Source organism: Anolis carolinensis, chromosome 4 (assembly GCF_035594765.1).
Source record: "Anolis carolinensis isolate JA03-04 chromosome 4, rAnoCar3.1.pri, whole genome shotgun sequence".
Lineage (NCBI taxonomy): Eukaryota > Metazoa > Chordata > Lepidosauria > Squamata > Dactyloidae > Anolis > Anolis carolinensis.
The window spans coordinates 212225111-212356131 of NC_085844.1; the positions used below are offsets into that span (position 1 = coordinate 212225111).

At 41.0% G+C, this 131021-nt stretch overlaps 3 protein-coding genes across 5 annotated transcripts; 1 reads left to right on the forward strand and 2 right to left on the reverse strand.

The window, feature by feature from the left end:
* Positions 1–5430: 5430 nt before the first annotated feature.
* Positions 5431–15631, forward strand: gpr37l1 (G protein-coupled receptor 37 like 1). The gene is made up of 2 exons (XM_003220573.3): positions 5431–6545; positions 14246–15631. The coding sequence occupies exons 1-2, from the start codon at positions 5775–5777 to the stop codon at positions 15053–15055; spliced, it is 1581 nt and encodes a 526-aa protein (XP_003220621.1). The 5' UTR covers positions 5431–5774; the 3' UTR covers positions 15056–15631.
* Positions 15632–25168: 9537 nt separating this feature from the next.
* On the reverse strand, positions 25169–78222 carry arl8a (ADP ribosylation factor like GTPase 8A). The gene is made up of 7 exons (XM_003220574.4): positions 77936–78222; positions 53072–53152; positions 51176–51249; positions 41119–41212; positions 37176–37243; positions 34589–34659; positions 25169–27097 (listed from the first exon to the last, which is right to left on the reverse strand). Exons 1-7 carry the CDS (start codon positions 78056–78058, stop codon positions 27048–27050), a joined length of 561 nt encoding a protein of 186 aa, XP_003220622.3. The 5' UTR covers positions 78059–78222; the 3' UTR covers positions 25169–27047.
* An 8982-nt stretch (positions 78223–87204) lies between these two features.
* Positions 87205–116083, reverse strand: ptpn7 (protein tyrosine phosphatase non-receptor type 7). Of its 3 annotated transcripts, none has more exons than XM_008109910.3 (10): positions 115927–116083; positions 114678–114920; positions 104527–104710; positions 103115–103199; positions 99167–99243; positions 98935–99072; positions 97221–97331; positions 95949–96106; positions 94592–94700; positions 87205–89644 (listed from the first exon to the last, which is right to left on the reverse strand). In XM_008109910.3, the coding sequence occupies exons 2-10, from the start codon at positions 114809–114811 to the stop codon at positions 89621–89623; spliced, it is 1020 nt and encodes a 339-aa protein (XP_008108117.1). In that variant the 5' UTR covers positions 114812–114920; positions 115927–116083; the 3' UTR covers positions 87205–89620. The 3 variants fall into 3 exon arrangements, with proteins under 3 accessions (XP_008108117.1, XP_003220623.1, XP_008108118.1); XM_003220575.4 differs by having other exon boundaries at positions 94592–94705; positions 115927–116080; XM_008109911.3 differs by lacking the exons at positions 114678–114920; positions 115927–116083 and adding an exon at positions 109193–109613 and having other exon boundaries at positions 94592–94705.
* Between the last annotated feature and the right edge of the window lie 14938 nt (positions 116084–131021).

A 131021-nucleotide genomic window follows, 5' to 3' on the forward strand; every position in this document is an offset into this window, starting at 1 on the left:
CCGGTGTAGCATAGAGCACTAAATTTGCTTTTCTCTGATGTAGCAATGAAACCTATGTGGTGTCAACATATATGTCAAAATTGAGAACAAATTTTCACACATATCTTTAGATACACCAAAGGAGACCCCCTGCAACATTCATGTATATGAATTCATTGTATATGTATATGATGTTTTATTAAGTTTATGAAGTGTTTAGAATTTAATGTGTTGTCGAAGGCTTTCATGGCCGGAATCACATGGTTGTTGTGTGTTTTCCTGGTTGTGTGGCCATGTTCCAGAAGTATTCTCTCCTGACGTTTCACCCACATCTATGGCAGGCATCCTCACAACTTCTGGAACTTGGCCATACAGCCAGAAAAAACACACAATAATCCTGCTTAGAATGTATATTCTGATGAAAATTTACTTTTTTCTAACTCAAACTCCCACAGTCCCCAGACAATTCTATGGGAGGGTCTCTTGTTTCATGTTTTATGAACAAGGATGTGATTATGGTCTAAAAGAGGACAGGATATTATTTCAAGCTGCTTTTCTCTGTCCTGTTCTGCTCCTAATCCCATTTCAGCTATTCTAAAGGTGCATCTTCTCAGTATAAGAGTCACAACATCATATCCAAGATATTGTGTTAGTATGTGTTTTATAGTGGTGTATATTTGGTATAAAAGAGCCAGCAAGGCTTAGTTTGAGTGTTGGACTACAATCCTGGAAACCAGGGTTTGATTTCCTCAGCCACGGAAATCCATTGGGTGACCTTGGGAAAATCATATACTCTCAGCCTTGGAATCCTATGATAGGATTTCCATAGGATCACCATGTCTGAAATAACTTGAAGGTAGACACTAACAACTAATCTTCTATTTTGCCATAACCCACAGCCCCTGAGCAACTAAATGATAAGATTACATCCTAAATAGGTCATGCTACTTCTCAAACACAGCATGCCTAAAGTACAGGACATGTTCAGCATGCCTAAAGTACAGTTCACAGTGAACATGTGGCGAATCTCCCTTTTTAATCAGGGTAGTGAATTTGGGATTGAAAACCCAACTGCGATCAATTAGAATTGCAATTTGGACTCATGATTTGGCTTAGGTTTGTTAGTAACATGGCATGCTGGCTGGATGCCTTTATCTTCTACAGCTACACCTGATACGTTACTTGCCATTCTCCAAGATTTCCTTTGTGCAACATGCTGCTGTTGTCATTACAGAAATTCCATGACACATTCATCTGTTGTGTAACCTTTGTGAAATAGAGTTAAAAATAGCTCTTCTCTGCCTTACAGGAAATCACCCACATAACATTGCACAATCATTAGGTCCTTATCGGTGGAGCTTGTTCCATAAAGAGATCAAATGTCAATAAGAAAAAGCTGAAAGTGCTACTTTGAAAACTATTCCTTGCAGCTTCAAAGCAAACATCAAACAATTTTGCATGTATACCAGAAATTAGCCTTAATGGGACTTCAAATGGCACAGCATTCCCATTGTCACCCCCACCCACACAATCCCCCCATTTTTGGAGGGATTAGAAATCTTGTGCTGAAATGGCTATAGTATGCCTCACTTATAAACTTCCACAACCAAAATTGGGGATGATGTTGGCTGCTTAGTGACAAAGCAACCTTAGAAATAACCTGACTCATAAAAACAACCTAAGAGTGCCACATGCATTTTGTCTGTGCTTTATATGGAGCTTTCTGAGGCTCAAACCCTGGTGCTAACTGCAATTAGACTAGACTCTTTGAATAAACGGGATTTATATAAGTTTCAATACAAAATTCAGCAATTGATCTCATGGCTGTCTATATTTTTTCAAAAGAAGAGTCACGTGATCCTTGTACCTAACCCTAGTCAACAGCATTTTGATTAGGCAACAGCAACCTTAAGTTTCCAAAGGTAGTCCCTGTGTTACAGTAGTCTTAACTGGGATGTAATCATGGCATGTGTCACTGTAGCTAAATCTGACTTCTCAAGGATTGCGAACAACCAGCACACTAGTTTGAAGTTGACTAACTGAAGTTAACTTGATGGTAGTTTACAACTACTACTACAACAACAACAGTCAGCCTACATCTGTGTTGCTGCAATCTTAATGGCATCGGAATGGAATATTCTCTTGTACAAGAATGTGTGTGTGTTTTAAGAATAATGCAAATCTTACTGTCATAAAGAGACTGATTCACACTATTAGACATATTTGTTTTCATTTATGTTATTGAGAAATCAGACCCCCAAATTATGAATTATTGTCTGTGGCTCCATTGAGATATACAGCTAGCACACATTGAGTTTTTCCTTGCCTGCTAGTAATCTTTCATTAATTTCATTGGAATGTTGCTCCACAACACCCAGGACTACTGGAGACAACTCCACAATTACCACAATCCCTTAAAAATGCCTTCACACACCTAACAATGAAGCAAAACCAGTGATAACAGAAGTTGCCTAATGCCCTCTTTTGCCCTCCTCCTATGAACCTATTCAGGTTGGCTAACACTCATTGCTATTAATTGTTTCACCAGTATGGACCATTGTCCCCCCTACACTGGGGAAACTTCCCATCATTAGCATCCATTACCTCAAACCCATCCACATCCTTTCCTTCACATACCCCATGAGAGGCAGAACCAGTAATGGCCACAAAATCTCAAACTGGGCAATTACAATTTATTAAATTCCTTCCAAAACTAGAGGCCAATCGGCAACAATGATAGATGGCACATCCCAGCCAACCAGCCTGCAGATCTAATCCTGCCATGACCTGAACCTGAACCTGTCAAAACTTAGGGCAGGAAAAATCCTTTGTTACAAACTGCTGACAAAGTGCTATAGATATTTCTGTATGCATGCATTGAAGCATGTCAGTGCTTTGGAGTGCTTTCTCTACTGACATCCTCTCTGGCCATTGAGAATTAACCTCTGTGTTTGCCTTCTACCCATCTATGTCTCATTCAGCCTTCTGGGAAGCTAGACACTTCAGGCCCTCAAACCCACGATTTAGCAGAACTGAAATCACACAACATTTACAAGAATTGGTCCCTTATAAACAATATTTTCACAATAGTTAGCTGTAAAAAGAGGTGTTATTTCCTAGTAATTGCTTAATAGCTTGTCCATGCTGACACTTGAATTTTCAATTTCCATCAACACTCTGGAAGAAATAACTGGTATACCTGTTAAGATCTTTCATCTTGTTTTTGTGAACATAAGGAATGAAACAGGAGTAACTGAAAATGATTATTAGAAATCTAAAGCAGAGTGGGGAAATGCAGATTCTTGCACCTCTGAGATGTTTTGTGGCTCACAGAGATTAAAAAACAAATGTTTACTCACCCAACCATTTAAAAGGGTGAGCTTTTTTGGAATACAAATGCTCCCAGTGCCATTGAGAGTGGCCCATGGCAACATCACAGTAGCATCAAAGTTCTCTTACTGGTACATTGATATTATGAATTGGAGTTCATTAACATTCCTTGACTGCATTGACAGGAAACAGCTTTATGGTAATAAACCTATAATGTATTGGAGATAACACTGTTACAGCCACACTCCCTTTCTCAGTCCACAAAGTAAATGAATGGCCTTGTTAAGACAGATTAGAAGCTCTTCATTTCCAGTACAACTCCATATTTCCTTGGTTTTGTTCAATTAGGATAATACAGCCACTTTTCTATGGTCCTGTACTGCTTTTTGGAAAGCTGTAAAATAGCTGACCCCAACCTGATTCCATTCAGATGTTTTGGACTACATCCCAGTATTCTTGACCATTGACCATGTTGGCACAAGCTAATGGGAACTGAGGCCCAAAACATCCGGAGAGTGCTGTCCTGTGGAAGGCATTGGAGAAGGGAGGAAGTGAAAGAAAAAAGAATATTAACTCACTAATTTGTAGAGCAGGTATGTTGGTCTGTAACAGCAAAATAAGCCGTGTCTTATGAGACTGTAAAAAAACAGCATTTATGTATTTATTTACAATTTTCCTCTTTGTACAGGATTCAAAGTGGCTTATAATGAGATGTTCTATGAAAGCTTCTTCCAGTTAAGCCACCAAAAGTACCAGGTGGGTTGAGCAAATTAAAAATTCATCACAGTAAAGATGATTGACAGAACCTGAGGAAATTACTTTTGAACTTCAACTCCCAGAATTCTCTGGCTACCATGGTCATGGTGAGTCAGAAAGATCAGTATGAGCAGGCAAATATGAACAGGGCAAATTGGCCATTAACCAGGGACAATTCTCAATTTAGTTGCTTGAATTTGTCCCCCTTCCCTCCAGTTTTTCAGCTCTGCATATTTACTATATGGATGTAATAGTAAAATATGCAAACTAGAAATTAATGAGTACAGTAGACCTGCTGTAAGCACATTGAATGCAGTTTCATCCATAGGCAAAGAGCTTTGAATACCAAAGATTTGTTCTGGAGGATCTAAAAAATATCTTTTCTAGGCCTCCAACATGGTTTATGGCCAACTTCTGCTGGAATTTCTGCCTGATGTTGACCATAGAATTGCACTGGAGGCATAGAAAGATCACTTCTCTAGGTATTTCCTAGGTCCCCCAGAGTAATTGAGATGTGCTTCTGCTAGCAGCCTGAAGCATTATTCATTTCAGGTAAGAAAAATAGGGTTCCGTGTTACATGAACATTGTATTACACAAAGGGTCCTGGAACAGATCGCTCATGCCATACATGTCTCTATTGTATAGACATGCAAAGGTTGTGAGATAACAAACAGGAAGCACACATCTTATTTTGAGTAGAATTGGAAGTCTTCCACTCACTGTGTTTTTAAAGGGAAGTGTAGCATCTTTTTTGTCACTGCCACTACACTGTTGAAATGCAGTGAGATATCAATAGCCTCAATAGTAGGCAAGTGTGAGCTCATACCACCACTAAAGAGTGCATTGATCCAGGTCCCCAATATGCTTGATATGCCTATCAGAATGCATCATGTGAATAGGTATCCACCAGCAGCCTGCTGCATGAAACGACAACTTGGAAACATTACTTCTTTAGATTATAACTCTCGCAAAAATTCTCACTGGCACAGGGATTCAGGAAGTTTTGCAACACAAAGAAGTAACTTTCCCCAGTTCTGCGTGAACAAATGATACCGCTACTTGGTTGTGTCCCTTGGTACTTCTGATTAAATTTATTCTTTACTTCGGGCACTTTCATAGGCATTTTTTTCAAGGCCAGCAATATAACAAATAAGTACATTGGAAGCAAAATTGTACCACGACCTATGAAGAATTTGCTAGTAGTTTGGCTTAGTCTCAGGGGGGCACTGCCAAGGAGAAGCTGTTTGTTTCTGAGTCAAACAGCCTTTTTCTCTCTGAAGTAATACCACCAAAAGAATTGGGAAGGGGCATCTATTGCTGAGACAGGTGGTTTATTTCTCCCAGGGTTTCTTCTTCTCACTCATGCAACGCTGGGGGTTTTGATCTTTTCACAGCAGCCTGTCGCTATTGTGGCCTGGCCACCAGGGGGCCTGTGGCCCGACAAAGGATAAGTGGAATAAATTACTGGGAAGAACAGTTTTTTATTCTGTTTAAAGATCTAAGGGAATACAGAACAGTAGTGAAGCTGGCAGAGGCAGACCAAAGAGGCCTTCCGTCTTGGTTCCAACTCCCACCCCTCCCTCCCTTGCTGCCCTCTGAATATCTCCAGTTGAAGTGTGGGAATTTTTCTTTTCTTTTCCCTTCTCACAGCTTGCAGGGCCACCTCCGCTTCCCTTTGTGAATTTTTCCTCTCTGGGCAGAAGGAAGGATGTCTTTGCTTCGGACTGTTATACTTTTTCTGACTTTCCTGAAGCCTCTAGAGACGTCGGTAAAGGAAGGCGCTGCTGCTCCATTTCTTCAGGAGCCTCCTACGTCCTCCAGGAGGGCAGAAAGAGCTGGAGACATTCACTCAACAAGGCGCATCACCCCCAAAGATGCATTGCTGGAGACCCTGGGAGAATTCGGCAGGGTGAGAAGGTCAGGATCCCTGGTCAACTATAGGGGGTGGCCTTTCTCCAAAGACCAACTGAAATGGGGAAGGATGCGGAGGGGCACTGAGGATGAAGATTCCCAGCCATACATTCCAGGAGTAAAAGTGGAGTTTCCTCGGCCTGGTAACTCAGGCAGCTTCCAACCAACCAAGGTACAGTCCAGCACAGACCCATCTGAATACCAGCCCCAAAGAAGCCCAGCAGTTCACGGAGCCACAGAACCACAAGACAACAGGACTGTGGCTCTAGGAAAGCGCCCTCAGATCCAGAACCCTCTGTATCCAGTCACCGAAAGCTCTTACAGCGCATATGCCGTCATGTTCCTGTCCTTAATTGTCTTTGCTGTGGGTATCATCGGGAACCTCTCTGTGATGTGCATCGTCTGGCACAACTACTATATGAAAAGTGCCTGGAACTCCATTTTGGCCAGCCTTGCCTTCTGGGACTTCCTCATCCTCTTCTTCTGTCTGCCAGTGATCATCTTCAATGAAATTACCAAGAAGAGACTGCTGGGAAGTATCTCCTGTCGCATTGTGCCTTTCATGGAGGTAAGCTATGCCTCTGTTGTTCCTATTTGTGTTGCATGCTACTATATGCCATTTGAGCTTGGGCTGATCCCTTTGCATTGCCACTTAGCCATGTTTATGCCTCCTGTGAAGATGTGTTCTTCATCCTTACCAAGAATGAAAAAAAGCAGATTGACGCCACGCAGTGAGTGGGCAAACCCAGCACAGCTGGCCTTCCAGAATACCAGGATGCCTATTTTTTTTTTTTTCATGTCAGGAGCGACTTGAGAAACTGCAATCGCTTCTGGTGTGAGAGAATTGGCCGTCTGCAAGGACGTTGCCGAGGGGATGCCCAGATGTTTTTGATATTTTTACCATTCTTGTGGGAGGTTTCTCTCATGTCCCTACACAGAGCTCATCTGCGCTCTCCCCGAGTTGGATTCAAACCGGCAACCTTCAAGTCAGCAACCCAACCTTCAAGTCATCAGTCCTGCCAGAACAAGGATTTAATCCATTGTGCCATCGGGGGCTCCTTAGGATGCCTATGAAAAAGGGCCTATGTGTCTTCCGTGTTATGAAGAATGTAATATCGCAGATAGTATTATCAATTTATCGTTATCTATGCACATCTGATCTGTGTTATTTTTCTGGGAATCATGCAGCTCTGCAGATTTGATAAACTGCAATTCTGTGAAGCCCTAGTTGACACAGTTGACAATAAGGAAAGCTGTTTTGCTTTATGATTGGTCATTGGAAAGGCTTAAATCACAAATCTGATTTCTGTGATACAGATCTCCTGCAGTGGAAGAGAACCTAGATTAAACATTAAGATTATACATTCATCTCAACCTCTAGTTTGAACATCAGCAGTCATGTCTATACTGGGGGTGGAAATCATGTAGTCCTCCAAATTTTGTTGGATTGCAAGCTTCAGTATCCCCAGCCACCATAGCCGATGGTAAGGAATGCTGGGAGTTGCAGTCCAATAATATCTAGATGGTTACATAATTCCAGTCTGGAAGAAAACAATATTCAAATTTAAAACAAATAAGAAAATAAAGAGGCCACGTTCCCCATCACAATGAATTGATGGATATATAGCTAATTCTTGGTACAAGTTAGTACAAGCAAAATCTTATCCCCTTGGGAAGATGTCAGAAAATAAATAAAATATATAACACAAAAACTCCCTTTAATCAGTGAGGGATGAACCCTTCCTGGAGGCTGACAATCAAAAGCTGTACTCAAGTTATACATTTTTGCAAATATCTAATCTCAAGTATTAAAGGAGTTGAGCAAATTTTCTTGTAGGACAAGAATCCTGTTGGGTCAGTAAACTGACTTAACTGTGTGCATGTAGGTTACAGCAGCAGTGGTGTGGGAACCCTTCTGGCACAATGATCATGAAGAAAACAGGGTACTACCGTGTTTCCCCGAAAATAAGACAGTGTCTTATATTAATTTTTGCTCCCAAAGATGCGCTATGTCTTATTTTCAGGGGAATGTCTTATTTTTCCATGAATAAGAATTCACATTTATTGTTGAACAAAAAATGAACATTTATTATATACTGTACAGTCAAACTGTGAATCCTATCAATAATTTCTTGTTACTACCATTATTTCCATGTACAACACTCTATGGTACGTACATTCACCGATCCTGCATGCTCTGGTGTTCTGTTTGTCGGGCATGCTTCCAAACAAAAACTTTGCTAGGTCTTACTTTTGGGGAAGGCCTTATATTTAGCAATTCAGCAAAACTTCTTCTAGGTCTTATTTTCTGGGGATGTCTTATTTTAGGGGAAACAGGGTAGAGAAATAAGATGCTTAGTAGGAAGCCAATTTTGTCTGCCGTCTCACACCATCACTGTGAGATGCTGGAAAACCTGCAGCTGCTGGTGTAGGGCAGCAACAGGAATTCTGACTATTAACAGACCATAGATAACATGAGCAAACTATGAGAAAATATTATTATTCTTAGAATAATACTCAGGGCTATGAAGTGTGGTGGAGTAAACAGCCTGGCAGCTGGTCTGTTTTTGTGTTTTTAACAGAGGTTTGGAATGCAGAAAAAAGCACAGATGTTTGGGCTACAAAACTCCTCAATCCTTCAGCAAACATGGACACGAGGTAGTTATCCTGTGCAGCACTTCGGAAGATAATTTCACCAAGTTCTGGAAATAACTCAAGCTTTTCAAGACCTGAGAAAAACATGACGACACTTTAAGTGCTGTTATTAAAGGATTTGACTAGCCGGATCAATTCAGAATCTGAGAACTATTCCCTCAGATTCCCATTATTTTTTTTCTGTGGGCAGAAACCTATGCTTTTAACTGTCATGTAAAAAAACAGAAATTCAGGAATTTCAAGGAAATTTCACTACCGCATTGAATCAACATGTTGGGAAGTGCTTCTCAACTGTCTGCTTGTCACACCCACTTTTAAAGGAACAGAAAATAAACAGGGGCAGACCAATCTTTTTTTAATGATCTTGGAAACTTTTTCACTCTGCCCAAGCATTGCAAAAAATATTTCAAGTAGTATAAAGCACTTTTAAAAGATGTAAAAAGTCAATTGTTGTAGGCATATGTAGGATTTTGTCTCAAGGTAGAATCTCAAGGTAGACCCAGGTGATTCTGCATATTGCTGAGCTGATATGAACTTTTATTAATTAACAAATTTATAAATTAATTTCAATGGGTGTAAGTTGAAACCCGAGATTCACCCAGTGTGTAATGACAGCCTAGCTTCTCATCATTACAGGTGTTGTTAACTAAGGCTCCTTCTACACTGTCTTATAAAATCCAGATTACTATATCTGCTTTGAACTGGATTATATGGCAGTGTAGACTCATATAATCCAGTTCAAAGTGGATAATGTGGATTATCTGCTTTGATAAACTGGATTATATGGCAGTGTAGAACGGTCCTAACAGAACCAAAAGTTTAATGGAATATGTCTCCTTTTGCACTTGAGTCAGGTCTGTGAACAGGCAAATTGCATCTGCCAAAAAATACTCTGAATGTATTTCAAGTTGAGATGGGAATTATGTACCCTATGGGCCTCTTACAGCTTTCTGGGGATGTTTAATATTTCCCTTCAGGATCCCATTTGTTGTTGTGTCCCTTACTGTTGTTTCCAACTTACAGAGATCCTAAGATAAACCCTATCACAGGGTTTTCTGGGTCAAAGGCTCACCCAAGGACACCAGTGGTTTTCAATTGCTGAGAGGAGAATCAAACCATGGTCTCCAGAGTTGTAGTCCAACACTCAAACCAGTACACCACATTGGCTTCTATTCGCCACTAGCACTCCAAAACAAAGGGAAGTGATTTTCAGGGAGACCAAACTGAGCCAGCTGCATTGGCTTCCATGGCACAAAAGTGGGAGCAGATTGACTTAAGGAAGTGTTCAAAATGTTCAACTAAAGCAGTGGTTCTCAACCTGTGGGTTCCCAGGTGTTTTGGCCTACAACTCCCAGAAATCCCAGCTGGAACAGTTTACCAGCTGTTAGGATTTTTGGGAGTTAAAGGCCAAAAACATCTGGGGATCCACAGGTTGAGAATCACAGAACGAAAGGATGAATCCTATATATACTTAGCTGGCACAAAGGCCCTTTGAATGCAATGGTAGGACTGAACATAGAATGAACTACACAGGCTTTATTTCCAATGTGGATGGGAACAGTCCTATAGTATCTATGTCTTACAGTAAATCTGGATTTAAGCATACACAGCTGGGACAACCACATATTGCTTCACTGCTTTTATCTCCTCTTCTCCCTTTTGTTGTTTCCTCTGGGAGGGAGTTGTCAGGCAACTGTTTGTTGTACCTGACAATATCTATAGGGCCATAAGTTCCCCATTCTCCCCTTAAGCACTATGCACAGTGGTGGTACAAAAACATATCCAAATTAGTGGTTATGGTAATGATGACAATAATGTTTCTGATTGCACAAATGGAGCACTAGAATCAGCTGTGCACAAGAGATAACTGCAGTACTTGGCTGGTTATTTCCTGGGAGTTTAAGTGTACATGGTGTTTTTTCAGAGTAGCAGTATTTTGAAAGTTGGCAGATGCTGGGTTTGGATGCAACTGCACGTTTGTAAGCTTTGTTTATCAGTTTTTTTGTGTGGCATGTGTAATACGGCTGTTCAGACTTGGTCTTTTGCATGTGTTAGTTACCCCCACCCACCCAATCATATAGTGTAATAATAGATCTTTGCTTGCTTGAAGAGAACGTGCCACTTCAGCTGCCAACTACTCTGCTCTTCTCTTCTGAGTTTCCAATTCAAGGCAAGATGAGAGCAGTGCAGGTGGTAGAACATCTGTGAGTGATTCAAAGCTTGGCTGTAGGAATAGCTCAGTGCATGGAAGAGGCAGAAAAGACAATGGCTTTGTTTGCCAGGATCACTGGCTACTGGGCCAGGCAAGAGCTTGCTGTAGAAAAACAGAGAAATACTGTCATGGGTCAAGGACTTATTCATGCAATCATAGAACCTATCACTCCCAGAGGATGCCACTGTATAGTCAGAAAAAATGTCTGCCTGAGAATCAAAACGTTGTACACTTTAGCTCAATGGTTCCAAACCCTTTTTGATCAGGGCCCACTTGACCGGGGACCACTCTCCGACATTTGTACCAAAACGGTTACAAATCAGTTTTTGATCAAATTTAAATTTGGTTTGGTTACTTGGGGTGCTTATTCAGAATATTGCATTGGATAGACCACATTTTATTTATTTATTTATTTATTTACAGCATTTATATTCCGCCCTTCTCACCCCGAAGGGGACTCACATTACACATATAGGCAAACATTCAATGCCTTTTTTAACATAGAACAAAGACAAACAAACATAGGCTCCGAGCCAGGCCTCGAACTCATGACCTCCTGGTCAGAGTGATTCATTGCAGTGATTGATTGCAGCTGCTCTCCAGCCTGCGCCACAGCCTGACCACATCAGCTCTAGTTTCTGAAACAAAATATATGCCATCCAGTAGTTGCCATCTGCTAGCCCACAGAAACTATATTTAATAATCTAGACCTGATGTGGTCTATCCAGTGCAATGATCAGGTCTGCTGAAAGGGGTAGAAATAAATAAAATAAAATAAAGAAGAAGGAGGTTCACGTACCGGATTTTTGTTCTTGCGGCCCACTGCTGGGCCACGGGCCACAGGTTGAGAACCACTGCTTTAGCTGGTTGCTCAGTACACTCTATTTTTAAAGCTGTATATATATATCCCATATCATATCGGAAGTTAAAATTGATCTTAGTTTCGATCAAAAGCCTTGCCCCCTGACACCCCCCCCCTTTTTTTAAAGTGAGTTTATTTCTTGACTTGCACAGAGTTGTGAGGGATAGGTTGAAAGCCTGCCACTGCATCAGCTTCAGCCAAAAGTGACAGCGATGATGCTTATTCACAGGTCTGCCCTATTTCTGCATAAAGTGGGGAGGGATATCTACTGTATATATTTATGTATAAGTCAGCCTCATGTATGTCGAAGACAGTTTTCGAGGCCTGAATTATTAATTTCGATGACCCATGGAAAAGTTATGTGTTGTTTTGCATAGCGGGAAAGCACCAATCACTGTCACAATCTTCCCTCCAGAAGAGGTGTAGATCAGGGCATTGCTTCAGCAAATAAGAATTCACCACCCCACCATTAAAATTTTCCTTCAGTCCACTCATTTCTAGTATTGTAGTAGCTTAAAACTTCAGTTGAACACTTAGAAATATAGTTTAGACATCTAAAGATAAAGAGAAGGCAAGATTACCAAGAAAATGCAAACATAGCAAATATAAGAATTTTAGGTATGAACACTTTTCAATGTGCTACTCTGCTGTGATACAAATTTGAGGTCTGAAGGAACTTTTCATTGGGGGTGCAGCATTCATGCTAGGAAGGCAATAACTTATATATACAGTTATATCCCTGTTATAGCCCTCTAACATTTGCCCTCCCTTTCTTGGCTTCTGAACATCATGGGTCAACCGACTGAACAAGTAGTATGCAAAGCAGCATTACGCAGCCCTATCATTAGGCAAAGTGGGGCAGCAGCAGCAGCAATGTGTTGGAGGGCAGAGTTGTGTACATTCTGTGAAGTCTGTTGTTGCCAGATGTGGTAGAAGACCATATCCCATAATCATTGTTGACATACCATAATCTTTCACCTCAAAATGCCCTGGGCTGGCCTTTATGCTCATCCCACAAGCATCTCTAGACTCCTAAAGGTATCTCAGAGAAAAGTGTGGGCATTGTAAGTATTAGCTGAATTTTTTGTATATCTCCAGATTAAGATTATATTGGGAGAGCATTTACCCATTTCTTTAAAAAGCACTGTGAGAAGCAGATCTTAGAAGCACAAACTGTAGCCTGGAAGTGCTCTGTTAATTGTAGGGTTGGCTCCAGTTAAAAGGACATAGAAAAATTTTGTAGAAAGTATGCCTCTCTTCCCAATTTCCGATGTTTCTTGCACTCAATGAATGTCCCTTGTTCCCTTCAGAAGTGAGCGGGTGCCTGCAATTAGGGCCCTGAGCCTTTGGGTAATCTGTAGTCCAAATGGGGCGTTGTGTTTCCTGAGGCGAAGGGAAAGCAGTGTTTGTAATAGAGAATGCTGCTGGGGGGGGGGGGGGGGCAGGCCAAGTGATATTTATTCATGTGGTTCATTGTGTTTCAAACCCACCCAGTCTTTGGCATTTTCTGCTGCACACTTTGCCCTCTTCCTTTTTGGCAAACAGGGATGTTTTCCTAGGGCTCTGAATGCAGCGGAAATTTACAAGGACTGGTTGGGGACATCAACAAACCTACTTGAACTCATTTGGTGCTCAGAGAGCGGATGCATTATGGTAGGAAGAAGCAGAATGGTAGGGGTGGTTTGTTTAAAGGGGTTTTCAGAACCAAAGATTGTTAGGGAGAACTTAATAAGGGCCTGGGAATCTCTTCTGCACTACAAGTGTGTCCCTACTCTCCACCCGCAATTAAGTACTAATTGGTTTTGGTAAGTACAGTGGGCCTTTGGTATCCACAGGGGTTTGTTTCAAGAATCCCCATGGATACCAACATCTCAAATGCCCAAATTCCATTATTTACAATGCCATAATAAAATAGTGACATATAAAATGGCAAAATCAAGGTTTGTCTTTTGGGTAGGGGTAGGGTGCTGATTTTTGTTGTTTTGGGGAATATTTTCAAGCCATGGATGGTTGAAACTCTGGATGACGAATCCATGGTAACGGAGGGCCAGCTGTATGAATCAGTGAGGTCTGATCCACATGATATAGAATGAGATGATAGGAGTCCTCGAGTGGTACCACTACAGGTGGAGGATAATTTAATGTTTCTCCAGCTATTCAATAATAAATTGTGTAAGTAGAAAAGAAGTGCATCAAGAAGTAAGATTCATCTTAATCCTTTGCTTGTTATTCTAGTTTGATTTGAAAGAAAGTTTAAGCAAAGGTGTATTTTAAAGTGTGACTTGCTCACTGACTGGTGCAGTGGACACGTTTTGTTGCATGTGTCAGGTGAGGCCTCAGTCTGGTTTCCTGGAAGATATTTAGAGCTGGCAAAAAGTAGAGGCAGGGCTCACAAGACAGCCTCTCTGAAACTACACTAGATATTTTAATTGAGTAATCTATTTACCTGAACATGTTTCTCTTACATTTAAACCAAACAGGCCTTTTTGGCCAGCTAAACTGCACTAGACAACAGCCTGTTTCTGTTCTTTGCTTCTAGGTATCGTCCTTGGGAGTGACCACCTTCAGCCTCTGTGCTTTGGGCATTGACAGATTCCATGCAGCTACCAGTCCTCAAGCCAAACTCCGACCCATTGAACATTGTCACTCCATCATTGCCAAGCTCGCTGTTATCTGGGTGGGTTCCATGACCCTTTCTACACCAGAAATCCTCCTCTGGCAGTTGGCACAGGACACCTCTCCAACCTCTGGCATAGTGACTGACTATTGCACCATGAAGCCTTCACAAGATCTGCCTGAATCAATTTATTCTTTGGTCCTCACTTACCAGAATGCCAGGATGTGGTGGTACTTTGGATGCTACTTCTGCCTACCCATCCTCTTCACTGTCAGTTGTCAGCTGGTCACCAGAAGGATCAGCAGCACAGACAAGACTGATTGCCGGGGTAATAAGCATGGGCAGTGTGAGAACCAACTCAATTGCACAGTGATTGGCCTGACAGTCATCTATGCTCTTTGCACAATTCCAGAGAATGTCAGCAACATTGTTGTGGCCTACCTGTCCCCTGATATGTCTAAGCAGACGCTGGACCTGCTAAGTCTCGTCAACCAGTTCTTCTTGTTCTTCAAGTGCTCAGTTACTCCTGTGCTGCTGCTGTGCCTCTGCAAACCCCTGGGCCAGGCCTTCATGGACTGCTGCTGCTGCTGTTGCGAGGAGTGTGGTCAGGAAGCTGTATCCAGTGAGGGTGGCTCAGATGGCAAGCTGAAAACAGAAATGTCCTCCTCCATCTTCTTTGACAAGCCTCGAGAGTCACCTCCTCCTGTGGGGGCCATTGGCACCCCTTGCTAAGCTCAATCATCCTTTGGGGGGAGCATTAGCAATTTTTTACCAGCTTCTCCCAAGACCAAATGTTTTTTTCTCTTTTAGCATGAATTGGTCAAGTGGCTGGACAGTGGAGGTAGGAGTTGGTGTCATCACCTATTTGCTATTCCAACAAGAGAGACTTAATGACAAGACCTCAGAGACAGCTCTCTTCTCTGCTGAACAGCTATGAAAGCTGAAAAGGTCTCCTAGACCAACTCCAACCCAATCCTGGGCATGATGAGAAGGGATGATGCCCAAAGTGAGAGAGGTGCAGAAAAAATATTAATTTTAGAATCATAGACTCATAGAGTTGGAAGAGAACACAAGGGCTATACAGTCAAATCTCCTGCCATGCAATTCCTCAAGAACAGAGATCATAGCATCTTGGACAGGACATAGTACACATTAACCCATTCCGCTCTTATTCAGGATCATACTTCCTCTTCTCTACTCCAGCCCAAGAGAGACTACATCATATACAAGATATAAGCACTACCCTAGCCTCAATAAACCAATACATTAGGTGGAAAATAAACATCTCCTGTGGCACATATCTTTCAATATGTTGTATAGTGGCTAGTTGGTTTATAAACTTCTTCCAGTACCCCAAAGTGGATTTACTCACTTGATGTGGTCTTTAAATGGAAGCACATCATTTCTTATTCTTCTCAAGGGGTGGTTTACTTGGAAAGAATATTATGTATCTTTGACATTGTGCTAAAGAGAACTGGAAACATCCTGGATATTTCATGACCTAATAGGTTATCTTCCACCTAGCTTCAATGCACTTAACCAAACTTCTGTTAACACCAATGGCTAATAGTAGCTTTGGATTGTTTTTTGATATGTTTTCCAGAACTATAGCACAGGAGGAGAGTTAGTTTAGTCTCTCCAGCTTGACACTCTTCAGATATGCTGGACTACAACTGTCATCATCCATTGACCATGCTGGCTGGTGGTGATTGAAATTGTACTCAGCACATCTAAAAAGCTTGGCCCAATGTCCCCCAGCCTTCTGCTTGTACAGCACAGGCCCTATCCTTCCCACAAAAGTTATTGTCCAGTTTTAAAACAATTTACACAGATATAAGTGATATGTTTAATGTCATATATGGTCTGAGCCTAGTGTTGTTCCCTGTTCCCCAGCCAAACAGCAGCTGCTCCTCTATTTGATGAGTTCACAGCCTAACAGTGATTCCACAGTGTAAATGATGGCTAGATGGATACAGTGTTTACAGTGTAAAGGATGGCTAGATGCTTCTGAATACCATGTTTTTTTATGAAAATAATGCCAGGGAGTGGATGGGTTCTCTCTCCAAGGTCATAAAAATTTGGAAAACACTGAATTATGTCTCCACCCAGTAACAAAAATAATTTAATTGCCATGATTTTGCAGTATCTTGAAAGCAAGAAATGCCTTCTGTTATATGCAAGCTCCAGTTCTCATGTGCATGCTGGAGATGCCCTCCCCCAGGAGCAAGACTGATCTAGGGGACACATACACAGAGCTCTCTTTGTTGGGTTCAAGCACCACCTGTGTCTAGGCTTTGACAAGGGGCAAGCTGTGGCTTGCCCATGAAGCCAGAATAGAACACTCTACAAAACCAGCATAGAATAGCTACAGAAGTCAAATGGTTGTCTGTTCAAAGCTCAAGCCAGGGGATCTCACTTCTGTGTCTGATGGCTTGAGATTTCCTGAACAGAAAGGCTCCCCCTTCATCACACCAATGAAAAGTAAGTGATTTGTCCAAATAGTGCAAATGCTAATACTATTGCAATGCCCTCCAAACTGGACACTGGTTTGGGGACAGTCATTTTACACACAGATGCTTAAACATATAGTCAGCCTCTCACATTGCCCATTTAAGTGGTAAAAAGGTGAATAATTTTTTTTTTACCTGAGAAGACATCTCTCTGGTAATTAATCCCTAGTTTCTTCAGTGTGACTCTATAGTCAACCTCCTGTGGAAATTGACTGCAGAGCTGGACTGGAGGACCTAGATAGACCATATTAATCAGATTGACAGAAGTTATATCTACAAATGTGGGGGGCTGGCTGTATACAATAACATCGGGGAAATTTGCATCGCAGTATATCCTTCTTACCTCATGTCAGCTTTGTGTGCTTCCCTGAACTCTTATGTTCCTGTTTCTTCCCTGCCTGTCTACCCCAGCTGTATTTTTATTTTAAAAATGTACATCAATACATGAAGGAACAATCACAGCATTCAGATGTGACAAGAACACCTTGTTCCGTGGCCACTCTAGGGGCAAAGAAGTCTATCTCCATCATATTATCATGCTCTGAGCACGGATTGTGCATTTGGCTCGCCTTTGCATAGTATGCATACTCCTGGGACCCATAACTAGCAGAGACTCTTTTAAGTGTCCACTTCACCTACATCTATGCAGATTCAACACATAACTGTCCAGCATTCAAACTCCTGGACTAACTTTACAGTTAGATAAAAGGAGGCAACTGCTTCAGATATGAGCTTTGTGAAATTAAATCCGAATGGTTTTTCACTCTTTTTCTTAAACTTCCGATCATAGGAAAATTTGTTTATGGGATATTCTATCCCTTACACTAAGGTTGAATATGTACTTTGGCCTAGGTGCATATGAGAAAATTTGCTGCTCTACCTCAGGCACCAAATATTTTTGGCTGGCCCTGTCAAACAGGAATTTGTACTTCCTGTACAGTATTAAGTGATTTCAAAAAATGCCTCTGTACTTCTCTACCCTTTTAGAATAGCCTCTGTGGCAGGATTCATTCATTCACATTCAATAACACCAGTTTACTATAATTTCGCCTCACCTCCAAGTGCCCACGTTTTCTCTTCTCCCAATATCTCAGGGTATTGGGATAACAAGAACCAGATGGTACTCCTGCAGAGAATAGCCTGAGGTCATGGTCCATGTGCAAGCAAGAAAACAGAAAGACCCAAGAGTTTATTTATCTATTTCACCTTGTTGAAAGGTTAGGTTTTTAACAGATTTGGTGATGCACAGACTGATTTCTCCAGGTTAACAAGTTAATCCACTGGGAGCAGAAAAGTGCTAAAAAAAAAGCTTATAGGCTTAAGATGCTTTGCTTTCCTTAGTAGAAAATAGTTATGGGGTTTCCAAATATACAGCAATTGAGATAATACAATAAAATCCCAAATACATGGTGATTGCTTATATTAGCCGGCTCCAAAAATACAAAATAAAAGCTGTAAAATAATACTAGCTTTCAAAAGTTAGGAAAAATCACAAAAAAGAAAAGTAGCAATGTCAGAGTCACTGGCCAACATCCTGTTTAAGATGTTGCTTAAGTTGGTGTTTAAAATGCTCTCAAAGAAGGGCTGATGCAGGAAAAGCCCCCCACCTTTTCTTGATTATGTAAGTCCCCTTCTTTTTGCTCCCTTTAGTTTTCTCTAGTTAGTAGATTGAAAGTGCTATTGCAAATGGGAAAGGTCTCAAAAGTAGATTTCAATTGAAGTAAATGGTGGCTGTTCTTTATAGATGCATATAACTAATGTCATTTGCTTTTAGGTACATTTAGATGTGCTCCATCAAATAAGGAAACCCTTAACCATGTAATGATGGCAATAGCTAGTCAACAGACTGTAACATGCACAAAGCAAGGCGCAACAAATCTGACTTAAGCAAAATGAGTGTTCAGGTTTCCCAAAAGTACTGGGAAATATTGTCTTGCAGGATATTAGGGCATATCCATATATGAGTGTCTCCATATCAAAAGCTGTCAGATAGCAAATTATATGAGTGGCTTCTAGACCACAGCTGTGATCACTCAAAGGTTGCACTGAGTTAGATAGCCCTGGTTTCAAATAGGATTCTCACGATAATACTAATCCATGATTTACAATGGCATCTCTCTCCCTCAACAAGTGAGTAGCATTAAGATGAACACCTTTTGAGAACATTACTTGGCTTCCACTATTCCTTGCATTCAGCTATCCCCCCCCCCCCCCGCCCCCAAACTGCTCTGGTAAAGCAAGAGACTCCCAGCTCGCTTCGTTTATTCCTCGCTTCCTTTGGATTGCACCCTCAGGAGCAATAAATGGCACCGAGAGAGGGAGGCAGTTGCTAGGGGACAGGATACAACAGGGGGGAAGAGATCAGTGAGGGCTTTGTGCAGGGAATGACGCCCACAGTTCCTTCTTGAGCCTGCTGCCATGGAGACAAAGCCTGTGTCTTTGTACAAAGAAAGTGATGTTTGGATTGCTGCCCCCATTAGCAAACAGGAGCAGTCCTGGGTAGGCACACTTGATATATCTCCCAAGGAACCATCGCTCACCAACAGACTAGGTAATGGCATTTTATCTCTTTCTGGACAGAGGACCATCCCGTTGCTCTTGAACTATTCATCACTTTGGATAAGACCTAAAGAAGGGGGGGTTTTTTGGGGGGGGGAGGGGTTTGGGGGGAAGGAGGAAGAGCTGTGAGGTCAGTGCTACGGGAGTCAGACCACTGCAAAATCATCCACAGCCACAACACCTACCCAGCTGGAGTGTGGGAAACAATGAATCCAGATAGCTTTAGCCAGATAGGTCACTGAAGTCAGAAAATGTAACTGTCACAAGGGAGCGAGAAAAATGTAATGCAGTGTTTGATATTGAGCAGTCACTTTTAGGGAATGCTTTTGATGGTATAGAATCTGATTCATCTTTTACACAACTCATGTTGCAAAAATTCTGAGAGCACTCTAAGACATGCACCCAGCCAGCATGGGGCATTGGTGGGATCTATTGGATTGACCTGTTCATTAAACATAAAGTGATTTTGCACTTTACAGCACATTCAAACATGTACGGGGAAATTGTTAGTGGCATGTGTGGAAACAGAGGGCCAAATTCCAAACATCTTTTAGGCTTATCAAATCCCAAAAATAAATTTTAAAACTCAATAGCCACAGGAATTTCTCCTCTATGCTTTTAAGAGTTGGCGTTTATACAGAAAACATTTTCATTGGGACATAATAGATGTTGTTGTCCACTCAGTTTAGAATATCTCTTTGGAAGCTGCTTTTCCCAGTTGCCTACCTTGGCTTCTGGTGAGGAAAGACTGATTCAACCATAGTCATCTTGCCTTAGGAGATATTTCACTGTCAATGGACTTACTGACATCTTTTCTGGTTAATGGAGAACCAAAAGTAAGTCAAAGGTTCTACACTTTGCTTTCAGCATATCTTGACCAACCTAATTTGATCCTGACTTCTGAGGTAAATGGCTGTCGACTTTGGGCTTCAACCTGTGCTCTTCCTGTTGCCTCAACTCTCTCTTCACTGAGTGGGCATAAGTAGCAGTCCTAGCAGTCAACCTCGATTCTACAGAAGCATCTAACATTTGGGATTTTAAAAAATCTATTGAGATGTTCCAAGCCACACAAAGAACAATATGAACAGCACTGTACTAGATTCTCACTAAATTAATGCCCCCTTCAGCTCCCATTATCCACCACTAGTATGGGGCTGATAAAAATGTAAACACATAAATAAAACATCAGGATGGGGAGAACTACATTAAGCAGAGCAATGGACTTTCATCTTGCAACCCATATAAAACATTAGCATATTTCAAGGGCCATAAAACTCATGTCAAACCGTGGCTGCAGAAACTGACTGCAGAAATAAACATTACAAACAGAAACAACAAATGCAGAATGCTGGTGGATTTTAAAAAATTTCTGGCCTTCCAGCTTATATACTGTCCATTTTGCTCTCTGATCTATGCTGTCATCAGTTAATAAGCACTTGCAGCACTATTGAAGCATCACTAATTTTTTTATGTCTGAAGAATATCTAGCACTTTTTTGGCAATTGACTGCACACGGTCCTTTCCTTATACCCATTGTGGAAGGAAGGAGAAACGAGTTGGACATGTAGATGAAAGGACTGAAATCATGGTTACTTAGTAGACGCATTCATTTCAAAGGAAACAGGAAAAGCTGTTCACAATCAGCCAGGCCGACATTTCTTCCCCTTCGGCTGGTTGCGAGTGACCCAAAGGACAGTATACACGTGGTGCGTTTTTTGTGCTGAATAGGATTCCCTTGTGACAACTTATGTTGTACAAGCATGCACAACCTTCTCAACTTCCCTGGATTCTGACTCCCATCAGCCCCAGCCATATAGTCTGGCATCTGCCAGGAGGGCGACATATCCCCTGCCTTCAGGTAGAAGGTGCACGATTAGCTACATTGAGGACAATGTACAAACAACAAACCTGGAAATATTCCTAGCGAGTACAACAAGCCTAAATGTTAGTGACAGAGACCCAGGAAGAGAGGTCACTGTCTTGAATCAAGACTCTTGATTCACAGCCTGCCAGGGTGGGTGAGGGGCTTGTGTGCAGCCTAAGCACTGATGTGACCTGAATATCTAAGAGGACAGGAGGGAATGGATGGAAGCTGCTATTCATACAGTGTTTTCCCCCTGCTGGTTTACCCTGAGCAAGGGCCAAGCAAGAACAATGCTCAGCTTGTTTCAATGGCTTCTGGTTGGTTAGAGATCTGGGGGTGGAGAATGGATGAGAGGGAGGGAAAGATACCATCCAAGACCAAGCCTGGCTGGAAAATTGAAGTTTGTGGGAAGAGGGACAGCGGGAGGAGGCTAGTGTGCCTTAACATTTGAGAGATGTTGGGGTCAGGAATGGGTAGCCAGAAAGGTCATCTCCTCACTCAACTGTGTAAGAGAAAGCACTTAACATACTGTGTTACCCCTGCTGGGATTTTGAGCTCAGAATGCTACTGCTGGAAGGGAAATAGGATCTGGAATAATCCCAGTAGCCAAAGGCTAGATGGCAATTATTTGCACAGCCACCAATACTGGATTAAAGAAAGAACATCAAATTAAATAACAGACAATTCCTAGGATGGGACCAACTTTCCTAAAATCCAATATACACAAGTGAAAAAGCAGAAATACAAATGGAAAGCAGTCGAATTGTGTTGGGATCTTAATACATTACAATGCGGGATTATTTATTTTACTAAAAAAAACCAAGAGATCCACCAACCAGGGCCCTATAAAGATCTTGTTGTTTATTCGTTCAGTTGCTTCCGACTCTTCATGACTTCATGGAATAGCCCACACCAGAACTCTCTGTTGGCAGTCGCTACCCACAGCTCCTTCAAGGTCAAGCCAGTCACTTCAAGAATAACATCCATCCATCTTGCCCTAGGTCGGCCCCTCTTCCTTTTTCCTTCCATTTTCCCCAGCACCATCTTTTCCAAGCTTTCCTGTCTTCTCATTATGTGGCCAAAGTACTTCATCTTTGCATCTAATATCATTCCCTCCAATGAGCAGCTGGGCATTATTTCCTGGAGTATGAACTGGCTGGATCTTCTTGCAGTCCAAGACACATTCAGAATTTTCCTCTCCAACACCACAGTTCAAAAGCCTGTCTTCCTTCATTCAGCATTCCTAATGGTCCAGCTCTCACATATAAAGATCTACACATACTATTAAATAATACAGACATTTATTCTAAGTATTAGAACTGAACAGAGTTCACGGTCCATTCTTTGCAATAAGAGAAACCAGTTAACCACGAACCAGCATTGAAGGTTTTGAAAATTATTTGGCTGGTGTTTTTAATTTCAAATAGTTTCCTTGGGAGTGTATCAGACATTCCTGAGTAAGATCATTAACAGTTTATCACCATTTTACTTGTTTCTTTACATCATTGTATATCGCCAATTATGAATAGCCTCTGTGCAGGGAAGAGCAGGGACCGCCTGCCCCCCCCCCCCTCCCCAAGACTGCTTCTTTCTCTGGCAAAAATCCAGTGTTTTATTTGACGGAAGTATTGTAAGACCTCTCCTTTCCCTATCTGAGATAGAACATTGGGTATGTTTGAGTGATGTAAAGACCTAGTTAGTACTTGGATGGAAGATTACCAACAAATGCCAGGTGCTATAGGCTATACAGTACAACCTCCCATATATGTAGGGGATATGCTTCAAGACCTCACCATCAAAACCTGAAACTGGATAACAGTGAAGCCTGCATTTTGATTTTACTTTGGCTGGAAGCACACCATAAAACCACACTGAAGAGTTTAGAGAGGCTTCAGGGGGGAATATTCTCAAAGGGTAGCTAAGTGAAATCATGAATATCAAATCCATGGATAAGGGGGTTGTATTGTATTTCAGAGGAAAGCACTGGCAAAACCAGTTCTGGAGTAGTCCTTGCCTAAGAAAAACCTACAAAGTATATTAAGTATATATTGCTATAAGTCGACAGGCAACTTGAAGGCAAAGAACAGTGAGGTCTGAATATGGTCAAGAATGTGTTCCACAAAAATTTGTGGCAAGGAAAGATTCCACAGCAAATGATCTCAGGAAACAATTCAACCTGGGACAAAGACTTGTTAAGATGAATAGATAAGGTAATTAAATCAATAATGGCTTTTTTAGTGAAGGGGAAAGTGGTTGTCCAGATGATAGTGAAGTCCAAAATCTTCAACCAGCATGGCTAATGGCCAGATGATGGCAGGTAAAATCAAACCACATTCGGACACCCACATATCTCTATCAGTGCATTACTGACAAGGTGACAGATAAGCTGATACCTTTTTATATTCAAGACAAGGTCAGGCTGATGAGGAAGTTATGTGCCTTGCAATGGGTCTATCACGCTCCATTTGTGAGTCTCCCCAGTAACATTCACTTGGTTATCATTCTCTGATCTAATCCAGAAGTGATTCTTATGCTTATTTATTAAATTAACATATATACAGAAGTGGATTAAAATAAAAAATAAGTGTAAAATCTAGCACTTCTAAACCTGGTTAACATATGAGAAAGATACTGCTAATAAATGAGATTCCAGAAGGCTAGCTATATTCATCTGTAGCAACATGAACACATTTTTGGCAAAGTGTGACACATCTTGGAGACTAATACAATTGCAGTGTCTGAATTCCCAGCAAAACTTCATTAGTTCATTGGGGTTGATAATTCACTCCTTGCTGCTGCTCAATGCTTGTCACCTTCTTGGCCACAGATTCACTCTTATCGTAAGAGTGATGTCTGGCTCATTCACCATTCCTGATCATGTCAGAATGGTCAAAGCCATCCAGAAAAAAGAGGGACCCTATTCTTTATAAACCCACGAGATAGAGGGAAAATGTATGTACAAGAGTAGCAACATACACAGAGACACAGAAAGATGGTGTATAGGCAGTCCCCGAGTTACAAACATCTGACTTACAGATGACTAATAGTCAAGAACTGGGGTGAGGCTATATAAAATGAGAGAAATCTACCCCTAGGAAGGGAAATTCACTCCTGAAAAAGTTATTGTGGGGAAAAGGTGTCTCCACTGAAGCTTTCTCACCAATCCTTGTTTCCACAACAAGCCACATTTTTCAAAATCCAATTATCAAAGGGGCAGAAAGTGAGTTGAAATCGTCTGAACAGGGGCACAGACAGCAAAACAAGAGAAGTTAACTCTTCCCTATGGTATCCAAAGCATGCATGTATGTGTCAGTCCAATCACTTGCCAGTGAAGGAATTCACAACACAGAACTACACAGCTTTTTTTGCTGTTCACCTGTTCATGTTTTAGAGATGAAGGAAATCCAAGAAGATCCATACAGTCAGTTCAGATCCCATCAATTTGTATGACTCCCAGAGGCACTTGCAAGTATCTAAAGATAAGCTCTTGTTTCTTTATTGTGTTGTCTGATCTAGGAAGCTAAACAGGGTTAACCCTGGGTAGTACTTGGGGAGAGACCACTGATGAATACTAGCTGCTGTGAGCTATGTTTCAGATGAAGGAACTGGTAAACCCTTCTCTGAGTATTCCTTGGCAAAGAAAATCCTATGAAATTCATGTTGTTATCATAAGTCAACAGGCAACATGAAGGAACATATATATACATAACAGATGAAATCTTGTGCTTTTGGAGTATTTAGGCCTTCTGGTCTCCTTGCTGTGTCATTTTTTCTCTTGCATAGGTTCTGCCTTCAAGGGAAGAAAGTTTTAGTTACTAAACTAAGTCTGTAGAGGTAGCAGGTTCAAACAAAATGTAACAGAGTGACCATGACCCAATTCAGAGCAAAGACAATCACAATGCAACCACCACCAACACAAAATTGTTAATTTATTGTTATTAGGAGGCAAAAATGTACTGTTACAAGATTCATTTCCCAACAGAGAAGGTCAAAATATGAGCCAAAATATATTTAAAAAAGGAATAAATGACACTTTACAGTTCATTAAATAAAAAAGTAAAATATCTCCTTGTGCAAATCTGTGAAAATGAGAAAAGATGGGGAGAAGAAAAGATGCAATTAGAAAGCCACCTCCCAACCTCAGAAGCAGCTTTGAGCAGGAAAGAGCCAGGCAAGGGCAGGAAGGGCTCTGCAGTCTCACACCTGTCAGTTGCTTAAACCAGGCAGAGGAAGACATGACCACACGTGGCCTATAATCAGCTGCCCTTAACAGGGAGACAAAGTGGCCAACACATGAAGCCTGATGACCCTTCCCATAACCCCTTCCTGGATACCCTACTGCAGTTGCTCTAAATCCCAAGAGGAGCAGACAGAGAACATGTGACAGTGGCCAGCTCTGTCAGCCTGCATGGACCTCCTTAGCTAGAAACTCTGGCACTGTGTTGTCCAGCACATAGTGAAGCACAACCTTCTCATGCAAACTTGTGTGCACACACCAAAGATCAAGGTTCCCTCACTCCTCTTCAACTGACTTAACAAAGGCCCAAAAAGGCCCAAGCACTGCTCTTAGACCAGGCTGTGATGGCAAAAACACTTGCAAGCTGGATAGAGCATCACTCCCATCTCCTGTCATTTCTGTTCTTTAATCCACATCAGGGGAGTCCAAGCATCCCAGGAGAACATGTACATAAAGCAATCCCCCTAACCATATGCTGAAAAATCTACATGGGGATTTTTTCAAGGGGAAGGCCTAGGAAGAGTCTTCATGAGCCCTGTCACTTCAGATGTGATTTCTTTGGTAGCACACACAAAAACTCTACACTGAGATTGTACCTTTATACAACCACTGTATATGTGTGTGTGTGTCACACTGTATACTTCTGTTTGGATGCTGACCCCATACCTACAGAAAGACTCCTGCCCGAAAGAGAAGGGAGACTTACAAACAGGCTTGTAAAAATCGACAGCTCCCAATCCACTCCAGATAGGAGATGGTGCAGGACAAAGGCAGACAATGAAACTCAGAGATCTCAGGAACAAACTGAGAAGGAGACATATAGTGTGAGTTGCTTGAAACCACGATGATGTTTTTTAACTCCCCTGGGATTTAGGGGGCGGGGGAATGAGATGACACCAACTTGCCTCTAAAGCCTTATACCAGAAGACTAAATGTGATCAATACTGCTTTCTGAGCCTTTCCCAGGGGCTCATTCCACACCCGTACTACTGAGCAGCTTGGAGCAGCAGAGAAAGAAGCAGAGGGGGCAGAGTGCATTAGATTCTGACACAGAGGGAGAAAGACAGGAGAGAAGAGAAGGAGGTCTTTTGTGGGATCCAAAGCCATGCTTCATTCCTAGCAAGGGCCCAACTGCCCAGTGGCTTTGCAACACTCCCAATACTGTGTTAGGTAGTTCCCTGCCCCTTCTGTTTGCCACTGCCCCTTTGACAGCTCACAGGCCCCTTTTAGTAACAGCGTTAATTGCTTAAATTAAAAAATTAAAATATATATACATATATATATATATACTGTACACACACCGACAACAACAGAACAGTGCCAAAACCAGAGTAAGGAGCAAGGGAAGGGGGGGGGGGAGACAGTTTCTTTACAATAAAAACAGGAGTTCAATGTCAGCAGAAGAGGAGTTTGGGGTCCCCTAAAAATACCCATCTAGGGAAAGGGATGTGGGCAAAAGGGATGGAAAGAGCAGGAGATGGAGGAAAGAGGAAGGAGGTGCGTTTGGGCTTTTACAATGGCATCTTCCCGATCCAAGATCTGGCCAAAGGGTTCTCAGCTTCGCCGGGACTTTGAGTGCTGAATAAGCCACTGTAGGGTGATGTCTGTCAAATACAAGATACAATTAATGACCACACAGGAAAAATCAAGAAGCATCAATCTGTCGCCTGTTTTGCAGGAGGTAAGGGAAGCATGCAGGTGGCTCACAGCTATAGAGATGCTTTTGCAAATACTGAGGCCATAACTTTATCCTGAACACCATCTGCCTATCCCCAGCCCCAACATATTCTCCATACAGGGAATGATCCTTGTACTTGAGTGAACTGCATTTTCTGTCTCTTGGCCTAAAATAATCCTTCCTGTCCCATCATTTGAGGGAGCAGGTTCCTACAGATGCCAGTGGGCTATTATAACAGCAGTCATGCCCTGCAAAAGTTTTGACTCAGGCTGCTCACATACTGGCAGATAACTATTAACTGCCCATCTGGTAGGGTCTTTTCATTGAATTAGGCAGTACTGAACGTTTAATTCCTACCACGATTTCATGGCTCAGGACTTCATGGCCTCCATGACAACCATGGGGCTGTTCCAAGTGATAGCTGACTCCACTCATAAAGTGGAACACACTTTGGATCTGGTGTTCATCTCAGAGAGCGAAAGGGAGACAGAATCTGATGTTGGAGGAGCTCTTAGTAGTCCCTTTGTCATGATCAGATCATTCCTTGGTCAGGTTTAGACTCACTGGGACCCCCCTTCCCCCCGCAGAGGTGGAGGACCCATTAAGATGGTCCACCCCAGGAGGCTTATGGATCTGAACGGATTCTTGATGTCTCTTGGAGACTTTCCAGCTACCAGGATATGCAATTCTATTGATGCTCTGGTCAATCTCTGAAATACGGAGGTGGCCAGGGCTATCAATACAATCGCTTCGAAACGTCCCCATCCCAAATGCAGAGCTAAAGCGGCCCCTTGGTTCTCCCAAGGAGCTACTAGCAATTAAACAGAAGGGGAGGAGTCTAGCGCGCAAGTGGCAAAAGAATCGGAACTAATTCGATCTTCTAAAGTCTAGGCACCATCAAAAGGCTTATGGCGGAGCTACTGAGGCAGCGAAAAAAGTCATGTATTCATCATCTATTGTGGCTGCCAATAATAGGTCCTCAGAACTTTTCAGGGTAGTCAAAGGGCTTTTAAACTCTAAAGCAGAGGACCACTTATTTCATTCACTTGCCACTTTGCCAATAAGATCAGTCAGATTTGTGATGATTTGGACGCCTCCTATTTATTAGTAACATCTTGGAATGGGTGGTGGCCAAAAAACTACAGAGATTTTTGGATGACTCTGATTTTCTAGACCCATTTCAATCCGGCTTCAGGCTGGGACATGGGACAGAAATGGCTTTGGTTGCCTTGGTGGATGATCTACGGGGGGAACTACACAGGGGGAGTGTGACCCTGCTGGTTCTACTAACCCTCTCAGCTGTTTTTGATACCATCGACCATTGTATCCATCTTGAGCGACTGGCAGGGATGGGATTAGGAGGCACTGTGTTGCAATGGTTACAGTCCTTTATTACAGACCACGCCCAGAAGGTGGTGCTGGGCGAGTCTTGCTCTGTCCCATGACCTGTGAATTGTGGGGCCCCGTAGGGCTTTATCCCCAATGCTATTTAACATCTACATGAAACCGCTGGGAGAGATAATCCGGAATTTTGGAATTCAGTACCATCTCTATGCGGATGATGCCCAGTTCTACAACTCCTTTCCATCGGATGCCAAGGAAGCAGTTCTGCACCTAAACCAGTGTCTGAGGGTGATAATGGACTGGATGAGGGCAAACAAATTAAAAGCTTAATCCAGATAAGATGGAGGTACTTCTAGTCTCGCGTAAGATCAATCTGAGAAAAGGATCACAACTTGAGTTAGACGGAGTTACACTTCCCCTAAAATCTCAGGTACGCAGTCTGGGGGTGATTCTGAATTCCACCTTAAACCCAGAAGTTCAGGTGATGACAGTGATCAGGACTGCCTTTGCACAATTAAAACCTGTGCACCAGCTGTGCCCGTACTTGGGAGAAATCTGACTTGCACATGCAATGGTTACATCCTGTTGGGACTACTGCAATGTGCTTTATGTGGGACTGCCCTTAAAAAGCTTCAATTTGATCAGAGAACGGCAGCCAGGCTTCTCACCAGAGCCAATTCCAGGGAGCATACCACTCCTCTGTTGAAGCAGCTCCACTGGCTACCAATTTGTTTCCAGGCCCAATTTAAGGTGCTAGTTTTAACCTGTAAAGCCCTAGGTTAAGCCCAGGTTACTTGAGACCATGTCCTACGATACAGACTGAGCAGATCACTTAGATCTAGCAAGGAGACTCTCATCTCCATGCAACCCAGGGATAACCTATGGTTAAAAATCTCTAGAGAAGGATTTTTTTTGGAGCAACTCCGAAGTTATTGAACGAGCTACGAGAAGAAATCAGGTAAGTTCCCTCCCTGATGTCCTTTAGAAAAGGAGTGAAGACTTTCCTGTTCACAAAAGCTTTTAATTGATTTTACTGAGTCTTGCATTTTATGGATATATGGGAATTTTAGAGGTATTTTAATTGAATTGAATTTTAATTACCTATAAGATGGATGATGCCATGGAACACTCTTTTAATCTGTTATGATTTTATGTTTATTTTAATGAATGGTCTATGCGGAGGTGTGCGCATTAGATATAGATGGCAAGGAAGAGGAGAAACTAAAGTTACTCCCTATAGTGACCCCATTAGAAATTAGGGAGAACAATAGAGAAGAAGAGTTGTCTAGAGAAGTACAAGGACTAGTGAAGCCTGGGCATGAAAATAAGGTTCTAGGTCAATCAAAGGTCCATCCATTGATACCTTCCGAGTCTGCACCATCTTTACCACCTACCACCACACACCGCCTGTTATCTCCAAACCAACTGGCGTTTGAAGTAGCAGACTCGATGCAGAATAGGGGTAAATGGGGATCAAGGATAGCGGTTTTAAGGTCTCTTGCCCAAATTCTATTTATGAACCCTGTAGATATTAACATTCAATCTCTCAATTGGCTGCATAGAGACTTTCAATCTCTCAACCGCTCTACGCATCTTTTAATTACACTTAAAGACATGTCCATCATTAAGGAGTTACTAAGCTCTAGAGATCGTCTTGAAGCATGGGGCATCTGCATTAGGAGGGTCTTCTTCGACCCCTGGATTCGCCCCCTGATCCCTGACCTACAATCACATCCCCTAGAGCTAACATCTATTAGTAACCATACTCTCCCAAATCCTTTATACTGGACCCCCCCCCCTATCTCAGCCATGTGTCCACGGACCCCCCTAGTTCCCCATCTCTCTGCCCATTCATGTTCTCAACTCCCCCTACAAATGCTTCCTTGTTATAGTCCATCTATTAGTCCACCTAACACCCTAGAGGACTCTCTTCTACTGTTCTCACAAGATACATCTCTAGCCACTACGCACGATAGGTCCCAACACGGCTCTCCTGCTCTAGAGAGCTGACTAGGCCCGTTAAAAGGCAGTTTCATCTTGCCTAACCCTACTGAGGGGGCGGGTGGTCCCCAGGGGGGAAAGATTGAGGTCATGTGGGGGAGGAGGAGAAGCGGTCACCAAAATCCCAGGGAGAAGCGCAATAGAACACTTGCGACCCTGGAGAAGGAAAGGCGTGGTAGTCCTCATGACAGTCCCTTCGGGCTTAAGGTCCTGCTGTTGAATGCCAGGTCTGTTAATGGTAAGACCTCCGTCATCCAGGATTTACTCCTGGATGAGAGGGCAGACCTGGCCTGCATCACCGAGACCTGGTTGGATGAGCTGGGTGGGGTTAACCTCACTCAGCTGTGTCCTCCTGGTTTCGGGGTGCATCAGCAGGCCAGGCTCGGGGGGCGGGGAAGAGGGGTTGCGGTGGTCTTTCGGCAATCCATCGCCGTGGCCAGGTGCACTGTTCCGCAAGCCTCAGGTTTTGAGTGTGTCCACCTGAGGGTGGGTGTCCGGGACAGCTTGGGGATTCTGCTGGTGTACCGTCCACCCCGCGACACAGCAGTCTCCCTCCCTGAGCTTGCAGAAGTGGTCTCTGGCGTGGTGCTGGCCTCCCAGCGCCTGGTGGTGCTGGGGGACTTCAACATTCACACGGAGGCCCCTTTAACTGGTGCAGCTCAGGACTTCATGGCTGCCATGACAACCATGGGACTGTCCCAGGTCATCTCTGGACCCACCCATCAGGCAGGACACACCCTTGACCTAGTATTTATTGCCGACAGTGGATTGGTTGGAGTGGAAGAGCAAACTATTCTTCCATTGTCATGGTCCGACCATCACCTGGTCACTTTAAGACTTACCGTGACCACTAACCTCTGCAGGGGTGGTGGACCCATTAAGAAGGTCCGCCCCAGGAGACTAATGGATCCAGACAGCTTCTTGAGGTCTCTTGGGGATCTTCCTGTCATTGAGGCTGACGATCCTGTTGATGTCTTGGTCGATCGCTACAACAGCGAGATGGCCAAGGCGATAGACACAATCGCCCCTGAACGTCCCCTCTCAACCCGCCGACGCACCAGGGCTCCCTGGTTCACAAGGGAGCTGGCCGTGATGAAGCGGTCGAGAAGGGGTCTAGAGTGCTCCTGGCGGAGAACTCGTAGGGTATCCGACCGAACACGGGCTAGAGCTGCTATTAGGGCCTATTCTGCGGCCTTGCGGGCAGCCAGAAAGGCTTTCTCGGCTGCCCGCATAGCATCTGCAATCAATAGACCAACGGAGTTGTTTTGGGTTGTTGGGGAGCTCCTCCATCCTCCCCAGGGGGAGGAGACCCCTGACAACCCAGCAACCCAGTGCAGCGATTTTGCGCACTTTTTTGCAGATAAAGTCGCTCGGATACGCTCTGAGTTAGACACTGGGGTTAGTGCAATGCCAGGTGAGGTGCCTGAGGCATCTGTCTGTCCGATCTTGATGGATTCGTTTCGGCTTGTTCGCCCTGATGACGTGGACAAGTTCCTTGGAGCTACGAGAGCGACCACTTGTTCCCTAGATCCTTGCCCCTCCTGGTTAATCAAACTGACCAGGGGAGATTTGTTAATTTGGCTTGAGAAAATTATCAACTCATCTCTGGAACAAGGGATTTTTCCATCTAGCCTAAAACAGGCAGTAATTAGGCCTTTTCTAAAAAAGGCATCCCTGGATCCGTCTACTCTTAACAACTATAGACCAATTTCCAATCTCCCTTTCTTGGGCAAGGTACTGGAGAGGGTGGTTGCCTCTCAGCTCCAGGGATTCTTAGACGACACTGATTTTCTGGACCATTCACAGTCCGGCTTCAGGCCTGGTCACAGTACTGAGACGGCTTTGGTCGCCTTGGTGGATGACCTCCGCAGAGAGCTAGACAGGGGGAGTGTGTCCCTTCTGGTTCTCCTGGACATCTCAGCGGCTTTCGATACCATCGACCATGGTATCCTTCTGGGACGGCTCTCTGGGATGGGCCTTGGGGGTACTGCGCTCCAGTGGCTCCAGTCCTTCCTGGAGGGCCGTTCCCAGTTGGTGAAGCTGGGTGATACCTGCTCGGACCCCTGGCCTTTGACATGTGGGGTCCCGCAAGGTTCCATTTTATCCCCCATGCTCTTTAACATCTACATGAAACCGCTGGGCGAGGTCATCCGGAGTTTTGGAGTTGGGTGCCATCTCTACATAGATGACACTCAACTCTACTACTCATTTCCACCTAATTCCAAGGAAGCTCCTCAGATACTGAACCAGTGCCTGGTCGCTGTAATGGCCTGGATGAGGGCAAACAAGCTGAAGCTCAATCCTGACAAGACAGAGGTCCTCGAGGTCAGTCGCAAGTCTGATCGGGGTATTGGGTGGCAACCTGTGCTCGATGGGGTCGCACTCCCCCTGAAGGCGCAGGTCCGCAGCTTGGGGGTCCTCCTGGACTCATCACTGACACTTGAGGCTCAGGTGTTGGCGGTGGCGGGGAGGGCCTTTGCACAATTAAAGCTTGTGCGCCAGCTGCGACCATACCTCGTGAAGTCTGACTTGGCCACGGTGGTCCACGCCTTAGTCACCTCTAGACTGGATTATTGCAATGCACTCTATGTGGGGTTGCCCCTGAAGACGGCCCGGAAACTTCAGTTAGTCCAACGTGCGGCTGCCAGGTTGTTAACTGGAGCAAACTACAGGAAGAGATCTACTCCCCTGTTCAAGGAGCTCCACTGGCTACCGATTATTTTCCGGTCCCAATTCAAGGTGCAGGTTCTTACCTACAAAACCCTAAATGGTTTGGGACCCGCCTACCTTTGTGACCGCATCTCCCGCTATGAACCCACTCGTCCTCTTCGTTCATCCGGTAGGGCACTTCTTTCGCTCCCGCCACCATCCCAGGCTCGGTTGGCGGGGACGAGGGAGCAGGCCTTTTCTATTGTTGCTCCCCGGATCTGGAATTCCCTTCCAGAGGAGATCCGGCAAGCACCCACCCTGGCTTCCTTCAAAAAGCTGCTTAAAACCTGGCTCTTCCGCTGCGCCTTTGGATAACCGAGCCCATAGCTATAGTAGTTGCACAGGCCACCTCTTTGACTTGAAACACTGCACTTTATTCCTCTGCCCCAAAGCATCTTAGAATACCACATTGCATTTTAGTTCTAGTGGTCCCTCCAGGCCATCCTCTCCTCCATCCCAGTGGTCTTTTTTTCCCCCCTCTTTCTTTGCAGATTCATGTTATTTGAGTGATTATATTCCTTCTGCTTATGTGATTGTTTTAGTCAATTGTTATGTTTTGTTTTCGTTTCTAATTCTTATAGCGTTTTATAGTGTTTTCAGTGTTTTATTGTACAATGTTTTATGCTGATTTTATATTGGAAGTCCCTTTTGGGAGAGAGGGCGGTATACAAATAAACTTTTACTTACTTACTTACTTACTTATGTTACATTGCTTATTTTAATGATGTTGTGAGCCACCCTGGGTTCATAGGGATAAAGGCGGCATATCCAAAATAAATAAATAAATACCACCACCCAGGTGGTGATTAAGGACCAATGTAAGGTGAGTTGTGCTTTAGAGTTGCTCTAACAAAGCTATTTTTCTGCCCTTTCCCCTATCTGATGCGGACAGGGTGCAAATACTCTTTGCCCCCCCCCCACTCTCTGATGGGGAAAGGAAAGAGGATGTGTGGGGTGCTGAGAGGCACCCCGTGCACCTGCCATTTCATCAGCAATTGCCGGCGAAACGGAGCAACGAGGGAAATGTGAAGATCTCCTTAATAGGTTCTCTCTTGGAATCCCTGGATCTTCCAGTATGACTCTACTGTCAATGCCCAGTCATTCTAGAGGACCTAGAGATTTTTAGAGATAACACATCTCTAGGAATCACTATGCTCTCCAATTCGATTCCTATGGCCAGCTTCCAGCAGAAATCATTCCGAGAGAGCTAGAAATTCCTAGAGAGATGTTCTCTCAGATAAGAAAAATAGCCATTTCTTGATTCATGGTTTTTCACTTTCACAGGGATTTGGTGCCCATAATCTCAGAAAATGTGAGAGGTTTATTGTATTTCTATAGCCTTCCTCTTCCCTTCCACACTTACCAATGTTGTCCTTTTCTTTGCAAGAGATTGAATAGCAACAGATCTCTCGGTCCTGGATGGCAGACAGGTTCCTGCAAGGGAAACACAAGCATATGAGATCAAACTTTTTTGGGGAAAAGGACCATACACAGAAGACATACACAAATTGATATAGCAACAGGCAAGGCAACAAACAAGCAGCAGTGCAAATAAGAGTCTACGATTTTGGATTATGTGATTAACCATGAATGTATTGTTTTAAATGTTTTAATTGTTTTAATGTATTTTACAATTTTCTTTTAATGTCAATTTGAACTGTACACTGTTTTTAAGGCATCAAATAGTTGCCTATGTGTAAAGCTGCCTTGAGTCCCCTTCAGGGTTGCGAAAGGCGGGATAGAAATGTTGTAAATAAATAAATAGTTATCATTATGAATGCTGGAACAAGCTCTTGTCTCTTCTTCTTTCCCATGCCTGTTCCATGGAAAGAACATGCATGGACTTCACATTCAACCAGAGTTGGGTTTTTTAGGTTTTACAAACACACAAATTTCAATAATTTTAAAGCTGCCTTTAACAGCAAAAGCACCCCAAAGGCAGTTTCCAGAATAAAACACAAAATGTTACTATAAGTCATCTCTCCACATCTTTAGTTTTGACTTTTCAGATTTGATTATTTATGGATTTGGCAAAAATGTTATCTCTAGAAATCTCTAGCTCACCTAGAAATTTCTTTATTCTCATTTTAAAAAAACATTCACGGAGGACTTGTGCCCTTAATCCCATTGAATCTGAAGGAATGACTGTATTACTAAAAGCCAGAGAGATAATGAACCAAATATAGTGGCTCCACAATCAATCAATTGCAAAGTCCCAGAAAGGACCTGTAAGTCTACGTGTCCTATTAAAAATAGCCCCTACATTTGACCACTTTCTTCCTGGATAAATCAATTTCATCACATTCAGTCAATTATTCCCTGGCAAGTATGATAAAATGCTAACTTAATTTCTAACTCTAAAATCGCAGAAGAGTCTTAGTAAACCATATTCTGAACATGAGTCAGCGGTGTGATGCAGCAGGTAAAAAAGCCAATGCAATTATAGGGTGCTGAATGAATAGGAGTACAGTGTCAGAATTGAGGGAAAACATAGTCCCATTCTAATCTACTTTGGAGAAACCTCACCTGCAATATCATGTCCAATTCTTGGCACCACAATTCAGGAAAGATATTGACAAGCTGGAAGATGACCAGTAAAGGGTGACCAAAACCAAAAGGTTCGGAAGCGAAGCCTTAATAGGAGTGGCTTAGGGAGCTGGGTATGTTTAGCTTGGAGAAAAGAGGGGGCATAACAGCCATATTTAAATATTTGAAAAGATGTAACAGTGGTATGGTTAGAATGAGCATAGTATACACCACGTCTGTGATGAAAAGAAGGTTGTTATTGTAAGATGCTAAATTTACTAGATGCAAATTCTCAAAATGTAAATTCTACAGGAAGAAAAAAAGTAGTGGAGCATGTACCCAGACCTCACAGACAGAATGAAGATGACAAGCTGACTTTTCTCTCTCCACACTATCCTCTTAGAATTTTCTAAGCGGCCTGCCTAAGTTCAATTTTGCTTTCCTTATTTTAACAGGACTGTTCTAAAAGGCCACATCAGTTAGAACAAGAAAAATGAGACACAAAAGCTAGCCTCTGCTGCCACCGTGTGGTAAGGCTCAAACCTTTCACTGTCTCCATAGTATTTCCACTTTTTTAAATTTACCTTGATACTTAGATGCAAAGGTGCAAATACTGAGACCCTATCCAAGCTTCATCATCAATGCAAGAAAATAGGAAAATGTATTGTGGCACCTTGAAAATAGAAAGGCTGCCATAAGAACTAGGGGCACAGAATCCAAGATCCTCCCAGGCAGGCCTCTCTTCCTCAAGCACTAGTGCCAAAAACAATGGGATGCACATCCATCCACCAAGTTTCGCCCCTTTATCCGCATACACATCATCAACCAAAATTATTTTAGTTTTTGAGACAGAATTCTTCAGGACAATAATAACGGCATTTATGAGAAACATAAACATTTACTGTAGATTTAGAGAAGTGTTCTTAAGTTTTTTATCCCCAAAGGCTTGGCTTGACTTGAGATTGATCAATAGGTCCCTCATCAATTGAATTCAGGGGAATATATGTCTGAATTAATTAACCCAACCGTACCTTTTGTCTTCTTTGCATTCTAGGTTTTGCCAATTCATTTTCCATAACCTACAAGTGTTCTGGAGCTATTGTAGTCCCACAGAAATATATACATTACCCTGATCTACAACTTACCAGCAATGGGCCACTTAGCTCAAACTGAGGGATCAGATTCTACCAAAAACCCAGTGTCAATTCTGCTCATATAATGTTATTACTAATCCTACTCCTTTCAAACTATATTGTCAGATACATTCACCTGCTCAGCACAAGATATGCCATTTCCTACCAGCAGTGCCTTTCTGCAGTGTACACAGAACAAAAAGATATGGCTCCTCACAATGGGGAGACATATATCTGGCTCTGAGAAGGTGGGACCAACAGCAACACTCTGTCACACTAGCAACTACTTACATCTTCTCAATGAGCTCCTTCTCATCCAAGGCACCAGGCAGATCTCGCTTGTTCCCAAGAACTAGGACCTGCAAAGGAAGAAACCATAGATCTCAGTTCAATTTAAACTGGTAGCTGTCAACTTCTGGAACAGTTTGAGAAGAGTCCATTGATCAGGTAAGACAAATCTCTGTATCCATGTTTTTAAGAAAACTGGCAATTTTAGATCTACAGAATCTGACATTAACTGAGGGATCTTCCTGCAAATTTGGATTCAGGAAATGAAGCCAGTTTTCTATGGCTCTCAAAAGAGTGAAAACACAACACAATACTTTTATAACCCCATACCATAATCCTGAACACTAGGAAAATCTAAGGAAACCAGTGGTACAGTGCTTAGATTAGAGCAACCTTGAAACCTGAGCAATTTAATTCAAACAAATAGTGCTAATTATGTATCTCCCTAAACTTTAAGAAACATAAGTAATTTTTAGAACTGATAAGTAGTGCAAAATGAGTTAGTAAAACCTAAGGCCATGCAGACTTTTCTGCAAAATTAAACTTTTGATTTGAAATACACTGAATGCAGTTCTCTTTAGAAATGTGACTGTAACACTTAGTCTTTATGTGGGGTAGTCATTATTGTTAAATACAGGGAAGGCACATGTTATTATTTGCTGTCTAGCCTATTTCGATAGATGGCTATGCTATGAATGAGAAACTTCTGAGAGCTCTGGCCATCCCTTACCCTGCTCAAGTCTTGCAAACCTAAAGCCATCACTTCCTTGATCAAATAATTCAATCGAAACCTCCTGGAACAAATACATGACCCGCCCCCCAAATGAAGGACATATTTTTTTTGCGATTATCTGCAATCTTGCTGACTTTGATTTCTATCCACCTGGAATGTGGTCTTCCCTCTTCCAACTCCTCCCACCTTACCAAGTTTCAGTGTTTTTTCTAATGAGTTATATCTTTTCATGATGTGCTTAAAATACAACAGCATTAGTTTAATCTTAATTTTAATGAGAAGCCTGATTTGTCTTTAGACTCATTCGTCTTTTTAGCCATCTATGGTATTTGTAGAACTCTAGTATCGCATTCAAATGTGTTGACTTTCTTTCTGTCAGCTTTTTTTTGTAATACTACCACTATTCCAATAAATAAACAAAGCTCTGAATATTTCTGACTTCAGTATTTTAATCAAACAAGTTAAATCATATTACACTGATTAGAGCATTGGGAAATTTTCTAGTTTTATTCTTTTCTGAAAACCCACACCACTGCTTGTACCTTGCAGTGTTGTGTAGGCTACCAACTTAAAACATTTATCTATGTTTAGCAGCTGGATGGATAAGCATCTCAAAAGGAAAAACTGAAAAGACAAGTTGAGACTGTTCAGAGTGTTGTGACTGCGCCTTCGGGGATTATGGTTGATGGTGATGGGTTTCGAAGAGGAAGAAAAAACCCTTGTGTTGAGGGTTCACTGGAGGAGTTGCGCAGGAAGCGACTTAGAGAGCTATATGGGGGATCTTCTGAGGAAGATTCAGATGGGGAGTTTGGGGAAATGGATGCTGAGGAACAGGTGGTGGCTGGGGAAGTGGGCACTGAATGGGCACAGCCACCGGAGATGTCTGGGGATTTGGGGCCTATGGATACTACTGAACCTGGGGTTTCTGCAGGAGCTGATCCCACTTGGGATGCTTGGAGAAGGGAGGATGGTTCTTTAAGTGTTCATGGGGCTAAGTGTGGGCAGGATGATTGGGACTCCAACGAATTGCTAGGTACTCCGGATCCACGAGCTCTAGCTGTGTGGAGTTCGGACTCTGAGTAGATTTGGGACACCTGGTGTTTGAGTGTGAGTGTTTGGTCACCCAGGAGGAAGGGGAATAAAATGGGAATGTTTGGCCATTGCACTTTGCGTGTGGCAAGGTGTTGCTGAGGCACCATTGGGATCTCTGTGTTTCCGTGAAGACTGGACTTGGACTGTGATTCGGATGAAAGTTATCTGGGACTGCTCTGCAGCAGAGGGATGGAACTGTGTGGGTTTCCCTGGACTGCATTCTGATTACTATTTCTAGTTGCTGATACCATCTGGCTTGGCTCTCGCTGTGTCTTATCGTGGACCTGGTTTGGATGACTGCACCCTCTTCGGACTTTGGATTGAATTTGACCTGGCTTCTGTCTACGCCCTCTGACTGACTACTACTCCCGGCTTCTGACTACTGGTTTGCCTTTCAGAATTTGCTGCTGCCTCCTGACCTGACCTTGGATTCTCCTGACGACGGCTATTCATCATCCCTTTGAAGCTTTCGGCTTTATCTGCACCGTGGAAGCAGTTTACTGCTCTTCTAGTTTGTTTGTTTTCAAGCCAGTTTGCTGTTTTTCTTTTGGGAACTGTCCCTTTAAATCCGCAGAGCCGGCTGTCTGTTTTCAGAAACGGCTTGAAGCCAAAAGAGGCTTTTGCACTTTCAGTTATACTCTGCAGCTTCTGGAAGGTTTCAAGCCTTTGTTTATTTTGCAAATTTTCTTGTAGTCAACTCTATTTGTTCTCCAAAGCTGAATTGAAGCGTTTCTGTTTTAATTGAATGTCAGCATGGGAAAATAGCGTGGCTTGTTTTTGAGTTATTTTTTGTCCAAACTACTTTTGAAACACTGATAAGTGAAGTGTTTCAAGGTTACTTTCTGTGTTTATGTTATTTTTGGCTTATCTTTGGAATAAACTCTGTTTTGTTTGTTAACTGGCGTCTGACTCTTGACACAGAAGCCCTTATTAGGAGCCTCTTTGATAAATTTAATTTAGGATTGCTGCCTCTTGGTCTATCTGTATTGGTGCTTCCACATGTGCAAAGAAAGGAACAAAGCCTTTCTCATATTAACAAAGAAGGGAATGGCAGACAAGGCGATGTTCTCCTTTAGTAGACACAATAGACCAAGTTCTTCCATTATTATTATTTTTTTTTGCAGAGTAAACAAAGATAGAGAAGAAATCAAGCAAAAGGAAAGCCTAAGTTTTAAAAAAATATACTAAGTATAAACACCTCTCTTCTATGGCGCACATTACAGCAATAAATTTACAGATATCCAGCTGTCAAAGGTAACTAAAGCCCTACAGATCTCAATACTCGTTTTAGATACAATGTGTTGTAGGATAGAGGCAGATGGGAAGAAAAGGGTGAAAGAGATGGGGGATGATTAATATTAATGAAGAACATCTGTCATCAGTCTTGAATATGTTCCCTAGTGACAATAGTCACCACATGTTCATCAATGAAAAAAAAATATGCCAAACCACACAGATTATCATCTAGCTATCCAAATGAACACCTTTTGCTTTTTATCTCAATTAGCAGCTGCTTATCCTACTACAGGACAGCTCAGATTACTATTTTTGAACTGTTCTAAATAACAAATGTGTCTTCCACTAGCCATCATGGGCTTCTGTGAAGAAGATGGGATATACATGATTTTTTTAAAAATTACAGTACCACATTGAATATAAGGCAAAAGCTAAGATCCATGTTATGAATTGTGTCTCCTTCATTTTATATGCAAAGTTCTTTTCAGGATCTGTTTGTGCAGTACTGTTATTTTATATTCCAAACAGCATACTTTCCATCTCCCCAGTTTCACAGTAATAGATCTTTAGCCCAACTATTTACATCTTAGAAAAAGATATGATAAAATCACTGTGTAGTAGAGAAGAACATAAAGACATAGGGCAGATTAACTCCAGGATTTACAGCTGAATATGGTCCTGCACACATTCAGAAGGCCTTCCATCCTCTGCAGCATTTAGAATAGTAGCCAATTGTTAAAGGCTACTGGCCACTGGCCACCCACTCCAAGACCCTGAAGGTCCTGAAATAATCCTTCCTGCTTTTTTTACAGGCAAAGAATTACTCAGTGGGCTTTAAGGGTAGCTTCAATGCACAAATATTCACCCCCTCCCCAAATATCTTACAGGAATGCCCTGGAGCTGTGGCTTATCAAGCAGGTTGTGGAGTTCATTCTTTGAGGCTTCAATCTTCTCCAGATCTGCAGCATCTACCATATAGCTGTAAGAAAACAAAGACATTAACACTTAGCTCAACAAGTAAGAAGTACTGCTCTACAGTGTAGCCATAGCCACAAAGAGGAAGACAAAATTAATATGGCACCATACCTGACCACCCCCAAAAAGGAGGTGATTTACTCTTGAGTCTTTGTCTCATCTACTGATTAGGCATTTTCCCCAGTTGAGAAAGACAAAACAATGAACCAAAACATATCTCAAAAATGAACAAGTTTTACACAAAATAAATTGAATTTCTCCATTTTTCCTGGCCCCTTCCATATGAATCTGCTGAAATGACTCCCCCCCCCCAAATCTGTAGAAACCACATTCATTTATTCATTATTCATTAGTGGAGAGAATGCTTTGTGGGTTTATTTTACATATTTTTAATATGCTACCTAACTATTCCAATAAGCCACTCCCCACCCCAGTAAGAAACCCTCATACGATTTTACTAAATGCAACAATCCAGCTACTGGTTTCACAAAGGGAATTTCACTAACCAGAGGCAAACTTTCATCTGTTACATTATGCATTAGGCAGTATGCACTTGCTCACCTAAAAAGGAAGTAGGCAGCTTATATGTGATGCTGAGTGTGAATTTCCTGCATGAAATTATTTTATGTTATAATATGTATTCAAGAGCATTGAAGCACTCGGGATCATGCAGCAATATGGAAGGGTACAAATTAACACTTCTCCAAACCAAACAGGATATGCAGAAAAAGGGTTTTTAACGGAGCCCAAGTTGTGCTGATGCTAAAGAAAGATTTTGTGTGGCACCACAAGTGTAGGTGAGAAGCAGCCAGAATCTAGTACAGAGTGAACAGAAACACAGGTGCCTAAGAAGATTAAGGTTTCAACATTCCCAGGGCTACGCCGTGGCATTTTCTACTCCAGCTGAATCAAGGCGGTCCAAGATCCAAAACAGGAAATATGCCTTAGCATACAACCTCTTTGGGAGCAGACTCTATCTTTTTTGTCCATGTTATTTTGAAAATTACTGTGTATTGACAGCATGATATAAACCAATACAATACAGAGTAGAGAGCCTTTTCAGGGGGAGGATAACATTGTCTTGGTATGAATCTCTCAGAAGACCATCTGCCAATAGTGGGTATGACTATTCTATTTTCTCCCCTACCCACCCCACATCCCTTGTGTCTGACAGCTAGCCAAGGACTATACAGTGCCCACTTCTGTATTAACAATTTTGAAGGAATATACCGTATTTTTCGCTTTATAAGACGCACCTGATGATAAGACGCACCTAGTTTTCAGAGGAGGAAAATGGGGAAAAATAATTTGAACTAAAAGATGACCTAGAACATTTTAATAAAATAACATGTAATATGTAGACATTACCGCAACATCAGCCACTAGGGGCAGAGTTGAGCGCTTTTTATCAGCAATTCGTGGAGTGATTGTTTTGCTTTGCTCTTGCTTTCAAGGAAGGCAGATGGAAAGATGACGGTACCGAGCCGCTCTGCCCTTGCTCCCGAGGGAAGCAGAGGGGCAGAGGTGGGGCCAAGCCGCCCTGCCCTTGCTCCTGATGGAGGCAGAGAGCGGTATCAGGCTTCTCTGCCCTTGCTGCCGAAGGATGCAGAGGGGCAGGAGTGGAGTTCAGCCGTTCTGCCTCTGCTCCCGATGGAGGCAGAGCGGAGGAGGACGGTACCAAGCCGCTCTGCCCTTGCTCCCGAAGAATGCAGAGGGGCAGGTGGGGGGCCAAGCCGCTTTGCCCTTGTTCCTGATGGAGACAGAGGGGCAGAGGGTGGTATTATGTTTCTGCCCTCGCTCCCGAAGGCTGCAAAGGGCAGAGGTGGAGCTCAGCCGCCCATCCCGTGTTCCCGAAGGAGGCACAGGGAAAGAGCCACTCAACTGGCTCAGCTGCCTCCAGGCAGCGGGAGAAAGCCCAGGTGAGGTCATATTGCGTTTATAAGACGCACTGACTTTTCCCCTCTATTTTGGGGGGGGGGGGAGTGCGTCTTATAAAGCGAAAAATATGGTATATCTAATTCCCTCAATCTTCCACCAGTGCTTTTGGGTGGCTTCCATGCTAATGGTTCACTTTGGATTTAGCTACTAAACAGTATAGGAGCTACCATCTTAGCTTGCTTGCTTAACATCCAGACTAAACTCTGGATCATATTCCTCACCCCCTGGTATGGAAACTATCAGCTGTCAGTGATACACACACCCACATAATGGATTTGTGCTTTCTCCACATTATGCCTCAGCAAACCAGGTCCAGCTCCCTCCTCAAGCTCCTGTCTCTCCCAGTTGTTAGGCAGGGAAGGAAACTAATTATTTTTACCATAAGAGAGGCAGGTCTATGTCCTTCTCGTCACTTTGTTTTTTCTAACTGATGCATGAAAAAATGGAAATCTGGGTCCTAGAGTTAGAAATACAAACTACAGATTACAGTAACTGTAATCTACCTTCCAAACCCTGATACTGGAATACATTTTATAATGTAAACCTGCAAACTATTCCAGTAATTAAGGACTTCAAGTTGGACGTTCTTAGGAACAAGGGTCATCCAAGATGCCTGTGAATAATTCAGACCACAATAAAATCTGAGTAAGAAAGTAGTAGCTGCTGCTCCAAGCAAACATCTAAATACTTGACTCGGTGTGTTAACATCAAAATGTCTGTACTAATACAGACATGAAACCAGCTATGAGCCAGGAGTTCTGAACACTTTGTCCTTGAAATGTGTAATTCTAGCTCAGAGGATTCAAGGTAAGGTTGGCTGAAACATTTGTTTGTTTTTGCTCATGAATTCTTTAAAATCTGTGAATTCCTTCATAAGTGGGGATGGAATGAATTTGATAAGAAAAGGCTCAAAGCCAGTCAATTCTTCTATCTAGACCACAGATGGAAAAAATACAGACCAAGGGATACATGCAGTCACACCGGGGTGATTTTGTGGTTATCTAGGCTCTCTGGGGTAAACATCTTCCCCCAAATGTTTTCTCTAGGGCTATAGGGATATTGTTGCCATGTGTTTTTATTTAGTGCTCTTTTTAAAACTAGAAGCAAACTGAAAATGACTTGAACTCATTTCTTGTTTGGGGGGGAAATCGTGTTAGGGATGCACTTGGGAGCATAACATTTTCCCTTCCCAGTGAGATGTGTGGACAGGTACAGGGTGGTTCACCAATTTATCTAGGGGACTAATATGGTACCTAATCTACCACGGTTGATCATAGAATAGAGTAGGAAGAGACCAAAGGGGTTATCCAATCCAACCCCCTGCCATGCAAGAAAATACAGTAAAGGTTCTCCTAATAGATGGCCATTCAACCTCTGTTTAAAAACTTCCAGGGAAAGCAACTCCACTACACTGAAAGGCAGCATATTCCACTCCTGAACAGCTCTTACCATCAGGAAGTTCTTCCTAATGTTTAGGTGGAATCTCTTTTTCTGCAGTTTGAATCCAGTGTTCTTTGCTAGCCTCTAGAGCAGCAGAAAACAAGCTTACCCCTTCCTCAATGTGACATCCTTACAAATCAAGATGACCTAGGCTTAGGATTTTGAGGACTTAACTCTAAGACATTTGCATTTGAATCCCCAAATGAGTGCTAAATGGATTTTATTCTGAAAAGCTCTTCATCCTTATTTTAATTATTTCTCTGATTTATATCCCACTTTTCTCCTCAGAATGTATAATAGTTTGAGTGCTGGATTATAACTCTGGAAAACAATGTTTGAATCCCTGTTCAGCCATGGACACCCACTGGGTGATCTTGGGAAAGCCACACTCACATATCTTCAGAGGAAAGAAAAGGCAAACCTCCTTCTGAACAAATCTTGCCAAGAACCCCATCATAGGTTTACCTAAAATGACTTGAAGGTACACAACATCATCATAATTCCTCCTGTATGATCTCAAAATGGCTTAAACACCGTAACATCTGTATGATACACCTGCACAAAATGGTCCTTTCTACACTGAAAACAGCTGCACCATTTGACTTTAAGCAGCGCAAACGGGGGAGGAATTTCGTTTCAGATTCATTTCTGAAGTACAGTAGAGTCTCACTTATCCAACATAAATGGGCCGGCAGAACATTGGATAAGCGAACATGTTGGATAATGAGGGATTAAGGAAAAGTCTATTAAACATCAAATTAGGTTATGATTTTACAAATTAAGCACCAAAACATCATGTTATACAATAAAGTTGACAGAAAAAGTAGTTCAATACGCAGTTATGCTATGTAGTAATTACTGTATTTACGAATTTAGCACCAAAATATCACGATGTATTGAAAACATTGACTACAAAAAAGCATTGGATAATCCAGAACGTTGGATAAGTGAGACTCTACTGTACTAGCTTTCCTTCAGTCTTGCTTTTGATTACTGTTGGATAAGTGAGATTCTACTGTATACATTACCTTCGTATTTGGGTTTTATAAAATTTGAATGCAGCAAAATGTAAAACTCCCACAGTTTTGAATGTCTCCCTTAGGTTCAATTACTGCTATCTCCAGTTAAAAAGAAAAGGTAATGAAAAATATCTTGTCAGAGATTGTAGAGAGCTGCTGTCAATCAAGACTAAAAACACTGGAGCAAAGGGGCAAATGATGTGAACTATAGCTTCGTACAGAATCCCAGCTTCTTCACTAAAAACATTATACAGTTTAAATTAAAAATGTATATTTTCAATTGCTTTGTTCTTACAAGTGAGTTGAATAATTTCCTCAGCTTTCTCCCCACCATGGAGAAAATGAATATTTGCTGTACAATTCTTGCTCTGTAGCAACACTTCCAAACTTATTTTACGATATTAGTCTGTGAATTTCTTTTAGATTTTTGCACAAAAAAGTGTATTTTGAAAAATTGCTGCTTTTTGTGCAACAGAACATCCCAGGGTCTAATTTTATGTGCAACACTACTTTTTCGTACAAAACAACCCAGCAGTCTTGCAACAAAAGCGTGGACTTTTTGTGCAAGGTTGTTCTTTTTTTTTTGGGGGGGGGGGGGGACTGCAACAATACAGCTATCTGTGAATGCTGTTTTTTGCATGTAAGTTCATAATCTTCACGCAAAGTACCTCTGACAGAGGGCAATCCAGCCTGTTTAAAAGCCTCCAACGAAGGCGCTTCCACCAAGGCAGAGTTCCACTGCTGAACAGCTCTTACAGTCAGGAAGTTCTTCCTAACATTCAAGTGGAATCTCCTTTTCTGTATTTTGAACCCATTGCTCTAAGTCATAGTCTCCAGGGCACCAGAAAACACGCCTGCTCCCTCGCCCTTATGACATCCTTTGAAATATTTATACGTGGTGATCATGTCTCCCCTCAACCTTCTCTTCTGCAGGCTAAACATACCCAGCTCTTTAAGCTGTTCCTCATTGGGCATGGTTTCCAGATCATTTTAATCGCCCTCCTCTGGGTATGTTCCATTTGTCAACTTCCCGCTTGAATTGTGGTGCCCAGAACTGAACTCTGTATTCCAGTTGAGGTCTGACCAAAGCAGAATAGAAAGGCACCATGACTTCCCTGGATCTTCTAGACACTATACTCCTTTTAATGCAGTCCAAAATCCCATTTTTTTAGCTGCTGCATAACACTGTTGGCTCATATTCAACCTGTTGTCCACAAAGGCCCCAAGATCTTTTTCACATGTACGGTTGTCAAGCAGGCGTCACTCATTCTGTATCTATGCATTTCATTTTTTTCTGCCTAAGCGAAGTATTCTACATTTCTCCTTGTTGAAATTCATTTTTTTAGTTTTAACCCAACTCTCTAATTTGTTGAGGTCATTTTGAATTCTGACCTGTCTTCTAGAGTATTAGTTATCTCTCCCAATATGGTATCATATGAAAACATGATAAGCACACCCTCTAAACTTTTATCCAAGTCATTAATAAAGATGTTGAGAAGCATTGGGCCTAAGACAGAACCCTGTAGCACTCCACTGGTCACTTCTTTCCAAATTAAGATGAATCATTGGATTTGGTCGCTTAACCAATTACAATTCCACCAAACAGTCATATTGTCTATCCCATATCTGACAAGTTTGTTTGCAAGAACATCATGGAAACCTTGTCAAAAGCCTCACTGAAATCAAGACATGCTACATTCACAACATCCCCTGCATCTACCAAGCTTGTAAACCTATAAAAAAAGAGCTAAGAGTCTGGCATGACTTGTTTTTGAGAAATCCATGTTGACTTTTAGCAATCAAAGCATTATTTTCAAAGTGATCATAGACTGCCTCCTTAATTATCTGCTCCAGAATCTTTCCTGGTATTGATGCCAGGCTATCAGGGAAAAAGATAAGATAGCATGATAAACCACTGGACAATAATGTCCCATGCTAGTTTACGTATATACCAACCACCAGTTATATGCCAATATCCTTCTGCTGGTAGCAACCAGAGCTTTTTTAAAAAATAAAACACCCCTAATTAAAGCAAAAAGTCAAACTGGAGTATTTGCTGGCCCTAAAGAAAAGTTCAATGATCTGAAGGTTAAGGTTGCGGGTTATGGTGTGGGTTTAAGGTACACTTCTTGTTTTCCTGACCACAACCAAGTATCTTCCTGAGTAGAGCTAATCTACTGATAACAAAAGTATGACACTTTGGTTTTGGCGCACTATGATTTGGTTTTTTTAAAAAACCATCCTACACAAGAAATATCTTTACCAATGCATTCACTGGCTGGGGCAAAATGTAGACTAAAGGTATGGAGCAATATAGTTTTGGATATATTTTTTGAACTCAATATTGATCATTTTTCAAAGCATCTATCCATAGTAACTGGATGAAATACATTAACACACTGTAGAATGTCTATAGTCTAGTATTACAATGAAACCTGACACTGGGGGACCTAAGGAAACCCAAGCAAAGCCATGTTCTGTGTTCAGTTTCAAATTAAGTGTTTTTTCCTATAACAGCATATTATGACACATTCTATGGGTGCATACTTACAAGGTTCCAATGAGAGTTAGACACAGTGTAATACAAAAGAGAGTCCCAATTTTTCTCTACCCCATTGTTAGTTCCCACAGTTCTTCCCTGCTCTCTTTCCAAAAAAAGTTAGTATATGGCCTTCTCTTCTTGAACAGGAGAAATTGTTTAGGCCAAGACTTTTCATATTGCAAGTTGTAAGGATTCAACAGAGATATATTCTGTCTCTAGTCTTCTGACAACAAACACAAGAGAACTCTGAGAACCATGCATAAGCAAGTCTAAGAACATTACTATGTGTGTCTACTAGTAACCAGGTTCACTATTCTTCTCTGCCCCTGGCAGGAGATTGTGTTATATAGGCTGAAAATGGGCCAAGAACAGTAGTCATTTTCTCCTCATGCCAGTCTGTGGAGAATTTGGTCCATGAGGCAAACAGCAAAGAAACAGCAGCTCTACTGACAAAAGGCAGAAGGAGGGCAGCAGCAGAAGGCTTTAGCTAGTACCCATTGCTGCTCTAGTCAAACCAGAGAAAGTACAATAGAATGGGTACATCCACTTATTGATGTTTCAGGTTTTTAAAAAACCATATATATCTACTCAAAATGTGATTGCTTTCAAATGGGGCATAATGACTTTTGGTGATACCAGAGAAATCTGCTGCCATCCAGAAGGGTTCTGCCCCATCAGGGTCTGATTAATCTTTCTCCTGCTGCCTTCCATGTCTCCTGGGCAATTCTACAAGCAACTCTTTGTGTTAAAGCCTGATGCAGAAGTAATGCTATCTGTGCCTATGAGAGCAGTGCACATAAAGAGTGACATCTGGTTGGTATTAGAATGTGCTGTAACCCATCCATCCCACTAGTATGGGCACTCACACACAGCTCAAATGCAGGAACAATTCTGGTATCCAATGGAGGTTCATCGCATCATTCTACAACACACAAAGAAACCTGTCCTCAGCTTAGATGTGAGCCACACCTGAAATGCAGACAGGACTATCCCTCACTGATGGAAACTTGATCCAAGTGCCAATTGACAGAAGTAATGTACTCTTAACCAGAGGGAGAAGCAGCAAGTACCTGCCCTTCCTCTAAAATGCATGAGAAAATGAAGCATTAAGAAGTAGGAAAGATTTTTTTAGATTCATGTACTGCACAGGAACAAAATACATTGTTACTGGCCAAAATAAATCCAATGGTTTAGGAAAAAAATTAAAAATGAACCTCATGCTTCTAACGTCAGGCAAATCCCCAATATATCGAAGACTTGTTTGGAATTACAAAGCAGAACTCGCTTGCAGACTGATATGTGAATATGAACAGGCAAGGAAATTCATATCACGAGGAGCCATATCTCAGTGACAGAGGAAATCTCTCTGTATTAAATCACTGGCATCTCTTGGTAAGGGATTTCAAACAGCACACAGCTGGAAAGGGCCTCTCCTTAAGATATCTTAAAAGTACCATCAGACTAACAAAATGAGCTAGGTGAATCATCAACAGACTAACTAAAGATCAAATACACATGCTTTTCTGTCTCCAAGGGATTATGTGTATTAACTACTTACTAAAATTTCCAGATCAAGAGAGATACAAAATAACTAATCTAAGGCCCCTTCCACACACTGAACTGAATTATATAGCAGTGTGGATTCAGATAACCCAGTTTAAAGCAGATATTCTGGGTTATATGGCTGGGAAGGGCCCTAAATTTTCAAACTGCAATATCTGATTTGACTGCTTCAAAACATTTCAGAAGCTTACAAATAATACCACCCCCCAATGATGATGAATAAGGATGGGGAAATCAGTAGCTTGCCAGATATTAGACTCCAACTTCCATCAGTATCAAGCAGCATGGCAAATTGTTAGGAATGATGGGAAATGTAGTCTAATAAGATCCCCATTCTTGAAATACGGGTTTTGAGCAACATGAAAGAATGCATTGTCTATTCTTCTAACTTGATCACATGTTATTAAGTAACAATGTTGCCTGAGTATGAAGCACTGACTTACGCCTATGTTTATTTCACATGAATAAAAAACATTATTATTCTGTTAGTGGCACTAATATGCAATTTTAAAGTGCCTTGACAAAGCAGCTGAACTGATTTAAATCCACTTAAATTATGGCTTGCCCTTGAATTACATTCACATCTACACTGATCATATGATAATAGACATATGACAAAGGACACAGCAAATACTATGAATGTCTCAAAATGCTAAAATCAGTCATACTCAAGTTCATTTCCTCAAAGCCATTTCTGGAAACATTCATTTGCAGCTCACATGGGACAGTCAGTTAAGAATGTTAGAAACTGAATGGGAGTCATACAGGAAATATGGGAGGCAAAAAATGTTCATATCTATCACAACTATGATTATTATGAGAAAAATAGAAATGGAACTTCTAATTAACAGAGCTTCATTCTTCAGGATTCTGAACTGACCCACTTTTCAACCTACTCTTGAAATGCATCTGGTATACTGAACTGTGGATTGCATGTCAAATTTTATTTATTAAAGACAAAAGCCAACATAGTGGCTAGACAACATTTTCTGGGCACGGGGATATGACCCAATAAAAAAGAGAAGGAAAGTAGGAGCCCTCTTTGTTTCTAAAATGGGTGGAAGATTTGCATCTCCAAGCACAAAGACAGACTGGGAAATTCTGTGTTGGTGGGTTCATAGAAGCATGCTAGCTCTTTTCTCGTCTGCCAGAGGATCCAAGCTCCAACCAAACAGCAAGACGGTTGTGTCTCCAGTGTCCTCCCTACAGCTCATTTTGGTTTGCCCTCTGCTTTTGCATTTCATCACCAGGACACTCTCCAGATGAGTGCCAGAGAGGGGAGGCCTGGGTGTGCTTAAACCCAGGAAGGAGAAGGAGAAGATTCTGCTCTTAAAGGAGACTCTAAGGAAGCCTGGAGATAAAACAATCTTTATGCTTCCATTGAATTCCATCTTGGGACATCTCACTTGCTATCAGAACTATTATGGGATTTGGTAATAGACTGAGCAACCAGGAAAGTACTTACACTATGGCACTAACTCCACGGCAGTACCGCTCCCACATGCTACGAAAACGGGGCTGGCCCCCAATGTCCCAGAGCTGTGGAGAAAGAAAAAACAGCAAAGCAATATGCAAATGAGAAGTAGGAGGTGAAAACCTGCAAAAAAAGTATTCCCCATGAATCATATATACCCCTACTGCCCAAACTACATCTTCCCACACCTCTTCAGGCACCATCACCCACTGTGATGTCACAGTCTATATTCCCTGTAGCTAAGGAACCTATTTGAATGTCTATTAAGAGATTTTGAACTTCTACCTCATGAAAACATTCTCATACTCACATATTCTTCATGAAACTATAAGGTGCTTATACATTGAACAAATGTAATCAATTATATTCTACTAGCTGTTGTACACAAAAGCAAGCAAAAGAAGCAGCTACCTACATTAACTAAATCCTTGTGACATTTTCCCTTTCAAAGTACATACATGAAACTGAAGAATTTTAAGCTATTAAAATACCGATTTATCAAGAGTCCACTATCACATCTGTAATTATTCTAAATAGTGGAAAGGAATTCTCTAAATACTAATCCTTTCTTCTAGAATAAACCAAATGAATTCTCTGCATAAACTGCAGAGGACTCAATATTTGGATATAGTGACCAAGCAATCATCCAGAAAGACCCTCGAATGGTGAAACAAGAAAATATCCCTGAACAACCTTTTCTTTTGTTCTTGTTTTTTATTTATAAAGAACTGGCATTATACATAAGATACTTCTAAAAAAATACAAAAATCATTGTCTACATCATATTCCTTAACAACAATATAAAAATTAAAATGACAATTTAAAATAAAATTATAAAATACAATTAAAACACTAATAAACATTTTAAAAACCATACAATCACCACTAAATCACATAATCCACCAGTGTAAACCGGGTCGTTCCTATAGCCATAACAAGTTGTTCCAAATCTGATTATTGCACAGGTTCCCCGAAGGCATGGCCACAGAGCCACGTTTTTACTCTCTTGTGGAAGATCAGGAGGGAGGGGGCTGATCTAATGTCCCTGGGGAGAGAGTTCCATAGCCGAGGAACCTATATAAAACCTCTGGAGAATTAACAAAATATCACAGGAGCAACCAACTGAACTCAAGTGGTGGGAGAGAGGCTTTTAATGAAACAAACCCACCAAGCCTCACTCTGAATGCCCCCAACTGAAACTGAAGTATTCAACCTCTGTAGCTTTGTAAGAAGAACAGCAAAATATAATTATAACAACAACAACAACAACAATTTATACCCCGTTCCATCTCCCGAAGGACCCGGGGCGGCTTACACTGGGCCAAGCCCAAAACAGCATTACATCAATAAAAACAGTAATAAAATAAAATTGCAGCACAATAACCACATTTTTAAAAAGTTAAAATAACTTAAAACATAGACAGTAATCCCAATCCGCAGTCAAGCACCACAGGCCATGGGCCATTTTAAAGGGAATGGAAATCTGAAAATGTATATTCTTTGGTGATCACTGATGGGAACGACTAAAGATAATAAAGTGCATGGAATGGCCAAGGCCTAGGTAAAGCACATAGACAATTATCAGTTAAGAGAAGGCACCTGTGAACATCCAAGTTTATAAATACGAAGGAAATAGGAAAAGGCCATCCTCACATATTTTATGATGTGTGCACCTTTTTTCATTAAAAGGCTACTGAATATCTAAGACTTTGACACTGAAAAGCCATAATATTATATAGGGAAGGATTAGATGATTTGTATAAAGCAGGTGTGGTTAATTCAACTCCATTAATCAGTTTGCATTTTATTAAACTCCTAAGCTCATCTTCAAAAGTACACTGTCAATCTAACAACTTGCTTAGTATAATGAACAAATTGGCTTCTCACCTTTATGGTGACATTCCCCTTGGTGATCTTCCTCATATTGAAGCCCACTGTTGGGATCATATCTTCATTGAACTGCCCCGACTAGGGTGAAATAAAAATAGGTCTGTTAGTCATTGATCTAAAAGTTCACAATAATCTAAAAGTCTTGATAGTCTCTTTTTATTATGTACCATCTCCACAATCAAGCTATCTGAGCATAAGGAAAGTTAGGTAAGGTTACCCATCTCTCTTCTAGACAAAAAGAGCAATTCTGTTCAGAAAACATAATAAATAAGAAAACCCAACATACTATGTGCAATCTGAAAAAGAAGCAGAAGTATGTGAATACAATAAGCCCTCCACATTAGTGACACAGGACCCAGGTGAAAGTGAAAGAAAATCACAATGAAAGAAATTGTGTTGTTTTTTTACTTGAGAAAATACGTGCCTAGGAATGTCTGGGTATTCCAGCATGACTCTATGGTCAACTTCTGTTGGAAGCTGACCACAGAATTCACTGCAAGATCTAGAGATTCCCAGAGAAGCGTTCTCTCTAGAAATCTCTAGGTCCTCCAGCCTGACTGAAGGAAGTTGACCATAGACTCACACTAGAAGACCTGTTAGCTATCAAATGAGCAAAAGTCAAAACAATTTTATATTAAAGTAATACTCAAATGTCATCAGAAACAAAAATAGGCACTAAAGATAAAGGCTTTTTAAAAAATTCTCTGCATGGGCTGAGTCAAAAAGGGAAAATCAAGGTTTGCCCTGCAAAAAAATAAAATAAAAAAAATAAATCAGTATTATTCTGGATTGGTCCTACATAAAATTTGTGGTAACTTTCACCAAAATAACTTAGTTAACAAAATAGATGCATACCTGGGGATTACTTCTTTACAAGAAAACATTGGTATCAGAGATATAACTAATATGAATAGAATAGGAATAGATTCTTGTATCACAAAAAAGAGCAGTTCAACATATTTCAGCAGTTTTTTAAAATCCAGAATTAATATGACCATGTGGAATGAAACAACCAGATCAGGAAAGCATTGCCTAAGCAAACCCTGCTAAAGATGCCTCCAATGCCAGGAACTATCGACCAATCTCCCTCTTATGTCATCTATATAAAGTCTATGAGAGGGTGCTATTAAATCGACTAGGACCTGTTATCGAACCCAAGCTTATTCCACAACAAGCAGATTTCAGACCAGGGAAAAACTGTACAGGTCAAATTCTTCATCTGACTGAACATATCGAGGAAGGCTATGAGAAAGGCTGCATTACGGGAACAGTCTTTGTGGACCTTACGGCAGCCTATGACACGGTGCAACATAGAAAAATGCTGCATAAAGTCTACCATATCACCCAGGACTTTGACTTTACAAAAACTGTCCAGACCCTCCTAGAAAACCTCAGCTTCCATGTGGAGTTTCAGGGCCAGAAAAGCAGATGGAGGAGGCAAAAGAATGGTTTACCCCAAGGCAGCGTTCTTGCCCCGACCTTATTTAACATCTTCACAAACAATCAGCCACAACCACCACTCACAAAGAGTTTTATATATGCTGATGACCTTGGCCTCACAACACAAGCGAAAGATTCTGAAACAGTTGAAAAGCAACTCACTAATGCCTTGAAAGATCTCTCCAGCTACTACAAAGAGAACCACCTGAAGCCTAACCCTGCCAAGACACAAGTATGTGCTTTCCACCTACGTAACCGTGAAGCCAACAGGAAACTGAAAGTTACTTGGGAAGGCCAAGAGCTCGAACACTGTTTCCATCCTAAATATCTTGGTGTCACCTTAGATCGAACATTAACATATAGGAAACACTGCATGAACACCAAGCACAAAGTAGCTGCACGCAACAACATCCTGCGGAAACTGACTGGCAGCGCATGGGGTGCAGACCCACAAGTAATAAGAACATCAGCCCTGGCCTTGTCTTTCTCAACTGCTGAGTACGCCTGTCCTGTCTGGCACAAGTCTGCCCATGCAAAGCAGGTGGACATAGCCCTAAACGAAACATGCAGAATCATCACAGGATGCCTTAAACCTACACCTGTTGATAAACTCTACAAGTTAGCTGGCATTGCCCCTCCTGACGTGCAACGGGAAGTCGCTGCTAACTGCGAGAGAAAAAAGGTCGAACATTGTGAAAGCCATCCACTGCATGACTATCAGCCTCCTCCCACCAGACTCAAATCAAGGAAGGGCTTCATGAGAACCACCACTCCTCTTGATGTTCCTCCAGCAACAGCAAAGGTGTCCCTCTGGGCAGCTAAACCTGGCAATTCTAACTGGATGGCCCCCCACGAGGGTCTTCCTCCAGGGGCAAACTAAGAATGGGCAACTTGGAAGTCCCTGAACAGACTCAGAAGTGGAGTAGGCAGATCTAAAGACAACTTGGCAAGGTGGCACTACCTGGAGGAACCCTCCACCTTGTGTGACTGTGGAGCAGAACAAACAACTCCGCATATGTATGCTTGCCCACAATGTCCTGCCTCATGCACGGAGGAGGAGTTGCTTAAAGCTACGGTCAATGCGGTTGCTGTTGCCCGTTTCTGGTCTAAAACTATTTAGTTGCTTGTGATTTCCTTTTTTTTCCATCATTTTAAAATGTATTTTGTTATGCAATGCTTTTGACACGAAATAAATAAATAAAGCAGACAAAAACATTTTGAGTCTTCCAGAAATCACTTGAGTGCTTCTTCTAAAAATTCAGCCAGGGATGATGTTTCTTTCACAGGCCTTCATGGGTGGCGCAATGGGTTAAACCCTTGTGCGGACAGGACTACTGACCAAAAGGTTGGCTGTTCGAATCTGAGAAGCGGGGTGAGCTCCCGTCTGTCAGCTCTAGCTCCCCATGCGGGGACATGAGAGACGCATCCCACAGGATGGTAAAACATAAAACATCCAGGCCTCCTTTGGCCATATCCTTGCAGACAGCCAATTCTCTCACACCAGAAGTGACTTGCAGTTTCTCAAGTCGCTCCTGACCAAAAAAACAAAAAAAACAAAACTTTATTTATGATTTTTATTTTTGTGGCCAAATGTATAGATTTATTCTTCTTTTTGACAACTTGAGGGCAGCTGGTAAGGCAGTCTTATCGGTCTTCCCTTTTTTCTCTGATTTGCTGTTGACACATGCTCCGTAAAGAATTTTGGATGCAGCTGCTGCTGATCATGCCTGCTGTAGGCTTGCACACACAGCTATTATAGGATCTTTCCCAGATCACGCTTTGATTGCATTGTCTACTGCAGACACACTGCTGCAATCTGACACTGACAATCTGTCTCTATCCAGCCTTCTTTTATCATTCACTGGCTTTTCATCTGGACTGCAAAGTTTTATGAGCTTGCAAGTCTCTGGTGAAAATCTAGCTGTCAGCAATGAATTTATGAAACTCTCAGATTAGAAAAATTGAGTGCTTTAGCCATCGGCTTTTCTAGACATGTCACATCAGCAAATCTTCCAAAGCTTCCAGACTATTCAAAAAGATTTTGTGCTTTCTTCCATAGCTTTCCGCTCTAAAAGTAATATCCTGATGCTTGTCAGAGAGAAAATAATAGGCTGCTCCAAAGCAACATGCTTTGATAAATCAACCAATGCAATCTACACCTGGGGTTTAACTTATCATGCAGTTCAATTTAACATTTCACACAGAGTGTGAAGACTTCACTGAGGCAATGACCACAAATATCCTATTTTCTACTAGCTTAAAATTATAAATATTATTAATCACAAAACTATTCTGGATCTAAAGTCAAAAACTGCATCCAAGGCATGCTGGGATTCCTAAACAAGGAGATAAATTATTTGTTGATATAGATGACACAGGCTTTGACAATACTGAAGTAAAAATCTAAGAAGCTGTTCAAAATGTAGAGCTCTGATTCTTCACAGGTTAGAAAAGAATCTGTTTGTATATGCCACTAGTATTCTTAGCATAAACTTAGAAAATAATACCTTGTAAAGACAAAAGAGAACCCTGAGCTCCTCGAACAGGGAAGGACAATTGCAGCTTGAGGACTGCATGGATGGCAACCCCCCATCCCCCCAAAAAAACCTTTTAAGAGTCAACTATCTATGGATTTGAAAGAGGGATATTTTTATGTAAACATATAAGCACTTTGTGTAGTAGTTTGGGCATTGAACTATGTCTCTTGAGACCAGAGTTTGAATCCCCACTTTGCCACACAAATCCATTGGGCGATCTTGGGGCAAACAACTAGGGGCCAAAGGTTGTGCAGATCTGGTTTAAGGGCTGCAAAAACAAACAAACCCTTTTTGCCATCTCTGTCCCATAAAGGATCACAAGATAAGAATCCATAAGGAATAACTACTATTAGTCCAAAATCAAAAATGTAACAACTACCAGTAATCCTTCTGTGAAGGATTTCATAACTTTCATTGTGGTGACAATTCTTGCACTTTTAGCACTCACAAACATGATATTCTGGCAGGACTGCCTGTACAGTGCAATTCAAAGTAGTTTAACCTATGTAGTACCAACATAGAAAAGATACACAGTTCAAACAGAAATGGTAGCTAATATTTAAAAGGATAGCAACTCCTTCCTGATTGAAGTACAGTATATAGAATCATAGATGAGGAAAAATCTGAGGCATTTTCCTTTACAAGGTAATTCATGCTACCCAACAGAGATGTGATCATTCTGAGCACATCTTCTCATAATTTGTCATCCCCACGGGACAAATGAGATCAGGGCAATCTTGTTGCACCAATTCTCCACAACCTGATGAGTCATACTCAATTCAAGGTCATCACTCTCGTAAGATGTATTTGGCACCCCAATTATACAAAAAGGCTTCCCTATAAAAGCCAGGAAAGAGTGGATGGGGTGTTAAAAGCACTGTAGCGAACAATACATATAATCAACTGAAGGGGAGGAACAGAATGGTGCTGAGAAAACATAATGTGACATCTAGGACTTGCCAGTCTAGCTGAACCAAACCCTCATACTATTATGGCTTTAAGAGCACCTTGCACTAAAACACAAAGATAGGAAGAACTGCAGAGGCTTATGGACGATTGCAAAGTGTGATTTTAAGAGTTATTTTTTGAAAGGTAACTCTTGCAAATTCTAGCAAACATGCATCTGAAAGTGTAATGAACACCTAGTATAGTACAGTAGAGTCTCACTTATCCAAGCTAAACGGGCCGGCAGAAGCTTGGATAAGCGAATATATTGGATAATAAAGAGGGATTAAGGAAAAGCCTGTTAAACATCAAATTAGGTTATGATTTTACAAATTAAGCACCAAAACATCATGTTATACAACAAATTTGACAGAAAAAGTAGTTCAGTATGCAGTAATGTTATGTTGTAATTACTGTATTTACGAATTTAGCACCAAAATATCACGATATATTGAAAACATTGACTACAAAAATGGCTTGGATAATCCAGAAGCTTGGATAAGCGAGGCTTGGATAAGTGAGACTCTACTGTATTTGGAATAAGAAGCACTCCTGGCCTTAGCAGATCGGTATCAAAGATCCAGGTCAACATTAACCCCAGAACGCAAACAATTGGGGAAAATGAGATTATTGCGTCAGATAGTTACTATATACAGTAGAGTCTCACTTATCCAACACTCGCTTATCCAATGTTCTGGATTATCCAACGCATTTTTGTAGTCAATGTTTTCAATACATCATGATATTTTGGTGCTAAATTCGTAAATACAGTAATTACTACATAGCATTACTGCGTATTGAACTACTTTTTCTGTCAAATTTGTTGTATAACATGATGTTTGGGTGCTTAATTTGTAAAATCATAACCTAATTTGATGTTTAATAGGCTTTTCCTTAATACCTCCTTATTATCAACATATTTACTTATCCAACGTTCTGCCGGCCTGTTTATGTTGGATAAGTGAGACTCTACTGTATATTCATGTAGAAGTTAAAACATGGGAGAGCTTATAAAGAGACCAACACTGGAATAGGGATCCAATGTGAAGGAAGTGACAAGAGGCAGACATGAGAAACACTCCCATCCGCATTAATGAGATATCATTTCCACATTCAAGTTTGTGTCTTTAGATTTACAACCCATGATGCCCACGACAACCCTAAGGCAATGATCTCATTCCCTCAGCCATATCTCATTTATCCTTACAACAATGGTATAAGATAAATTAATACCATTTTCAATTTGAAGTGGAGTTATAGATTGGCCTCTAAGTGTGCACTTAGATCTTGTTGTATCTAAAAATGAAACTCCACTCCATGAACTCAAGAGACAAAAGATGCTCTCCAAACATCCACAGACAACACATATACACTTGAAAAAGGTGACAGTCATTCAAGTTGTGGGTGACCTACACACCTGTAACATGTGACTCGGAACTGTGTTTTGAGAAAAAGGCACTCGTTTCAAGTGTGGGGAACCTTGAGTTCAAAATATTTTGAACTACACTCCCTTATTAGTTGGCTTTGGGCTTTTGAGAGGTCAAGACCTCCTAAAGAGCCAAAGTTCCCATCCATGTTCCAAGTTTATAACCTTTTGGAGCATATTTTGGGCATAAGGTTGGAAAGAACCAGACACAGAGCTTTTTCTATTTCTGCCCCTGCCTTATGGAATGCCTTGCCGCCCTATATGAGAGCCATGCGTGAGTTAGGGCCTTTTACCCTAGCACTCAAGACCTGGCTCTTTACTAGAGCTTTTAATCTATGTTAATTTTATCAATATTTGTATGTACGTATTTTTATCCTTTACAATTTTATCTTGTAAATCGCCTAGAGCATCTTGGATGGAGGGCGATTAATAAGTAATTTAAGAAAAAAAAGTTGGTATAGGAAGAAAACTAATACACTTAGCCAAACCACAAGAAAAGGTGAAGCTGAGATGTAACAGAAAGTACCATCATCCCTCTGTACACCAAGGGTCAATGCACTGTTTTCTGTCAAACATATTTCTATATTTTTTGGATTTTGCCTCCATTTAAACGACGTTTATTGCCTTCTGCAAGCATGTCATTAACCTCCTACCATGCCAATAACAAGGCAGTTCCCCTTCATACAACAACTCCCCTTCACAGATGCTGAGAGATCATGCGAAGAATCTGAAGGGCTCATGTCCCTACTGTGAAAATGCTTCTCCACTGCTCATGTATTCAGTTGCCACATGAGTGGCTGACAAATGTGCAAAAAGCTCCCACACAAAAATGTCATCACCCTGCTATATATGGAATCCCGTGAATGTGCCTCAGATATACATACAGCCCAACCAGCAAAGCACATATTTCTGACATAAATGTTTGTGTGGCTAAAGTTTACATCCTGTAACCTTCCTGTGTACATTATTTGAACATATGAGAAATGAGGTATCAATCTCCCTGGCAAAGCAGTCATACAAATAAGAAGCTGAAAATGAGAACTCAAAGAGCAACCATAAAATTTCAGCTCAAAAGACCACAATTCAGACATTCCATCTAGTAGGCAAATGGGTAGAGTGCTAAGAAAATATCTGAAGTAGTGAGAAACTGGAATTTAGTCCTCCTTGAGAAAGTGACAAATTCTGGGTATCATTCCCACCCAAGAATGAAGATTTTAAATTTCCAGTAGAATAGTACTTGTAGAGTATATCTATACTAAATTATTTGATCTGTGTCAGTGTACTATCAAGATTCTGTATTCAAACTGAAAACCTATTTTGTGGGAAATATCTGGTGCTGAAGGTAACAGCACTCTGAATATGCTGATATCAATAAAATATAGTTACCTTAATTTTATCTCATAGTTTATTTATTTCGTGTCAAAAGCATTGCATAACAAATACATTTTAAAAATGATGAAAAAAATAGAGGAAATCACAAACAACTAAATAGTTTTAGACCAAAAGCGGGCAACAGCAACCGCATTGTCCGTAGCTTTAAGCAACTCCTCCTCTGTACATGAGGTAGGACATTGTGGGCAAGCATACTTATGCGGAGTTGTTTGTTCTGCTCCACAGTCACACAAGGTGGAGGATTCCTCCAGGTAGTGCCACCTCGCCAAGTTGTCTTTAGATCTGCCCAGTCCGCTTCTCAGTCTGTTCAGGGACTTCCAAGTTGCCCATTCTTGGTTTGCCCCTGGAGGCAGTCCCTCGTGGGGGGGGGCATCCAGTTGGAATTGCCAGGTTTAGCTGCCCAGAGGAACACCCTTGCTGCTGCTGGAGGAACATCGAGAGGAGTGGTGGTTCTCATGAAGCCCTTCCTTGATTTGAGTCTGGTGGGAGGAGGCTGATAGTCATGCAGTGGATGGCTTTCACAATGTTCGACCTTATTTCTCTCACACTTAGCAGCAACTTCCCGTCGCACATCAGGAGGGGCAATGCCAGCTAACTTGTAGAGTCTGTTAAATAATTATTAGTAGCATAAATGTAGGTAATAGTAGGCTGAATACAGACTTGGGAGGAAGACCTTATGCAACAGTGCAGTTTAGTGAAAACAATAGAAAGAGTGGGAGAGAAAACTGCAGAGCGTTAATTCTTTTCTATCTAAACACATACCAAAAAACTCAACCCTGATAAAACTCTGCAGCTGATTAAACTTATGAGAATAAGAATAAGTTATTATTCTAATCAAAATGGCATTTTCAACAGAATTAAAGCAGGAGATGGATGATTTATTGTCTTTTTCTTTCTCATCTGCAGTTTAAGACACAGACATATCATACCAGTCATTTTATGGGGAATAATACTGAAGGTACCTATCACTATCAAATATGTATGAAAGGCATAACATTGAATTATTTGAAGCTAGCTAACATTCCTATCAAAATACGCCAAATATTACAGCTGGATTCATGTTAATATGGTTAATTAGTTGGTGCTCCTCTTTGCCAGATCTTGTCAGTATCTAAAATAACTTACAAGAATTTGAGGCTAAGAGTTGCTAATAATGTTATGGCCAGTATCCTGCAGCCATGTACAATTTCCTTTTATACTCTGCGATCCAGCCCATCTGAACACATTTGGGAACCAAAATGAAGGTTGTAATGACAAAGCAATCACACTGTGCCTCTATCTATACCAGTGGTTCTCAATCTGTGGGTCTTCCCCAGATGTTTTGGTCTTCAACTGCCAGAAATCCTAACAGCTAGTAAACTGGCTGGAATTTCTGGGAGTTGTAGCCCAAAACACCTGGGGGACACACAGATTGAGAACCACTAATCTATACAGACAACGTGCCACTATCCAAAGAATTCTAATCTTGGCTGAACTTCCAAAAGAACAGTCAAACTTATTATTTAGATCTTATTTTCTACTATTGTGTTCTTGTATTGAGATGAAATCCCCCCCCCCCCCTTCCTGGTATAATTACATTTTGGATATTGTACCTAGTTCTAAGTAAGCTCTGGTTACCAACTATTATTTTAGTGTGGTATCTGAACTGAGCCTATGAAAATATATTTTCAGAACATGCAAGGTTTTTTAAAAGTCTTTTTTACAGGAAGCCAGCATTGCTTCCCATTTCTAGTCTTCAGTCTAGCTGGAAGGATTTTTCTAACCCTTCACTGAGGATAGTGATGAAGAGTTGGAGAAAGACAGACTTCAAATGTTGGGCTCCAGCAATCTGTCTGCAGAAACTGCAGTAATGCTTGACTTGGCAAAGAATGAGATCCTACTCAAGGTACTGTAGCTATGTGTGCTTACACACAACAGGCAAGACAAGCAGCTGCCACCAGAATCACTTACTGAGCATGTGTGAAAAGCAAGACAGATAGGAAAATCAAAGGCCTGCTTCACCATCTGTCATAGCAAGTTGGAAAAGCACAGACCTATATATATGTTTTGCTATCAAAATGGACATCAAAAGAAAAGTAGATGCTATTATAAGGAAGAAAAATAATCCCTGAATGAATTTGGGAAGAAGCTTTCAGGTAGTCACTAGAAGATTCAAAATGTTTTTGTTCACTTACACAAAATCTACTTGACCCAATTGTTGCATTTCACATATGCATACTGTTAGTTTTGAATAAAAGGTTTGCTGAAACATGTTGAACTGCTGTTTTTTTGTGTCTGATGTAAGAACCTATCCCTATTTGTGCCATGGTCTACACTAGTCAGGACTAAAGTATGACTTAGGCCAACTACTACGGGACTAACAACAGTAACAGATACAACTGTTTCATCTCACAGCACTATGCCTTTAGGGAAGAACACTGCAGTGATGGTAGGAACAGCTGTACAAAGAAATATGTTATGTGCATGAGGTCAACTGCAATCTGCTCAGATGACTAAGCAACTGGGAGACTGCACTGTTGCATGATACTAAAGGAAGAATGTGATATCAGTCCATCTTAGCTAAATTTTAAAAATGTGACATCGGTCAATTCTAACTAGATTTTGAGAATGAACACTAAGTAAGCAGGTACTAACTGACATATATTTGATATTGTCATCCAATGCAGGACTAGGAGGATTCTACAGTAGAAAAAGCCAGATATTTTTGTATTATGAAAGCAACATTACCATATGTTCCATTCAATTCCCTACATTTCTTTCAGGCTAACCAAACTGCACAGAAGGAATTCTGAATGCTTCTCGAAAGGGATTTGCAAGTCTGGCTTCATTTAAAAAAAAGCAAATTCCTAATCCCCAAGGTTGTGCAACTTGTAGTCAGTATGCCTGCAAGAGTTTCTGCTGGTAAAGCTTTTGCGCCCGGCATGAGTATCTCTCCCTCAGGGCTCCTAGTTCAGTTCCCTTCAATACACATTTCCACTACTCCTATGCCAACTTGTTTCCTGTATTAAAAATTGAGCAGTATTCTACACACATTTTACTAGCACAATTCTCTCAATGAAAGACTTCATTTCGATGAACACTTGGCAATCTGAATTATGCGTCTTTTTTCAGATTTAGAAATTTTACCCAACAGTAAGGAAGGAGCTTCAATCCTTGTAAATCAAACATTGGTGCAGAACCTGAAAAGCTGTCTTACATCAGCCATCTCAATATTGTAGAAATTGGAGTGGACAAAATGCAGACCCATGGTCATCTTGTGGCTCCAAGGAGTCAATTTTTTTTGGCAAATATATGTGCATGTTGTAAAAAGGTGGGAGGGTTCATTCTGAAATTGCCTGTGGGGCTGGAGAGCATTTCCACTACATTTCTATCCCAAGGGTCAAAATTAAAATTTTGATGTTTTTCAACCCCCTCCTCCTCAAAATGCCCTATAGTGGTTGTGGGAGGCATTTCCTCACCAGGATTTCAGCTAGAAGTCTTCTACTGTGACAGACTCTGAAGCCTTTTGAATTCAAAGCATGAGCCCTACCATTGTCTTATTTCAGAATACAGTAGTTACTTTTTGGACTGTATCTCCCCAAATTCTCTGACACTAACAATTCTGCATGGGAGTTTCTGGGACTACAGTAAAACAAACAGTTTTTTTTTTCAACTTTCACCCTGGACAACAATAGAAGCCATTGAGATACGGTCATGTCTTGTGTGTCTGCCCACAATCCCAAGCTACACATTCAAGTCAAAGCATGAATTTTCAAATCAAAGAGTGGGTGTGGATAAATCAAAATAAGCTGTATTTTTCATATGCAAGCTTCCAGTAACAGGCCTCTCTGCTTTATTAACACAAGCAGAACTGATAGAGCCAGTTTCTTCAAGCGCTCTTAACAGGGTACAAATTCCTAAAACTGCTAGCATTTTAATGAAGAAAATAACATGAATTATAAAAAGAAAAACAAAGAATGAAAACAGAATATTTCTATCATGGGGATATGTTACATTCAATGCATGTTGCGAAAGCTGCATGCTTCATTCCATGCCCACTGCTACTTCTTGATCAGGAATTCAAGGAAAGCTCATGAGATAGCCCAGTAGTAAATAGAGAAGTTCAGGTGATAACAGGGAATAATAAAGCAGTGAGTAGGCCATTCATCCAGTTATCTGAAAGACTGCTTTGGGTCAATTCTTAAATGAAGACTGGATGATTGCAGATCTTACTGTGGATAGTTCCAGATACTTATCACCCCATTTTAAACTTATAATTCTTCCAATGAACTCAGGGACTCACAGCCACCAACCCACAATGTAGATTAGGCTGAAGAATTGTGACTGGGTCAAAGATTTCCATGGTGGAACAGAGATGGGAACCAGCTTCTAGCTTGCTCCAGGTTAATTCAAACATTTGGTACAAAGGTAGGCCACTGATGACCTTCAAGATTATATTGAATTGCAACTCCAAGGAATACTAGCTGGCACATGCAATTGTAAGAGATTATACACCCCGCAACAACAGCTACACTATTCATGGGTCATAGGCTATACAATGATTTATTGCAGTGTCAACACGACCATTTCAAATAGAAAACAATGAAACAGATTCTGAAAAAGGCAGTCTACATCCTTCCTCGCACAGAGAATAGAATGAATCCTAGAGCGAAGAGGAAGCAAGCCTGGTGGCTGACAGATAGGGAGAAATCTAGTTTTACAGTAACAAATAAATTAAAATTAGCACAATCCAAAATGAACACTGACATTTATGAAGTACTAGCTCTGCTGGAATACTGGTCCCACACTTAACGTACATCCCCCAGTAAGTGATCTTCTGACCAGTCTTTTCAAAATCCAAATCAGAGATTGAGAGAAGAGTTCTATCAAATAGTGTTATTTTGCAAATAAAATATATTCGATTTTCCCATGCTACCCTGCAGCTGCTCTGTAGAGAAGGAAATCTAAGGGATTTTTAATCATACATGTTCTTACTATTTTACTTATTTATATCCTGTTTGTCCCACAAAACTGAGAATCAAGGCTGGTTCCAGCAGCTAAAACAGCCACTCATTTTAACTTGTTACTTGTGGGTTCCATGTTTGCAAAGACAGTTGCATTATAATATCCCGGTTTTCCAACTTTAACTATTGTATCCTCATGGAACTGAAAAAGAGTAAAGAGATTTGAGGACCCAGTAAAGATAAATTCAAGGGCTGAAATGAGATACCATGAAGAAGCCCGACTGTCCAGAATCAATCTACAACAAAGTCACTTTTTAGAGGTGTGCACGGTATTTGTTCCATTTGTTTCATTTGGGTATTTGTTTCATACAGTCCATTAGGATGGCATGAAATGAAAGAGCACATTTTCAGATGAAACAAAAGGTGAAACGAAAAATAAAGTTGCGCAGTTTCTGTTTCTTTGTTTGGTTTTCGGGCCGTGTGGCTTTGCTCAGGGAGTTCTTCCACATGCGTCAGAGGAGGAGGTGATGTTTGGGGCTTTTGGCCAACCAGAGGCCAAGGAAACTGTGACAATGCCAGGGTATTTAATGGGGCGACCGCCCTCAAATTGCCCATTGTGGGCATGTCCTTTGCTGGTGCTGGTTGCCTGCCTGACTTGCTCCTGCTCAGCTGACTCAGGCTCTGTGCTAGTGTGCTTGCTTGCTTGCTGCATTGTTGCCTTGCTTTCCCTCCTTGCCTTGCTGCCAGGGAAAATTGATGTTTGTATTTAATTGTTTTTCTCAAGCTTGGCTATTTGGCTTCTATTTTTTATACTTTTTTTGAAGGGAAGGGGGCTGGGATTTTTGAAGGGGTGAGTGTGGGATGAGTTTGGCTGGGGAGTGCACGTGGGGCTTCGGGGGTGGGGAAAAGAAGGGGATCTCTGTAGCTTCTATTTGCTGTACTGTAGTATTTTTAAATCTTTAAATCTTTTATCTTAATTCTTTGTTTAACCCCCCCCCCCCTTTTTCTTCCACCTGGGTAGTATTGGTTTTTTAAAAAAACAAACAAATATTTTTCAAAAGAAAGAAATTGTTGGGCTTCTACCTTCTCCATTTAGAAAACAAGTTGGTGGGTTAGAAGGGGTCGATGTGCCCTCCATGTATGGTGATTTTAACTCCTCTAGCCCTAAAACTGAGGGGAGGGCGAGCCTTGGAAGCATTCCCATTGCCGCCAATGGTCCGAAATCTTCTATTCTTTCGAACATGGGACAAAACATCCATTTGGATAGAAGCCCCATTTTCGGAAGCGGCAAACAAAAACAGGGCAAAACGAATGACACAAAATAAAATGGATAGTGATTTCATACAAATGCACAAGACTACTAGAGATCCACTTGCGTCAAACAATCTCAGGAGAAGGAGATACACATATCAGATGCAAGAACCAGAACCCTGCATCCCAGATACCCATCCCAACTTTAAACACCCCCCCCAATAAAAGATATTAAGGATAACTGACAGAAAAATGGCAAAAATGTTCAACTGTTCAACAGTTCACTCAATAAATGCAGATTAGCCCACCAAAAAGCCACAAATCATCCCAAGAAATGTGGAAATCGCAACTAGAAGTGTTTTCTGGTCATGCTAAAGCCAAAAATCAAATGTGTGGTCTGCTGTAGGTACAAATATTGGCCCCTGCTGCATCTGCTCTCCCAAAAATTAAACTACCACTGTAGAGACCTAAGTTTAAAGCCTAGCACAACCACAAACATCCCTTGGTGGCTACTGGAACAATCTTTCCCTCAGTCTATCCATATCAATGTCAAGAGAGTAAAATAATATATTATTATTATTATTATTATTATTATTATTATTATTATAAGGGGGCCGGGCTGTGACGCAAGCTAGTGAGCAGCCTGCTGCAATAAATCACTGACCATGAGGTCATGAGTTCGAGGCCAGCCCGTGGCGGGGTGAGCACCCGTCAATTAAAAAATTAAAAATAATCCCTGCTCGTTGCTGACCTAGCAACCCGAAAGATAGTTGCATCTATCAAGTAGGAAATAAGGTACCACTTATAAAGTGGGGTGGCAAATTTAACAAATTTACAACGTTGGAATGAGGAAGTGCCGTCACAGTGGATGATGAAGCAGCTGCTCCCCCCTGTGGCCAGAATCGAACATCCCCTCAGGAGAAGGTTAAATTGCCTCTGTTCTATCTCTGTCTCGGTTCTATGTGTATATGGGCATTGAATGTTTGCCCTATATGTATATAATGTGATCCGCCCTGAGTCCCTTCGGGGTGAGAAGGGCGGAATATAAATACTGTAAGTAAATACTGTAAATAAATAAATATCCCACCCCATCTCCCTGAAGGGACTTGAGGTGGATTACATGGGGACGAAGCCCAATGGAACAAAATTAAAATACAACACCACAAAATTCATGTACATTACAAGCATAACCAACATAAAAACATGTAAACCATCATTAAAAACATAAACTCAACAGCAATTGAGGAGCAGACAACTAGGTGTTCAATTTTAAAACTCTTAACAGAAGACAAGTGAAACAAATAAAAAAATAAAACACTGTATTCTTGCACACACCTAACAAAAATGGTCTAAAGTGACAGGAGTTATACAAAAAGAAGCAGCATCACTGATTTCCCAAAAGGAAACCACAGCTATTTTTTATGAAGCCACCACACTTATCTGAGAGAATTCAGATTAGGACTATTATCCTATGTGATGCAACCTCACCTATGACTTTGTTTTTTTCCCTGGCCAACCACAGGTCAAAAAACCTGTATCACATAGCCAGGGAAGAGAACAACTACTATCATAACTCTTTGTCATTCTTTCTTTTTTTCTTTTTTTTACATAGGTGTTTTTTTCATGCTTTGATTGTTTCTAAGATAAGACTGAAAAGACATGTTTCCTTCAAGCTCTTTTGCTCATTACCCATTTAGGGCTTACACAGAATCTTCCAAGAAAACAGTCTGGGCATGCAAAGAACAAATAGCATGACATCAGATGCTAAAAGAGAGTTATTTAGACAGAAGGGATGCTTTCATTTCTAATCTGGCTCAAAATCAGTTTTCCTCTTTGAAGAAACATGGCAACCTAATCACTCTCTAAAATGCCACTATATTACACACCATAGTCATATTGTATGTATATAACATTTAACACTTATCAAATCCTATATAGAAGCACACACAGCCTCCTGATCCTAACATTTGTTTTATTCAACAGCACTCAGAATAGTGACTGCTTCAGGCCTGCTATTCAGACCAGAAAAAATTATCCCCTGCCAAGTAATTGCTTCCAATTACATTACAATATAATATTATAGTCTTCTTACGAGTGACCTCCCTCCTTCCAAAACTGCTGGCATGGAATATCTGATGCAACTTCCCTCCTGTGCTCAAGCAATTATAAGGCAACTGTATATATTAAAAGGAGTTCTCTATAGGGTATTGCTTGGAAAGTCTTATAGCTATATAACTGCAGTTAATACTATGATGAAAATTTTAAAGAGGTCATGTGTGTCCAAAAGTACAGCCTTATTCTCAAGACAGTTTTAGCTATTTACAAGAATGAACGCTGCTATAAGGTACAAGTCTACCAGAGCTAGTTCCATTAATGGTTCAATTAGGTTAAAAATAATAATGACGACAATAAGTAGCACTGTTCTTTTTAAATACAATATCAAAACTGTCATTTTTTTTCAGACTTAACACTAGTACAATTAACACTAAGCAATGACACAGTGTTTTCTGACCATTCAAAAGCACTACAATGATTCTACAAGCTAGATTGATATTACCTCTCTATTACTCTTAGGTTGGGATGTGGAGAGATACTGAGATCCACCTACCTAGCACATTCATGGGCAAATGATTTGAACCACAGACTTTCCAATTCAGCAAGTTCTGTCTGCAAGAGCATAAATTTTCATGAGGCATGAAACAAACCACCAACCAATCCACACTCTGTGATGCTCAGTGCACATCAGGTGTTTAAATAGCTCTGGAGATGGGGCTCGGATCTTATTATGCTGCTGACCATTTCTTTACTCACATCAAAGAAAGTATGTCAAGTCCTATACAGGGCATAAAAGACAGGCCCTGTCCTGGAAGCTTATAAGCTGTGTGTGCCAAATATAAGTGGGAAGTAAGTCAGAAACTGACAAGTAGGGATGTGTTTGGTGGGAGGGGAACAGAAAACGGTGGAGGAGCAAGAAAGTTCTCCCTTCACAACCAGTGCTCTGGAGAAATATGTATTAATGTATAATTAAGAGGAGAATGGGATCATCTGACAAAGCAAGATGTATAAGAAATTGTATGGGAGAAACCCTGAAGAGCGGAAGAGGGGAAAAGAGACAAAACAAGGAGATGAGCTTGTGCCCTAAAGAACAGAGAGGACTCTTGTTGTCAGACACAAAAGCAGGGCCCAAAGGAGCAAGGAGGCACCTCCCTCTTTGGCCCAATAGCCTGCCCTCTTCTCTCCCACTTGAAATTCAGAGGCCTAAATTGTTAGCAGAAACTGACTAAAAGCTTCCTCACTGTACACCCAGTACTCTATAAAATGACAAATACTGAAATGAGCGCTCATTGTGCAAATATCTATATTTTGCACAACAAGCTGTCAGGCTCACCCTATCATAAGATATATCTTAAATAATGCGCTGTCATCAGGAAACTGGGAAGCAGTGGCAATATGACACCACCCTTGGATGGAGAAGAACTATTTTCAAAGTGGTCACATGGCAGGAGAGCTCTTGAACAAAGCTTATTCTAACAGGCTATATACACAGAATCCTATCAAACAAAGACCAATGTCTGAACCTAGATTGGAATGGGTTAATTTCGTCTCCACTCACTATGACTACTACTCTGCTTCCTCCCCTTAAAAGCAGCAAGGCTTGTCAGGTAACAAGGAGAAATGGTATTCCCATCGTCCTTTAAATTCCTAGGCAAAACAGTAACAAAATCAATAAAACAATAAACAATACCAAGTCAATTAAAAACTATATTAAACTCTATTAAAACACGAATTATAAAGTGTTAAAATGCATGTGTAGTTAGATTCAACTTATGGCCCTCCAGATGTTTTGGCCTCCAACTCCCAGAAGCCCTAGCTAGCTTGTCCAATGGCCAGGAAAACTGGGAGCTAATCTCCAAAACACCCAGAGGGCCACAAATTGTGCAGGCCTGCTCTAAAGATGAGCAACTATAGCCCTTTAGATATTGTGTTTCTACAGTTCCCACCAGCTCTAAAGTATTGGCTGGAAACCCATAGTTACTGAACCCTGTTCTAACTAGCGGCCTCTTTGCAAATACAGTAGAGTCTCACTTATCCAACATAAGCAGGCCAGCAGAATGCTGGATAAGCGAATATGTTGGATAGTAAGGAGAGATTAAGGAGAAGCCTAATTAAACATCAAATTAGGTTATGATTTTACAAATTAAGCACCAAAACATCATGTTATACAACAAATTTGACAGAAAAAGTAGTTCAATATGCAGTAATGCTACGTAGTAATTACTGTATTACAAATTTAGCACCAAAATATCATGATGTATTGAAAATATTGACTACAAAAATGTGTTGGATCATCCAGAACGTTGGATAAGCGAATGTTGGATAAGTGAGACTCTACTGTATTCCTGGTGGAATATTCACAATTTTTACTTTGCTATGAAACTCACTGGCCAAGTCACTACCACACTAAGCCTCCAACTATTTCACAGGGTGTAGTGAGATTAAAACTAGGTAAGGTTATTTTTACCTTTATAAGATCACTATCTTTGCCCGGCCACTGTTACTGTGGCTTATGGGAATCATTTGTTGGCCAGGTGGAATAGGAGTGAATAGCCTTGCAGCCTCCAAGCCTGGCCATTTTGTGGAGTAGCTGGAGTAGCACCCTTAATGAAAGAGCCCATTTGAAGCCTGGGTACTTCTTTAGTAGGGGAATCCTTGTTTGGCCAGGTTGAACTGCACTGAATAGTCTTGCAGTTTAAAAGCCTGACCGCTTTCTACATAGGGCATCCTTTGTAGGCCTGGTTGTATGGGACAGAGTAGTGTCGTGGCTTTGGAGGTTGGAGGCGTTCTAGCTTGCAGAATTCTTGTTTGGCCAGTTTGAATAGCAATTAATAGTTTCAGTATGGCAGGTATGAATGCTGCAATTAGCCACCTTGATTAGCATTTAATGGCCTTGCAGCTTTAAAGCCTGTTTGCTTCCGTCCTGGGAGAATCCTTTGTTGGGAAGTGTTAGCTGGCCCTGATTTGTTTCCTTTGTGGAATTCCCAATTTGCCTGGTTTTTGAGTGTTGCTGTTCATTTATTGTCCTGGTTTTAGAGATTCTTTTGTTCTGTATTATTATACCACAATAATTATTTCATATTACAGCAGAGTTTTACTTATCTAACATTCGCTTATCCAATGTTCTGGATTATCGAACGTAGTCGGTCTTTTAGTAGTCAATGTTTTTGTAGTTAATGTTTTCAATACATTGTGACATTTTGGTGTTAAATTCGTAAATACAGTAATTAGTACATAGCATCACCAAGCATTGAACTACTTTTTCTGTGAAATTTGTTGTATAACATGATGTTTTGGTGGTTAATTTGTAAAATCATAATGTAATTTGATGTTTAATAGTTTTCCTTAATCCCTTCTTATTATCCAACATATTCGCTTATGCAACGTTGTACCAGGATGTTTATGTTGGGTAAGTGAGACTCTACTGTATATTTATAATCTTATATTATCTGCTTAGAACTAGATTAAATGAGGGTTCTTCTACACAGCTGTATAAAATGCACAGTGAAGTGGATTATATGGCAGTGTGGACTGAGATAACCCAGTTCAAAGCAGATATTGTGGGTTATTCTGCCTTGATATTCTGGGTTATATGGCTGTGTGCCATATAACCCAGAATATGAAGGTAGATAATACACATTATCTGGTTTGAACTGGATTATATGGCAGTGTGGACTCAGATGACCCAGATGAAGGCAGATATTGTGGGTTATTCTGCTTTGATATTATGGGTTATATGGCTGTGTGGAAGAGTAGTGAGGGTCCCCATGACCAACTGAACATATTGCAGGCATTTAGGGGAATGGATTTTGGTTTTGGGACTTGTAGTTCACTTTCTGGAGAAAGATTTGAATCCAACTGAGGTAAGATCTGGAACAAACTTGGCACACATACAGACCCAGCATAGCCAACTGTGCATAGAGGCCTGGTTTGGGGATGACTGACCTGGGATCTGGGAGTTATAGTTTACCCTTATGCAGAGAATCCTGAACCCAGCCGAGGGCGGATGTGCAGCAAATTTGGGCCAAAGACCCAATATGGCCAGGTGGGAATACTGGCAGGGTTTGGGGGGTGATTGCCCTGGGAATCTGGGAGTTGTAGCTCACTTTTATCTAGGCAGTACTGAACCAAGCACAATAGGGTTCCCAAGATAGTAATAAATCCAAAAAAGCGCCTTCTTTGGGGTGGGGGCTTTGGAGGCTTTCCTGAGGGAGGGGTTTTGCGAGAGGGTACCTTGCCTGCAGAAAAGCAGAGTTGTCTCCCTTTCCCCTCCTCCCTTGTTCAGCCGAGTGGGGGTCCTTTGTGTCGGGGAAGGAGAAGCAGCAGAAGCGGCTCGTCCTTCCTCTCGCTCCTGAGTCGAAGGAGGCTGCCTGTTCCTCGCTTCCAGGGGAAGAACTTCAACTTTGGGAGGCTTTCCTGAGGGAGGGCTTTTGCGAGAAGGCGCCTTGGCCGCAGAAAAGCGGAGTCGTCTCCCTTTCCCCATCTCCCTTCTTCAGCTGAGTGGGGGTCCTTTTCTGTGGAAGGAAGGGTTAAAAAATGCGGGGGGGGGGGGGGGAACGGTAAGGCCCGTTCAGGATGTCACTGCTATTTCTCCCTTCTATGTTTCCTGGCGCTGTGTTAAGGGGATGGTGGGGAAGGTGGCTTGCGCGGCAGGGAATGACTCGTGCGCAAGTGGCAGTTGTGGGGGGGGGGAGGGTGGAGCATGCGAAGGCCTCACGTGGAGTAGAGGTTGGCGCAGGCGCACGTCCCTTTTTCTCGGTTTTAGGTTTTTTGGGGGAAGTTTAAGTTATTGATGTGTCGTTTTGTTGTACAAATCTTGGGGCAAGCTTTTTGGATGGCGCTGTCAAGTTTCGTGTTTCTGGGATTTATAGTTTTGTTGCTACCTTTATGGCGGCCAGTTTTTTTTCTCCTTTATATATATATAAATGAGTAGAATTGGAGGTGGTGGGAAAGACTCTAAACATGTATTTGAAGAAAGAAAGGTGAAAGAGTCCTGAGTTGAAATAAAGCTTTGGCTGAAACTTTTAAAAAGCATTTGCCAGACAGATCTGACTCTATCCAGAAAACAGTACTAAATGTGTGGTCAGTAATAGACCATCTTTTCTAGAATAGACACACAAGACAGTATACACTATTTAGCATATTACCAATGTGCATTGTCATTGTTTCAGCACTCAGAAATCAAAGCAGAACGTAAGCGCTAAGAATATAGACCAATATCTCTAAGATTCCTTTCCCTCCAGAAATTACAGGGGGGGAAAGAAGGCAGAGAAGAATGGATAATACATTTTAATCTGCTGAGCATAAATTATATTGAAAGCTAAACATCTTGTTATATTTATTTATTTCCAATATTTATATCCCGCCCTTCTCACCTGAAGGGACTCAGGGTGGCTTACAACACTGGCACAATTCAGTGCCTATACAATATGAATCAACAATACATAAAATCAGTTAAAAACTATTAAATACAGTATAAAATTAGTTTATAAATTTTAAAAATACATATGCTCAGATCCGTTCATCCGAAAACCTCATGCTTTATCCATAAGTCAGTCCGTATCATCTTTACCGTTTATTCGTTAAAAGCCTGGGCACATAGCCATGTTTTTAGGACTCTTCTAAAGCCCAAAAGAGTTGGAACTTGTCTAATATCTCTGGGGAGGGTGTTCCATATATGCTTGAATATCCAGAATAACTTGCACAAAATCACTCACATTAAGATGAACCCCCTTTTGAAATGATAGGAGAGTACTAAAACACTGGGTTTTTGTTGTTTATTAAAGAAGGCTTTCCCACCGAGTAAAGTAGAAATACTATGCCATGGTGGTCCGCAAATCGACATTTACAAAAGCCTGATGGGGAAAAGCAATCATTCATTGTAACCTTCATTGCTGCCATCCCTTCCTCCTATCCACAAAAACGCTTAGTATTCAGAGACGGTGTCACATGATTCTGGCCTGAGCCATGCTGCAATCTCGCTTCCAGGAAGAGCAGGAGATAGAAGGACTCCAGTTCTGCAAACTCACCTAGAACAATGTACTCCACTAAATCAACAGCACAGCTCTGATGGCTCAGCCGCTTTCAAGGCCTTCAGATAGAGAGCATAAGCATAGCTATCGTTATTCTCTTTGGCCAATATTCTGCATCCCATGCATTGTCTCCTTGAATACACACTTTGAAGCCACTACTGCAGAATGTGCAGGGGGGGGGGGGGATAATACCAGGCTAAGTAAGTCACGGTTTTCCATCAGGGAAATTCTCTGGCACTGAAATTCTGCTGCCTGCTCAAAATGGTTTCTTAAGACCACGCTTAGAAATGCTGTCGCAGAAAATCCTGATTTTAAATTCGCCTTTCTGTAGTTAAAAATAAATTCACACATGCACACGGCCCTGCTAATTGCCGTATTGATCAGAAAAGATGGGAGATGAAATTACCATCCACCACAGGAGACGCAGAAGAGAGTTTCTGTGCTTCACCAGGGACTCAGCCTAGATAACAGCAGTCCTGAGCCTAGATTCTCCCCTCGTCACCATCACACACACACACACACCCCTATCCACACAGGCCTACAAAGGCATTGAAAAACAGGACTGGCGGGCCTTCCTATCCAAACTCAGATGAGCACACATCTGGCAGTCCAGTTTATATTAAGAATAATGATCAAGGCCTGCAAAACTGAGGGTCAAAAGAAAAACATTGCAAAAACATCTGCTGTTTTTACAGGAATGTGGTGTCCTAAACCCAAGAACGACCTCAAGATTTGCTCCACCATGGAGCATTTGACTTAGATGTTTGAATTGAATATAATTGGGAATGAAATTTGCAAAATCAGTGTGTTTTTAAATGCATTTTTCCAAATCTGCATTACATCAAAAACAGCTACAATATTGGGGAGGGATGGGTTCACTGCAGACCTGTAAAATTATGATAAAAATTAAATATGCATGTGTGGTATATATAGATAACTATTATTTGTAACATTATAATTTACAGGGGTGGAAGAGACAGGATTCACTCCTTAAGAAATATGTGAATACACATGCAAACATATATATAGAAAGACACAGAGAGTTTTCATCATTAGAATTTATAGGGATGGAAAAGGAAGAACTGTCTCCTCAAGAAAAAATGTTTATGTGTTTGTGTAGTATGTGTGTGTGTGTATGTATGTATGTATATATATTGAGGGGTAGGGAGTTATCATTAAAATTCTACAGGGGATAAAAGAGACAGAATTCTCTCAAGAAAATGTGAGTGTACATGTGTGTGTGTATATATATATATAATTTATCATATTAATTTTACAGAGGTGGAAAAGGCAGGACTCTCTCCTTAAGAAATCTTTATATTCACACAAGTGCATATAATATGTGTGTATCAATATGGATATACATTCTTAAGGAGAGAATCCTACCTCTTCCACCCCTCTAAAATTATTATACATATATAGGCAATGGCCAGATATATACAGGTAATTGTATATTTTTGGAATGTTATTTTGGACCAGCAATATTTGAGCATGGCCTAAAGGAAATGGAGATTTTGGGACCCTAGAACAACTCCTTTAATGGATAACCTTAATGGCCTGAGGGTCAGGGAATTTTAATGGTATAATATTTTAATTTATTGATTTGTTGAATTTGGCTTATGTAGTGTGTATTTCTTCTTACTTTGCTTACATTGTGTTTTTTATGTTATGGAATTTTGGTCGTTTTTAACCATTGTATGCCGCTTTGAATCCCACCCATGGGAGGAAAGCGGGAGAATATGGAGAGAAATTGGGGGGGGGGGGGTTGCTATGAGTTGTTTGGGCTGTATGGATATGTTCTAGTAGTATTTTCTCCTAGCATTTCACCTGCATCTATGGCAGGCATCCTCAGAGGTTGTGAGGTCTGTTGGAAACTATGCAAGTGGGGTTTATATATCTGTGGAATGTTCAGGATGGGACAAAGAATGCTGGTCTGTTTGAGGTAGGTGTGAATGTTTCAACTGGCCACCTTGATTAGCATTGAATAGCTTTCAAGGTCTGGCTGTTTAATGCCTGGGGGAATCCTTTGCTGGGAGGTGTTAGCTGGTCCTGATTGATTTATGACTGTAATTCCTCTCTTTTCTGAATGTTGTTCTTTATTCACTGTCCTGATTTTAGAGTATTTTTAATAATGGTAGCCATATTTTGTTCATTTCCATGGTTTCCTCCTTACTGTTGAAATTGTCCACATGCTTGTGGATTTCAGTGGCTTCTCTGTGTAGTCTGACATAGAGTGGTCCAGCATTTCTGTGTTCTCAAATAATTATATTTAATATATCCACACACACACACATATATAATTTTCTTAACGGGAGAGTCCTGCACCTTCCATCCTGTAACTTATGTTAAAAATTACACACACACACACACACACACACACACACACATATATGTGTGTGTGTGTATCTATATGTGTGTGTGTGTGTGTACACACACATATTGATACACACACATATATGCATATATATTTTCTGAAGGAGAGTCTTCCTTCTTCCATCCCAAAATGTATACATATAGATTGATAAACAGACAGATAGACAGACACACATATAATGTCCCTTAGGGGGAAAGCCCTGCCTCTTCCACTCCGGAGGAGAAGCAACGTGACCGGAGGGGTGGAGATGGGATGTAACGTGGGAAGGCTTCGCCCGCATTGCACACGCCGCTCTCCCTCCCTCCCTCCTCCCTCAACATTTGGGAGAAAGAGCCAAACGGGAGAAAGGGGAGAGGAGGGTCTTGAGGAGGGGGGGGCTTCTGTTCCCCCGAGAGAAGAGGAGGCGGCGGAGGCGGCTCTTCTCTCTCTAGGCCCAGCCCGGCCCAGCCCTGCCCGTTCTCCTCACCGCGATCACGTTGACGAAGGTGGTCTTCCCGGAGTACTGCAGCCCCACCAGGGTCAGCTCCATCTCCTCCTTCCAGAAAAGGGCCCGGAACCAGTCCAGCAGTTTGTTGAAGAGCGCCAGCATCCTTGCAGCCCGCCCGCCTGCCTCTCCTCCCGCGCAGCCAGGCCTCTCGGGTGCCCCCACCTCCGGAACCAGCCGGCCTCCTCTCTTCTGCTGCCTCCGCCGCCGCCCTGCGCTGCCTCCGGGATCGAGTCGCTCTGCCGACGATGGGTGGGGCCAGGCGGAACCGGGGCGGGGCCTCGAGGCTCGACGAAGGCCTCGGAAGCGGAGCCCCACAGCGGCCCCTGCAGGCCCGGAGGAGACACAGCGGCCCTGCGAAGATGTCGCATCCGCCTCTTGCATACAGATACACGCTCGCAAGGATTAATGTGTTGGGAGTTTTGCAAGGTCTTTCGCCTTCTCTGGTGCCTCTCCACAGCATTGAGCCATGGCAGTTAATGGCGTCAAATCAGATCGATTCTACTACAGTGTAGATCAGGCAGGGGTTGTATAAAGATGTGAGGGGAAGTCATAGGGAGGAGAGAGCAAGCTTGTTTTCTTCTGCCCTGGAGACTTAAGACAGAACAACGGCTTCAAACTACAGGAAAGGAGATTCCACCTGGGCATGAGGAAGAACTTCCTCACTATGGACCTCATCACACTAGAGTTTGGATCCACTTTAAATCCATTTTAGGGAGGGGCCTTTAAACAGCTCATCCAGACAGGTCCTGGACCTCACCAAATTAGGGTTGTGCATTTGTATAAAATTACTTACCGTTTCTGTTTGTTCCATTCGTATGCCCCCATATTTTTTCCCATCTGCCGCTGATGGAAATGGGTGCCAATACAAATGGGCCTTTCCGTCCAAGGTCTAAAAAAGCCCCCCAAAAATGTCAGGCCTTCGGCAGCAAAGCGTCAGGCCCTGCAAGCACCAAGCGCTTGATGGCTCCAAGAGAGAAATATCCTTGCTCTGTGTTCCTGTGCAACCTTGTATCTTGCTTCAAGTTCCAGCCTTGCTTCTGTCTGTGATTCCAGTTGAATGTTCCAGTCACTTTGCCGTTTGGATTTCTATTCTAGCCAAGACCATGGCCTTGTGTTTCAGCATTGACTTTGTACCTTGGACTACCTTGGAGTCCTGCATTCCTGCATTAATCCTGCATTCTAGCCTTGTTTTCTGTGTTTCCAGTTTGTCTCATGCTTTGGAATTAATCCTTGATATCTTGTTTGAAATGGATTATGCTTGATACCTTTCTTGGGACTTACTTTAATATCCAGTTTGGACAATGTTTTTTGAGTTACTTTTATAGACTCATGCTTCAAGATTTTCAAGTATTTTGTTCTTGTGGACTCAAACCCATTTTATTGACTTTGAACTTGATTTAGAATCATAGAATCATAGAATAGTAGAGTTGGAAGAGACCACATGGGCCATCTAGTCCAACCCCCTGCTAAGAAGCAGGAAATCGCATTCAAAGCACCCCCGACAGATGGCCATCCAGCCTCTGCTTAAAAGCCTCCAAGGAAGGAGCCTCCACCACAGCCCCGGGGAGAGAGTTCCACTGTCGAACAGCTCTCACAGTGAGGAAGTTCTTCCTGATGTTCAGGTGGAATCTCCTTGCTATTTTGCTATTGCTTGTATATAATCCTCAATAAACAACTTGCTTGCTATATTCTGAGGCTTCAGTGTGGTTTTGAGGTGCCTACGCAGCCTAGGCGTGCAACAATAAACACAACAAGGACATGGGTGGGGGGAATAACAGAAAAACAGGAAGAAATGGTTTTACTCCTTCAATCCACCCACCCCTCATAAAATAGACTGTCCCCTCTCTAGTGACCTCTAGTGGTCTCCGCCCATATAATGGAATACTGCGGTCTATCATTCTATTCAGTTAACTCTTTAGAGGGGAGTTTAAAAACACACCAATAATTAAAATACAGTTACCATATTTGAATCCTAATATTCCCAAATGCCTGCCAATTTAGGAACTGCCCATTAATTCTTTCATTCTGGTGAAATCAGGCACCTAGAGCACAGGTGTGAACTTCCTTCACTGGAAAATAACTTTTCTCATTCCGCCTTCCCCTTCGGCTTCCTGTCCATATGTGTAACCTATGCATACTCCACTGTTTGTGGAATGGCAACATGGAAGATATCTCCAGTTTTGATAACCAGTCATTTTTTAATTTTTGCAAACAAATTTCCATGCATTATTTTGTGACAGCTTGTTATGAATTTTCAATGTGTTTTGTTTGTTTTTACAAAGCTGTCTCAAGTAGCTAGCTTCTGATTTGCACAGTCTTTCGATCAGCAAACACATGCTTAAAATTTGCTTTGTGGTTTTACTTTTCTTGTCATTTGTCAAAATGAAGCCCATTGCCTAAGTACTGGCTGTTAGAAAGAATAGCTCATTTTCGATACTGATGTCGTTAAAGGCATTGACATGAAATACTCTTTGATCTTGAAAATGTATGGCAAGGAGTTACTTCCCCATTTGTCAAACAGTGGCTTTCTTTGCCTGTTTTCCCATAAGTTTTCACTTGTGGTTGTCATAGATGCATTTCTTCCCCACAAAGACAAATTCTGAATTCATTTTTCTGTACAGGGAGTCACCAAGTTATAAACATCTGACTTACAAGGATTCATAGTTAATAACAGGGTTAGACAACAGGAAGTGAGAGAAATCTACTCCTTGGAAGGGAAATTCACTCGTGAAAGAGTTGTGGAGAAAAAATGTCTCCACTAAAGCTATATCACCACAACAAGCCAAAATTTTCAAAATCCAATTCTCACAGGGACAGAAACTGTGGTGAAATCTGAACAGGAGCACAGTCAGGCAAACAAAACGCCTCAGGGGTGTTAACCCTTCCCTGTTCTATCCAAAGCTAGCTAGCTCTCTCTATATATAGCCACCCACACTATCCACCTCAGATGAAGGCAATGGCAAACTGATCTGAACAAATCTTCCCAAAAAACCCTGTGAAAGGGCGGTGTAAGTCATAAACAACTTGAAAAGGCACAACAACAATACATTTAGGACAGTTCCCCCAAATTTATTGCTGCGAAGAAATGGCTGGTACCATTAAGGTTTCAGGATTTGGTTCTGAGTGGAGAGAGTCCTACTGTTCAGCTAGGTACACTGCTATTACCCATGGAATTAGTTTGAAATTGGAACCCAAACAAAACTGACATATATACAATACAACTAACATTAAACAGCAATCCTCACAATGCTTGTAAAGTATGTATGGTGTGACCCTGATTTGGGAGCAAAGGGGCAGGGAAATATTATTAAAGCAAGGTTATCGTAACTGTCTATCAAATAGGAATTTAAAAAACAAACAGTAGATGAGGTCAACTCAAATCAGTTTGAATTCTGCTATTTGATTTGGCATCAGGGAGATTGTACTTCATATCAGTTTTAATTCTCTCACTTGGAAATGTAACTGCCTCCTTTTCTTACAATAATGTGGGGGGAAATAGCTTTACCTTTTGCTTCTAAGAAAACTCTTAATGGCTGTACAATTTGTTATCCTTTTCTTTGCAATGATAAAGAAGACACTTCAAAATCAAGGAAAAGAAAAAATATAGTGCAAGTTAACTACTATTTTTTTTTTGGTCCAGGCTTATTCAACCTACTGGTACTTCACTTTTAACTAAAAACAAAGGGCTCCTTCACTGTACACATTTATGGCATTATGGTTTCCACTAGGTTGCTGTGAGTTTTCTGGGCTGTATGGCCATGTTCCAGAAGCATTCTCTTATGACATTTCGCCCACATCTATGACCGGCATCCTCAGGGGTTGTGAGGTATGCTGGAAACTAAGCAAGGGAGGTTTATATATCTTGGGAAAGTCCAAGTTGGGAGAAAGAACTCTTGTCTGTTGTAGGCAAGTGTGAATGTTGCAGCTGAGCATCTTGATTAGCATTTAATGGTCTTGCAAATTCAGAGACTAGCTGCTTCCTGCCTGAGGGAATCCTTTGTTGGAAGGTGTTAGCTGGTTCTGATTGTTTCATGCCTGGAATTCCTCTGTTTTCGGAGTGTTTTTTCTTTATTTACTGTCCTGATTTTACAGTTTTAATATTGATAGCCAGATTTTGTTCATTTTCATGGTTTCCTCCTTTCTGTTGAAATTGTCCACATGCTTGTGGCTTCTCTGTGTAGTCTGACATGATGGTTGTCAGAGTGGTCCTGCATTTCTGTGTTTCACTGCCAAAGAGCTCTTACCATCAAGACATTCTTCCTAATGCTTAAATGGAATCACTTTTCCTGTAATTTGAATCCATTCCTCCTTGTCCTAGTCTCTAAAGCAGCAGAAAACAAGCTTGCTTCAATTTCAATATGACATCCTTTCAAATATTTAAACATAACTACTATCATGACGGGTCCCTGGTGGTGGCACAGTGTGTTAAAGTGCTGAGCTGCTGAGCTTGCAGACAGAAAGGTCCCAGGTTCAAATCCCGGGAGCGGAATGAGCGCCCGCTATTAGCCCCAGCTCCTGCCAACCTAGCAGTTCGAAAATGTGGGTAGATAAATAGGTACTGCTCCAGTGGGAAGGTAACGGTGCTCCATGCAGTCATGCTGGCCACATGACCTTGGAGGTGTCTACGGACAACACCGACTCTTCGGCTTAGAAATGGAGATGAGCACCAACCCCCAGAGTTGGTCACGACTGGACTCAACGTCAGGGGGAAACCTTTACCCTTTACCTTACTATCATGACACCTTTTAACCTTTTCCTGGCTAAATATGCCAAGCTCTATAGGGCATTCCCCACAGGCATGTTTTCCACACCTTTTACCATTTTTGTCCCTCTCCTCTAGAGACATTACAGCTTGTCAATATCCTTCTTGAATTGTGGTGCTCAAACAGGATGTAGCATTCCAGGTGAGGTCTGACCAAAGTAGACTAGGGTGGCACTATTGCTTCCACTAATCTAAACACTGTGAGTGCAGCATATAATCACATTGGTTTTTTTATCTGCCGAATCCAATGTTGACTTAGGTAGCTTGTGGTCCACTAAGGCTGTTAGATCCCTTTCACATGTACTGTTCTCAACCCATGTGTCACCTTTCATATACCTACGTCTTTTATTGTTTTCTGCCTAAGTATAGTACCTTGCAGTTTTCCCTTTCTGCTGCACTTCATCAACCATACTCTGGGATGATCTGCATTATCCACAGCTATGGATGAGCCAGAGATCATGGATTCTAGTAGCTTAATAGGTGGGGAGGTGGGAATGTTATTGTTGCTAATCCTGTAGCAGGTAGGGTATTCAGTGGAACACTGAGCTACCCACGTATTATAGCTATGCTGGAAAAAAACACAACTGTCTGGATCAGGGGTCCCCAAACTAAGGCCCGGGGGCCGGATGCGGCCCTCCAAGGTCATTTACCTGGCCCCCGCCCTCAGTTTTATAATATAATATATTGTATATACATATAATCTTGATAATAATATTATAATGTAATACAATATAACACTAATAATAACACCATATAATAATATTAATTATATATTCTATACTACATATAATATTACTAATAATATTACAGTATAGTGGTATAGTTCAATATAGTAATATATAATGCTAATATTGTGCTATGCTAATAATATAATATATTGTATGTACATATAATTTGTAAGCCACTCTGAGTCCCCTTTGGGGTGAGAAGGGTGTGATACAAATGTAGTAAATAAATGCAGTAAATAAATAATAAACAAATTTTAGACTTAGACTCACCCAAAGTCTGAAATGACTTGAAGGCACACAACAACAACAACAACAACAACAACAACAACAACCCTAATTAACTTGACTATCTCATTGGCCAGAAGCAGGACCACACTTCCAATTGAAATCCTGATAAATGTATGTTGATTAAAATTGTTTTTATTTTTAAATATTGTATTGTTCTTTCGTTGTTGTTGTTGTTGTTTTTGCACTACAAATAAGACATATGCAGTGTGCATCGGAATTTGTTTGTATTTTTTTCAGTTGATAATCCAGCCCCTCAACAGTCTGAAGGATTGTGGACCGGCCCTCGGCTTAAAAAGTTTGAGGACCCCTGGTCTGGATTATACTGGACCTACAAATGCAACATTCCTTGGAACCAAGAAAGCTAAGTGACAGTCTCCTATGTGTGTCCAGTTGATACATAAGATCCTAACTTTATTGGTTGTCCTGCAACTAATGCAACACAATTGTATCCCTGGAACTGGTCATTTCAAATCATTTCTAGAGGCAAAAATTGTTGATTTTTAAAATCTTCTTTAAAACATTGTCATTTACATAGGCCTTCCCTTGCCAGCAGTTATTACTTCCTTCAGTCCTGGCTTAGGGGACTCACTGATAGAGAAGCAAGAATGTTTTTACTGTCTCTTAAACAAGAACAGAGCAGTAGGAGAATGCCTAAATTTAAGCAGATACCATCAAATTATAATCCCTATTACTTAATAGCAAATTCATAGCTTGCGTGACTATTAATTTGTCATTGGTTCTTCCTGTGTTTTCATGCCCACTGCCAGAATGCTTGAAAAGGAGAATTGTTATGGCCAAGATTTTATATACTGTGTGTGTCAACCTATCCCAGCATAGCGATGCTGATTTTCGCAGTTGCACAACAGACTGCTCAGGGCACCAAGGCCTTGAGCTCAGCCATTGCACAACAGTTAATTAGTTCCCCACCCACCAGGTCAACACGGAGAGAGAGGAGGCTTGAAAGACCATATTTAGCAACCTCAGGGGGAAAACCTCAATAATTTGTGCCATTGTTTTTATGCTATTATAATCCCCTAAGAAGATTCTAGATTGCTTCTGTAAATAAGCAATGAATATGCACTGGGAAGCTAAACAGACATACAATGACTTTCATTTGCATTTCTGCACTGTATTTTGACATGTAGATCTGATAAGAAATACATCACTTTCACAAAAAGCATAAATCAGATATTTCTCCTTCAGTAACTTGAGGATTAAACTACACATTTATGAAAACTGACTGTGATATTAAATGTGCACAGCCTAAATATCTCAAAGGCACCAGATCCAGTCAGATCTTGGATTCTAAGAAGATTCAATCCTGGTCAGTACTTGGGTGGGAAATCACTAACGAATACCAGGAGCTGTAGGGTATATTTCGAAGTATTGCTTGCCTAAGAAAACCTTATGAAATCCATGGTTACTATAAGTCTAGCAGCGTTGTTGTGTGTTTTCCGGGCTGTATGGCCATGTTCCAGAAGTATTCCAGAATACTTCTGGAAAATGGCCATATAGCTCGGAAAACACACAACATCCCTGTGATTCCAGCCATGAAAGCCTTCGACAACACAATCTAGCAGCAATTTAAAGGCCCATATACTCAGAGAAAGAGAGAAAGGATCTTAATGTGAAATAGAGAAATCATGCCTGATTACAAGCAGTCCAGGAGATTACAGAAGAAATATGAACACAGGAGGGCAATGTACATATTAAGTCTATTAGTCTATGTAATCTAGTGCTACTTAATTGTGGTTGTCACTCTAACTCCCTGAACTCAGACAGAACTCATTCCTTTTCATCTAAAATCTTTTTAAGTAATGCTGGGGAGCAAACTTAAGATTTTTTACAGGTCAGGTGTGTGGTTGATCACTGAGTTATAGCCTTTGGAAACTGCAGGAGCTTAGTGCAAAGGCATTTAGTTCTTCTTGCTAGCTGCCAGAAATGCCATGAAACTATGCAAAATCACGATGTTCAGTCAGGAAGCCACAGCAAGGAACATATCTGGTGAGCCTAAGAATTCATCTACACCAGGTAGAATAGCCCGATGTATATCTGGCCCAGAATAGCCCTAGATCCAGCGCATGTATGTACAGTAGAGTCTCACTTATCCAACACTCATTTATCCAACGTTCTGGATTATCCAATGCATTTTTGTAGTCAATGTTTTCAAAACATCGTGATATTTTGGTGCTAAATTCGTAAATACAGTAATTGCAACATAGCATTACTCTGTATTGAACTACTTTTTCTGTCAAATTTGTTGTATAACATGATATTTTGGTGCTTAATTTGTAAAATCATAACCTAATTTGGTGTTTAATAGGCTTTTCCTTAATCCCTCCTTATTATCCAACATATTCACTTATCCAACGTTCTGCCGGCCCATTTATGTTGGATAAGTGAGACTCTACTGTATGTGGAATCTGGGCCCATTGTCCAGACAAACCAGGAGTGCATCTGCCACACAGAGCTGTCCTCTGTGTTGCTGCCACATCTAGCTGGTCATGATCACTGAAGGGAAGGGTTGATGCCAACAATGTCTATCTGAACAGGGAATTGGGTAGAATTGGACTTGATCCAACTGTCCAGACTGCCCTGAAACTGCCCTGAAAAGTGTCAAGAAAGCTCGTGTATTCCCCAACATAGCCTAAAATGAGGGCAAAGCAGGAGTATAGAAAAAACATGTAAATAACCTCTACATTGCATTTGAAAGAGTTATTCTTGTTTTCAGCAAAGCCAATTGTAAATAGTACAACTTATTTTTAGCTTTTAAAAATGCACGTAAATAGAAGATCTTCTATTTTCAGAATCTTATGCAGTAAATTGATATTGTAAAATCCATTGGGGCTTACTGAAAGAGCAAAGAGGCATGTTCTGATCTGCAAATGGCACTTATCTATAATCCCCCAAGAAACTTCCATACTTGTTCTTTAGGATCATTACCAGAAGGGTCTGATACGTTTCATGTGGGGAGTGTGGGTTATTTGTAAACTCTATACACACAAGTCCCACCTACAATATGTATATCTGTCAACCAGATGTGAAAAAGTTTGGGTTATTTGATACCAATCTCCAGCACGAAGAAGCCTTGGAAGGAGAGCAGGGATTTTCAGATCTTCACTAGTATTATAGATTTAAACTTTAGGGACAACTAGTTGTATTATGTCTTCTGAGTTTCTCTTTCAATCACAAATACCTGAAAATAATCAGCTTTCTCAATTAGCTTTCTTTTTGCCAGGAAAAATGAGTAGTGGAAAAGCAGGATGAGACTGTTTTCTCTTCTCCCTTGCATTGACTGCACCAGCAGGAACATTTGCTAACATATATGAGAGCAGCTAATGAGGAATGACAGGATTCAGTGATACATAGTAATTTCTGTAATACTGGCTATTTTTACTTCTGAAATGCTCTGTGAAGCATCAGCGAAGCTCCGCTGTAACTGTTTCTTAAAATCATTAAAACAAGATAGAAACAAGTTAAATCTCTTTATTTTCGAGGGCAAAGGTTAAATGCAGTGGGAATTGGAGTGTGGCCGCAATTATATTTCTGTAGTCGGAGAGCAAAGCTCAGGAAAGTTACCAGAGCTCTAAATTTCAAACTGCTTAATTCTCTGCAGTTTTGTGCTGCTAATGCAGCACTTTTGTAACACTTTAGTGTTCTGTAACACTAATTGAAATATATTATCAATACCATACTTTGATACTTACTTACAGACCATACAGATGTTTTGTTTTATATATGCCATGAAGTTATATTTATGATGAATAATTGTTTAACAAGACTGGTGAAGTAACTTAAAGAGATACACAGTAGGACCCTCATATCCATGAGGCATATATTCTCGCTCAGACCACAGATAACTGAAGTTGTGACTACAACCAAATACCTGATTTCCAATCCTAGCATACTATAGAGTTGTATTGGAAGAATCTAGGAATTTGCTAGGTCCCCCAAAACAACTCCCTAGTCTAGTAACTTCTGAAGGAAACATACCATAAAATCCCCTAGGGGACCTAGCAAATTCCTAGAGAAACCTTTCATTCGGAAGTGGGTAAGTGGAACTGATAATATAGATTCTGCAGTTGCAGGGCTCTTACTGGGAATTCACTGGAGAACAGGGATTCATTGATTTCCCTTCCCTCTCATAGGGCCCATCTACATGGGTCTCATATGTTAACGCTGATCTGGAGTGGGATACTCTGGACCAGCACTGCCAGTGTCTGCACAGCCAGCTGCTGAGCCAGCCTGGCAGCTAGCAGATGGCTGCACTGCATGGCACTGAGCTGCCCTGGCAACTGGATGGAGTCTACATGTTCCAGCACTGCTAAAATCAGTTCAGTGCCTCTGGACTTCCACCTTTACTTTCCCTGTTATCCTTGACTACTGTATACAAAACTGGTGGTAGTCATCGCTCATTGCATCCCCTGTCATTGGTCAGAGAGATACAAGACAAAGGAGTGGGGAAAGGAAAAATCACTTCATTCTTTGCCCTTCACGAATTACTCTGTCACTGGCTAGCATCAGTGGATATGACAAGCAATGACCACCACCAGTTTCATGCCCCATGGTCACCACTAAGCTGAGGATGATGGGGGAAGGTGAATGTCACCCCCTATCCCCTGGTTGCCTGAGACTAGGGAAAGCAGAATAGCCATGTGAATAGACATGGGGAGTGGCTCAACTGTTCATGCCACCACAAAATACAGGTAAGCTTGGGAGCTTCAGGAAGCTCTGAAGCATCCCAAATGCAGGACAATGCATTAGGATGAACAGATCCCATATGTAATTTGGACTTCACCCCACCCTGCCTAATTTTGCTTGGGTGAATGAGCCCTTAGAAACACTTTAGGGACCTTATCCCACATTAAATTTCCCATGTTTTCTAACTCTTCTCCCACTGGTGTAATGGAGTCCCTCAAAGGTCTTCCCAGCATGCAAAGATAATCTCTGGAGTCCGTTTTCAAAGTTCAGGTGTTCCCCCAACTCCTGATAGAAGGCAACATGCAAAAGCAGAGGAAAGTGGGGAAACGTGAGATGGCTGGCATACTGGAACATATCCCCTGTGGATATGAGTGTATTGGTTTAACTTTCTCCTTTCCTTTCTGTTGTGGCAAGACTCATCCTTCACTGAATCCACTTTTAAACTGGAAGCATTACATTAGATCACTTGTATCAATTTTCAATGTTTGCCTTGTGATGTTTCAACACATAATTTGTACTGTTCCAGTTGAAGAATAACATTAAGATGCCAACAACATTAAGATGCTAAACAAGACTACTGTGTGTTGATGTTCACACATGAATAGGATAATCTACATGATAACTGTACGTCTGGGACTAGGCAGATGTAGAAACTTGATTCATCTTATGTCTTTTCTTATAACATTGTCTCAATAAACCCTGAAGTATGGCTCAGTCAAAAAGAGTTGTATGAGACTAACCTTATACCTATGCGGCTAGCTTTCCATTATGATGAAACCTGACCTCTTTTATTTGTACAATTATAGCAAGCTTGATCTACTAGGATCATTTTAATAGATTTGGGTTAGTGAATTCAGTTATCAGCCATATGTCTGGAACAAACTATTTTTAATTAATCTGAAAGGAAGATTTGGTTTTACACAGATTAAGAAAGCAAACATACCAAGACTTAAATTGCTTTCGGGGGAGGGGGGTGTTGCAATCTAAGCACATTTACCCAGTAACTCAATAATTCTTCATGTGTACACATCACTTGGTTGAAATATAAATAGTTATTTCAGAAAAAATGTTCCATCAAGCCAATTGTTGAGTAGCAGGCAAACAAAAATATACCATCAAGAGTCTGTGATCTCAGGAAGCTGTGAAGCATACATTGCTAATGTATGATGGAGGAACTGGTATTGTTCACTGGTTTGTATCATTCCACCTCTGTAATACAAAGAAAACTTATTTAGCCATATACCCATTAAAAGTAGCAATAATTTTTGCACAACATCATACCAAATTATACTGTTTCCTCAATGTTGAAATGGCAAATTGAGAGCCACTCAAGATTTGCAAACAACTCATGTGCATGTGACACCTTCCAGTAATAATTATAACAACTCAGCAATTATGATGATACACTTTTCCCAACTTCCAGGAGTACAGAAAAGGACATAGTTAAAATAACAAATTACACATATTTAAAGTCATAATACATTGATACAGTAGAGTCTCGCTTATCCAACGTAAACGGGCTAGCAGAACGTTGGATAAGCGAATATGTTGGATAATAAGGAGAGATTAAGGAAAAGCCTATTAAACATTAAATTAGGTTATGATTTTACAAATTAAGCACCAAAACATCATGTTATACAACAAATTTGACAGAAAAAGTAGTTCAATACACAGTAATGCTATGTAGTAATTACTGTATTTACAAATTTAGCACCAAAATATCATGATTTATTGAAAACATCAACTACAAAAATGGGTTGGATAATCCAGAACGTTGGATAAGCGAGTGTTGGATAAGTGAGACTCTACTGTATCTACAAAAAGAAGATAAAACAAACACTTTCTAACATACGAAAGCTTGTGCAAATAGTGTGTGCGCGTACAATATACAGTATATATATAGTGGCTAAAAAACAAGAGTGTGTGTGACAACAGATTATCTAATAGAATTGAGTTACATAATATGGGTGCCACCACCAAGAAAGTCATGCTGTATGTTGTTGCCTTTTGAGGCACACTACATATACAAGCAAAGCCTTCCCAGTTTATCTGAAAGTGAAGATGTGTCAATAATGGAGGATGCAACTCTTACAAGTCTTCTGAGTTGTTTAGGGCTTTGTATACTAATGTACTGTGAACTGACCCTGATTCTTCACTACTTTCAGAAAAGGCATGCTATGCTTACTCCTTTTTGCTCCTATTAACATGAGCATTCCTCATCTGTACATGTAGCCTCTGTGCCCTACACAGAATGTACTCCAGTAGTTCATTTGGAAACATGGGCTACGGTGGCCAAATAATGAGAAAGATTATCTGCAGTTTTGAGATTTAATGTGCTGACAACACCCAACTCTACCTCTCCTTTCCCACCTAACTCCAAGGAAGCTATAGTAAACTACTGTCTGTTGAAGTGAACAAATGGAAACTTAATCCAGACAAGACAGAAATGCTCCCGTTCAATAGTAAGGCAGATTGAGGAATAGGAATTCAACCTGTACTGGATTGAATTGCACTCGTCCTGAAATCTCAGGGTAACAACCGAGTTGTATTTCCAGACAGAAATTTAAGGTGAGATCCACGTATTGGTGGTGGCCAGCAATGCATTTGCATAACTAAAAGTAGTGTGCCAGGTGTGCTTATTCTTGGAGATGTCAGATCTGACTACAATAACACATACCTTGACTACATCCCAAGTGGATTAATGCAATATACTCTATTTGAGGGTGTACAATGGGCTTAAAAGGCCGCAACCAGGGATGGTTACAGAGAACAAATAACTCCACTACAGGTAGTCCCTGAGTTACAAACATCTGACTTACAAATGACTCATAATTACAAACAGGGGTGAGACAACAGTGAGATAAATCTACCCCTAGGAAAGGTAACAAATGCAACTTAAGAACAAACCTACATAACCCCTCTTGTTCATAACCTGGGGGGACTGCCTGTATTGAAATAACTTTACTAGCTCTCAGTTCATTTCTATGCAGAAATCAAAATGCTGGTTCTAACTGTGAAACCCTGGATGTCTTGGGTCTAGACCAGGCATGGGCAAACCTTTGCCCTCCAGGTGTTTTGGACTTCAACTCCCACAATTCCTAACAGCCTACCAGCAAACAAAGTTTGCTCATGCCTAATCTAGACACTGCAAAAAACTATCTCCTTATATGAGCCTGCCGGGCTTTCAAGATTTTGTAGAAGTGCTTTCTCTCAATCTCACCACCATCAGAGGTGAGAATACAGGAGAGAACCTTCTCGGTGGCTGTTCGCAGGCTGTAGAGCTCTACATAAGGTACAAAGATTCAGTTGGTTCCTCTCTGCTTCCTTTCTGCTGGTAGTCAAATAAGTATTTCTTTAGGCAGGCCTTTGGTTCTTAAATAATGCGACAGAAGTGTGTTTGCCCTGTGCTTTGGGTTTTAAAATTACATTTTAAATGAGAATTTCATTGTTTCAACTACAGGTTGGGTATTTCCTATCCAAAATGCTTAGAACAAATGGGGTTTTGGATTTTGGATTTTTTAATTTGCATATCTGTACGTAATAAGATATCTTGAAGATGGGACCCACATGTAAACAGAAAATTCATTTAGGTTTATATACACTTTATACACACTTTGTACAATATTTTAAATAATTTTGCTTACATTGAACCATCACAAAGCAAAGGTCTCACTATCTTAATTGCTCCTATGGACAATTCTGAATTTTGAAGTATTTTGGATTTCCAAATTCTGGATAAGGGATGCTCAATCTGTAAGTGCTTTTAATAGAATGGTTCAATTTTTTTTTAAAAAAATATTTGCAATATAAAATTTTAGTTGAACTTTGTTTTAAATTGTTGTAAGTTGCCCTGGATCCCACACCAGAAGAAAGACAGGATATCCATAAAATAAATAAATAAAATATCTTCTATAAAGCAAGATATATTGCTATCACAGCATGAACAGCATTATGCTATAGAACATGCCAAATAATACCATGCACCAGCAAACTGTATAAGAAAATCAATAGCACTGAGCAAGGGTTTCAGGGAAGCTGGTTAACGCATTCTTGTTTTGAAGGAATTTTAGTAGGACATTTTCTGTAGCTTTTGAAAGTTGTTGATGATGGGTTCTAATGTTTTTATGCTGTAACTTTTGACATGTTATCATATTAATTATTTTAATTAGATTGCATTACTAATAGCTCTAAGAGCTTGCTGATAGACTAGTTTGAACAGGATAAAAGTGTTGTGACTGTGCCTTCGGGGATTATGGTTCATGGTGATGGGGTTCGAAGAGGAAGAAAAAACCCTTGTGTTGAGGGTTCACTGGAGGAGTTGCGCAGGAAGCGACTTAGAGAGCTATATGGGGGATCTTCTGAGGAAGATTCAGGTGGGGAGTTTGGGGAAATGGATGCTGAAGAACAGGTGGTGGCTGGGGAAGTGGGCACTGAATGGGCACAGCCACCGGAGATGTCTGGGGATTTGGGGCCTATGGATACTACTGAACTTGGGGTTTCTGCAGGAGCTGATCCCACTTGGGATGCTTGGAGAAGGGAGGAAGGTTCTTTAAGTGTTCATGGGGCTAAGTGTGGGCAGGATGATTGGGACTCCGACGAATTGCTAGGTACTCCGGATCCACGAGTTCTAGCTGTGTGGAGTTCGGACTCTGAGTAGATTTGGGACACCTGGTGTTTGGGTGTGAGTGTTTGGTCACCCAGGAGGAAGGGGAATAAAATGGGAATGTTTGGCCATTGCACTTTGCGTGTGGCAAGGTGTTGCTGAGGCGCCATTGGGATCTCTGTGTTTCCATGAAGACTGGACTTGGACTGTGATTCGGATGTAAGTTATCTGGGACTGCTCTGCAGCAGAGGGATGGAACTGTGTGGGTTTCCTTGGACTGCATTCTGATTACTATTTCTAGCCGCTGATACCATCTGGCTTGGCTCTCGCTGTGTCTTATCATGGACCTGGTTTGGATGACTGCACCCTCTTCGGGCTTTGGATTGAATTTGACCTGGCTTCTGTCTACGCTCTCTGACTGACGACTACTCCCGGCTTCTGAATACTGGTTTGCCTTTCGGAATTTGCTGCTGCCTCCCGACCTGACCTTGGATTCTCCTGACGACGGCTATTCATCATCCCTTTGAAGCTTCGGCTTTATCTGCACCGTGGAAGCAGTTTACTGCTCTTCTAGTTTGTTTGTTTTCAAGCCAGTTTGCTGTTTTTCTTTTGGGAACTGTCCCTTTAACTCCGCAGAGCCGGCTGTCTGTTGCAGAAATGGTTTGAAGCCAAAAGAGGCTTTTGCACTTTCTGTTATACTCTGCAGCTTTTGGAAGGTTTCAAGCCTTCGTTTATTTTGCATATTTTCTTGCAGTCAACTCTATTTGTTTCTCCAAAGCTGAATTGAAGCGTCTTTAGTTTTTATTGAATGCCAGCATGGGAAAATAGCGTGGCTTGTTTTTGAGTTATTTTTGTCTAAACTACTCTTGAAACACTGATAAGTGAAGTGTTTCAAGGATACTTTCTGTGTTTATGTTATTTTTGGCTTATCTTTGGAATAAACTCTGTTTTGTTTGTTAACTGGCGTCTGACTCTTGACAAAAACTTTGCAATAAATTAGTAAAATGCTAACAATTTTATTAAACAACTTTTGTGAACTTTCAAGGAAGTCTAGCCTTCCCAAGAACCCAGGACAATTCTAAAGGCAGATACAGTATGATCCTGGAGAATATATTCCAAGAAACCCCTGTAAATATCTGAACCACAGATAATAGCAAATCCTGTATTTTTTTACTATACACGGACTGGAAGCATACCATAGTATAATACTGGAGGACCCAAACATTGGAGGCTCATGAACACTTCTGGAAAATGAGATATTTTTTGTACGATGGGTAAATAAAACCATGGATAAAGGGGTCGTATTGTAGTGTATATACTTTTCTTGTTAGTTATTGCTTTAATTTTTTGAAAAAATTTGTACCATATCAGCCAGAAAATGTGTTGGACTACATCCTCCACCACCCACAACTGATATAGCCAGCAATAGTATAGGAGCTGCAGTCCAACATATCTGAAGGTCATCAGGTTAATGAAGCCTGTTTTTGAGGAACAAATTTAATTGCTACATACAATAAAAAGGCTCAGAAAACATTTCCTCACTTAGTACAAACCTGTCTATGCGGAGCTGACAAACTATCCCCAAAATGTCTACCTCTCCTTTGTCCTTCAGTTGCTGGCATCCAATCTGTGCAGCAATAAAGCAGCCAGTCCGGCCAATTCCTGCACTGAATAGAAGACCAAGATAATCTCAGATGTCAGAGCAATATATATGTTTTGAGGCTGAGAGAAATTCTGAGTGAAAACTTGGACCACGCACATACGTCATTACTATTACTAATAGCAAACTCACTTCTCCAAGTGCTACACTGGCACCTTTCCAAAGTGTGTGTCAGTGTGTATTATTGACATTATTATTATTTGCACATACAGTCTACCTATAGAGGTCTGCTCCTAAGCACTTTGCTCCACACATCTGAGGAAACAGACTTTTTCTACCAACTTATTTTTTTCACTTAGTTTCTAAGGTTCAACAAGATCTCTAGGCATAACAATACTGCAGATGAATACAGCTATGTCGTTGAAAATAATACATAATACAATGGAGATACAGTGATTGGGCCAAAGTCACACAGTATTTATTTATTTACCATATTTATACCCCACCATTCCCAATCCTGAGGGGGACTAAGAGCGGCCTCACATATCAACAACAATTCAATGCCTTAAAACATACAATTTGTGAACATCTACATTAAAACCAGAGAAAACAGTAAATGTTATGCTGGGAGACATCTACGATCTAGTGGAGAGGGCCTTCTCTTGGTCCTACTACCCACTCAAGTGCACTTACACAGGACAGGGCCTTTTTGGTGGCTGCTCCCAGACTGCAGAACGTCCTCCCAAGGGAGACCAGGATGGCCCTATCCCTGCTGACCTTTCACAAGCAGGTCAAGAATCTTTTATGTCTACAGACATTTGGGGAAGGGGCAGGCTTTAGGGAGGTCGGGTAGAATTGGGGGGAATAGGAGTTTTAAAGGCCATTTTAGTGTATGTAATTACTTATTTTCATTCTGTTTTTACCACACTGATATTTAATTGTATTTTAAATTCGTATTGCACCTTTTAAACTTGGTTAATGTGGAGTGTTAGCCACCTTGAGTCCCCACGGAGAGAAAGGCGCGGTATAAATAAAGACCATGATGATGATAATGGTGATGATGATAATGATGATGATGCTTGAGCAAGAACTAGAAACTCCAGGCTAGCACCATAGTGATTTTATGATGGAACAGGGCTTTACCAAATCAACAGATATATGAATTTTGAATCTGGGAGTATGAGTCTGAAAAGGTTTTTCTTCAGGACAAAGACACTGCAACATTATATCAGGAATCAGAAAGTTGGAAGAAACCACGAGGCTGTTCAACCCCTTGCCATGCAGGAACACAATCAAAGAAAGATTCTCACCTACAATGCACCACAATAGGCCCCATGTTCTCTGAGGCCTGCTGGATTTTCTCCACCTCACAAATCAAGTGCAAAAGTGTCTTGGCTGACTCTGGGGTCTTTTGGTCCGGCCATGATGAGAAGACAATGTGCTTCACATCACGACACTTGTCTTTGAGCTGAGAACATAATGAAATAGTAAACTTAATTCCCTCTGATTATAGTGTTCAAGCATAAGGACCATTACTTAAGAGTTTTTAAAGGTGATGAGATAATCACTGCTCTTGAAGGCTTTCAGTTGTCCTTTTGTCCATCTCCCTTTCTTCCTGCCTGGAGTATTTAAAGACTATAGGAGTTGTCCACAGCTTCACAAATGGCATTGGGGAGAAACATGGGGACCCGACACCATCCTATCTCCGTTCCCATTTGGAATATGTTAAAAACAGCAGTATTTCAACAGCTGGGGGAAGCATTAGCAGATTGGAAGAGACTCTGAGATTTGCAAGAGAAAATCTTTAGAGGAAATGCTAAGTCCTTCCCTTCAAATGCCCCACGGCAGGCTAAGCATGCTCAATGCCTACAGAAGGATGAATTGGCTGCTGGGTCGGGAGGTGGGGGGAGAAGCAAGGGAACAAAAATAGTACCATAAGTGCACAGGGGACTGGCTGGAATATTGTGAAGAAGCACTTCACATGGCCACATTTTGTTTCAGGTCCCATTACTATTTACTAAAAACAAACTCATTTCTCCAAGTGCTACAATGGCACCTTCCAAATATAGGGGGAGATATCAGGATTACATAATAGTGTCGAAATATTTTAAAGCTTTTTTAAAAAAGAAGAAAAAAGCAAAATTGTGAGTATAAAATAGACTTTTGGAAGTGGAACAAATGAAAATGAAAGAGTTGGAGCAGATCTCATTTATTTATTTATTTTCTTTTTAAAAGCCTGCCTTTATTTCAACAGCAACAGTAACAATATCAGCAACTAAAGAGGAACAAACAGTAACTAAAGAGAACAACTGACATACAATACAATAAAAACAGCAAAATAACAATCACTAATAAGACCAAATAAAATTCTTATTTAATCAGATAACTGAAGCAATTGCATAAAATCATTATTCGCTTCTTAAAAAGGGCTATTTTTGACAGCCACTCTAAGTAAAGGAATTCCATAAAAATCAAATTGTGTCCAGGTCTCTGCCAAAAAAAATTCTTCCCCCACTCCATCTTCCCATATGTTTAACCAACAGCTAGAGTTATTTTTTCGGTTCCCAGCCCTTCCGACCTACCTGTAGGGTAAAGTTACGGATAGTGTATTCATCATACTTGCAGACTCCTTGAAGTCGGATGGTGAAAGACCCATATGTCGCCTCTGTATCAGGCCAGTAACAGATGCATTTCTGAAATCAAAAGGGCAAGGACCCCCATGAATCAGAAGCCTGAAATAATACAAAAAAGCAGAACCATGCACCCACCAGCTTCCAGACAAAAACCCATCTCCGCAGTCTAAGCCACAGTACGTAAGTAGCACGTGTATTGCAGGAAGGAGCCAGTGGAGCAACTAGCAAGCTGGATAAGGCTGTGGCATGCAGGAAGCTCTGGAGCACTGATACTTTCTTTTTAAAGCTGCTTTGGAGAAGAAAAGAGGCTTAAAGGAATCTTGGAGTTAAGGAGATACCTGAGTTATTGTCATCTATACTCACTGCCCCATACATTTATATGCTACAGAATTGCCAGGATTCACCCCAGCTTCCTAACCTTCCAGAAATAAATTTCAATCCTGTTCACACTATCCACATGGAACAATCTCCAATGAATACTAGTGTTTTGCTTTCTGCATAAACATACATAGGATTGTAGTGCAAAGCAATGGTCATTAGGAAGTAGGTGTAAACAATACCCATATACAGGCAATAATTTTGTTAAGAACAATTAAAGTGATCCCAAACCTTGTTTCACGGGAGATTTTTTTTTGTGGTCCAAGGCACTGTCAAAATGCCTTGGACCTTAATGCTATCCAATCAAAAGTGGGATCTATCTATCAAACTAACCAATTAAACAACACAAAGCAACTCACAGAGGACAAGGCCATGGCAGCGCCTGCCTTTCCACATACGCTCTTACCCCGCCCCCTCTTCCGGGAAAGCTTCACTGGCCCGGGAGTTGCAGGTTTACAGCCTTCTCTGCCAAATTGATGCCTGCCTCACCGAACTAAAACAACTACAGTGCAAAACGGGCTTGCAAAATAGAGAAAGGCCACCCAACTACTAAATATGGTGTCCCTACTTCATGGATTTTCCCTTATTGCTGGTGGTCCTGGAACGTAACCCCCACAATAAGTGAGGGAACACTGTAGATATCTCCTCAAATGGATGGCACAAATGGCAGTTAAAGCTGCATTAATTCTACAATATAGAGGCACCCAGAAAAGGGGAGAATTTTAGCAGCTGTTTTAAAGGGACTGAAAGCATCCAGGGGTGACTGTGTAGGGTGTAGCAGTTGCTTTGTTTCAGTATCTGGTGAGAGGTTAGCATTTTTGCTCTCTGCTTTAAGACTCCCATGCTTAGAATATTGTGTGTTGTTTGCACATTTGCAAACCAAGCACATATTAGAAAGATGTCATAAGCATCCCTTACCTAAGTTGCTTGGGACCAGAAATGTTTTGGATCTTGAATTTTTTAAGATTTTGGATTATCTTTATGTGCAAATTCGTATTTGTTTCATATATACCTTATATCTATTGTCTGAAGGTAATTTTATACAATATTTTAAATAACTTTGTCCATAAAACAACATTTTATTTCACAGAGACATCAGAAAGCAAAATTGTCACTATCTCAGCCACCCATGTGAACAATTTTAGATCTTGGGAATATTTTGGATATCAGAATATCAGAGCTTTAAATACCTTATAAATCCTACCCACCCTAAACCACCACCAGCCAGCAATTCATTCAGGTTCTTTCTAAGGTGAAGAAAACATAGACTTCATGCCCCAGGTACCTCTTTCTCTTCCTTGAGTTTGGTGAGCATGACTATGAGAGGAGACTCTTCCTGCCACACCATTGTCCAGAAGTCATTCACCGTATTTAGCATTGGTCCTTGTGTAGCAATGTAGGCCTTCTCTTGCCCAGCATAACCCTAAAGCATGGAAAAGAAATTGTAGCCATAAACAAGAAGACACAATTCAATAGTCATCTTCAGAATTACCATGTCAAATGATCTTTTGACTCACCCGGATGTAATTTGCATTGATGTAACACTCATCCTCTTGGTTCCTCATTGTCTTGAGACAGACACGACTCTGAGGATCTAAAGACACAGTTACACTGAATTCTTCAGTGCTCACAGATCATATTATTTATTTATTTATTTATTTAACTGTTTATATCCCACTTTTCTCCCCCATCGGGGATTCAAAGCAGCTGACAACAAGGTATAAAGCATACGAGGTACATTGGGATAACAGAAGTAGACATAATTTAAAAATAACAATTGAAACATAATAAAGCAGACCATAATTAAACATGTTACAGATTAAAATACATTCAACACTTTAGATATACTTAAAAGCTAATAAACATAAACCAAAGCCCATTATCCATCCAACTGCCACTTCTCCATAAAAATATTGTACAACATAGGTACAGCCCAAATGTTATTATGGTGCCTATCAATCTTGTATTATTCTTCATTGGCGAAAAGTTTTTATCTGGTGCCTGAAAGTTAGTAAGGAGGGAGCCACTCTGATGTCTTTCAACAGGGAGTGGTAGAGCTGTGGAGCAACAATCAAAAATACCTTCTCCCTTGTTCCCACCAACCATATTTGCAACGGTGATGGGACCAAGAGAAGGGCCTCTCATGTTGACTCAGGGTTCATAGAGGGAGATGTGGTCTTTTAAGTAGACTGGACCCGAGTTGTCTAGGGCTTTATAGGTTAAGACCAGGCCTCCAGGGTCAGAGCTGAGTCCAGGAGGATCCCCAAGCTGTGGACTGTGTTTTCAGGGGGATTTTACTCCATTTAACAGAAGCTGTAGCCCTATACCCTGATCTGTCTTATGACTGACCAGGAGTACTTCTGTCTTGTCAGGATTTAATTTCTATTTGTTTGTCGTCATCCAGTCCATCACAGCTGACAGAGCTGGGTGTCATCTGTGTACAGATGGCAGCGAACCCCAAAACTCTGGATGATCTCTCCCAGCAGTTCCATGTAGATGCTAAATAACATGGGGGACAATACTGAGCCCTGAGGAACCCACAGGACAAAGGTCAGGGGGTCAAACAGGAATCCCCCAGCACCACATTCTGGATCCGGCCCTCCAGGAATGAACTGAGCCACTGCAGAACAGTGCCCCCTAATCCCATTGCTGAGAGGCAGTCCAGGAGGATTTCATGGTCATGGTATCAAAAGCCACTGAGAGGTCCTAAAGAATGAACAGGGACACACTCTCCCTGTCTAGCTCTCTGCGTAGATCATCTACCAAGGTGACCAAAGCCACCTCAGTCCCATAGCCAGGCCTGAATGCAATGGGTCTAGATAATTTGTTTCATCCAGGAAACCTTAGAGTTGAGAAGCCACCACATGTCCCAGATCCTTGCTCAGGTCAGTTTGAAACTGGTCAGTAGTTGTTCATCACAGAGGGGTTTAGAGACTTTTTTTTAAAGAATTGGTTTTACTATAGCCTCCTTGAGGCATGTAGGTAATATGCCTTGAGTCAATGAGGCATTAATTACCATCGTTACCCACTCTGCCATCCCACCCCCTGGCTTGTTTGATTAGCCATGACAGACAAGGGTCTAACATACCCTGTTTCCCCTAAAATAAGACATCCCCGGAAAATAAGACCTAGTAGAGGTTTTGCTGAATTGCTAAATATAAGGCCTCCCCCAAAAGTAAGACCTAGCAAAGTTTTTGTTTGGAAGCATGCCCGCCAAACAGAACACCAGAGCATGCAGGATTGGTAAATGTACCTACCATAGAGTGTTGTACATGGAAATAGTGGTAATAACAAGAAATTCTTGATAGGATTCACAGTTTGTCTGGTTATGCTGGTTTGTGATGACAACTACTGTACAGTATATAATAAATGTTCAATTTTTTTTGTTCAACAATAAATGTGAATTCTTCTTTATGGAAAAATAAGACATCCCCTGAAAATAAGACCTAGAGCATATTTGGGAGCAAAAATTAATATAAGGCACTGTCTTATTTTCAGGGAAACATGGTACATGTGGTGGTTCTTACCCCTCCAAGGATCCTGTCTATGTCATCAGACTACACTAATTGAAAAGAAACCATTAAGGTTGGACAAGCATGTGCCCAAATTACATCTAAAGACACTGAGCTGGAACTGGTGTTTAAGTCGGAACTGATCTGAGCAACTTTATCCACAAAATGCCAAGTGAATTTCCATATGATGAGATGCCAAGTGGATAGTGCCCCCGTCTGGGGGTTAGAATGTAATAATCCTCTAACCACTTGGAACAGCTCAGAACGCCAATTCTTCATGGATACAATGTTAGCAGCAAAATAAGACTTTTCTGCTGCTTCCATTCCATTCTCACTCGCTTCATTTCCGCTAGCTCCATGGTATACCAAGATGCTGGTTTGGCTCTGCTCTGTGAGAGGGGATGCTTGGGAGCGATTGTGTCAACTGCCCTAGCCATTTCCCCATTCCAGAGGTTTGCCAGGGATTTGACAGAATCACCTACTGAAGTGGTGGGAAAGTCCCCAAGAGCTGCCAGGAATCCATCCAGATCCATAAGTCTCTTGGGGTGGGCCATCTTAATCGGTCCTCCACCCTTGCAGAGATTTGGGGTATCAGCAAGTCTAAACCTCCTATCTGGTTAGAAACTGGACACATCAGGGATTGTCACCAGAAGATGGCTCTGACCTTTGCATCTCATTCTTTGCTATCTCATTGCTTTTGTGCCCTTTCTCAAGCTTCCATTTATATTTAATTTATCTGCTGAGCATTCATGTCAGAACTAATGTCATTATAGAAGTTGGAATGCAGAACAGTCACCATATTTCCCTTCAGATATGGAGATTTCTTACTTCCAATAATGAAAGTGTAAGGTCCAAAATCTAACCAGGATATTGACTCACCTTTAGCTTTTGGTTACTTTTCTCTCTCCCATATGCCACCTTACTTGGCCTGGATGGGACCTCACTTGTACAAGATGATGGTACTATCAACTTGTGCCATCAATTTATGCAAGTGGGGTGCCATTCATGCCAAGTAAAGTGGCGTATTTTGTCTCCATTTGGCAATGATAATTTCTAGCTCACCACACTATAGCTTTTAAAGTCATAAGTACCCATATAGCAAATACCTCAGAACAATAATAAAGGAATGAACCAACAAAATGCTAAATTAACAAGTGAGGTTTTTTGTAGCAATCACTGCAACTGAAATTATATAGGAATCACACTTACAAAATATCATGGTGTGCAAATTAAATTACAATTAAACTGATGTCCCAACCTTCTTCCAAAGAGTTGTGGATTTGGTTGGTTTGTATTATCCCCTAACAAGAGTTCTGTAATATAGGCAAAGGAGGTAAAAAAAAATAATAGCTGGCCAGGTATGCCTGAATAGGATTTTCAGTTCAATCTCCTCTGTGTTATATACTTGCATTAACATGACTGTTCAGGGGAATGACACAGTTTCTTTATCAATTAATTAATTATTATTTTTTGCATGCCTGCCCTGGTGTAATTAGAAAGACGCTGAACTCTTATTTTCTGACTCTGAAGACAGGAGTCATTATAGCTTGATTTTAAAGTCATGGACTTCATAGTACTGCTGTCCTGCATCCACTTTTTGCACATGAATGTTACTGGCAACACTTGAATAAGAGTCATATGGCTCCTCTCATGGTGTAAGATTACCCACAGCTCCAGGGCCATGACAAAGGGTGGTTATCTGTCTAACGTTACAGGGGACAATCCTATTCTAGATAAAGGACCATAAGAAAAGAGAGCAAGGACCTTGAAGAAACTATCACAGCTCACAGTTTTCTCTGTTGTGGTTAAGTGTAGAATAGTTCTACTGACATAATAGTAAATCTTGAGAAAGACACTAAGCAAAATCAAAGAGGGAATTTATGGACCCATCAGACTGTTCTTTTCTCATTTCCTTATGCTTCCTGTTAAGAAATTGATCCAAGGTGAACATACTTGGTAAAATGGATCTGTATCTGTCCTTTGCAGCTCGTCCAGGGATGTCCAGCTCTTCAGGACTGATAAAGTTTGAGGGGATTTTCTGTTAAGGAGGAGGAAAGGAGGAATCGCTGAAATCATTTTCCATTCTGAAATACAGAGTACCCAAAGTGTAGGAAAAGAGAATTAATACCCTTTCCCTAATCATGTAGATACTTTTTTTTGCTTTTAAAGCTATATATGTTATTTCAGCCAATCAATCCATCAAACTGCTTTGGGGATCTTTTATTCTCCCATTCTGAGCTAGGCCCAGTTCTGCATAAAGAGAACATATCCTTCAACATTTCACAGGTGAAACCTGGGACATATGTGGCCGAACAACATCAGAGTGTAATCAAGATAGCAAAAGTTACTGATAATAATAGACAAACCGGAAGAGGCTCATCCTACTGGGGAGGGCACCAGTTTGGCTCCTTCCTCTTCTCTCCTCTCCTCTTTCAGAGGCTGCATCCTTGCTGTTAATGCAGTTTGACACTACTTTAACTGCTATGGAATCAAGGGAACTGTAGTTTTACAAGGTCCTTAGACTTTTCTGCCAAAGAGGACTGGTATCTCACTAAACCAGTGGTTCTCAACCTGTGGGTCCCAGATGTTTTTGGCCTTCAACTCCCAGAAATCCTAACAGCTGGTAAACTGGCTGAGATTTCCGGGAGTTGTAGACCAAAAACATCTGGGGACCCCAGGCTGAGAACCACTGCACTAAACTGTAAGTCCCATAATTCCATACCAGTTAAAGTGGTGTCAAACTGCGCTATGTTTCAAAGGGGGAAAGTTGGGGGAAGAGTGAGAAATTGTGACATTTTGAAAGCAGCTTAGAAAGTGAATGACTGAAGATCAATTTGGTCTGTCCCCAGCAAATCAGGACAGTTGGAAGGTATAAGAAAATGAGGTAAAATTTATGTCTGATAGTTCTGCTCTGTTAAGATGCTAGCACAACATCATTGCTATAGTAGATTTGTAGGGAGGTGGGTTTCAACTCACAAAGCCTGTAGAGATTAAACATAGTAAAGAAAAGGCCTGTTATTATTGTCGTTAGTTGATCTGTCTTGCCATGAGACAGAAAGAGAACTATTAGTCCAGAGTGTTGCAGGGCAGCATTTAGTGCACCATGCAGTTTGTCCTATGCCTCCTAAGCTGAGCTGTTGTTCTTATATGCTGTAGAGAATTCTGTCCCATTCGTAACTCTAAAATAAGACTCAGCAATCTGTCTGATTAGCTTCTGTACATCAAATACTGGGAAACACGGCCCAGTCTTCTCATTCAGCTCACAAACTGTCTGGGACCAATATTGACCGAGAGAGCAGCAAGATAGTTGGTGTATTAGAGGAGGTAAGATCTGAAACAAGATGGGGCAAGGTAGACTATCTTACCGCAAACTCCTCTTGAAGTTGTTCCAGTCTCCAGGTCTGCTCCTGGAGCATTTTTTGAGAAAGAATGTGGCTGGCTGTGTTCAAGAGCTGCACTGTCACATCTCTAGGAGTGGAGACTGACCGAATGGGATCTGTGTTGCTCAAGGAGCTCATGTCCAGGACCAGTGACACACTGGAGCCCCTTCTGAAAGGAAAAGAACCCTTAATATACTAAGTATCAGTCTCAAAAATATCAAGTGCTAGTCTTTATCTTATTCTTGTACTGTGCCTTCAAGTCATTTCCACTTATGACAGCCTTAAGGCTAACTTATCATTGGGGTTTCTCATCATTAATTATTCAGAGAAGGTTGACTTTTGCTCTCCTCTGAAGATGAAACAGTGTAACTTGCCCAAGGTCACCTAGTGGGTTTCCATTGCTGAGAAGGGTTCAAATCCCAGCTTTCAGCATCATAGTTCAGCATTCATACTACTACATCATGCTGGCTTTCTTTATCTATAAAGTCCTAATCAGTTTGATGTTAATTCTAGCTGTTACAGAAGGACAAAAATATTTTTTTTAATTACAATTATTGTTTTAAAATTAATTCAATATTATTGCTGTTGTTGTCTTGCGTGTCTTGACTGCGTATGTTGATGTGGGAGACAGAAGGCAAACTGACTTTGTGTCAGCAAGAAAGTGCCCATTTGAATGCTTACCTCCATGCAACACAAAAAGAGGCTTTCCTTCCCTTTTTTATGTTGCATGGAGGTAAGCATTCAAATGCAACACAAAAAAAGGGAAGGAAAGCCTCTTTTTGTGTTGCATGGAGGTAAGCATTCAACACAAAAAGAGGCTTTCCTTCCCTTTTTTTGTGTTGCATGGAGGTAAGCATTCAAATGCAACACAAAAAAAGGGAAGGAAAGCCTCTTTTTGTGTTGCATGGAGGTAAGCATTCAACACAAAAAGAGGCTTTCCTTCCCAGAGGCAAAAGACTTTTATAAAATAAATAAAAGAGACATAAATAAAGAAACATCACCTCAACAATCGGGAGGAGGGAAATTTCCCAGAAACTCAAAGAAAAGGAGATTCGCCTCACCTAGAGAGGAGGAGTTAACAGTTGCTCAACTAGACCTGGCTGGGACCCTAGACCTGAATGAGGATTTGGAGGAAGAGTCATCGGAAGAAGAAGACAGGATCGAGGAGGATGAAGGAAACCTCAAAGACGAGTAATGTCAGTCTATCACTTAAATGCTTTTCAAACAATGTTAATGGGTTAAATTCTCCCATTAAGAGGAAAGTAATATTCCATAAACTAAAAAAGGAAAGATGTAGCATAATAGCCCTGCAGGAGACGCACATTTCCCAAAAATATAGCTATTTGTTAAAGAACGAAACTTTAGGGATGGAATTTATATCAGCTGACAAGGAAAAAAAAAGAGGGGTAGTAATTTATGTAGACCCAAAACTCAATGCGGCTGAACAATTTAAAGATACGGAAGGTAGAATGATTGCAGTAATGATAGATTCTATACTTGGAAAAATCCTTCTATGTAATGTTTATATGCCTAATGGCCCGAAGACGAAATTTGTTAAAGCATTAAGAGAAAATATTGAGAAAGTTGAATGTGATCAAATAGTTTTATTTGGAGATTTTAAAAGAAGAATATGATTTGGTGGATGCGTGGAGAGAATGCAACCCAGAAGAAGCAGATTATACACATTATTCTAGTAGACATCAAACCTGGGCTAGAATTGATATGATCTGGGTCTCAAAATCAATTCTGCCTAAGATTAACAACATACAAATCCTTCCCAGGGAGGCATCAGACCACTGCCCAATTAGTATGCAGATTAATAAAGAACTGACTACAAAATATTGGAGACTAAATGAAAATTTATTGAGACAAGAAGAGGATATAAGTAAGATTAAAGAGATGACGACCGAGTATTTCAGGTTCAATGATAATGGGGAGACCAGCCCGCAAATTGTCTGGGATGCTTACAAGGCGGTAGCAAGGGGTTTTTTGATTCAACTCAACTCTGGGAAAAAGAAAAAGAGAGAAGCAGAGGAGGAAAATCTGAAAAGAGAAATAATGAGGAGGGAAAAAGAACTGAAAAATAAGCCTAGAAATAAAAAATTAGTAAGAAGCTGAGAACTTCTAAAAAAACAAAAAAAAAGCCTGGAAATAGAGAACATGGCTAGACAATTAAAATGGGTTAAGCAAAACTCTTTCGAAAACGCAAACAAACCAGGGAGGTGGCTAGCTCGACTAATAAGAAAGAAGAAACAAAATCAACAAATAACGAAAATTAGAATACAAGATAGAATAACAACCATAGAGAAAGAGATAAAGGAAGCATTCAAGTTTTTCTATGAAAATTTGTATAATATTGAAGGTATTAACCCCGAAAGAGTGATGGAGTATCTAGGTAAACAGAGACTAGAAAAGATATCAGAGGAACAAAGATTAAAACTCAATAAAGAAATTTCAGAAGAAGAAATCCTTAAAGTAATTAGAAAATTAGAAAGCAATAAAGCTCCAGGGCCTGATGGCTTTACAGGAGGATTTTATAAATTGGAACATAGTGAAGTAATTAGATATCTACGAAAATTAATGAATATAGCCTTACAAGAAGGAGTTGTCCCGGATTCATGGATAGAAGCAAGGATTACAATGATCCCGAAAGAGGGATCAGATTTAACGGATGTTAGGAACTTCAGACCCATATCGCTATTAAATTCGGACTATAAAATCTTTACCAAAATTTTAGCAAACAGATTTAATGAATTTTTATCGGACTGGATAAGTGAAGAACAAACAGGGTTTTTGCCATCAAGAAATATTAAAGATAACGTACGCACAATAATTGATGCAATTGAATACTATGACCAAAACATTCAAAAAGAAGTAGGATTTTTAGCATTAGATGCCGAAAAGGCTTTTGATAATTTAAATTGGCAGTTTTTCAAATTAATGTTTCAGGAATTAGATATGGGCCTGCAATTCCAGAATGGGATCAATAGCATTTACAGCGACCAATGGGCTATGATCATAATAAATGGGGATGTAACAGAGAAATTCAGAATTGAAAAAGGTACGAGACAGGGATGCCCGCTATCCCCTTTAATATTTATTTTTGCGCTAGAATTACTCCTTAAAGCGATCAATAGGGATGAGAAGTTACAAGGGATAAGAATTGATAAACAAAATTATAAATACAGGGCTTTTGCCGACGATGTTATATGTATTATTGAATATCCAAAACAGAATATACATAATTGGTTCGATAAAATTGGGGAATTTGGGAGGGTAGCAGGATTTAAGATTAACAAAAAGAAAACGATGATTCTCACTAAAAATATGTCCAAGGAAAAACAAAAGGAATTGAAAGACACTTCAGGACTAGAAACTCCATCTAAAATCAAATACTTGGGTATTTGGATCTCAGCCAAAAATAATCAACTATTAGACCTAAACTATACACTTAAATGGTCTGAAATCCAGCAAGACTTAAAGAAATGGACTAGCTTGAATCTCTCATTAATGGGAAGAATAGCAGCAATCAAAATGAATATTCTTCCCAGATTAATGTACCTATTCCAAAATATCCCGATTATTAGGAAACCCAAACTATTCAAAGATTGGCAGAAAGAAATAATGAAATTTATATGGAAAAATAAAAGACCCAGAATAAAGTATACCACAATGATATCCACAAAAAATACAGGAGGATTTGGTGTCCCTGACTTGAGATTATACCACGAAGCTAGTGCTTTGTATTGGATTAAAGACTGGATTAAATTGGAGAAAAAAAATTATTAATTTTGGAAGGTCATGACCTAAGGAGAGGGTGGCATGGGTACCTCTGGTACGAAAAGTCAAAAATTGAAAAACAATTTGGAAACCACTACATTAGGTCAGCCCTGTTCAGAACTTGGGAAAAATATAAAAAATACTTTCACTCCAGAACTCCGATTTGGTTGTCACCATTAGAAGCCAACCACAGAAGGCTACTGGGCTGGTTAAAATGGCCCACATACAAAGAATTTTTTTTGGTTGAAACAGGGAATGTGGGAGCACCGAAACTAAAAGAGTTGGAGGAAATCCAAAGGATAAATAAGAATATAACATGGTATCACTATATCCAACTAAAAGAAGCCTACAAAAAAGATCTAATTATAGGATTCGATATGGAGCAAGGGTTTTGGGAAAAACTCCTTCAAATAGGAAAAAAAAATATTTCCATATTATATAACAAACTACTGAGCTGGATGACAGAATCAGAGATAATTACCAATTCTATGGTCCAGTGGGCTAGAAACATAGGAAGATCGATTTTAATATAGGAATGGGAATCAATTTGGCGAGTTAAAATGAAATACACCTATTCCACAGATCTGAAGGAAAATTGGTTGAAAACCATACATAGGTGGTATCTCACACCAAAAAAATTAGGACAAATGTATAAAAATGCTAATGCAAGCTGCTGGAGGTGTAGAGAACAAATAGGTTCATACATACATATGTGGTGGAGTTGCAAGAAAGTCAAAAAGTATTGGGAAATGATATTAGAGGAATGCAATAAAATTTTAGGAACACAATTCGAACTTAAACCCGAACTTCTCCTACTAGTACTATATGACCATCAGGATAATGTGGATTCTAATACAGATAAACTTTTCACCTTTTTCATCACGACAGCAAGAATGGTAATCGCCAAGTACTGGAAATCCGAGAAACCATTGATGAAAGACTGATGGGTTGACAAAGTGACTGATATAAAAGATATGGACAAATTAACCTTCTTATTAAAGAAGAAGGATGGCAGAAAAACAAAAGAGACGGACTGGTCCTGTTTGGAGGATTATTTAAAGAAATAAAGAGACTGTAAACAAGTGAAGGCAAAAACGACAGAAGAGTAAGAAGACAGAAGCATTAAGACAGGAAGTCGCCACACCCCCCCCCTATTCTCCCCCCTAACTGACCCGTACCTATCATACCTTAAGATTCACCCAAACTCCCTTCTCCCTTCCCTTTCCCTTCCTTCCTCCCCATTAGCCCTATCTACATACCCCTCCCTTATCAAAGTCAAAACCTTCTCTTTCCTTCCCTCACTTTCCACCTCCCCTTCCCCCCTCCTTTCCTTTTGTTTCTCCTTTCCCCCCATCCCCAATGTGTTTTGTTTTGTCAAAATTAATAAAAACTATTTAAAAAAAAAGAAAAAAAGAGGCTTTCCTTCCCATAATCACAGTATGGGAGGTGCTTGCTTTCATCAACCAAATGTGTGGTTGGAAGATAAGACAAGATTTATTTAGTGGTGGTTACATTCAGGGCCGGTCCAACAATGGAGGCCGTTTAAGCGGCCGCTTCGGGTGCACGTCAAGGGGGGCGCTGTTGAGGCTCCCTCTCGCACTCCTCGGCCCACTCGCGCATCTCTCGCACTCGTCCCACTCGCGGCCCTCTCGCACTCTGCTCAATCGCGCCCCTCTCGCACTCGGCCCACTCACGCCTCTCTCACACTCGGCCCACTCACGCATCTCTCTCACTCGGCCCGCTCGCGCCCCTCTCGCACTCGGCCCACTCATGCATCTCTCTCACTCGGCCCACTCACGCCCCTCTCGCACTTGGCCCACTCACGCCTCTCTCGCACTCGGCCCACTCGCACCTCCCTCTCACTCGGCCCACTCGCGCCTCTCTCTCACTCGGCCCACTCACACCCCTCTTGAACTCGACCCACTCACGCCTCTCTCTCACTCGTCCCACTCATGCCCCTCTCGCACTCGGCCCACTCACGCCCCTCTCGCACTCGGCCCACTCACGCATCTCTCTCACTCGGCCCACTCACGCCCCTCTCGCACTCGGCCCACTCACGCCTCTCTCGCACTCGGCCCTCTCGCCCTTGCAGCCCTCTTGCCCCTGAACAAGACCTGAGGCCAGGCCTCTGGGCCTGCTGCTCCACCTGCACCCTTCCTGGATTCCTCCCGCAACGCCCGGCAGCCCTCCGAGGCTGGAAGGAGCTCTGGCAGGTCGAGCAGGCCTGTGCCCCTGCCATGCACCTCCTTGGGGACCCTCTCAGCCATGAAGACGGGGCAGGTAGGAACCCGTCCCTGTTCCCAGCATTTCGCCAGGCATGTCTCCAGGGCAGGCCTGGGCCAACTTGGCAACTGAGGGGGGAAATGGAGGGGCCTGAGGCTGGGTTGCTGCAGGTTTTTCAGCTGCCTGGCCATGTTCCAGAAGCTGGAACATGTGGGCCTACTCCTAGGATTTATAGTTTCCTAAGGCCCCTTCTTCACAGCCATAGAAGACAGATTATCAAGGCAGATAATCCACATTTTCTGCTTTGAACCAGATTATATGCATCCACACAGCCATATAATCCAGTTCAGAGCAGATAGTCTGGATTTTATATGGCAGGGTATGGGTTCTTCTACATAACCATATAATTCAGATTATCAACGCAGATAATCCACATTATCTGCCTTGAACTGGGTTATCTGAGTCTACACTCCCATATAATCCAGTTCAAAGCAGATAACCTGCATTTTATATGGCAATACAGAAAGGGCCTAAGGGTATATTGTAGTGTATATTGTAGTGGTGTACTTCAGAGGGATGCATATATCTCACCAAAGGGCAGCTGCACTTTGGAAATAATGCAGTTTGACTCCAATTTCATTGTCATGGCTCAATGCTATGAAACCCTGGGAATTGTAGTTTTATAAGGTCTTTAAACCTTCTCTGCCAAATAGTTTAGATGCCTCACCGAACTATAACTCCCAGGATTCCATAGCATTGAGCCGTGGCAGTGAAAGTGGAGTCAAACTATGTTAATTCCACGGTGCCTCACTTCTTCCAATGGAGAAATAAAGATACAAGTGCCAGTTAAGTCCAGTGGATTTCTTTATTCATACCAGGGGTCCCCAAACTTTTTAAACAGGGGGCCAGTTCACGATCCTTCGGACCGTTGGAGGGCCAGACTATAGTTGGCCACCGAGCAATAATAAAGAAATATCTAAATAAATAAATAAATAATAACAATAACAATAAAAAAGAGGGTTGGAAGACACCCTTTGGGCCATTGAGTCCAATCCCCTTCTGCTTTGTGCATCGAAAGCACAAACAAAGCACCCCTGACAGATGACCACCCAGCGTCAATGTGAAGAAGAAGAAGAAGAAGAAGAAGAAGAAGAAGAAGAAGAAGAAAGAGGTTTGGAAGAGACCCCTTGGGCCATTTAGTCCAACCCCCTTCTGCCTGTGTGCACCAAAAGCACAAGCAAAGCATCCCTGATAGATGGCCACCCAGCCTTAATAATAATAATAATAATAATAATAATAATAATAATAATAATAATAATAATAATAATAATAATAGGATTGGAAGAGACCCCTTGGGCCATTTAGTCCAACTACCTTCTGTCTCTGTGCACCAAAAGCACAAGCAAAGCATCCCTGATAGATGGCCACCCAGCCTCAATATTATTATTAATAATAATAATAATAATAATAATAATAATAATAATAATAATAATAATGGTTGTAAGAGAAGAAGAGACCCCTTGGGTTACTTAGCCCAACCCCCTTCTGCCCTTGTGCCGTGGGGCTGGATAAATGGCTTCGATGGGCCGCATCCGGCCCCCGGGCCTTAGTTTGGGGACCCCTGATTCATACCATATGGAGAGGGGCAGATTTCTCACCCTTTTCATGATATTGTTTAAACTTCCACTCTATGTCTAATTTTTGTTTTGTGTAAGGTAAAGGTAAAGGTTTCCCCTGACGTTAAGTCCAGTCATGTCTGACTCTGGGGGTTGGTGCTCATCTCCATTTCTAAGCCAAAGAGCCGGTGTTGTCCGTAGACACCTCCAAGGTCATGTGGCCAGCATGACTGCATGGAGCACCGTTACCTTCCCGCCGGAAGTGGTACCTATTGATCTACTCACATTGGCATGTTTTCGAACTACTAGGTTGGCAAAAGCTGGAGCTAACAGCGGGCGCTCATTTCGCTCCCGGGATTTGAACCTGGGACCTTTCGGTCTGCAAGTTCAGCAGCTCAGTGCTTTAACACACTTTGCTACCGGGGCTCCTTTTTGTTTTGTGTATTTTATGGAAATATGTTTCCATATGTATATTTTACGGAGTGTTTTTAAATTATTATGTGTTCTAGCAATGTTGTCAACCGTCTTGAGCGGGTAAGAAATAAAATTATCATTATCATTATTGAGTTGCTGTGCATTTTCTGGGCTGTCTGGCCATGCTCCAGAAGCATTCTCTCCTGACATTTCACCCACATCTATGGCAGGCATCCTCAGAGGTTGTGAGGTTGAGGCAAGTGTGAATGTTGCAGTTGGCCACCTTGATTAGCATTGAATGTCCCTCACATATTCATAGCTGGCTGCTTCCTGCCTGAGGGAATCTTTGTTGGGTGGTGTTAGCTGGCCCTGATTGTTTCATGTCTGGAATTCCCCTGTTTTTGAGTGTTCTTTTTTTACTGTCCTGGTTTTATTTATTTATTTATTTATTTCCCATACTTGTGTCCCGCCCTTCTCACCCTGAAGAGGACTCAGGGTAGCCTCACAACTGCCAACAATTCGATATCCGATTGTTTTGGGGGGGGGGGGGCGCCAAAATTCTGTTCGCTTACACTTGAAAATTACCTTGGGCCGGCCCTGGTTACATTTGTACACTTTCCTTCCTTCTAAGTGCTGAGAGCATGATTTTAGCCATGCCACTCTGGCATTTTAGCCATGCCACTCTGGTTACACTGTATATGAGTGAGAGAAGAACTAAGGGAACAAGAGAGAAACATGTTGAAAGCAAGCTTCAAAGATGAATTGTGTTATCTTTATTCATACCCTAGATTCCAGTCAATATGCCTCTCTTCATTTCCAAATTGATTAAAAAGAGTTTGGTGCGCCTGGGAAAGCCCAGTATGAGCCCTTTACATTTTGTAAGTGTAACTGTATCCAATTTTTTTAATGTTTTGGATAACATAGGGAAGGGTTAACACCCCTGTGATGTTTGTTTTGCTGTTTGTGCCCATGTTCAGAAGATTTCACATCTGTCCCTGTGATAACTGGATTTGGAAAAAATTGGGTTGTTGTGGATTGGTGATAAAGTTTCAGTGTACTGTAGATGCTTTCCTGCCCATGATAACCCTTTCAGGAATAAACTTTCCTTCCTAGGAGTAGATTTCCTCTCATTTCCTGTTGTTTCACTCCCCTTTGTAACTAGTAGTCGTACGTAAATTGGATATTTGTAACTCAGGGACTGCTTGTATAGACTTGATGCTTGTCATTTCCTATATTGGGCAAGACAGAATTAACCAAGCACAGGAGATCCATCATCATCACCATCAATAGTACTTTGAAAGCAATAGCAAAATTATCATTTAATATACTTCTGACTGATAGCACTGGCCAAAACACATTTTGGTGCCTCAAATGTTAAATCTGTTTCTGGGTATATTTTACCTACTGATTCAAAAAAAATGGCACCAATTTTCCCCATCAGTTTAGTTTTTGAGATATAGGACACATACCATATACCAGTGTTCATCTGCTTGACCATAGAAAGTCATGATAACCATATCTAGCTGATGTGATCTATCCAATGCCATTTTCTGAATTGGCACCTCAGATAACCCTAGGGATAGGCTTAAACATCAAGACACCAGGAATTTATTTTGGTTGAGCTGTGTAATTCCTGAAGGAGCTCACAAACTGCTTAGGTCTTTATAGTTAAAAACTAGCACTTCAATTATGTCCAGAAACAAACTGAAGGTAGTGAAACTGATGGAGGATTGAATAATGCGCCCCAAAAGCACATATGACAAAAAATCGGATCACCACATTTTGATCTAGTTGCAGCTTATGAACACTCTTCAAGGACAAGCCCTGCATAAAGTGCATTGTAATAACTGATGCAATTTATTAGAACTACAATTCTCATTTGTTAGGCCAATATTAGGCCAATAAACTAGTCATGAGTACAGCTATGTCTTGCTAGCTTACTCCTTGATGCTTTGGGTAATTCCTTTAATTAATGCACCCATTCATATCTAGTTTTAGAAAGCATCACCTCTCGCACACTAGGATTTCTGTATGTACACATTTTCACACATTCCATCGTGATATCTATGCAATATTCTGAAACATTGCAACAGTAACACTTACCTATCCTGCAGCCGCACATGTTTCTTAACTTCCTGACTCTTGTTGGTAGCCTTCTCCATTCCTGCTTCCACTTCTTCACGTTGCAGGCTGCTGGAACTATTGATTTTGGAGCATACTGAACAAGCCAGGACCATGCTGTGCCAGCGAAGGATTCTTCGTCTTAAGATATGAGGGGGAGTAGCCAGTGGAGCCCCAAGAGCCGGTACTATTCAGGTCAATGAGCCCATGGACATAAAAAAGTACCTGGAAATCCATAAAGCAGACCATTCATCACCAAGGGCCCCACTACCCCCATGCTTGCCAGTCAAGCCCTTCTTGGGGGCGGGCGGGAAGAGAGACGAGACAGACAACTCATAATAACATGATAAGCTTTACATGCGTCCGAAAGAGATACTATTGCTCTGAATGCTGAACATATTAGTGCCCTTGAAACATGATAAAAAGAACACAACAGGATTATGTGACTGCAAGACAATGTAAACGTGTGCATTAACACATACTCACACACACTGTAGGATCTACATTTCCAGTTCCAGTTTCCAAAAGAGATCCATTTGTGTAAGGATTGGAGTAAACCTATTAGCTGCATCAGCTGAATAGGCCCTCTGGGTATTTTAGATTGAGAAGTGTCCCAGGTTGTAGAAAACTGGACAATATTATCACATACATGTGCGTTCACTAGATTAAAACCTATTGATAGCAACCTGGGAAACAGATATGAATGCTCAGCTCACGAGAATCCAGTATGTATTTGATTTGTTTATATCTGTTTTTTCCTCCATGAAGAATCTGTCTCTGCTACCATGAAGATCAGTTGTTAAAGGCCCGCCTGAATATAACTTGCCCACCAGTTTATGAACACCAAGGGTCAGTTTAAGAATACTAAAGGTCGATAAGCAAAGAGAGATACAAACAGGTTGATATAATGAAACATAAAGCAGATATCACTATTGGTGCTCTTTATCATGGAGAGCAAAAGTCAAAGGAATAAAACAGGCATTTCCAAATCCACCAGAGGCTATAGAAAAGATATTGTTCCTCTGCTTAGCTCCAACAGTACCTTTCTCCTCCTTTTCCTCCCAATTGTACCAAATATATTAACCTCCCCCATCTGCTTGGATGACAGATTTGTTAAATGTGGTGGGAAATGTAGTCCCACATATCTGGAGGAGCACCCTGTTGGAGAAAGCTGGGTTAGGAGACATTAACCCTTTCCCTTTCCAGTGTAGCCAAGTAGATCTCGACTCACCCAGGATTGTTGTCAGAACCCTCATGTCCCCTTGAGGTGGTGAGGCTACAAGCACCAAGCACGAAGGGTGAAAAATAAGACAAGTGAATACAGGAAATTTCTTATCACCAAGCTAGTAGTTGCTCATGACACTTCCCCCTCTTGCTCCACCCTTGCAGCCACCCACACACAGACTGGCCACAAACTTCCATCCGCTATCTGATCTGCTCAGCCTCAAGAGCAGAACTTTTTCAAGGCAGCCTGGAGAGTCACCTCTGTGTCTTTCACCTAGAACTGCCAACTGGCAGTTATGTGCACAACCTAATAAAACATGATGCATTTCTTAATGCATATTACCCAATATCTTGTAGATGAAAACTGGAACTCATGGGGCCAAGCAACACCAGAGTGTGGTCAAGAAAGCAAAAGTTATGAATGTGAAGACACGAGCTAAGAGTGGCTGCAGCAGGTTGTCTTTGCCTAAGCCAACTAGCCACTTCATCACATAACTTAAATTCCACTGAGTTCTACACTTAAAATCGAGTATTCTGTGGATCCACTGCATTCGTTTTGGTTGAAGTGCAATATCTGAGTCTTTTAAAGGTTGAGGGCAGCATTTTTTCCCAACGTATCAGGAAGAGGTGAGGAAATGGATTTTTCTCAAAACTCTGGATGTTTTGCCAAATTTCAAATGCAGTAGCCCTCGTTTCTCTCAGGTTAGCATCACCCAATTTGTGGGAGGAGAAACTGGGGGAGGAGTCAAAATAAACTTTTTTGGGAAATTTCCAGCATTTCCTTTTGCCCCCCAAGCAGGAAGGTTTGGTTGTAAGCTACCTCATAAGGCTTCTACTTAGCAAAAAAAAAAAAAAAATAGCCTTTTAGGTTACCTTTTCTCTTCCTTCCATGATTTGTCTGTGTCCTGTGTTGCCGTTCCAAATGGGATTCCTTCCCACCCCTTTTCTGTCTCTCTCCCTCTCTGCTTTTGGGAATTGTGGAAGTTGTAGTCCAAAATACCAGGATTCCCTCCCACCCCTTCTCTCTCTCTCTCGGCTTTTGGGAATTGTGGGAGTTGAAGTATCAAAAGGCACAAGAGGGATGGTGAGCGGGGCCAAATGTCTGCAGTGTGGAAACCTCTTCATTGAAAAATGTGTTGAGTTCACTAAACAGTGTGATCCCGGGCTGTGGCGCAGGCGGGAGAGCAAGCCAGCTGCAACCAGCTGCAATGAATCACTCTGACCAGGAGGTCATGAGTTCGAGGCCCGCTCGGAGCCTATGTTTGTCTTGTCTTTGTTCTATGTTAAAAGGCATTGAATGTTTGCCTATATGTGTAATGTGATCCGCCCTGAGTCCCCTTCGGGGTGAGAAGGGCAGAATATAAATGCTGTAAATAAATAAATAAATAAATCCCAAGGTAGAGAAAACTTTTTATTACGGAATTGAGTTAGACTGAACTCTCTTCTTTTGAACACTCCTGAACACTTCCCAGTGTAATCTGATGAAAAGTAGGCTTCTGCTCCCCTTCACACTACTGTTCAATTAATGAAGTGCAAATAACTATTGCACTTAAACTAAGAGAGAAAACATTGAAGAGAGGAGAGAATTTGAGAACATTTTAAAGCAGTTGAAAAAGTGGGACAATTGAGGATTAATCAGAACTAGATCTGCCAAATTAGAACAGTCAGTAGTATGGAAATAGGCAAGGATCAGTGGAGAATATTATCAACTCTTGACAACCTCATGGTACAAAATGCACACATTTGCGTTTGGTGCTGGCAGCAAAATGAGGTCCCTACTGAATGCCTGGGAGTATATGCTCCTTTTGCACCAATGATAATCGAGTCTTGTGCATTGGTGAATAATATGACAATTTTAAAAAAACTGTCATTGGGTTGAAATATGAGTCACATTCTGACAACATTAGACCCTAGTTATCAGGAGAAGCCAGATTTGTGGCTCAAGCAGAAACCGTGTGTGTGTGTAGATGTAGATACCGAGATAGTATTGTTTATAATAGACATTTGGTCTCCCATGACAGGAGAGCATTTACAGATTAGACATTAAAAGGCTCCTAAGCCTCTCATAGAACAATCCTATACATGGCTACTCAGAAGTGTGTTCAGTTGTATTTGATGGTGATTACTCAGAGGCATGTATGCATTAATGTTGCAGCCCAAAGTATCTACTTGTGTATTCCACAAAAGGAAGACGTGGCATGCCCATACCCTGTGATAGATCCTGGGATTCAGAGACAATAGGTGCTCGGGTACCCTAATGGGTGTCATAGACATGACACAGGAGTGAGGAGGTGAGTGAATGGGCTGTTTGGTTCCTCCTATGTTTGCGACCTCAGGAGAAATGGTCAATACCGATCCCTGCTTATGGTGCAAGTATAGGGAAATGTATGGAGTCAGACCCCTGAGGGAGACTGTGTGGTTTTTGGATTTGGGAGAAAGGGCAAACGTGTAATCCCTATGAGATAAATTCAGTATCACAACAAAACAAACAAGACGTAATTGTCTATCTCCAGAAGACTTTGGGAAGAACTTTGGCTATCTGTCTCTAATTCCTTGCTTCTTGGGGGTTCGTTGATTTTTAGCCTTCTCTGCCAAAGAATGCTGGTGCCTCACCAAACAACAAATCTTAGGATAAAGCCATGGCAGTTAAAATGGTGTCAAGGTGCACCCCAATGGTTCTCCTAATTATATTTACTCTTTATAACCCTAGTGCTTATTCTCATTACAGTCATGAAAGAGGACTATTATATTAATTCACCTATCTGTATACTAGATGGATGTTTGGTTTCTGATACCTATGAAGAACTAGCCATTCCTGTGCTAACTGACTAATGAAAAGTACAACACTTACTGTCAGACAAGTGAAATTAGCATTGTAGCTTAAGGCAGTATTTTTCAGTCTGTGATTTCAGGATTCTTGTGAAATCTAAGCCCCTTGCTGAGCGCCTCTACTCTCTCCATGGGAGGTTTGGTCCCCTAAAGGATGATGCTTGTCGGATCAATTTTAAAACTGCTTCTTTCTTGAATCTGAGCCTGTTGTATAGAGGTAAGGAAATTAGAGCTAAAGTAAAGAAACCAGAAGCTCTGCTTGGGTGCAGTTGTTTCTCTGGCCAGGTAAGTTTTTTTTTCTTACGTGCATGTGCCTTCAAAGTCACCTGTTGACCAATGGCAACTCCATTCATTTCATAAGATCTTCTTAGGCAAGGAATACTCAGTGATGGTTTTGCTAGTTCCTTCCTCTGAGTTATAGTCCTCAGTTCTTAGTATTCATTGGTCACCCTCCCCTCCCAAAATCCAAGTACAAACAAGGGCCAATGCTGCTTAGCTTCCAAGATCTGACAGGATCTGCTACCTGCATAGAAAAGATAGGACAGAAATATACTAGCACAAAAGAATGTGTCAAAACTTAATTATTTAAGGCGATAAAGTCAAAGGAAGTCTGCAGAGAATTATGTAGCAACATCATTGAGCAACACAACATCAGTTGAAACATACTACAGTTCAGATCTAGCATAGATAACCAACAGTTAGTGGGACTTTTTTCCATTGTGACCAATACATTATTAGATTCTGAACAAGCCACAAGCATACTAGAGAAGGATGTGGGTAAAAATGTGGATAGCATGTTCAGCAGACAGGTCATGACACATGTAACCAGAGTTACATGAAAGTATGAAATAGTAACTGCAAATTGACATGTGTTCTGATATCAATTAGGGATGTATTAATGATGTATTAGGGAGCCATATCTTCATATTCAGTCTTAAGTTTAACAGTTCTGAAAACAAAGCAAATTAGGAAACATCTGAAGTTTCCAAGTAAATTAGTGAATGAGACAATGAAAAGTCTGTGCAGAAAAGCTGTACTGTTTCAAGAGACTCTGCTGCCTGTGTTGAACCAGGAAATAGCATTTTCACCCATTCTCTCAATTTTTATTTTGTGTGTGTGTGTGTGTCAGGAGCGACTTGAGAAACTGCAAGTTACTTCTGGTATGAGAGAATTAGCCGCCTGCAAGGAAGTTGCCCAGGGGACGCCTGGATGTTTTGATGTTTTACCATCCTTGTTGGAGGCTTCTCTCATATCCCCGCATGTAGAGCTGGCGCTGATAGAGGGAGATTATCCGCGCTCTCCCTGGATTCGAACCGTCAACCTACAGATCAACAACCAAACCTTCAGGTCAGCAGTCCTGCTGGCACAAGTGTTTAACCCATTGCACCACCGGAAGCTCCATTCTCTCAAATCATAGTGCATTATACTATCATAATATATGCTCAAATCATAGTGCATTATACCCAAATGTAGGCATATTATTTTGGCACACAATACAGAAAAGCCTCTAAGTACTTCTTGATGTGCCTTCAAGTCATTTCTGACTTGGCAGAAATTGTTCGTGGTGGTTTGCCTTTTCTTTCCACTGAAACTGAAGCCTCATCTACACTGCTATTATAATGCAGATTGAACTGCCTTGTATGGTCAGCCCTCCACTCATATAATGCAGTTTAACTGCATTGAACCAGAGCATACGGCCACATAATGCAGTTCAATCTGCATTATAATGGCAGTGTAGCTGGGGACTGAGGGTGCATCTACAATGTAGAATTAATGAAGTTTACACCACTTTAACTGCTATGGCTCAATACTATGGAATTACAGGAGTTGTATGTTTACAAGGCCTTTAGCCTTCTCTGCCAAACTAATCCAAGGATTTCATAGTGTTGACAATTAAAGTGGTGTCAAACTGAATTAATTCTATAGTGTAGATGCACTCTAAGAGAGTGTGACTTGCCCAGGGTCATCCAGTAGGTTTCCATGACTGAGCAAGGGTTTGAACCCTGGTCTCACAAGAAGTCCTAGTGTCCTATTCCAGCACTCAAACTACTAGACCATGCAGGCTCTCCCAAACACTTCTCACCTCCACCAATTATTTCACAACAAACTAAATAGCTAACAATCTGCCACTCTTTCTTGATACCCACAACCTGCTGACTGAAGTAGCTTCTCCAACCTACAGGGCTAGGCATAACTTGCCTGAAGATAAAATGAGCCAGTAACTGGAATGACAGAGAGGAAGTACTGGGGACATATGAGGAGAGCAATGGCCAACCTTGATAAAATAGTGAAGAGCAGAGACATCACACTGGCAACGAAGGTCCGCATAGTCAAAGCAATGGTATTCCCTGTAGTAACCTATGGTTGCGAGAGCTGGACCATAAGGAAGGCTGAGCGAAGGAAGATAGATGCTTTTGAACTTTGGTGCTGGAGGAAAATCCTGAGAGTGCCTTGGACCGCAAGAAGATCCAACCAGTCCATCCTCCAGGAAATAATGCCCGGCTGCTCACTGGAGGGAAGGATATTAGAGGCAAGGATGAAGTATTTTGGCCACATCATGAGAAGACAGGAAAGCTTGGAAAAGATCATGATGCTGGGGGAAATGGAAGGACAAAGGAAGAGAGGCCGACCAAGGGTGAGATGGATGGATGGTATCCTTGAAGTGACTGGCTTGACCTTGAAGGAACTGGGGGAAGCGACGGCCGACAGAAAGCTCTGGCGTGGACTGGTCCATGAGGTCACGAAGAGTCGGAAACGGCTATACGACTGAGAGAGAGAGGAAGGAAAATTGCACCAGATCAGTATGACAAATATCACAGCTTTTTAGAATATATGAACATTAAAAATTCTGTGATAAAGATAAGAAGTGCTTTGGATGCCAGGCAGCATCCATAATTCGCTGATGTCTATAATGAAGGACTCAAATTAAGCTGTCTACCTTAGTAAAGTTAATATATCTAGTGAACATCATCCACACAGAAAAGAACACCCTGGTGTTCTGTTTGTCTCACATTATGTTATTACGTATAAGATCGGCAAAGATTTCTTATGAACAGATAATTTTACATAGCATGTTCTGCTTAATTCTGATTTTTCTCTAGGCCTTGGTATCAGAGTGGCCACATATGCAACACCAATAAAGAAAAACTTCTTCACCTACAAAGAGAAAGGAGGACAAGATTTCCATAAATATTTGCATAGGCTTTCTTCATGCATATTTATAAATGCACAATTAACCCAAATAACGCAAAAGGGGCAGCAGACAGAAACAGACCAATACCAAATGCTTCAAGAGTACACAACTACAAAACAATGTGATTACAAAAACATGAATATATAATAAAAAGGATCATCTAGAATCTAGATAAACTTAAGCTACTGGGCATCTAAATGTGTGTCAAATATGACACAATCATATGAAAGCAATAAACATTAAATTGTATTCAACACTATGGAGCTCTTTACACGGCCCTTTGGGGTTGTACCATAGTGCGGGCAATCACTGGAAAAATAGAATCATATGAAAGCAATAAACATTAAATTTTATACAACACTATGGACCTCTTTACAGGGCCCTTTGGGGCTGTACCGTAGTGCGGGCAATCACTGGAAAAAGGGAAGGCGCACCCTGCACACCCTCCCTCATCACATGAAGAGAACCAGAGAGGGTGTTTTGACACGCTTTCCCTCTCTTCATCAAATGGCAGAAAGCAGGGCAATGCGCGTTGCCCCACTGCCCTTTCTGCCATCACATGGGGACATTGAAGGGAAAGTGTGGGTAGCTTTGTCGGAGCTACCCAAACTATACTTTCCTCCTCGTAGTGGAGGAGAAAACTCCTCTCTGCTTCTCCACTTTGGGAGGAAAGTGGGCAAGGTCTGCTGCATGTCATGTGATGGCACACGGCAGGCCCCATCCTTGCAGTGGTTAAAAGTGGTTAAAAGGACAAAAATGTCCTGTGTGAAGAGGTCCTACATGGGGAGTTCTCAATATATTGCAAAAACAAAGTGTGGAATGATACTTAAAAATAACCATAAGACCTAAACATGAAAATATTTTCATGAGTAGGAATTAATGGACACACAGGCAGCAAACATCACAATATATAAGACACTAGCTGTGCCCGGCCACGCGGTGCTGTGGCAAAGTATGGTGGTATGGGAAATAAAGTATTGAGGAATTGGTGGTAGTTAAGGTAAAGGGTAAAGGTTTTCCCCTGACATTAAGTCCATTATAAATGGGTAATAGAGCTGTGTGGAAGGGCCTTGAGTCTACACTGCCATATAATCCAGTTAAAATCTGATAATCTGTATTTTATAGGCAGTGGGGAAGAGGCCTAAGTGAGGCCTAACTCTGCCTGTCCCCTGGGCCGAGTGGGTTGCTAGGAGACCAAGTGGGCAGAGCTTAGCCTTCTAACTGGCAGCAATTGGATAAAAAACAATTATTCCTCTCCCTCTAATTAGGACTTTATTTTTCTTTTCTTTTTGTTGTATGAACGTAGAGGCATGGATGAGGGGTTGTGCTGCCAAGTTTAGTGTTTCTGGGATGTGTAGTTTTGTTGTTTTGTCCTAGGCTGAAATTTCATTACCCTTTTATAGATATAGATTAATGAGAAATAATAGGTGCGAGGAACAGACAGAAATGGCAAATCATATCCTGTTTCAAAATACTTTTTTAAAAACTAAACTTCCTGTTACACTGGTAATTGTAAAAAAACAAAACAAAAACAAAAAAAGCAGTAAGTGTCCCATCACCATATATATGTGTGTTTGCCCACATGCACACACGTGTATGCTATAAACAGGATATTATCTATTTATATCTATATATCTCCTGTCTAGCCATATATTAAAAAGCTTTTGACAGGAAATTGAACTAATGTTATTCAGCTGATCAGATATTTGTTTCCTTTGGCTTCTCTGCCTGTGTTCCTGAATAAAAACCACTCCGTTTGAAGCTTATAACAAATTAATTAAGTAAGTGGTACTTGAATTGTGTGAAAATGAATACACACATAAGGCAACGAAACACTGACTTTTGAAACTTTAGGATTTCCTACAAACCTACAGAGTAATTTGAAAAAGAAAATGACGTCTTCAAAAAAATCATTTCATTAAATCTTTTTGTTGTTGTTTTTTAAAGTGCAGATATCAGTGATATCCATCAGGCTGAACCAGAAAATGTGTAGGAGGTTTACATTATTTATGGATTATATGTTACATTGTCTTAATACACTCTGCAGGAGCAAGTGGGGGGATGCAGACTCCTGTTCTTTTGTTCTCTATCATCTGATGAATTCCTGCTATCTCAAATATTGTCACTCAATTCTAATACATATTTGATAAATGCTGAAAGAACACTCTTTGCAATTATTTAGTAAACTTTTATTTTTAAAAAAGGATACAAGCATGTGTTTGAAAGATGCTGTTATGTTGCATGATATCAAATCAGAGCTAAGGGTCATTACTTTCCTGGACAAATGGCCATCCTGAGACTTTCCAAAGGCTGTAGTCCAAAATTGTAACTTATCTGGATTCTGGTTGTTTTTGCTTTGTGCACATCCTTTCATTCCCTCCTACTTTGTTTGGCAGGGACAGTCCAGATTAATCATCTGCGCTCCCACTTTTCCAGCAACTTTGAGAAGTTTCCCGGTTTCTCTCCTCTCCTCCCATGTTCCCTCTCTGTCCTCAGCTCTTCATTTGATGCAAACTGATTCCAAAATGTGAAAGTGGCTTTCGCTCTATTAGCTCAGGCCCCTTCTACACAGCTGAATAAAATCTCACCTTTTCTGCTTTGAACTCAAATTTATAGCAGCATGGACTCAGATGACCCAGTTCAAAGCAGATATTGTGTGATTTTCTCCCTTTCTATTCTGGATTATATGGCTGTGTGGAAGAACCTTCGGTAATGGGAGAGAAAATGGTGAACTTGCCCTTCTCTGAAGGTTTAGGCAAAAGCTAACTTATGCAGCCTCTTGTAGCCTCCTCATTAATTACTTTTGCCATCTTGACCATGCACATGAGTTTTCAAATGTTAAAAGTTGCAAGGCATGTTTTCTATTTCTAGATTATGACTGCACTCTTATGTAGCACACTTACTTTAAACACTCCACTAAGTCTAGCTGGTTTTCCTTCTCTTACTACATATTATACTGGGTTTTAAGTATTGCATGCATTTTATTTTTCCTTCTATGTTGTTTGCACAATGAGAAAAAAATCAACAATCTATAATGTGTCCTTTACAAAAATTAACATTAAAAAACCCCAGCAGCAATGGTGCAAATTAGCTCATGATGTTGTGTCTGCAAGACTTCAGTACTAAAGTGAATTAACTCACAGATACTGCTCACATTATTTGCAGGTTCATTTGGGCCTATTCTGGGTTCCTTTCCAGAATTTGTTTTTTCTGTTACTTAAGCTTCATGTCAGGCCTTTTTAAAAGGCTCTCATCCATATAAGCAAATTTACACTTAGCATATTTGTGTTGTGTGTTTTTTTAATTAAAAAAAAAACTACCAACAGATTATGTTATGTGTGGGTGTTAACATTTATAGATAACTGATTCATTACATTCATTTTTTTCAGCCTCCCTTTGCCTTTGGCTGCAGTCATCAATAACAGGAAGCGAAATTGACAAGATGGTTGAGAGAAGGAGAAAAAAGCAGAGGAGGTGGAAGAGGAAGTGGTTAAGAACATCTCAGTTCTGTTTTAGGTGTGAGGCTTTCTGCACCCAGACTTTGCACTTTGTGCAAAATAAAACTTTTGCGGGGAACGGTATCTCTCTTGGGATCAATTGACAGCAAGGTTCTTGTTCAGGTTTGTTTAAACAACACTGAAAAAAGAGTGTGAGAAACCAAGGGAATTTAAAAAAACTTTTTTTATATCTTGCTACTGGCTTCTTTTAGTTAAGGATCTTATCACATTGCACTGTCATAGGTCTATTCTACCACAATAACAGCTATGACAGTATCTTGTGGAATTTGGGAATGTGTAGTAGTGAGACCCAAAGTTTCTCTAATTGCATATTCTAAATGGAGTTCATTTCTCGAGTGGTGATTCTGTTTTCAGTTTTTCAATGAGACAAGATACCACAACTTCTTGTACCATAGACCTTTCAGTTTTTGGGCAATCACCATACAAACTGCTACGTAAAATGTTTGAAGCTCTGGTTCGATCCAACTTTTTCAACTATCACGCTTCTCATAAGCTGAGTCTTCAGGATTTTGTCAATTACAGCCTGATTCCTATTAGTGGTATCATCCAAAGTAGACATAAGTGTTGACTCACAATTCAGCAATGTGGGTCCACTCTATCTAATTCTCTCAATAGGATACATGGCTACATCCCATAGTTACAAAGGAGATGAAAAGAGATTTCACTTCCTGGAGATATACTCACATTACAAGTTCAGGATATATGTTATCTTATATGGCATGTTATGGCACAGAGCCTGAGCATTTCTCGCTTACCTGGCTGCCAGGTTGCTTCAGTTGCCAGTTTCTCCACTTATTCCTAATCTACAATTCCTTAACAGCACCCCTGAGAGAGCTGGGAACATGATTTATATAAGTAACTGGTATCCATGATTGGCTAGGACCTTCCAGAATTTACTGCTTAAAAAAACAAAACTATGTTTTCAGGCTCTAAAATTCTATTATCTTGATACTTATCTACCCTAGAAATGCAATTCTTTACTTATCTTTAAGAAAGAAGCAACAAGTCATTCAAGTAATTTTATTTCTGCTGTGAGAAAGCTCTTAAAATTGCACTATTTTCAAAGATTCGCAGTTTGGAACTTTCACTGTACAAAATTTGCAAGCAACTGTTTTGTCTGGTAAACAGACTTTTCTTTGCCAAAGGTATTTCTTTGTCGTATTATTTTCTGTAAAGAACGTTGTGCTCACTCAGAAATAGTTTGTAGTTTAGTAAAGCGCTACAGCCCTTTGGCTGAAAATTCTTAAATACCCCTCTTAAATTGCAAATGCCAGGACTCCATAGGATGAAACCATGACGGTCAAAGTAGCATCATAGTGCTATAATTATGTAGTGAAAATGCCCTATTACCTTAAGGAAACTTTGTGAATAAGCTGAAAGAAATATCTATTAGAACTGAAATGAACAATATTTTGTTAAAGAAGTACAATAATTTTCTTTCTTCATTATTCCATTTATACTTGTTATTAAGCATTTCATTCATTTCATTGTTTGCATGCTACAACTGCAGTAATTTTGTTGCTCATGTTCTTTGGTCATTTTTAAGGGAAGTATTTCATTGTTTATATTATTATTATTATTATTATTATTATTATTATTATTATTATTATTATTAATAATAACAACAACTTTATTTAAACCCTGCTACATATCTCAGAAGGACTCAGGGTGGCTCACAAAGCACTCAAGGTACAGATACACAAAATACAAAAAGTGCAGAAACAATAACCTAAAAACAATAACAACCAACATAAAACATCACAAAAATCCTCCTGCTGAAAATGTAGAATTCCCCGCATCATGGCAGTAAAGAAAATGAATTTCAGATCACTCTTGAGGGTAATAATTTTATTTCCCCAACATGCCTTCAACATTTTACCTATTAATTGATTTATCTGACATAATTGATTTATCTGAAAATAATTTGCTTCCAATAATCATTGCAATGTGAAAAAGAGCAAAGAATAATTTATTATGTTAGCATGTTAAAAATACAAAAGTGTCCACCCTCCACCCTTTTATCTTTCAAAATCAATGTTTCAGCGGCAGTGAGCCAGTAATAGCACTTTTCATACTTAAATATGTTGTTAGAAATAATTGTTCTTGTTTTAAAAAAGTTATTCCTCTACCATTTTTACTATAATATCATGATTTATTAGCTGTTACTTACAAGTTGTCTACTTAGTTCAAAATTTCTGCTCTATGGATCACCCAAAAATGCTCCCAAGAATTCTAGTGAATGTAACTAAGTTAGGGCAATGAACACATTGCCTTACTGAAATAGAAGTTTTGCCATCTTTGATGGAATTTTTCTTCAGTCTGCATATTTCTAACACTTCAGTTAACATAAAACCTCAACTGAGTGGTTAGAAATGTAGTTTAACCATTCAAAGAAAACCAGCAGGAATGAGAACATAGCAAATGTGAATTCTAGGTGTACAGTGTTCCCTCACTATTTCACGGTTTGCTTTTCGCTCCCTCACTGATTCACAGGTTTTTTTTATAAAAACTAAAATAATAGTATAAATCATAAAATAATATTATAAATCCCTCTTTCTACTTCTTTCCTAAGGAGAAGCCTAAGGAAAGAAGGAAGGAAGGAAGGAGAAGTCGAAGGGAGAGAAAAGGAGGCTGAAGCAGCTTTGTTTTCGCTTCAAGAGCTCATGCGCTTGCTTGAGAGGCGAGGAGGAGACAGAGACGCTACTTGCCAGTGAGATTTTAAACAACACAAATATAACGTCCATACTTCCCGGATTTTCACTTTTCGCGGGTGGTCCTGGAACATAACCCCCGCAATAAGTGGGGGAACACGGTATATTATTTATGGTGACTTGCTTTTCTGCAATGCTAGACATTTGGGCACTGAAGGAAAATGTTCATATTGGAGGCAGAGCCACATAATGGAATAAAAAGGAATTCCAAGAGAAACGAAAACAGAGTACGAGATTTTTAGTTACAAAGTGTGATCCAGCAGTTCATGGAAGTGTAGCTCAGCAAAATGGAAGCACTGCTGCTTGTTCTCCTTTTGGTGGTCTCAGCAGTACCATCTGGTGGATGTAGAGAGAGGGGCACTCTGCTGAACCTGTATCCATTTCAGAAGAAGGCTACCAGACATAAGCGCAGCGAGACAACTTTCACTGAGTTGACAGAGGTAAGCTGGTAGCTAAGTACTTCTTCTGCATTCTCTTCGTCCCTTTTCCTCCTTGTTCTGGACATTCAGAATGACAATTGTCTTCTTCCAGTGCCTAATGTCCCATGTCTTGGCCTAATTCAGTTGTGCTAGAGAAAAGTAGTCTCGTTAGGTCTAAAAATAATCAATTAATCCGCATACTGTTTTGCATGGCATTCATTTCAAATCCAACGAATTGTAAACTGATTGTGCCTCATTGGGTCCAATTTTTCATTCACTATGTCACAAATGTACACTCTGTAAGACAGGGGTAGGCACCTGTAAAAGACTAAGGGAGACCCTGGGAGACTGTATCCCCTCCTTACTTGCTTCTCAAAAAACACTTTTGTCTCCAAATGCACCCTAGAGCCCTGTAGGAAACACAGGGACATATTTTAGGAACTTCCGAGCTCTTATAGGGCATTTTGGCATTCTGAAGTAAAACAGCTCCTTGAAAAAAAATGGTTTTGGAGGTTCAGTGGGTCTCCAAACATGACGAAAATGCCCTCTGCGCACCACACTTTGTGCACAGGCCACAATTTTGCTCATTCCTACTGTAGACCATATAGCTGGAAGTTTTGGTGTGACAAAAGTTGTGCATATGCTGTAATTATTCAGGAGCATAGAAAATGACGCATGGAAACCAAGAAATCAAAGGTTTGGGAGGAAAAACGTTTCTAGCTCTTGCTGATGGAAAAATATGCTTGAATGTGTGTGTTGCTTATTTAAAGTTGCTGAGATCCACAAGGTAGACATGTTGCAAGTACCTACATCTTATATAGATTTTTGCTTGCCCACCCTTGCTTAGCAAGACTAGAAAAAATGGAAAAGAAGTAAAAATTATAGGGAACATGATTCAAAATAAGAAAAGGTATACAAATTGTGTTTTGTTCTGGAGCTGGGTCAGCGAAATGGAAGCACTGCTGCTTGTTCTCCTTTTGGTGGCCTCAGCAGTACCATCTGGTGGATGTAGAGAGAGGGACACTCTGTTGAACCTGTATCCATTTCAGAAGAAGACATATGCGTAGTGAGACACGCGATGGTAGATGTAACACAACACAGCAGTATTTCGCTGCTGAGGTTAACAATTCCTTGCATACAAAGGTAGAATATAGACCCAAGACAGCTAATTCCAAGTCCAATAGAAGATGGAATTTCAAGGAAGCATTGCTACACAATCTTAAAAATTGTGCAAGCAGTTTAGCAACAGAGGAAAATTCACTTCCCCAGTCTCGCTGTTGCCTCCACATGTTTCCCAGCTTCAAACTGTCAAGGTATTGATGGAAAGTATCAACATCACCAGGTTGACCTATTCCTTTTGTATGGTTGCACCTACATTGTAGAATGATTGCAGTTTGACACTGCTTTAACAGACATGGCTCAATTCTATGTAATCATGGGAATTGTAGTTTTACAAAGTCTTTAGTCTTCTCTACCAGGAGCCCCCAGTGATGCAGTGGGTTAAACCCTTGTGCCAATAGGACTGCTGACCGACAGGTCAGCGGTTCAAATCCAGGAAGAGCGGTGAGTTCCCTCTGTCAGCTCCAGCTCCCCATGAGGGGGCATGAGAGAAGCCTCCCATAGGATGGTAAAACATCAAATATCCTGGTGTCCCCTGGGCAACGTCCTTGCAGACGGCCAATTCTCTCATACCAGAAGTGACTTGCAGATATTGTGGGATTTTCTACCTTGATATTCTGGGTTATATGGCTGTCTGGAATGAAAAGCCATAATGAAAAGAAGGACATGAGATCCTGGGGTAAGAGAGCCAGCTCACTAAAATCTAAATATAGATTTTAGAATTTAGTTATGGAACTTTGGCCAAATTTGGGTTTTCTGTAATTGTTTTTGAAGGAGAATGCACAAAATCTTGGGCAAAAGTCTCTCTTGCTCTCTCTTTTCAAATGTGCACGCACATACAGAAAACCATGAGGCTACTTCAGTGAGTGATACATCTTCCTAGGAAGAAGAAAGAAGAAGTGAAACCAAAATATTTGTTTCCTAAGTAGGACTTCTTGTTGTGTGTTTCCCAATTGTTTCCAACTTAGGCAGGCTCTAGGTGAAAATATTGCAGAGTTTTCTTGGCAACATTTTTCCAAAGGGAGTTTGCCGTTGCCTTCCCATGAAGCTGAAAGAGTATGGGCCCTTCCACACAGCCATATAACCCAGAATATCAAGGCAGATAATCCACAATATCTGCTTTGAACTGGGGCCCCTTCCACACAGCTGTATAAAATCCCACATTATCTAAATGGTGGTGCTTGGAGATAGCTGCTCTTCAAAAAAGGAACTGTTATGTGGTGTCCCACAAGGTGCCATTTTATCTCCAATGCTTTTTATTTCAATTTTTTTAATTTACACGAAACCACTAGGAGATATCATCCATAGCCATG

What these genes read in the sequence shown, in the direction of transcription:
- gpr37l1 (XM_003220573.3), top strand. Translation starts at nt 5,775, where the DNA reads ATGTCTTTGCTTCGGACTGTTATACTTTTTCTGACTTTCCTGAAGCCT. An exon ending in GCATTGTGCCTTTCATGGAG is followed by an intron (nt 6,546 to 14,245) that starts GTAAGCTATGCC and finishes CTTTGCTTCTAG; the next exon opens with GTATCGTCCTTGGGAGTGAC.
- arl8a (XM_003220574.4), bottom strand. Translation starts at nt 78,058, where the DNA reads ATGCTGGCGCTCTTCAACAAACTGCTGGACTGGTTCCGGGCCCTTTTC. An exon ending in CCTTCGTCAACGTGATCGCG is followed by an intron (nt 53,153 to 77,935) that starts GTGAGGAGAACG and finishes ATTTCACCCTAG; the next exon opens with TCGGGGCAGTTCAATGAAGA. An exon ending in CACAGCTCCAGGGCATTCCT is followed by an intron (nt 37,244 to 41,118) that starts GTAAGATATTTG and finishes CTTCCTTTGCAG; the next exon opens with GTCCTAGTTCTTGGGAACAA.
- ptpn7 (XM_003220575.4), bottom strand. Translation starts at nt 114,811, where the DNA reads ATGGTCCTGGCTTGTTCAGTATGCTCCAAAATCAATAGTTCCAGCAGC. An exon ending in AACTTCAAGAGGAGTTTGCG is followed by an intron (nt 103,200 to 104,526) that starts GTAAGATAGTCT and finishes CCTCCTTAACAG; the next exon opens with AAAATCCCCTCAAACTTTAT. An exon ending in TCCGTAACTTTACCCTACAG is followed by an intron (nt 96,107 to 97,220) that starts GTAGGTCGGAAG and finishes TTATGTTCTCAG; the next exon opens with CTCAAAGACAAGTGTCGTGA.